General features: G+C 48.2%; 1 protein-coding gene and 1 pseudogene across 1 annotated transcript; both read left to right on the top strand.

Annotated features, from left to right (window-relative positions):
- Positions 1-40,677: 40,677 nt before the first annotated feature.
- LOC144127961 (uncharacterized) lies at positions 40,678-43,423 on the top strand. The gene is made up of 10 exons (XM_077660981.1): positions 40,678-41,134; positions 41,411-41,588; positions 41,869-41,901; positions 41,990-42,049; positions 42,136-42,174; positions 42,245-42,289; positions 42,702-42,749; positions 42,814-42,855; positions 42,948-42,986; positions 43,073-43,423. The coding sequence occupies exons 1-10, from the start codon at positions 40,984-40,986 to the stop codon at positions 43,311-43,313; spliced, it is 876 nt and encodes a 291-aa protein (XP_077517107.1). The 5' UTR covers positions 40,678-40,983; the 3' UTR covers positions 43,314-43,423.
- Positions 43,424-46,786: 3,363 nt separating this feature from the next.
- LOC144129509 (putative fatty acyl-CoA reductase CG5065) lies at positions 46,787-131,359 on the top strand (annotated as a pseudogene).
- Positions 131,360-144,179: the final 12,820 nt, after the last annotated feature.

Here is a 144,179-nt window from a genome sequence, read left to right as displayed (position 1 = left end):
TCATACATTCGCAACCATAACATACCTAGAAGAGCATAACATAATCTTCAAATACCAGCACGGCTTTCGCAAGGGATATTCATGCGATGGGCAGTTAGCGGGATTTACTAATGACTTGCTGTCCTGTGTTGACGTTGGCAACCAGGTGGGTGCCATATTCCTGAATTTTTCCAAAGCTTTCGACCGCGTTCCTCACCACAGGCTACTAACGAAACTGAAACATCTTAACATTGACACACAAGTCATTTTATGGATAAATGATTTTTTGTCATTCCGAACACAGTTCACAAATATAAACCACTGCAATTCCTCTTTTATTCCAGTCACGTCCGGCGTTCCACAAGAAAGCGTGCTTGGTCCATTGCTTTTTCTAATATATATTAATGATTTGCCTAACTGCATCTCGTCCCGTGCAAGACTGTTCGCCGATGACTGTGTTATTTACCGTAAAATTACTACTGAAACTGACCAACAAGAGTTGCAACCATACCCAAAGGCGATTAATGTGTGGTGTTCTGACTGGCAAATGACCATAAACCATACCAAAACTAAGTGAATGTCATTTACACGTTCCTATTCCCGCATTCTAAGCTCATATTTTGTAGATAACAATATTGTCGAGCTTACTACCACATACAAATATCTAGGAGTAAATTTTCAAACGGATCCAACATGGCATCATCACATCAACGTTACTCTTGCAACTGCTAATCGCTCACTCGTAATCATGAAACACAGACTAAGGCAAGCACCCTCACACTTAAAAAAGCTCGCATACACCGCCTTAATCAGACCTAAAATTGAATATGCATGTGCAATCTGGGATCCGAGCCAGGATTACATCAAACGTATAATTGAATCCCTGTAAATCCGTGCTGTTCGCTTCATTTTTTCGGACTATTCCCCGTACACCAGTGTTACATCTTTAACAAATTGTGCCGGATTAGCTCCGCTATCACTACGACGAAAACACGCTCGCCTATCTCTGTTTAACAAGCTTTGTCACCACGACGTTTTGCATGACGACTTCTTTCAGCCACCTTGCCTCATCTTCCCTCGCCGTGATCTGCCTTACAAAGTCAACCGCTCAGTCTGTCAGTCATCACTTTACTCGCAATCATTCATACCTAGAACCATCAGTGACTGGAATAACCTACCATAAGATATTGCTACTGAGGTTCACCCAGACAAATTGTACGAAATGCTGCATACTCACATCAGAATGTGACGCACCTGTGCACCACTTTACTTTTATAGAGTTAGTAATCCTTCTTTCGTGCTCTCTCGAATGCCACTGCTTTCTTCCAGATGTTTCTCTTCCATTATTTTTTTTCTTTCTGCGTTGTTTTTATATTCTTAATCCCAGCTGTCTGAATTTTTTACGCTTTCTATTTGCGCTATAGTGTTGTTAATGTTTATTACTGTACTTCACAATTGTGTCTGTGTTTTCTTCTCTCTCTCTCTCTCTCTCTTATTTTTCGAGCAAAGTGTTGTCAAAGTGCATCACAGTGTGCTTTAGGAGCAATACTGCCGCTAACAAGAAAAAAAGATCTAGAACTGATTTGGAGGTACGCTGAATCCCTGCACGCTCTTCAATTGCTTCAGAAAGATCAAAATCAAAGGCAATGTCCAGGAGAATATCGCCTCAGGCATCACTATATTTACAGTGCGACATAGTGGACCAGTTCACATTAGGCCAATAAATGTCCCCTGCCAAAATAGCCCGATCACCGGGCTTGTCATATGTGCTCGTGTATTTCCGTAAGTCCTATAGAACGTTTGCGGCTGACGTCGGAGGATCTTTACATCGTTCCCAACACATATCCAACATATCATAATAAGCTTTACAGAAAATTGATTCTAAGTGACGTTCATCTGACATTGTTACCAAATTTAAGCATGTCGTGAAAACAATACACACACCACCGCGTTTTGCGCCACGATCTTTTCTAAACAGACTGAACCCATGCAGGTGGGACAAATTCGCTGTCATAAATTGCTTCAGTCAACCACGCTTCGGTGAGATATTGAGGTAAACGATATTGGACGTCTTGACAAGCTCTAATTTCACCATGCATGTTATCCTCATGCATTATTCACGCAGTGAACTTTGTCAGCCCATCTGTCAGCCGATGCACCTTAATACGCATTTAATGGGGGCATTTTATCTTCTCCCCGTTTTATATTTGTTTTGTTTTGGCATTTCCGCACCACTCTCCTTCCGTGTTTATTTCTGAAATTCCTTTCCCCACGAAGAGTAGCATTCCAGCGATTTTTTAACGCTGGCTAAATTATATGCTTTTTCATTGAAGAGCTTCTCTCCCTCTCTCTCTCTCTCTCTCTCTCTATCGCAACTATAATATTTATTGTTGACTTTTTTAAAGACTAAATTATCACGTGGAAACGGGCTTAATTTGGAGCCTTGTTGCAGCCGAGTAATTGTGAAGCCCTTTCACAGGAAAAAAAAAAAACGTTGAAATGAACAAAACTGAATAAAAGTGAGCAGAAATAGTTTGCGAGTTCGTGAAAGAAAAGTAAATAACTAAAGCCTATGTGTCCTTCTCTGCAACGAGTTTTATGCATTACACCCTTTTCGCAGCATTGGCGTTTGGAAGTAGCAAAGCTCAGACACGTGCGATAATCCTATTTTAAGAGTTCCGCAATCCGCCGGCTGATGTACACGCTGTCCCGTCCTGCCTATTAAATGTGCGGGCACATATCTGCGGATGCAATCGGGCCGCGAGCTTGTGGGCAGTGTCCCGAGCGCATGCTACGTTTGTTTCGTCCGCCGCATGCCTTCGGGCTGTCGGCTGCCGGCTACGTGCGACGCTTGAGAGGCGCTTGGAAACGTCTGGGGCTCTTCTTAGGCTGCCTCACGACTACTCGCCCCACCAGATGATGGCGAAGATAGCAGGAAACGAAAGGTTGGGTGCATGATGGAAATACCCAGCCCCCCTAAAGACGACGAAGACAACGCGCGATACTTGCAGACTATGGTGGGCACGTGATTAAGGAACCAAGGCACGTGCGGCTCTTCATGAGCCGCACATGAGCCCCACGTGCGTATCATAGATAAGCTTTAAAATACATTCCTCAAGTTATGCTCTCCTGCTTCAATTGCACCCACAGTGAACTAAATGAAGCCTATTTAATGGCTGAAGCAGCGAGATTAGGCAATTCCCGAACTGCCAGGAGTATTCGAACCAGGCTTGCAATTAACCAGGCTTGCAATCTGCCTACGAATAAAGACACTAAAGTAGACTTGCCCCGCGACTATAGGACATCCCTACTAATCAAATCCCTTCCCGAAAACATGCACCCCATACACCATGAGGCTAGAAGACAAACACGAGCCAAAGCCTTACGTAATGAATATGGACAGTGTGCTGGAACAATTTATGTAGATGCGGCGGAATACAAACGTACGAATGCCTTTGCAATTGTGGCTGTGAACGAGAACGGTGACCACATCGTCTCGGCAGCAATCAAAACTAAATCCTCTGAAACGGCCTGAAGAGGCGACTATACCCCTGGGCCTAGCGCATACCCAAGAGAGCATCATTCTCGGCGACTCCAAAATGGCTATGAATAATTTCGCAAAAGGGCGAATTACAAACACCTTCCTTAAAATCCTTAGCGCCACCAAATTCCCGCCAAATTATTCCGAACTGATTTGGGTCCCAGACCATTAGGAGAATCTGGGGAACGACGCAGCCCACAATAAACCCTAAGGTTTCGTCGACAGGCTGTGGAAAAGACTGGCTCCCTGAACTTCACGAAGGACTCAATGATCGCATATCATGATCTCACCAATCATTTAAAACTAGAGAGGAGACCCCCCCCCCCCCCCCCCCCAGACAAAAGCCTGACTAAAGAACAAGAGGTTACGCGGCATCGTCTACAAACGAGATCGATACGCACCCGATCACTCCGGGCGCACATTTATCAGGATCTATACAACCAGAACTGTAAACACTGCGCCCAACGAGCCAACTACTATCACATCCTGTGGGATTGGAAAATAGAGCCACCTCCGGGTGATCTAGTTACCGCTCCTTCTCTCGAGCGGTGAGAGGCCGTGCTGGCTAGCTCTGACCCCAGAACGCAAGTTCTGGCGGTGGAGTGGGCTGACAAAGTCGTCGAGGGCTATGTACTACTCTCCACAACTTAACGCGACCTCTTAACAAGCTTTTTCCGGCGAATAAAATTTTTTTACAATCAATTTCCTGCACACCCCGACTTCCGAAGCGCTGAATGTGATACAGCTCGCACAGTGAAAGAAAAGATTAGTCAAGTATAGCTGTTTTCTTTATAATGGGCTCTCTAATATTTGCGAAGTTGCAGGCATATGGTTGTTTTGAGACAGCAAGACGGAGGAATTAGCACCGCACACCTCGCAAAAGCTGTTTCAGACAATCTTAATATCCTATATACGGGAAACGACAATGTTCCAAAGAAAGAATCATGGAAAAAAAAATCATGCTTAGTCACTGTAAATGTAGCAACATTTTTTTCATTATTATTTTAAAAAGCACGTGCGAATTGTCAATAAGAATTTTCGTCTCGCAAACGATCATCCATACAGCGGCGCTTAAAAGGTTAATTCTTTTTTCTCGTACGCCAAACCATGGAAAACACAATAAATAAGGTTGTAATTAAACATTGCTTGGTTTATCGGTTTATCTTTCAAAGGAAGTACATTGCGACAGAGGGATGCAACTCTCGTAATAGATTAATACATAGATTATATGAGTGCACCGGCTTAAGTTAAAACAAAAGTATATCCTAGGTTTTGCCAGTAATTTAACTGTAAGGTCAGCTACAAATTTTTATTACTAGCGAGAAAATAATCGCTTTAATTTTGGCAGCATTAATTTTATTTCGGTGTCCTTTTGACCCTATAGACGCACTCCTGCACGAACTTTGTTGCGTTTCATTCATGAATTACCAATGTTTGAAGCGGAAACGCGCATATACGATGTGATTTTCGTTAATCTATATACATAGATTTTATTTTAAAAAGCGTGATAGATACATCAGTGTAATCTGCGAATGTGGACTGTGCACCAAGCCCTACATTATCTAGCTGGTAGAGGTCGGCAGAAGATATTTTGTTAAATAAAAATAACCTAGCAACTTTTTAAGTGTGAAGTTTAGGCCACCGTATAATATTTCGAACTTAAAGGGGGCCAACATCGAAGGCCAGCCCAGCTTTTAATTGTCTGAATATAAATCGTGTTTCGAAATACTTACCTTTTAAAATAAGCTTTTTAAAGCTCGTTAGGTTGGCATTTCCGTGTAGCCCATTAATAAGATGGCGTCTCTGAGCGTTGTGTATCTCCCAAAATCATGTTAACTTCTACATCATGAAGTACACAAGCTGTGTCTCTATTTTCTGCATCATCGCAAATTCTAGCGACGCCATCTGGTCAATGTGCTACTTGGGAAAGTCAACTTGACGAACTTTCAGGTGGGCATTTTGCCCTTCTAAATTTCAAACTACGATGCTGATTCATAACATTTTAAAAGTAGGCTCGGCATAGAAATTGATAGCTTGGGTCCAGCCGTCGCTCGAGATCGACCTCCGCCAACGCGCCTCACGCCTGGCAGCTATGCGAGAACCACCAGCCGAAGACGAGGGCAGCACAGCCGCAAGGCATCCCCAAGCCCAGCCGCGGCAGACAACGAGCTTTTCATTGAGTCCGCAAGCGACCACCGAACCAGACGACATATTAAATTTTATCAGAACTAATTCAAAGAACCTGTGCTTTAACCTCCTCATGCCCAGTTAAAAAGAAAGCGACAAAGATAGCCTAGCGCCGCCTTTGGGAACGATGCTTAAGTTTCTCGAGGGTGTCAACACTGCGCGACAAGCCGTAACTCGGCTGTACGCGAAGAACTGGCCTCCTTACTTGACACCCTTCACGTTTCAACCAGTTGCCATTTCTTCATGCAGCTTGTGTCACCTCCTCCCTTTTGCACAACGCAGGGCAGCAAACCGGTACCTCATGGCAAACAACTCTGTCGTTACTCTTCCAGCGTCTCTAACGCCCCGTGGCAAAATGAATAAACATTAACATTGCGAGCATAGCTCTCTTATACAGCGCGAAACGGCGTCTTTATGCGTTACCCCAGTTGCCACGTTGCCAAAAACGGGTAGCTTAAAGCACAATTACGGACGGACGGCAGGACTTTTTATCTGTTTTCTCGTGCTTTTTTAGCTGCTATTGCTCTTGTTTTTTTTTACTGCTTTAATTTCTTCCGCCTATCTGGCTGCTTCATAAGCTTCGGGCCGTACTCCTTGCCTTGAAGAGCAGCTCTGGGACCACGTCGAAGGGGTTCCTGCGCGACTATCAGCTGTTCTGAAAGAGGCCCCAGTTTCTTCTGCCGAAGCGAAACGTCGAAGCCCGGCCTTCCATGTGAGCGTGGTATTTTTATTGTTAACACGCATTGGCGGCAAGTTTATTTGACAAACTTCGAAAGAGCAGCACGCATGCAGGGAGGAAAGAAGAGATTGACGCAGCCACAAGCGCTACCAATTTTTTTTTTATTGATTGCCACAAACTTGGTCTTTTTAGTGCACCGTGGTACGTACACAAATTGAATATTTACCGAAAAAGGCACCCGTACCGTGGCATGAGTATCATTCTTCGTGCCACGGGTTACTGGGGGCTCCTTTTTGTTCACTTATGCATTTTGTCTGTCGCTCATGGTGCGCTAAAAAGCCCAGTTCGTGGCAATGAAAAAAATATTATTGTTGCTGTTGGCCTCTGTTGGAATCGTAGAAAATTATTATAGTTACCGCGTCTGGTTACGTCAGTCTATTCTTTACTTGTTCTGTGCGCAGGCTACACGCGCTACAGTTTCAGGCGGGTGTTCTCTATTCTTACTGTGACATAGATGAGTTTACACCGAGGGGGGATTTTTCCCGTGGTATAACTACGCCCTGTATGTCCGAAATGAAAACCGTACGATCATTTATCTTCAAGCAACAGACAACACTGTGCAGGTGAGAACGTACTGTGCGGTACGGTGATCCGAATAAGCTTGGTAAAAGGCGCAGATGCCGCAGAGAAAGAAGAGTGGGATACGGACACGTCGTCTTCGTACTGCATAAGCGTGGCGATCTGATATTTCTCCAAGGATATTTTGCTGTCTGCGTCCACGTCAGTTGTTCTTCTATCGTGTAACCCGTTCTTTCGTTGTTCTTTCTCAAGTCTTCTCTTCGCTCGAGAGAAAGCGTTGTGTCTCTTCAGGCGGCGGTTGTCAACCTCTGTTCCCTTCTGTTTACAGATGTTTAGGGGCATTGCGCCGGTTGTCTGGCGCTGCTGAATATAATAGGCTTGACGCCTAACGACATCAGAACTTCCAGCTGCTTGGTGGGAACTCAGCTTTTTATTGCATGCGAAACAACTTTTTAGAGCTTTAAGCTCTACTTTTCGCCTTTCGGTTCTCAGCGTTATGCGTTATAACGCAAGTCGTGACGCAGTGGCTGCTATGGTAGCCAGGTGTTTACATAATGCAATAAAATAACAGGCCTCAGCGTGTTGCCCGAGCATCAGAACTGGACACTGAACTATATCGATCCGGCATATATATATATATATATATAGCTTATAAGAAGAGGGCACAGGCGAAAAGCACTTTATTGCTAGCCGGAACGTTAGTAATAAAGTGCTTTTCGCCTGTGCCCTCTTCTTATAAGCTACATACCCCGGAAACCAACGTCTTCATTTCGGATATATATATATATATATATATATATATATATATATATATATATATATATATATATATATATATATATATATATATATATATATATATATATATATATATATATATATATATATATATATATATATATATTGTAAAGACGCAAATCAGACGCACAAAAAATGTGGACAGGCAAAATCTTTGTCGACACAGCGTAGCTCCAAGCCAAGAGTTCGAGAGCGTCAGCTTCGTCTTCTTCAGCTTTCTCTCCTTCGGCGGCACTGGCCGCTGGGGCAGCAAACCCCAATTGTATGTCTTACAATACCCCCGGGGTGAAAAGGTGCCATCCTGGCGGCCTAAAGGCACGAGATGATAGCGGAGTCGTAGTAGGGTTTCAGGCGGTCGAAGTGGACGATTTCGCGGCCGCGGCATCGATGATCAGGCGAAGGCGTGAGGGGCTCGACGAGGTAGTTAACTGGAGATGTCTGCTGGACTACGCGATTGGGGCCGTGGTATTTGCTTAGCAGTTTTGTCGACAGGCCCGGGCTGGAGGAGGGCACCAAAAGCCAAACTAAGGAGTCAGGAAGGTAAGCCGGCGGCAGACAGGTAGAAGTGGCGCGGGCACTTTTCTGACAGTACTGATCGTGGGCAGTAAAGGAGCGGGCGAGTTGACGGCATTCTTCGGCATGCGCAGCGGCTTGAGAGACGGTTGTTAATTTGGAGGAATCTGGGCGGTAAGGGAGTATGGTGTCCATAATTGAAGATGGCTCCCGGCAGTAGGGAAGAAAATACGGGGAAAAACCAGTAGTTGCTTGCATTGCAGAATTGTAAGCATAGGTAACGAATGGTAGAATGCGGTCCCAGTTGGAGTGATCGGATGAAATGTACTTGGATATCATGTCGCCAAGGGTCAGGATAAAGCGCTCGGTCATGCCGTTCGACTGGGGATGGTAAGATCAAGTTGTACGGTGGACGATGTGACACTCCCAAAGAAGGGTCTCCAGGACGCCGGGCAAGAAGACGTGACTTCGGTCGCTGAGCAATTCCTGAGGCGCACCGTGGCGAAGACTGATGTTTTGAAGTATGAAACCGGCGACGTCGGAGGCCGTTGCAGCTGGTAACGGGGAAGTTTCCGCATAGCATGTGAGATGATCTATGGCGACAATGATCCAACGGTGCCCAACAGAAGTGCTAAGAAGAGGGCCATAAAGATTGATTCCAACACGGTCGAAAGGGTGGGCCGGACAAGGTAAAGGTTGCAGAGGAGCCGGTGAGTGCTGTGGTGGATCCTTGCGCCGCTGACATTCGAAGCAAGAGCGGACCTACTGACGGACAGAACGGTACATGCCTCGCCAATAATACCGAAGACGTAGGCGGGTAAAAGTTTTCAGCAGACCGGCACGAGCGCATTGCGGGTCGTCATGATAACTGGCACAAATAGCGGAGCGGAGATGCCGGGGAATCACGAGCAGCCATTTGCAACCATCTGGTATGTAGTTGCGACGGTACAGCAGCTGGTCACGCACGACAAAGTGACGGGCTTGACGACGCAGTGCTCTAGAAGGGGGGCTGGCAGAGCGGTTGGCTAAGATATCGAGAATAGAAGCTATCCAAGGATCCTTGCGCTGCTCAAAAGCCATATCAATGGTATTGAAAGAAGGCGTGAGGCTGGAAATAGAGGGTTGGTCGAGTTCAGAGGACACAGGGGAGCGTGAGAGGGCGTCAGCATCGGAGTGTTTGCGTCCGGAGCGGTAAATGACCTGAATGTCGTAGTCTTGTAATCGGAGAGCCCAACGAGCGAGGCGGCCGGAAGGATCCTTGAGTGACGACAGCCAGCAAAGGGTATGGTGATCTGGGATGACAGCGAACGGGCGCCCATAAAAGGGCGAAATTTTGTGATCGCCCAAATAATTGTCAAACATCTTTTTTCGTGACGGAATAATTAGTCTCCGCTTTTGTGAGTGCACGGCTTGCAAAAGCAACGACGTACTCATTGAAGCCAGGTTTCCGCTGAGCAAGAACGGCACCCAGACCGATGCCGCTGGCGTCCGTGTGGAGTTCTGTAGAGGCGTAAGGGTCGAAATGGCGCAAGATCGGAGGGGAGGTAGGAAGATGGCGCAGCATGGCAAAAGCTTCGTCGCATGCAGTGAACCATGCAGGCCGGTAAGTCGAGGCCGCCGGCGAGAAGTTGTCAGTGGGGCGATAATTGCAGCAAAATTCTTGACAAACTAACGAAAGTACGAGCAAAGTCCAATAAAGCTTCTAAGTTCTTTCAGGGAGGTGGGCTTCGGGAAATCAGCAACTACTCGTAGCTTGGCAGGGTCCAGAAGGACACCATCCTTGGACACGACGTGGCCTAAGTTAGTCAGCTGTCGGGCGCCAAAGTGACACTTCTTCAAATTAAGCTGCAGGCCAGCGTCACTGAGACACTGAAGGACACTCTCAAGACGAAGAAGATGAGACGGAAAATCCGGGGAGAATACGACATCGTTCAAGTAGCAGAGGCATGTTTGCCATTTCAGCCCGCATTGGATGTTGTCCATCGTGCGCTCTAAAGTTGCAGGCGCGTTGCAGAGACCGAAGGGCATCGCATTAAATTCATACAGCCCATCAGGCATGATGAAAGCTGTTTTCGGGCGATCAGCTTCGGCCATCGGCACCTGCCAGTATCCAGAGCGCAGATCTAACGAAGAAAAGTACTCTGCACCCTGCAGGCAGTCAAGCGCGTCATCTATACGAGGCAGGGGGTAGACGTCTTTCCGAGTAATCTTGTTTAGCCGGCGGTAGTCGTCGTAGAATCTAATGGAACCGTCCTTTATCTTGACGAGTACAACGGGAGAAGCCCACGGGCTGTGAGAGGGCTGGATCACTCCACGGTGCATGTCGCTCACCTGATCATCAATTATGCGGCGCTCAGCGGAGGAGACGCGGTAAGGGCGCTGGCGCAAAGGTCAATGTGTTCCAGTGTCGATATGGTGGCGAACCGCTGTTGCACGACCCAAGGTGTCTTGATGAGAATCGAAGGACGCGCGGAAGCGCTGAAGCAAGGCGACAAGCTGGGCACGTTGGAGAGGCGGCAGAGCGGCATCGACGGAATCGGCAAGCCGGTCGGGTGAGGTCTGATCGGTTGCGAAGATGGGAGGAGTGAGGGCATTGATGTCATACGCAGGAGGGTCAACCCGAACAGGTGAAGCGTCGTCGAGATCGATGACATCAACCGTGCCAAGCGATTCTCCCCGAAATAAAGTGGTCGGGATAGGCAACGGGTTCGCAACATACAGGGCGCTACAACCACCAGAAATTGTGAGCACAGCATGCGGGAGCATGACAGATTTGAGGTGCGCACAAAGGGGTGAGGGCGAAAAAAGGACACTAGCGTCAGAGAGTGCAGCACAAGTAAGGGGCACAAGAACAGAAGAGAAAGCCGGCACGTCGGTGTCGTCAGTGGCGAGAATATGCGCGGCAGTAGCAGGGGAGGCGTCCGCAAGAGTATCTATCATACAGCGGCGACAAATCAATTTGAGCACGGCCACAGTCGATGATTGCGTGATGCGCGGACAGAAAGCCCAACCGAGGATTATGTCGTGAGAGGAGCGGGCAAGAACGAAGAACTCAATGGTGTAGGAGAGGCCTTGGATGATGAGGCGAGCGGTGCACGCTGCGAGAGGTCGAATGGGGTCAGCGCTGGCGCGGTTCGAAGAGAAATTTCAGAAAGCGGCGTCGTCACTTTTTTTTTAGTTTGCGGCACAAGTTGCGGCTAATGATGGATACGGCAGCACCAGTGTCAATGAGCGCATGAACAGGAACACCTCCAACCAGCACTTCAAGAATGTTCACAGGAGCGGCAATAGGGCTTGAGACGGTCGGTGACGGCGCAGTTCTTGCCTCCGGAACTGTGGCGCGTAGTTTTCCGCTTGGAGGGGTGGCGACCGGCAGCGCATAGGAGAGACCGAACGGCGGCGAGGAGGCGGCGACCGGGGGTTCGGTGGTAGGAGTCGGAGCGATAGGTAGAGGGATGCTGGGCCAGATGAGAAGAGTCAGGTGCGGAGGGCACGGGAACGTCGTAAGTCGGCGCTCGCCCGTAGTCGTGAGGACGGGATCCGCGGGTGCGGCACCAACGGGCCACATGACCAGCGAGGCCGCAAGTATAGCAAATCGGGCGGTTATCTTGCGTGCGCCACGCATTCAGAGGGCGTGGAGCGGTGCGAGGCAAAGGCCGGTGAAGGTGAGGCATTGTAGGTGCGAGCGGCGGGTCAGGAAAGACGGTGCCAGGTGGCGCATAGGCAGGAACAACCGGCTGAGGTCGTGGCCGGACGACAGCTTCAGCATAGGTCAGCGGTGCAGTGACTACAGGAGGTGGATTATCGGGTGGCAGGACCTCTGCAACCTGCTCGTGGATGACACGCTGGATGGAAGGCGACAGCGTTGGCGTTGGAACGGGTGGGCAGGTAATAGCTGGCGGGCAACCTCCTCCCGCACAGACTGCTGGATCTGCTGAAGAAAGGTCGACTGATCGTGAGCAGGACCGCCGACAGCCAAGCTCGGAAGGGTGTCGTCCGGGCAAGTGGTACGGCGGGTGACAAGACGCTGTTTTCGGAGCTCGTCATAGCTCTGACACAAAGAAACGACGTCGGAGATGGTTTGAGGATTTTTGGACACTAACATCTGAAATGCGTCGTCCTCAATCCCTTTAATAACGTGTTTGATTTTGTCCGCGTCGCTCATGGATGGATTCAAACGCTTGCATAAATCAACGACATCCTCGATATAGCTTGTGAAATTCTCGCCGCTCTGCTGGGCCCGACTGTTCAACCGTTGTTCGGCATGAAGTTTTCGGACAGCGGGGCGGCCGAAGACATCATTATGGCTGGTTTTGAGGGCCGCCCAGGTAGAAAAATCGGCTTCGTGGTTGCGAAACCACAAGTTGGCGACGTCGGTCAGATAAAAGATGGCGTTTGTCAGCTTGACGCTGTCGTCCCATTTATTATAGGCGCTTACGCGTTCATAGGAGGCGAGCCAGTCTTCGACGTCGGTGTCGTCCGTGCCGCTGAAGATCGCAGAGTCGCGCTGACGCACGGGACCGGAACAGACGACGGCGGCGGGAACAGTGGAGCCAGGCTGGGGCTGGGTGTCAGTCATCATAGTAGAGACTGGTAAGGGGTGTAGATCTCCAGGTCCGTAGATCCGTAAGGTCTGTAGCTCCAGGGTGGGAACACAGCAGCACCTCCACCAAATGTAAAGACGCAAATCAGACGCACAAGAAATGTGTACAGGCAAAACCTTTGTCGACACACCGTAGCTCCAAGCCAAGAGTTCGAGAGCGTCAGCTTCGTCTTCTTCGCAAACTGAACTGCGTCAGCTTCGTCTTCTTCAGCTTCCTCTCCTTCATCATCATCATCATCATTTATTTACCCTTAAGGGCCCCAGGGGGCATTACATAAGGGGGGGGCGAACAGTAATCATGTCACAAAGAACAAAATTGGAACATAAACTTAACACATGTAGATGCAACTGTGAACACTTCAAAAGAAAAACAAGCAAGTGAGTAAACAAAAAAAAGAAAAAAGGGCCTTCAACAGGAATTAGTTGGGGAATAAATCAATTAACATCTGTTTAAATTTTATGGAATTAACTTTATTCACAACACTGTCTGGAAGGACATTCCACTCGGCTATGGCAGCTGGCAAGAACAAGGAATTGAACGCATTGGTTGAACCATGAATGCGTTGAATACTACGGCAATTATACAAACGTCGCGATGATCTTAAAGGGGGCATAATTAGGCTCTCACGCAGTTGGGAAAATTATAATAAAGTTTATGAAATAGACAGAGTCTTGCTATCTTACGACCGGATGCCAAGGAAGGTAAACCAACAGAGGATTTGATTTTAGTAACACTCGACCGAGAATCATAATTTGATATTATAAACCGAGCGGCTCGATTTTGAATGGCCTCTAACATATGTGTTAAATACTTTTGATGGGGATTCCAAATGTTCGAGGCATATTCAAGTTTAGTGCGGATGAAAGTTTCGTATGCGATTAGTCTAACCTTAGGGGGAGAAAATGTGAGCGATCGTCAGATGAATCATGAATTAAAAGACTAGCGCATATAACAAAGACACAGACATAGAAGTAGACAGGACGAGCGCTTTAGCGCTCGTCCTGTCTACTTCTATGTCTGTGTGACATTCCTTGTGTGCTACGAGGTACATTCCTTGTGTGTGCTACGAGGTACATTCCTTGTGTGTGCATCAAGTTGGGGCTTAAGGCCGCCCCTCTTTTCCAGCTGCATACCTTTGCAGAAAGCAGGACGCCGGCACACGCGGAAACCGAGAGCCCCCGAGTGCATACGGGGAACGAAAATTGTCGCTTGACGCACGGACCCCCTCCCCCCCCCCCCTTTCGACGTGGGCTATCGCCGGGAAAGCACCCACAGCTTCCCGCCTTGCCTCGTGAACAAAAGCGCATTCCCAGGAGGGCCGTGACGGACACCTGTCATGGCAGACAGGCAAGACTCGCCAAGAATGTGGGAAGACAGGGGCGACCCTTAATCTGGTTTCCCGGAGCGACAGACGAACCCCTTCATGCTTATTAGCTGTGTCCCGCCGTCGGTAGCCCGGCAGCATCGTGGGCCCTTTCGCCCCCTCCTCTGTTGCTGACGGGCGACGCGGACCGATGGTGGGTGGCGGTATGCATGCATGGGGCAAGGATTAGCTCCGAAGGGAGAGCCTGTGGATACTCTCACTTGAGAGAGAGTTGTGGCGTTTTTGTTTATTTAGTTTGTGTTGTTAACAAGACTCTGGGTTCGAGGCTAAGCCCAACCCAAGGGGTTGTCCCCATCTCGCATGTTATTTTTGATTGGAGAATTGATGCTTTGGGCGGGCCACTGAAAATGACCGCCCTTAGTCCTTTGTTAATCAAGTGCTTAAAAGCGCATGTAAACGGATGCAGTCCAGTCTCAGCTGGGGCTCCATGCTTAGCATGTAATGTGATGCTACTTAGGCACTAACCTGCCCGGTCGATGAGTAAAGTAGTGCAAAGTTTGTTCTTTTGTAAATTCAGTTCTGTTTTTTTTTCCAGTTTAACTCTCTGTATATGTATGTTGTAAATATATGCTCTGCTGTCATCATCTACAAGCTCGCCTCCTGTTCATCTTCCAAGCCGAACGACACTAGAGGAAGGGTTTGTGAACCATCCTCGAAGAAACGGACGACTATTGAAATTCTACTGCATACACGCTCAGGACGACATCGTTCGCGAAGAGGGCCTTCAGCGCCGAAGCCCGACGGCGTGCAGCTTCTGCCAGCAACCGCTCGAGCCCAACTCCGGAGCCACTCCATCGCCCCCATGAAGTCGTCGGCACGTAAGCTCGGACGCCCCAGCCTCTGATGTATAATCTTAATCATGTGAAATTATTGAATATACCTGTTTGTTTAAACTGAGCCATACGGTGTCTCTTTGCCTCTCCGTCCCGTGTGGACCTGCGCATTATGGGGGTCATCACACTGGTGTCAGAAGTGGGGTCTCAAAAGCAAATGTCCTCTGAATGCTGCGACATTCATGACTTCAAAATTGTAATCAAAAGGGAATCACGGGACTGATTGTGGGACTTTTACCCCAATCTACACCTGCAGGAATACTGCTTTGAAGTTGAGCACAAGTCAGGAAAGACACATCTGAATGCTGATGCACTCAGCCGCACAGCTGCCGTGGCAGCTATAGATGAGTTTGTCCCCGTAGTCGACCCCGCCGAATTACGCACAGAGCAGTGCAAAGATCCTGACCTGAAGCGAATAATCGAAAGCTTAGAGGGCGCACCGTCTCACCCCGAACAGCTAGGTTATTTCATTGACAAAGACGGCACCCTGTGTCGGCGCACGAGGCCAACCAGGAAAGGGAGATTAGAGAAAACCGCTTGGGAGAGAGTCGTCATACCTCGGTCGTGGACAGAAAGGGTTCTTCGCGCGTTTCACGATGCGCCATGCGCCGGTCATTTTGGCGTAGCGAAGACACGCAGGCGTGTGGAGCGTTTGTACTTTTGGAGTGGCATGCGACAGGATGTTAGAGACTACTGTGCGAAGTGTCATTCCTCTCTCGAAAGAAAAACACCCAAGGGAAGAAGACCAGCTCCAATTCAGCCGTTCTCTGAGGTTTCGGCTCCCTTCGAGCGGACAGGTATGGACATAATGGGCCCATTGCCCACGACCACTTCCGGAAACAAGTACATTTTAGTATTTGTCGATCACCTTTCAAAATACGCGGAAGCGGTAGCACTCCCAGATCAGAAGGCAGACACGGTTGCAAGAGCATTTGTCGAACAGATCGTGCTCCGACATGGACCCCCGAGGCAACTCTTGACAGATCGGGGAACGAACTTCGTGTCGCAGCTAATGAGGAGAGTTTGCGAGCTGCTTAAGATCGCTAAGAAGCAGACAACACCGTACCATCCGGCTTGCAACGGCGCGGTGGAGCGACTGAACCAAACCGTGGCCGGGTTCCTGTCGCATTTTGTTTCTCGCGACCAGCGGGACTGGGACTTGTGGCTCCCGTATGCAATGTTTGCCTACAATTCCGCAGCACACGAGAGCACGGGCGAATCGCCATTCTTTCTTCTCTACGGCCGAGACCCGGACCAGCCTAGTGAAGTGCCAGAGGGCCCCCGTCGTGTCCCATACGCTTCACTGGACGACTATAAGGTGGAGCTAGAATCGCGCTTGCAAGTGGCGAGGGACATCACAAAGGAGGCCTTAAAGAAAGCGGCGAAGCGCAGGAAGGAGGTGCACGATCGCAGTGCTAGAGACGCGCCGTTTAATGTGGGGGACAGCGTGTACATTGAAAACTGCCAAAGGCAGATTGGGCTAGCTCGTAAGTTCCAGACGAAGTGGAGAGGACCGTGCGAGGTTGTCGAGAAGCTTTCTCCGGTAAACTTCAGAGTCCGAGACGTGAACCGGCGCTTGATAAGGATACACGCAAATCGCCTCAAGTCGGCACCGGTTCAGTATTCACGAAATGAGGAAAGGGAAAGCGCGGATTTTGATGGGGACAGAAGTGAAGCGGAGCGCGCAGATAGTTCGCAAGAAACGCCCTCTCCTGCATTTGTTCGGCAGGCGCCAGAGGTGACGGCCAGAATGCCACCGGATTTACTTCATGCATTGCTAGAAGAAGAAGCGCGCGAGGTTGCCGCGCAGATAACGCCAGGAGAGGCTCCTGCCACGAACCCTCGCGAGTCCCAAAGCAGACAAAAGGGCACAGACTTACTTAGTATGACTCATGAAGGCCGATATCCGCTGCGAAATCGGAAAGCTAAGTCGGACTAATGGCGTAAACAGAGCGGAGTTTTGAACTGGTTAGAATTGTGTAATGCCACAGCTCATAACATTGCTATGTGCTTATGTGTTAAGTTATCGGAGTTGGTAGTTAAACCTTTCTGTCATTAAGTAACACCTTCACAGGAGAGCATGCGGAGCGCATGCAGAACCTGCCCTACTTCCTTTCGTTATCTATATTTTTGTCTGTGCCGTGATCGTGCTAGAAGTGGGAGCTCCTTTGTAACTGTGGTAAATTTATTTCGTCCAGTTTGGACTAGAAAGGAGAGGCTTGGGTGCTGAGTTTCATGTTTATCTGTAAAAGAAGATCAGTGCTGCCCCTGGAGACGCCAGTTATGACAGCGGAGGCATATGGTGTTGTGCAGTGGTGTTGAGTGCAGCGAAAAGTGTTTTGTCGGACGCACTGTGCGAGGCGATTCAGAAAGACAAGGGGAGCTGCAGGGACTCAAATGTTCGGAGAACATTCTTCTGGAGGGTGAGCGAGTGTGACATTCCTTGTGTGCTACGAGGTACATTCCTTGTGTGTGCTACGAGGTACATTCCTTGTGTGTGCATCGAGTTGGGGCTTAAGGCCGCCCCTCTTTTCCAGCTGCATACCTTTGCAGAAAGCAGGACGCCGGCACACGCGGAAACCGAGAGCCCCCGAGTACATACGGGGAACGAAAATTGTCGCTTGACGCACGGACCCCCTCCCCCCCCCCTTTCGACGTGGGCTATCGCCGGGAAAGCACCCACAGCTTCCCGCCGTACCTCGTGAACAAAAGCGCATTCCCAGGAGGGCCGTGACGGACACCTGTCATGGCAGACAGGCAAGACTCGCCAAGAATGTGGGAAGACAGGGGCGACCCTTAATCTGGTTTCCCGGAGCGACAGACGAACCCCTTCATGCTTATTAGCTGTGTCCCGCCGTCGGTAGCCCGGCAGCATCGTGGGCCCTTTCGCCCCCTCCTCTGTTGCTGACGGGCGACGCGGACCGATGGTGGGTGGCGGTATGCATGCATGGGGCAAGGATTAGCTCCGAAGGGAGAGCCTGTGGATACTCTCACTTGAGAGAGAGTTGTGGCGTTTTTGTTTATTTAGTTTGTGTTGTTAACAAGACTCTGGGTTCGAGGCTAAGCCCAACCCATGGGGTTGTCCCCATCTCGCATGTTATTTTTGATTGGAGAATTGATGCTTTGGGCGGGCCACTGAAAATGACCGCCCTTAGTCCTTTGTTAATCAAGTGCTTAAAAGCGCATGTAAACGGATGCAGTCCAGTCTCAGCTGGGGCTCCATGCTTAGCATGTAATGTGATGCTACTTAGGCACTAACCTGCCCGGTCGATGAGTAAAGTAGTGCAAAGTTTGTTCTTTTGTAAATTCAGTTCTGCTTTTTTTTTCCAGTTTAACTCTCTGTATATGTGTGTTGTAAATATATGCTCTGCTGTCATCATCTACAAGCTCGCCTCCTGTTCATCTTCCAAGCCGAACGACACTAGAGGAAGGGTTTGTGAACCATCCTCGAAGAAACGGACGACTATTGAAATTCTACTGCATACACGCTCAGGACGACATCGTTCGCGAAGAGGGCCTTCAGCGCCGAAGCCCGACGGCGTGCAGCTTCTGCCAGCAACCGCTCGAGCCCAACTCCGGAGCCACTCCATCGCCCCCATGAAGTCGTCGGCACGTAAGCTCGGACGCCCCAGCCTCTGATGTATAATCTTAATCATGTGAAATTATTGAATATACCTGTTTGTTTAAACTGAGCCATACGGTGTCTCTTTGCCTCTCCGTCCCGTGTGGACCTGCGCATTATGGGGGTCATCACATCTGTGTCTTTGTTATATGCGCTAGTCTTTTAATTCATGATGAAACACCAACTAGCCCAGCTTTCCGCCTTGATTGCGTCAGATGAATCCTAGTGATTTAGAAACGCTAGCAGCAAGGGACGTTATGTGCTTCGACCAGTTAAGATCACTTTTTATTTCTATGTCGAGGTATCTGTAGGATTCAACTTCAGATAGCGCGGTCCTGTTTAGCGTGTAAGAAAAGTGCAGGCTAGATCATTTACGGGACACGTGCATAAACTTGCATTTAGTTTCGTTCAGTTTCATGAGCCAGTTCGAGCACCAACTTTGTATCAAGTTCAGGTCGTCCTGCAGCAATGACTGGTCGTTCGTAGTGCTAACACGGCGGTAAAGAACGCAATCATCTGCGAACAAACGGATGGATGATGAAATGCCGACAGGAAGGTCATTGATAAAGACAAGAAACAGGAGCGGCCCAAGAACTGAGCCCTGTGGTACTCCAGAGGTGACTTTAGTGACGGTAGAAGGCTGGTTGTTGATGACGGTGTATTGCAAACGATTAGTTAGGAAACTGCAAATCCATGATAATATCAGCGGGTGCAGTGAAAGGGAGGAAAGTTTAGCCAAGAGGCGCTGGTGAGGAACTCGGTCGAAAGCTTTCGAAAAATCGAGGTAGATAATATCTGTTTGAAACAAGGAGTCAAGGTTTAGGTGGAGGTCAGTCGTAAATTCGAAAAGTTGAGTTTCACATGAGTAGCCTGAACGGAATCCGTGTTGGTTTGGAAAGAAAAAAGAATTTCTATCGAGGTGATTAGCTACTTGAGAGTAAATAATATGTTCAAGTAGTTTGCGGCACATGCCGCTGGAGCAGCAAACCACAATGGTATGTCTTACGATATATATATATATATATATATATATATATATATATATATATATATATATATATATATATATATATATATATATATATATATATATATATATATATATATGCTGGATCGGGGAAGATTAAATCTGCATCCGCTGTACAGGTCTCAGTATGATGATGCCAAGATACCAGTTGTTTCCCCTCTTCAGGCTGCGCCAGTTGTAATCCCCTTCAGGTGGCAATGAGAGGAAACACCTTGTTGATGATGAAATCGGGGTTTCTTGGTGACCCGGTGATTCTAACTCCACAACAGTCATGTTACTCGAGGAAAGGAGTAGGTTAACGTAACTATTTATTTACAACATAAATAAAACAAGAAACAAAGCAAGGAGAAAACTATTTACAACGTGACTAAACCATTGATCAGACGAATTCAGCCCTCGTTAAACCCAGAGCGCTTGTTTTTAAACCCTCTGTCACCGCCCTTAGCGGGGACAGCAACCAATAAGATTACAAGCGACTCACCTTCCCAATCAGTGGTTGGGGAAAGGAAAACAGTTTCCGCCAACTAATCACAGATTGGGGAGAGAGTACTGATTAAACATTTGGGAAATGAGAGGTTGCAATCAAATACACAAACAGCACAAACGCGACCACCCTTTCCCACGGTACCCACGGCACAGCCTTACTACTTTCCTAACATTGTCATTTGTTTTCTCTTTCGCACACGCTACAAGCATATGCCGACGAGACGATCACTCAAGTTGTTTACAGAACATCGAAAGAGAAGAAGACAGTCGTTACGGGAATAATGGGTTTCAGGGTCACACGGCTCCTACCCAGCTGTATCTCCTTCATTCCCGAAGCCTCGGCAACCCCTTGACAACGCACACATGTCAACAGCTTTTTCTGGTTAGTGCTCTTCCCGGCGGGTTATGCCCGTGGGGGCGCGGAGTAGATAAGGACGTCCGCCGCAAGCAGGGGAGGCTGGGACGGGACAGGTCCCTTTGTTGGCGACTTCCGAGCGGCCTTCCTTGCAAACACAAGACCAACGAGTTTGCGGAAAGGTCAGCGAACTCCACAATACCCTTGATAGGGCCGCTGATCAGGGTAGGCAGCTAGGGCTGTACTTTGTATCAAATTGGCTACTTTTTGCGGCCAGTTAAAAAAAATGTGGAGGTTGGTCACCAACTATTTTTCGCAATTTTTCATTGCCTCTCGCGTCAACTGCGCAAATGGCCAAGAGTTGCGAAGACTTATTTTTCAAGTTTTGCTTTCATGCAAATTTTATTGGCCATTTTTTACAAGTCTCGTAATAACAAAATTTTCGGGAGTTAGGTTTGTTGCACCTGCGGTGATAACTACGACAAAGGACGTCACGATGTGTGTGTCCAGCGAATATTTCGAAACTGTCGCTACCGGACCCAAAATTAACAGGCAAGATAAACAGCCAAACTAGAAATACGATCACCACCTTCAGTATTGAACTGCGTGTGCCAATATCTCAAAACATGCGTTGCCTCAAATGAATTGAAACTGTAAATCGTGATTTTGCGAACTGGATAACGCCCTGTGAACGACGCGAAGCATTGGTGACGTGCATGGACTGTTCCTGCAAAGTGAGGACCCACTACGCCAGCATCGTAAAACACGCATGTACAGAAGAACACCTTAAAAAAATTAACGCCAAGCGGCCTGAAACGGCTGCATCAGAGAGTATCGGGGCGGCTCCGACTGCATGAGCTCTTCGGCGCTCTTCATTGGCTGCCGCATGCCCAAAAAAGTGTTTTTTGGGATGTGCCCGAAGGCGAGCTGCAGCTCAATCTGACAATGTACCAAAAACGCGTGCAGCACTGAAAACTGCCGACATTGCCCTCATTGGGCAGGAACCTCGAAGGACGAAGTCCCGAACATCCTTGTTTACTTGTTTGTGAGGCGTTTGGGAAGGAATTCGTTGGCATTTCAGTGTTCTTTTACAGTGACACTGCGATCATAATCATCACTATATTTCTTGATCTGAGGGAGCGAAATCTGGAAAAAGCGGAATCAATTTGTAAAACACTGCAAGCGTTTCTTAGTGATAACATGCTGGGCCAAGCTGACTGTGCTGGACTGGAAGCTCGGAGGGCAAATGACAAGGCATGTGCTCCTTGGTGAACCTTGTGCGGCACAGGTTGCTCTTGTCGAGCAACCATTTGCCTTATTTATTCAGTACCTGCACCGCCTACATGGCATTCCAGCAGGGGACTAACTCTAAAACATTTGAGTGTACAATGAACATGCTACCCAACAAAGACATGCATATAGACACTGCTAAATTAAACACTCAACGCTTGCTAAAATTCTTTCATTGGCGAGATTAGGACAATTTCAGCCGACAAAGCCTAGCACTGATGAAAGCAAAAAGCGAATGACTAAAAGCATCACTCCTAAATGAATACTCCTTGACCTTGACGACGTGGGTCTTTCTCTGTGATATACAGGGTGTCCCACCTAACCTCAGCCAGGGTCTGAAAATACGCCGAGGCACTCTAAGACGACTCGACCAAATGCATGCTGCTGGTGATTGTTTGGAGCAAGTCACACTATTTTTGTATTGTACTTAATTGCAATAATAGTCGCGATTAATTTACCCACTTCGCAAGCAATGAATATAGGCGGAAACGTCCAATGAGAAAGTTGTAGAACGGCTCGCAGAACGTCCTATTGAACAGCTTTTAACTTTTCATCTATTGCGTATCAGCTTTTTCTCTCACTGCCGATACCCGCGAAATACAAAAAAAAAATGCCACGTGACATTCCCCCTTGCGCGCCGCGATTGCAGTGCTCTCGGACGTTCCGTGTAGGAACGAACAGAACAGAGCAGGGCAGCGACGCAGCAGCTGGTTGTGCGATTTACGCCAGCGGTATGCTTCCCTCGCGGCGCTTGACGATAACGACAAGCAGACAGATATCCTTATCGCTTGCGCTCCCGTATTCGCACAGCCAGCGCGTGCGTCCTACCAAGTTCACTTTTCAAGCAGCAGCACACCCGGCTAAATGAGCTGTTCGCTTGTCGGGCGGAACGCTTGGGAGCGCTGCAATCGTGGCGCGCAAGCCGGCATGTCACGCGGTATTATGTGTATTTCGCGGGCACCTGTAGAGAGCAATAAAAATCCGATGTCAATAGAAAGTTAGAAACTGTTCAATCGGACGTTTCGCGGACCAATCTACCACTTTCTCATTTGACTTTTTCGCCTGTCTTCGTTTCTTGCGAAGTTGGGTAATTAATTTAACTAATTACGCAGTTTAGGCACAATAAAAATGGTATGAGTTGCTCCATACAATAGCCAGCATTATGCATTTGGTCACGTAGCCTTAAGAGTGCCGCGGCATATTTTTAAACTCCGGCTAAAGTTAGCTGGGGCGCACTGTATATGTCGGTGGTTTGATGTATTCGTCTCGATCTATGCGAGTTTGGAAATGGAAAATACTATGAAAAAAATATGAAGCAACGATTCGATCAACGATGCTCTAAAATAGGCCACCCAAGCGATCGCTTCGTATTTGTGATACTTAAACACCTGTCATAATTACCAGTTACGAACCGAACTGCCTTATTTCGAAGTTTATCCAGGATACTACACTTTTACTTTGTATATGGGTATCATCAAACGCAGGCATATTCAAGCACTGATCGTACGTATGTAAAGTACAACTTCTTTTTCAGGTAACATGGGAGGTGTCTGAAATTGCGCCTTAGAAAACCAAGAGTAGATACAGCTTTATTTTCAATGTAATTTATGTGTCTGGCTCATCGCAGGTCTGCCGTCAGGAATACGCCCAAGTATTTAATCACTCTGGCTTTATGCAGGACAACATTGTTTATCACGTATTCAGTAGGCTGATTGGTCTTGTCTGGCGCAAAAGTCACATGCATGCATTTTTTAAACATCCAGTGCTATTTCACTACTCGTACATTAAGCTGCTACAGTGTTTAAATAGGTTTGCAAGGATACAGTGCCACCCTTGTCATTGATAACCCTGTACGCAATGTAATAATCCGCGAACTTGTGATACGATGAATGGATACCAGATGTGATGTCATTGATATACAACAAAAAAGAAGCGGGACCAACAATGAACACTGTGGCACGCCATAAGTAACTTGAACATATCTCGATGAATCACAGTTCAACACAACAAACTGTTTGCATAGTAGTAGGTAATCGAAATTCGAAGTAACATCATCATCCAAGTTATAACCCCGCAGTTTTAATAGTAGAAGACCGTGTGGAACTGGATTGAATGCCTTGCGGAAGTCTATGAATACACAGTCCATTATTAATTGCTTGTCAATTACGAGTAAACTGTGAGTAAATCGTGAGTAAACTGAGCCAACCCGGTAGCACAGGAACGACCACGTCGAAAGCTATGTTCGCTTGGGTATAGGATAAAGGACTAAATGAAAGAAAGTGCACGGGTCTGCCCACTGGCTCGAGCTGCGCCAGAATACAGTTGAAATAGACGTGAGAGGAATGAGTGAACGAAGAGGCGCGCGGCGCAAAACCGCGTCCGCCGAAGCGACGACGCTGATTTCAGCAACAGGTATCCCAGGCGCGGCTGAAATCCCATCACTGGTTGAGTCAATGTGGTGGCAGCATGCCCCATTTAATTCGCGGAAGAATTTTGAGCAACCGCTCGGCGTCATAGCATTTCTCCTTGCGTATAGCTTATATGTTTTATTCAAGTTGGAGGCTAGCTTGCGACACGGATTCGGATCGATGTCATTTGCACCTTCAGTTGCATGCTTTCTCAGGAGAGACATCATGGGAGACTTTGATTGCTCAAGGTGTGGTCAAAGACCCATTCAAAGACCCGGCGGCACTGGGAATGGAACCCCGCGCCTCCTGCATGCGAGGCGGATGCTCAACCACTGCCGTTGTCCTGTCGTTTGCGACAAAATTTCGTGGACCGTTTTCACGTATCGGGAAAACACATGCCAGCTTTCAGCCGCTGGGCAAAGTTCTCTGATTCAGGGATTTTTCTTTGAAATGTACAAAGCATATCGCCACTGTTTCTGAGGAGTTCTTAAGAATTGCTGCGGGACTGTTATCCGGTCCGCAAGCTTTACACACATTTACACTATTCAGCAATTTTTGAATACCAGAGACGTTAAATGTCGCTGGAGGCATGCGGTCGATATCATGGCATGCTACGTATTTTATTTCTTGAGTGTTAACTATTAAATATAGTGAAAAATAGCTACTAAACAATTCTGCTTTACTCTGGTTGTCATGTAGGATAAAATATTCATCTTTTAACTCAGAAATAGTACCATCGCTTTTACCGTTCACAAACTCGCAACCTCCAGAAATATAGCTCGGCTGTGACAGTTGGGAATTAAATCGCAACACACTGAGTAGCTTCATGCACATGTATAAACACGCCACCACCTCTTTTGCCGCGGTCATGTCGAAAACACTGATAGCCGGAAGAAAATATGTCCGCGTCCGATATACCTGTATCGGACCCCGACTCAGTGCCTATATCAACTTTAGGGTGCAGACAGCAAAGAAGAAATTGGAACTCGAGGACTTTATTTTTAATGCGACAACAATTGACTACCAGAACCAGGTATGATTGTGTTACAGCCCGACCGTCCTGCGGTCACTGTTGGGTCACCACACCAGCTGTGTCGTCCCACTTCAACCACTTGTCCCCTATGTGGTGCGCGTCAAACCGTAAAATCGGTTTTACTCCCTCTACAGAATTCGCTGTCGCGTACTCACATAACAGCCGTCGTTTTTCTCGAACAGAGTGCGAATACTCCTCTGAGATACTAAAGTTGCTGGCTTTTAATTTATGTGATATTGAAAGCGGAGACTGACGGCCTTCATATGATGCAAAGTTCACTAACACAGGACGTTTTTTTTAATGGTGAAAAACTTTCCAATCCTATAAGCGCATTCTGTGCTAACGGATGTCAGATTCAGATAGGAGATAAGATAAATTAAGATAAGCAGGTCAAGATAAGTAAGACATTATTTTAACTGCCACCTTCCACGGTGGGCAGTTTGCTCACTACCTGCGTTCTACCACCTGTCAGAGTCATGCTCCTGATTTTTCACTCAACGCCGACACCAGATTTCATGGACACCGGGGCATTTAACGCTATCGCGTTAAAACAACCTCTCCTATTTTCTTTAAAATTTCCTTGAACACCTCAGTACCTAATAATTGTAGATCAAGAAGAGTATTGCATTATGTTTTAAACTATAAAATTAAGTGTCTAACACAGACCATTTTTTGTTCAGTTACAATTATTGGATATCGTGTGTTAAAAAAAGCATCGGCCAAGAATTCGACTTTGAACTCAGCGCATGTGGTTGGGTTTTAGTTAGCACAATGGTAAAGTCTCAGTAAATACCTCGTAAGCATCGTTTGCTTGTCAGCGCGGTTATAATCACGTTTAACGTTAGTATAACTCCTCTGTTCATCGTCATCTCTCCAGGCCTCGCTAATGCCAGCAAAGGCAAATATTTCGTCCTTCCTAACTTAAATGTTCTCATGTTATTTTATTCTTTAGCTATCGTGATTATTGCTAAGTCATTATATTTGTTTATTTATTGTCTTTTAATTAATTTTACGCGACCGTAGATTGCCCACAGGAATTGTTATTCGTGCGCTTTAAGACGGCAAATATTGAAATGTAAATATCGGTAACTTCATCTGAAAAAGTTCTCTTATAACTGGGCTGTAAACTTAGAGAAAGGTACAAGCCAGAGTGAATTCAATTACTCCATGCACTTTCTTTACACAATGCATTGACAGTCCGCACTAGCCCAATAACACTCTCGTCTCTTGCGAATATAGCGTATTAAGGGTTACGACGGTCATACATGTCTACGCTTGTTGACAAAACGTATCGTGCACTGAATCGTTTCAACTTCGATACCTTATTCGAAGCGCGAACTTCTCCAAATAAAGCTTTTCCAGGCCCATGACCCTATTTCCGCAAACTGCGTTACCAAATAAAGGGGCACCGTTCATAATGCTATCCCCACAAGTAGTGGCCCCGCACAGGACGGTAAATTTGTACGGAACTAATTCCACTTCAAAACAGTGGTGTAGGCCACCTAGGCATTGCATAAATTAGATTCAACATCTTTACGTTCGATAAATGTGGTCATCGTGCACTTCCTCAGCTCCCTTCTATCATGTGCTAAATGTCAGTCAGCAATTGTCAATTCCTCACTATGCCGAATGTCCTGAATACTATGTCAATTTAGCTTTCCTTTGAATGCGCCTACGAAGCCACTGGCTTCTTCGAAGCTTTTATTTCCAATCGAGATCTGGGTGTGTACGTGTCTTAATTATGGCGCACCATCGTCGTTGCACGCACTTTTGCTGTGCCCTGTGGCGGGAAATATAAGCTTGTATGATATTCCGTGTGTGTGAGTTCATGAATAATATTTGCTCCTGGAGCAACTGGGAGTCCCCTAACTAGCAAAATTTACCTTGGCATATAGATAAACACGCTCTGCTGATGCATGCTGCGCGCTGGTTCCGGCGGAGCCAGCCATGCATGTCGCCGGCTCGTCAGAAATTTCGTCATAAATAAGAGCGTCCAGATTTCTGAGGTTGAAAAGCATGTCAAGAACGGTAACTAAGTTTCATTTGGCCAATGGTACGCTTTGACCTCATTTGAAAGCGCAGATGTTCAGTTGTAGACAAGGTAAAAATGCGAAACTATGTTTTCTACCTATTGTGCAGCCTTCATTCATCAGTAAATCCTGTTCGAATAGATCTTGCGTGCTTTTAGGGAGCAGTTCAGTGACGTTTCTTAAAAGCTAGTTTAATGGCAACAAAGGAGTCTTAGCTAAGTAGCCGTCTATTTCGATTCTGAAGTTGCCGTTCGGTTTTCGTGGTCACTGCAAGATTAATTATTTTTTTTATGTGGCTAAAGTTAACTCATTTCGGTAACGCTTGTCCTTACCGACGGCGCAGGCGGCGCTAGCTTGCAGACATATATGCACAGGATCCTCTTGTTTCTGGAAAAAAGTGCTTTCCTGTCTCTTATGGAGTACCACAAGCACAAAGTACAAGTATACCATTTCGCGCACCTCTAGTTTAAGTTTATTTAATAGAGCTATCGCTGATCTAAACACCATAAAATTTTGAGGTAAGCGCTGTGATTACAAGCCAAACTGTCACGAAATACTTTTGAAATAAGGAAAAATTCTGGATCTCATAAGCCAGACGTATAGAATCCACGTGAAGCACCAAACATATTCTTGTTTTGACTTATTAAGAAAGCAAAAACATGCTTCCAAGGTGCAAAACTGCCTAATATGCAGTTTTAGTTTCACGTACGTACAGAGGTCACGTACACAAACGTGAGAAGTGTACATAGCATACGCACCTGTGGTTTCAAACCCTTTTAGTTGCACGTACGCGAAAGACGCGGCGCGTTCTTCCTAGCGCCATCTACTGACAGATGAAGACACCGCTGTAGCCACTCTAAGACAAGACGAGTCAGAGCCAAGCCAGTCGAACTGCGCGGGAGCGCTGCTTCGTTAGGCTTAACAGCTGGGAAATCGCTCTTATATCTGACAGACAAAAGCTATCGCTTGAAACTTTATGCGAGGGTAAGAATGGGCAAATCGAAGACGTATACAACTGTTTAGAACACGATATCGCGTCGAGGGATCAGCGACGATGCTGTTATCGCTTTGAAGCGGGCGGGCAGGGCGCCGCCATGTTTGTCAACGCAACGTACGCAAGCAACGCAAAGACCGCAACGTAAAAATCCGGATCTCACGTACGTACCTGAGACTCGCGAATACCCTTTGCGTTCTGCGCATGCGCACTGGTCACACGTAAGAGTTCTATGTATGTGACGCCTCTACGTGCGTGAAACTAAAACTCTCGTTGCCGTAAGCGTCACGAAGGAGCTGGTACGTCTGTGTGGCAGTCATGCCAAGGTTCACACAGAATTTTATATTTATAGGCTGTTCGAGTTGGACGTCCATCTCTCCACTTTCACTCACAGTAGCATGCGCAGACGACTAGATACAACGTGGGATGGATGGATGGATGGATGGATGGATGGATGGATGGATGGATGGATGGATGGATGGATGGATGGATGGATGGATGGATGGATGGACGGACGGCGGACGGACGGACGGACGGACGGACGGACGGACGGACGGACGGACGGACGGACGGACGGACGGACGGACGGACGGATGGATGGATGGATGGATGGATGGATGGATGGATGGATGGATGGATGGATGGATGGATGGATGGATGGATGGATGGATGGATGGGTGGGTGGTTGGATGAATGGATGGATGGATGGATGGATGGATGGATGGATGGATGGATGGATGGATGGATGGATGGATGGATGGATGGATACGGCTGAACCCTTTAAATCGGGCTGTGGCTCAAGCCACCTAGCCATGACTTAAGAAATTTTACTCTTCTCTTGATTTTAGCCACCAATCAGATAACCTTCGCTTGGTTACTTCCACCCGCTTAAAATCTACTTTCACTTCCCTGTACTTAAACCCCAATGCCTTGGGTAAATCAGCCCCGCTGCTTTTCACTGTAGGGTGAAGCCCTTTACAGAAACGTATCAAGTGTTCAGCCGTTTCCTCCTCCTCTCCGCACGCAACGCACAACGTGTCTATCTCGTGGTACCTGACTCTATATATCTTAGTCCGCGAAACTCCCGTCCTGGAGTCAAACAACAAAGAGCTTCCCCTACAATTATCATAGATATTTTCTTTGGCAATTTCCTGCTTTAAAATCCTGTATGTTCCCAGTGCTGATTTCGTTAGCATCCCTGTTTTCCTCGGAGCCCTCTCTGTTACTTTAACCTTTTTCTTAACCGATAATTGCTGATTTGCCCTCCTACTGCTGTCCAGATATTTGCTTGTCAATTTTCTAGTTCGCTTTCTCCATTTCGTATCAACATTCCTTATTTACAGGCACCTGAAAACTTTCCTAGCCCACTGCTTTTCCCCATTTTTCTCAATCGCTCCTCAAATACTATCTTACTGCTAGCTTGTCTGCTCTCGAACGACGCCCATCCCATATCACCCTGTACCCCTGATTTGGTGTATTGCCATGTGCTCCCAAAGCTAGCCTCCCTACGCCGCGTTGTTTAATTTCTAACCTTGCTTGAACATCTGGTCTCATGCACAGGACCGCATTACCGAAAGTCAGGCTAGGAACCATCACCCCTTTCCAGATCCCTCTTACCACTTCATACCTATTGTAATTCCACAGTGCCCTATTTTTCATGACAGCTGCATTCCTACTAGCTTTATTCATTACATATTTTTCATGCTCTGTCAGATACTCAGCGCCGTTATTTATCCACACCCCAAGATATTTATCCACACCCGAAGCGTGAACCCCTGTATTCTATGCTCGCCGACCTCATCATTAAATATCATGACTACATTTTTACATGCAGTGCCATCTAGCGGTTGTCACAGCCATTAACGTAAATAGCTTATGTTAGGCCTAAAAGATGGCACTACACATACGCACGAACATTTGGTTTGGGGAATCATTTCTAGAGAAGAAAATAAATCAGTCTCTAAACTTTATGGACAAAGGTTTAGTAACAAAACAAAACAATGGTAGAAATTTAAAGCTATTTTTATTTCTAATTGTGTAACATTAGCTGAAACTCAAATTCGACGGCAGCGTTTGCTCACGATGTTTATTAGGACAAAGAATTGCAGCACAACGCGGTTTTTGCCTGAGAACTGACATTTAAGGCAGCTGTAACATTTATGTAAGTCAGAAGTCACCACTGGTATGTCAACTTGTCTCTGTATGTTTTTTCTGTGTAGTGCTGCATTTCTTCGTCATGGAGCACCAACTAGCACCGCACTCTGATTCCAGCGATGTTGATCACGTTGTGATATCCTAACAAAAAGTGACTCAGTAGCGTGATTTGGAACCAAAAAAAAAACTTCTGCTGACCAACCAACCAATTCTTCCCCAATCCGCACTGATCACCACTCAATCAAGTAAGATGAGGCAAAATAGACGCGTATCTCTAATAAATGACCTCGATCGCTGCTTTCATGTGCACAAGAAATTGACTGGCTCAGGCAGTGTAATGAAAAATGAAATCATCAACACATGAACTCATCGGTTAACGCTTCCGCGACACTCCCATTGAATTCACACCACCGTACTTCCAGCATACCCTTTGAATTTTTCACCATCATCACACGACCGTCGACACTACGCTTCATCAGCGGTCAATGACGCATTGAATAGTTTAAGTCGGCGATAGGGAGCAGTTACTGATCAGAATCCACTTGAACGCAGCAATACGGCTACAGCGAAAAGCTACACAGCTTACCTTTGGACTAAACCCGGCTAGAGTTGCTCAGTGCGCAAGATGCACAAGCCAGGCCGACCGTTATCTCCAATGCTGCGCACGGAGCAGGGTACAGCCACAGATTCTCTCCTTTGCTTGTCACACTGCTCGGCTTAGCTTTTTTGCTGCTCTTTCGAAAAGAACAAGTAGAGCAACAGGGTATTCATGTGAGCTAGTTAGTGTTGATCAAACATGATGCTTCCAGCCACGAAATAGGAACACACCGCTGTCCTGTTCACTTCATGTGCGAAAGCGGGAGCACAAGAAGTACTCAGGACAGCGCCGTGTTCCTCTTTTCGTGGCTGGTAGCATTATGTTAGAATAAGGAGAAAGGCAAATGACTCATGACTGCACACCTTGGCTGTCAAAACCACTTTCCTCGACCTCGAGCTCTTTCCTTTTGTAATGTTCTCGGCCAAGCATTCTAATGGCCATGCAAAACGTGCTGAAACGACGACGGCCAAGTAGGCTTAACAGCGATGGTGAGCACTCCTACACATCGGGTTCAGCTGCGCGCGGACTGCTACAAGCTGCAGCAGCTGAGTGGCTTTGCCGTTTATGTACTAATCCCAGGATCGCGTGATCGAATCCCGCCAGGCCAGTAGCGTTTTGATCGAGGGGAAATGCAAGAGCGCTCGTGTCCTGTGAGATATCGGAGCCCTTTAAGAAACTCCATGTGCTCTAAATTAATCCGAAGCCCTCCACTACGTAACACCTCACAGCCCATGTGTCGCCTAAGGACGTTCAACACATTTCATACGTGCACTGTTCTAGCAAGTTTGCACTAGGCCCCATCCGTTGCCTCCAGAAAAACGGGGCGAAATTCGGCGATCGCTATAATGAAGGCTTGCATAGCTTCGTGCGAGCTTTGCTAAGAGCACGCAGGCAACGAGACTTATTCTGCATAATTGTAAGATAAACTTTAGGCGCACAGTGCATACAAAATTTGCAGTCCCATCCGTTCTACGTGTTGATTACTCCACCGCAGGAATGAGTTGAAGGAGAGGATTTAACAGTGCTTAAGACAGGACAAAGGGAGTGAGACGTACAGCTGCGCTAATTAGCAACCAAATGACTTATTGTAACATGTGAGGTAGCATATTGCTGCATAAATGACGACGTCGACTGAAACCACAAGCCGAAGGCTAGAAGAGGACAAAGCTAAAAACAACTCAGGACTCTTGCCGGTCGCACATTAAAGCGTTTGCTCCTTAGGCCCTCCTAGGGGTGCATTCAGACGCGACAATATAAAGGCAACATGGCGAGCAAGAGAACAAAGAAACCGCACAACCACACAACCATTAGTTTGTGTTATTTGCACAGCAGCCGAGTCATCATTGACAGTTGCAGCGCGTGCGTGTGGATATAGTTGTGTCGTCAGCAGTGCTCTTGTACTGCGGCGAAGCATAGCAAAGTGTTACTGAAAGTGCGGTGACAGCCTCCGTTGTAGTCGCTGTATATCTCGGACGCTATCGTGTATGGTGTTGGGCCAGTGCGACCGCTGTATTTTGCTGGAATGGCGGAGCGGCTGCTGTTTTCTTGGACAGCTCAGTGTTTAGTTAGCCCGTAATAAACGATGTTGTCTGTTGCTTCTGATGGATTACTCGACGGCCCATGCCTTGGATCACGAACCCCCTAAAGAGGGGGTTTCCCTCAATGTTGAAACGTTTTGCAACACACATTTGTCAAGGTAATTGGTAGGTAATTAACGACAGAACTTGTTCAGATGTTTCTATGAACTGAGACTACATCAGTATTTCTTCATTCATTGGGCATTGGCTAAATTGAGGTTATTAAACACCAACGTGACAACAACGATGACGTTCCGCCTATGTTACGTTCGATCTAATAACCCCTGTAAAAAAAAGTAACAGCGGGAAAAGAAAGCTGGGACGAAGAGAAGATCTAATGATGAGCTCCAACTTTCCGTGCTTGCAATGTGTGTCGCAAATTCGTTATTTCATGCTTTATCTTTCGCGTCTTTCTCTGTCGAAGATAACAGTTGAATTTCTTTATGACATTAAACGTTTCCCAGAGAGCCCGCGGGCTCATGAAGCAACAATCAACAATAATTTTTTTGCCGTTGTCCAAGCTCCTGTAATGAATTGTGGGTCGTTCGTAACATCGAGTTATATAACGCCCCTTTTATGCAAATGCAGCCCCCAAGGACCATAGCAATTGCGCCACTTATCGCCTGTGGCGGAGCTCTGTCAAACAGACTGAGAGTATGAAGGATGGCGTACGGCGCTTACTACATTAAAAAGAATGAAATCTTTTCCTCGTCCCCACTACGATGCTTGCTTAGGCTGCGAGGGATAAAAGACCGCTCTACTCAGGCGGTGCTGGATATAACTGTGCCTCATTATTGCCTGTGAACTCGAAGGCATAGCTTCAATCAGTCTCAGTCGGGTCTTTTCCAAAGTAAAGTGGAGTCCACGAAACAATGACTTTCGAAGTAATGTAAGGATTTCTCAAATTTCTAAATGAGCACCAGAAACTGTAATGTCTTTCTATTTTTTGTAAAGTTGTCGGTGAAAATATCCTTTCTAAAAATTTTGATTTTTGCGGGATGACATCTTGAAATTTCAACGGCAGAAACACATATGGGCAAAACGAAGAAAACTCCCCAGCCCTTTGTGATGTTGCTTTCGTCTTGCCCTTGTGATTTTCCTGCGCTGAAGTTTTAAGAAGTCCCTGTACAAACATGTCCAGCTGTCCGCTTTGCTACCTGCAAAAGTGTGGAGATTTTTTACACATTCGGCATGCATGGTGGCCGCAATTTACATACGTGCTGCTTTTGTATGCGAAAAGAATCGCACTTTGCCCAAAAACTAATCGCGCGCATCCGCTAAGAATACGGACACACACACACGCGCGCGCGCGCGCGCGCGCATATGGAGATGGAGGCAGAGATGGAGATTGTATTACATAAGTTCTCTGTCTCTTCAGCCGAGCTCGGTTGGCGTGAGCCTGTAAAGCAAGCCAAAAGCTGGCTAAGATTGCTTTCCAAAGAACGTGGCTGAGCTCTCGCCCGAAGTGGACCTACTGAAAATATGGCTAATCTGTGCTCCCTAAAGTGGGTACGGCGCCTAGATGCTGACGGATCTGTGGAAGTGGTGAACCGTAGCCCCAACTATAACATAAGCAGTTTCACTGATGATGGGCTGGATTGACTGCTGCGCAGTTGTCGGCTGTCGACCGGAGGGTCGGCCACCTGAACACAGTCTAAGTCTGTGACCGGGACTGCGGAGTACTAGGATTGCTCCCAGGGCGGCTAACACTGGGAGGGGCAGCGTCCTCCTGTTACCTAGCGGGGTGCTGGCACTGGCGATGAATTGCTTTAGGTGTAACGCTGGGAGGAGTTGCGTGTTTCTGGAATCCAGTGAATAGGAGGCGACGCTAATGGTGAACCTGGGAAGGGCTGGAAGCGACCCTCCCACAGTTGCCCGAAGCGACAGAGTTCATACGCCATGGCAGCCTGTAGGGATAGGCTGCTGTGGCTAAGTCTCAAGCGGATACGCTGTAGGGAGATCCCCGCTGACTAAAGTCATCACGGGTAGGGGCGTCCCTGTGCAACCCTTGCCCTTCGATAACTCGGAGGCGCTGCTTGGTTCTGCCTTCGTTCCCCCGGGAAACCAGTGGGAAACGCTGAGGCCTCGGGCGTCTCAGTAGGCGAAAAGAGCGAGGGCGGAGCGAGAGCATAACTGGCGCTTGCGTCCTTTGAGAGTCTGCGGGTAGTACCGCTGTGAGACCAGAGGGGTGTGGGATGAACCCGTGCTTCTGGTACGTAGTTGGTATGTCCTTGCTTAGTACACCAAGGCCGGCGTCAAATCCAAGACGCCTAAGAAATATTGGCGGACTCAGGCTCTCGCTTGGAGCGCGGCACGAAGAGATTACGCGAAGTCAAGGGCGCCTCAATGTCTGGCAGGGGTACGCAGCACGGAAGCGCACTACAGGGAGTTGCGACCCCGCCTGTCCGGAGCTCGTGGGTTGGACCCACACACGACCAACGAGGTGACAGTAGTGAACCGGTCCGCCACGCTCGCTGGGAGGGCTTTCGAACCCGAGGATGACCAAACCTATATTGGTACAAGGGCAGTCTCTTGTGTGGGGGTCCACTGGCCAGTTAGTGAGATTTGCTCTAACTTATGGGACTTGCTCTTGGGAAGTGGTCTGGCCATGGCAAATTCCGTGTATGGCTGGGGGGAAACCCTTTTGGCAGACCGAGAACTTCTGGAACCGAAGCGTGACCTTGTGGTAAAGAGCATCCGCCTCGGATTCGGGTGGTGCTGGGTCGGTTCCCCAGTGACGACGGGTACCCGCCGGTTTTTTAATGGGTAAAAGATTTTTCCCGGCCTGGTGCTCGGCTCTTTAGGGTGAGATGCTTGGGAAAAGGGTCTTGAACCAAACCGTTGTCTTGACGGATCAGAGATAATTTACGCCATAAAGCAATCCTAAACCCGCCTCGTGCTGTAGAAGCCCATTTGCGGCCCTTTTCGAAGCCCACAGAGACGGGATTTGAAGGCGCAGGCTCATTTGCCAAGCCTTTGCCAAATATTGCCTTTGTGTTACGCGGTGCTTGTTACCGGCGGCCGATAGATGACGCTAGTTGGCGCTGAGCAGGAAACGTGGGCATGTTTCTATCTTCCATTCTCTGGCAGCATGACGACCATTTGATGCAGAAACTGCAATGAGGTCGCATTGGTGACTGAACAGCACTGTCGTTGAAATGAGACGTTCAGTCGCACAGGGAGCACGCTGCACTATGACAGGTTTGTTTGTGCATACATGACTCATTACTTCAAAATGAATCACACAAGGGTTGGGTTTATGGTGGTTTAACGTCTTAAATTGACTCAGGCTGTGAGCGACGTAGTAGTGGAGGGCTGCGGATAATTTCGGCCCCGTGGGCTTCTTTAACCTGCACTGGCATCGCACAGAACACGGGCCTCTAGCATTTCGCCTCCATCGAAGTGCGACCACCGCGGCCGGGATCGAACCCGCGTCTTTCGTCTTCCGGGACCTTTTGTCGAGCGGCTGCCACAGCTTTTAGTCCCGGCTGCTCTTTCGTAAGAAAGGAAATGAATAAACTTCAACTTAACTTATATAATAAGGTTAGGAGCCTAGATACAATTAGAGATTTGTAGTCGGTCGTTAGTAACAGCTATATCGGTTGCCTGAATTTAGAAAACATGGTTACCCTCGCCGCTGTGGGTCGACAAATTATGGCTACATGGTGCAAGAATACATAATCTTTCGAGTTGTATGCATGCAAAGCAACCTTTTCAGTGCATGTAATTAGTCAAAAATACAAATTTTGTCGACCCACAGCGCCAAGGGTAATAAGGTTTTTTTAATTCTAAGAACTGACATGGTTGATAGTAACGAGCGGCTACAAATCTCTGATTGCAGCTAGGTGCCTAACTCTAATGGTTTAAAAGTTAATGATTAAAAATTAGTTAAGCAGCTTATTACTTAAAACAAATTCACCGGTTTTGTGGTGTCCGCCAACAAGTAATACTGTCATGAAAAAGACACATTTTTTACCTAAAAAAACTATTTTTGAGAATTACTGAAATTGTTCCTTGCTACGACTGGCATAGGAAGCTGCAACAAGCACCGTCGAATGGTCAAAAAAGTGAGGGCACACTGTCGTGCATGGAGCAAGCATCACACAGACAACGTATCATCTAAGTAGTTGGCGCTACACTCCTCGGCATGTAGAGCCGACACCGAAGGGGGCTGGCTGAAACACACCTATGGAGGGTTTAATAAGCATTTAAGGATTGCGCCACACAGCGCCCACCGTCTGCTGCTCGCCTGCTCTAAAATGCTCTCAAATAAATGGACCAACCGAACGGCGCAGCATCTACCGGCATCAACCAAAAACGACTTAACCACAATTGATTTACTACAAAATGTAACGCACAGATAATGGCTTTAAAAAATTAACTTCACTAATACCAGAACCTCCGAACTAATACCTTGAAATATCGAGTCTGCTCAGGGCAGAATTCCTTTATCACAATTTAGGCATCGAGTCAAGGCAATATTTCGGTCTAAGTTTTGGGCTTAGAAATTACTGCCCGAGCCTAAACTCTGATGTCAGTCTGGTGCACTGTGGATCTCATCCATGTTCATCTTGCTAAAAGATGTATGTTTGACTGTACAAATTGTAATATACGTTGTGGGGTTGAATTGGGGAGATAAGTACGTTCTCCCCACTCAATCGCGGCTGACACGGTTCAAAACCGCCCGGACCCCACCCCGTGATCGCGTACGCTACCGAGCGCTCGCTGACCACGGCGGGCCTTGCTCTGGGGGAACAAAGGAACGACACATTGGCTGACACAAACAGGCATTTAATGCTACAGAAACAATAACGCCAGCTAGCAACAAGGTACGCTAAAGAATCAAGGTCGTCCGACTCACCAGCAAGGTTCCGAGCGAATGTTCGCCCGCGCTAGGGCAAGGGAGATATACTCCGAAGGCCGGACGGGGCGAGTACGGGAGCCTGTCTCCCCGTCGCTTCCTCGCCCCGCCGGCGAAGAGCGGAGCCGCGAGCGACACGTCCGCCCGCGCCGACGATCCCAGCCGAAGCCCCCTCTCCAGCGCGCTGGCTTCGGCAGTCTCCCGCGCAGCGATGCTGGCGCCCCCTCTTGCCAGTTAATGTAACTGACAAGGGAATGCGCTCAGCCTCGAGGTGAGACTGCTGCTGCACGGTGCCTCGCGAGAAAGCAAACTCAGGGGGCTGCAGGGCAGGTCCCCACATCCCCCAACCTTAAATAGACCCACGCGCCTGAAAGTACATGCTATGGAGGCGTCTCCTGGGCTTCATGTCCTTGAGGCACGTCTTGCAGCGGAGGTCACGCCGACAGCGTCCACGCAGTCTTCCGCGGTGTTCCGAAGGCGGCGTGAAGGTCTCCGCTGGGACGACTCGCATGGCCCGCGGACTACCGTGTTCGCAGGCGCGCGAATAGAAGGCCGGTGGGAAAACTGCAGGCCAGGATTCTGCAGTAGTCGCCAGGGCAGCAGCAGCCGGAGGTGACTGCTTACTGGTCTCGCCACAGCTGCCCCGGATGGATGCGGCGGACAGGATACAGGCCGCACCGTCGCAGCAGGTCGCAGCGAGACGATGTGCACCGGACAGCAAGCCTGGGTGGCTCCACCAGATCTGCAAAATTGCCGAAACGCTCTCGGCGTGCCTTTAACGTAGGTCACGGGAGGGGAAACGGCATCCGCAAGGTCCTCGTGGCACAATGCCTAACTCGCTAGCAAAACGTGTCGGCGGCTGTGCAACCGCAAAGCTCGAGTGAACAAAGCCCTTTCTTGAGTTGAACGAGACTGCTCAGTTCGTGCGAGGTTAAAAAAACGGGCGGGCAGCAAAGTGCGTCCCCTTTTAACGACACGGTCCGGTGGTCGTGTCTCTTTTAACGTGGTGCAGGCAGCTCCGAAAAGCCTCAGGCCTAACTACCACACCGACAACGACCGTGACCACAACAAAGATCCGAAACGGGTTATGTGCGCGCAGCCGCGAGGAGACATCAGCTTTGTGGGGTGGTCATACCCGCTCACTGCACAAAGCAGCTTCTGAGCGGACGGTGTAGGAGCGCCCGGAGCCGAGCTGCAATACCAGCGAGCTCGTAGCGGCACCCGTGGCCCCAGGCCACCCGGCTCCGGGAGCCGCGACTCCCAGAGTCGAGAAAGACAGTAGAGAAAATATATACAGAAACTCGGACCACCCACGCGGCTTCCGTACTCACTCGTTTCGGGCTCGGCGACTCCGAGGGCGCTAGGCCTCGCGCCCCCTCTCCCGCGCGCTGGCTTCGGCAGTCTCCCGCGCAGCGATGCTGGCGCCCTCTCTTGCCAGTTAATGTAACTGACAAGGGAATGCGCTCAGCCTCGAGGTGAGACTGCCGCTGCACGGTGCCTCGCGGGAAAGCAAACTCAGGGGGCTGCAGGGCAGATCCCCACAATGTGTAATAGGTCTTTTGGTTTACTGCTACATTCCACCCTTGCTCTCTTGTATCCCCTCCTGAAAATTAGACACTGTATATAGGCATTGATTTTTGTAGCTGTCTTTATCTTCATGTATGTATTTTTTGGAATGATGTGAAACCATATGTTTGAAGGTGCGTGTTCAATGAGTTCTGCCATGGTGGCGTAGCCACGTCAGGCTCTTTTCGGGGCCTTTGTTATGCCTCCTGAGACCACTGTCTCAAAGAAAGAAAGAAAGGAAGGAAGAAAAAATGAAAGAAACAACGAAAGGAAGAAAGAAGGGAGGAAGGAAGGAAAGAAAGGGAACCTTGGGATGACTCCATCCAGATATTGTGTAGGATGTACGCATTGTACTTGCGAAATTGGCCGGTGGTAGCGAAAACTTTATTTTATCTGGCTTCTTGTTTTTTTTCTAGGTTATAAATGCTGAGTTTTCGCTGAAAACGGTCTCTGAGATTAGAACGCAGTGCCCTGTCGACTCACACCGACTTGAGTTTTTCTTCAGAGTGCCTTTAATCGTGTTCCCTTACGTAACATTAGCTTGTTTGTTCTTGTTTTAACAGATGAAAGACGTGTCGCGGTGCGATCAGATATGTGCCGCCGTGAGCTGTACTCGGCACAAGGCGGGCCCTTCAACTTTATCACTCGCCGGTCCCTCGATCTCGTCCCGTTAATACGAGACGAACATCGAACCAATGCAGAGTGTAGCCCATAGCGGCAGGAACACATGAGCTGAGGCAAGGCCAGGAAATGCTGGTCGCTGCACCGGTACAGCGGGGGACAAAACTCACCGGCCTGTACTGCCGCAGCTTCCTCACTCGGCGAGGTGCGTTGTTGCATAAGTCGATTCAGTGCCTTAAAGGGGGCGTAAGCAACACCACAAAGCTAAACGTTATCGAGGACAGAGTACATGCGCTAAATGACGGGGACGAAGGGAAAGAAGACGGCTTCGTCCCTGTCGTTTAGTGCTATAGTACCATGTTCTTTCTATCTAAACGTCAACTAGGCCGACTTTCTGACTTAAAACTAAGAACTTACGCGCACTTCGCATCAGCAGAGCGGCTAGCGGTAGCCTGTGTCTAGCGTCACGGCAGTTCCGCCAAGAGATGGCGCCACGGAAAAGAACACTTCGTGACCCTCGGAGTACCCGAATTTTAGAGCGCAGCTGTTAAACGCCTATTCGTTGGTTGAGCGGCGCTTCTCGCGATAGCCGTTGTGGTTGCCGTCGCGTCGTGGTCGATCTGGAGAGGAGGCCGCGCGCGCCGCCGCTACTCGAGCCCCGCCTTGTCGAGGTAACCAGGCACCAAACACAAACGCGCACATGCCGCACGGGCCAACGTAGGCACGGGTGCATAGCGTGCCGCCGCTCGCTCACAGATGGCGCCAGAGTGGCACGCGCTGGGGCTTTAACGCGCCGTACAGCCACCGATTTCATAACTAGGAACACAGCTGCACGAGCGGAGGTCTGTCTCCGTCGGCTGGTGTGAACCGCGCCTCCCTCGATTCCCTGATTAGCGAGGCAGACGCGCCACGCTCCGCTCTGTCTGCGGCAGCTGCCGTGAAATATGCCGCATAAAGGTACGGACACACTGGCGGCAAGACGCGCGCGGCACGCCGCCGGCGGCGCGCCGCGTGCCGCGAAACCTGCCGCGGAGGCGGTTTGGTCTGCCGCGCAGAGGATGGGTCGAGGAGCCATTTTCGGCGGCTTGCCGCGTGCCGCAAACCAATGAGAAACGTCCAGGCTTTCTCCTAGCGCCACCTCTTGGCTACTGCCAAAGTTAACTTCCAGCGGCGGCGGCAGAACCACGATCGACGACCAAGCGCTCCGAGCCAGCCGCGACAAACAGCGCTAGTGCTTTCTTCTCGTGTACATCCACGTGGCAAAATGAATTTCAGCCGGGAGAACATGATGGAACAATTTCTGGAGACTGTTCGCGTGTTCCCTTTTTTGTACGACAAAACTCACCCGGAGTACAAAGATAAGGACGCCAAAATGAACCGGTGGGCGATCATCGGCAGAACATTCGATCTGACAGGTGAGTTGTTTTCATTCTTTATCTGAGTTTCCGCTGAATGTTCACGTCGGCAGGAATGTGCGGGGGTGAGCACACTTGTTTAGAGTGCTCTAGCGGTGTGCTGCGGAGCAAATGATGTGGAATCTCGGTTTCCTACGGGCATGGTGATTTTGCCTGAGCGGTTCGCATGTCGTATCAGGCTGCGCGCTTCGTACAGCGCCGCTTGAGCACTCAAACAAGTTGCTCATCTTTTCATTTTTCGACCTTTCTTGGTGATAAACAGTGGCATTTCTGTAGGACCGCAAGCAGCCGCAAAATTTAAAAACGTGAAGGATCGTTGGCTGAAAATTGTGTCGGCGTCGGAGGGGAGCCGGAAAAGTGGCGCCGGAGGAGAGGCCGGAAAGGTCCACACGAAGTGGACACTTTTTGACATCGTGGATGGCATGCTGAGGAGCACACCCCATTATGCCGAAAGGTAAAAAAAAAGGCAACTTAGTTGCGTAGCCATCTGCACCAACTCAAGCCTGGCATTGACAACTTCACTACTGTCACCTGTCCTACCATTCTTTTTAAGCTGCTTTCTTCGTGTTTAATATCTTTTTACGTAATTTGACTGCCCAAGCGTCTGTGTTTTTAACAATTTATCTTCTCTTCAGCTGCGCTGATAGCTTCGCTATTGATATTTTCACATTACCTTTTTCCTGGCAAGAAATCTGCAGGCTTTGCATCAAAACACCTCAAATTTTACATTTCAGGTCTTCATCAAATGTGCCCCCAGAAGAGGACATGTACGTTAAGTCTTGTTTTCATAAGTATAACTTCAGTTTATAAAGCTTCAAGTGATTTAACTTGTTATGCATCTGTGCTTTTGTGCAGCTCCATTCTGACATCTCCACTGTCATCCAACAGCCCTTCCAGTCCTAGACTGGTGGCCAGGTGTGCACCTCGTAGTTTGCTTACCATAACGGTTACTGCAGCGAAACAGTTTATGTACAACATTGTCATTTCATTCACCTGTGCAGCTGTATATCAAGCCCGGCTGCTGCGCTTTTTCAAGAAATGTAAGCTGTACTAATTGTGGTGTCATTATCCACCAATAGTAACAACATCCTATGTCTTTATATAATGCAGGTACTCTGACAGCCCCAATGACTTTACCGATGAGGACGATTTGAGGTGAGTGGTGATTTTCAGTTTTCCTAGCTGTGGTGCACCCCAGGTTCCATGTCAATACACCCTTTTCACCAGCCTTTCACGTTTAAGAGTGTGTCCACTCTATTATGCACTGTTATGCTGCACTCCCATAGAAATGGATTAGTTTTATGTGCATACAGATCTTGGCTTAGTTGCTGTCATGACTCGTCGCTGGTCTGCAGTTTCAAGTGAATCACACACTCAACACTGCAATGCACGGGGAAAAACTTGTGTTCTATTTAATGACTGCACGTCTAAAAACTGCAACAAGGTGTGAAACCAAGCTTTCGGGTACTAGATGAGTGTGATATGTCTTGCTCCTTTTCATAGCATTGCAAGTAGACAACATGTTTTTTGCACGACATAAATGGCAGCATTTTTATTTTTTCTATAGGCTCCCCAGCACATCAGAAGGTGCGGCATCTGCTGCTGGCTCTTCAGGGTAAGTTGGTGTTCACTTTCTTGTGTCGGAATATGACACCATAACAAACATTTTTTTGAGGCAGGTTGTCAACTTCACAAGCAGGAGCCGCTGCCCCAGATCCAGGGTAAGAAAGCTGTGTGCACTTTCTTTTATTGGAAGCAGACATACTTTTCCAGTGCATTTCTCTTGAGTCTAACGATGTGGCCTGTCCTGCAGGTCTGCCAAAAGGCGAGCATCCGGTGTACCTTCCTCTCGGTACTGGCATGGTTCACATTTCCTGCGGTATTTGAATGATAATCAGTGATTGCAAGAAAACATTGTGCGGATATATTTATATGCAGGACCAAAAGAAGGCAGTCTGACAGCTTCGACGATGCGGTGAAAGATGTCTTGGGGAGCTGCTCAGCTACGCTGTTAGAACTAAAAAAGAAAAATGAAATGCCTGCACCGAAAGATGACAGTCAAGAGGCAGCACACTGGATAGCTGCTAAACTGAGGATGCTACCACACAAAAAAAGATGTGAGGTAACATTCCAAATCCACAAGCTGCTGTATGAAGCCGAAATGGAGCAGTATGAATAAATGAAATGTAAAGTGCAAGCAATCGATAATATTTTTCTATGAAAGCAAGCAATTTCGGATTTCTTTTGACATGATAGTGTTTGTGCATGCTGACAAGTAGTTGCCTGTTATTGGAAATTACCTGCCGTCCTGCACGGGTCACGACACTTTCCTGCCATGGCACCTGGCCGTCGCTCATGAAGTAGGATGCCAGCCTATCCCTTATCTCCAATGCAGCCCTGTAACACAGAAATGCACAAGATGTTCAACCTTTTCCTTCAGCTTATTCTGCCTGTCTGTCTGAGGTCACAGTTCTAATGGGCGTGTTTTACTCCTCGTCGTTAGCTGTACCCACTGACTTTGTTGAAAACATGAAATACGCATGTATTTTTGCACTGCTACAATTCTTAACGCAAACTCTAATGAACAAGATCTTAAGTCGTGTTAAATGATCAAGTTAAATCAAATGTTTTGAATGTTTCGCTGTTTGTTATCGATGAGCTTCAATTGCTTTAATGTAAATAAAGCAGCAAATGCAAACTATTATTGATTTCATGCCGTCATGGAAATAATAGTTACCGAGCAGAGTGGTACCCCTGGTCTTTCCATCCAGGAAGGGCACTGCTGTCGTTCCTCCATGCCCCATTTGTGACATTTCCCTCCCAGTCTTCATGGTCAACAAATCCAGGAGGGTTGTACGTTGTCCTGGAAAACACCGAATCTTTCATTAGAAAATTGTGGAGAGCCACACATGCCCTTACAATGTTCTCGGTGGTTTCTTCTGACGCTCGAAAGGGTCTCTTCAGTATTCGCCACCTACTAGCCAGGATACCAAAACTGTTTTCTATGAGCCTCCTTGCACGACTCAGCCGGTAATTAAACACTGCCCTCTTCAAGTACTCGCTGTACTGGCTGACCCTGTAGGCATGAAGAGCTAGAAAAAACAAAAGGTCAGGGCATTAAAATTGCAGCAAACATGTACATACTTAGATGAAGAAGGCAATGGCACTAATTTCAAATCATTGAAATAATTGGCAGCTCTGCGCACCCACTGAATACAACTTGAAAAGAAAAAAACTGTTCCTACATCTTATGTCCTCTGGGTGCCTGTTTCTGGTGCGGACAATTTGAAATGCTACATAAACTGATATTATAAGGGTTTTTATTCATTTTTTGCATGCTTAAGTTGTGCTAAACAAATGCTACATAGGGCCCCCTTTGGCTGCATTGCACAACTTGAGATTTTCGTATATTATCCAGTCAGTAAAACAGGTTAAATAGTGCTCATGCATTTGCTTGCAATCATTCAACTAAACCATATATGTCAACATTACATTTTATTACTGCATCATGTTATTGCTTTCACACAAAATGCAACATAACATGTAAATTATCAGTAATAAAACTATTTTAATACACTCATATTGCACTGCATACACGAAATTTAGTCCTCTGAACCATTTTTTTTCCATGCAGAAACTAAACCTTTCCTTGTAAGACTTGCTATATACATGCATGCAGGCTAGACTGGATTTGTAAATTTTTTGTAGAAATTGTTTCACCATTTTTGCCGTATGTATGCATTGCACGAAACTGTATCTGCTATGGCAAACAGCGGCAGCAGTAACACAGTACAGCTGCATTGATATTTCATCTCGGCAATCAGAGGAAGATGTCAGCATTAAAAGTAATTGAAGCAACTTGCCACGTCGAGGATAAGGCCGCATGAGGTAAGGCTTCAATGGAAAGGCCTCGTCGCCCACCATCAAGTATGGTATCAGTCCCGCTGAGCCCACTGTTGCTGCTGGGGGGATTCCAAATCTGCGCTCGCCCAATATATGCATCAGCTTCGTTCTTAACAAAACTCCTCCATCGCTTTCTCCCCCGTTGTGGCCAACGACCACATACACAAATCTGAAATAAAGCAAGAAGTTTCAGTGTAGCCCATTTAGCATCTGATGTAGAACATGACTTTCTCCTTGCTCCTTCTGAAGTCACTACTGCGTTCAAGTCTTGTAAAGTCATTTCTGTGCTGCATTATAGTTTGACTAAATATACATGCCACACACAATCACAATTCAGAGATTGCCATTTTAACATCTGCTGCTATTTGTGCAGAATCAAATATGTTTACTGTCAACCTGCATGAGCAAACCATTGCAATCATAGACCTGTCTACGCTATGCTCCTTAATTCGTCATGTAACTTACACCACTGAACTGTCCTCTTTTCTTTCAGTGCATACAATAGCACTCTCTTTCAATGAATATAATACACTGTTTGCATGATTCACAAGAAAAATGCACCATACCTATAATGTGCATCGCATGTTGCCATGAGGACTGTGCTGAATGACTTTTTGTAATTAAAGTTTCGTGACCCTGAATTTGCAGGACATTCAATGCTCACATGCTTGCCATCAATACATCCAATGCAGTTGGGAAAATTCCACTCGACAAGCATGTCTGTGGCAATCTGAAAGAGTGATCGGGAGGCAATATAATATGAGACTGTGACAAAACAATAGCGTAGTAATGCATAAGGCAACCTTTAGTTGTCTTATGCATTATGAGATGCAGGAGTTCAACACATTTGAAAAGTCGGTACGCAGGCGGCATTGGGAAAGTCAGTAGCATAAGAAATGAGGTAAAGAAAGGCAAGCTGGACGCTTGTCAACACTATAAACCCTCTCCGCAGTAACAAAACGGACTGCAGTGCACTTACTTTTTTCCATTCTTCTGTTGTTTGTGGAAATCTTACATAGGTTGGCTGAAGTATTTCCCATAATGCAGCACAAGTTTCCCTTACGATCATTCCAGCCGTTGATCGTCCTGTCAGGAAGTTGAACGACAAACTTCTCATTGTGTCGCCGTTTGCGAGAAATCTGAAAAGCGTATTCTCATCACATACGTCTCAAAGGATAAATGAGGAGGAGGGGGGGGGGGGATGAGTTGCATCACAGTGCTCATGCGGTATGTTTTACACAATATTTTCCGAGGGACCGCTGATCAGGCACTGTGACGGGACAGTACCGGGTCACGGACTTTCGGACTTACCTTACTGTCATGGCAAGTCGATCGTGTGCGGATATCGACCGCCTGAACGGAGTGTCCTGCCGCTCAATCACAGGCCGAACTAGGTGGAGCAATGTGTCGAACGAGCTCGGCGGCATCCGAAGGAAGCTATAATCAAGAATCAAAGACATCACTATCACGTCGCACACACGGCACACTACGCGTTTGAAAAGGTTGTAATCACTCACTCTCGGAAGAAGCCTTCATCTCGGGCGCGCAGCCGGGGAAGCAAAGTATTCGCTTGCCCTTCAACGTCTCGGTAGCGCCAGCAGGGGTGCACCCAAAACCTTCGTCTGCGTGCCTTTTGCGCGCGCCGCCGTCGCAGCAGCAGGGAACACACAATGACCAAAACGCTCATCGTCGTCAGAACATCGTCGTCTGCACCTGCCATTGCAGAAGTCAACGCGATCAGCGCGGTTGATGAGGGACGAGGAGCTGGTATGTGGTCTGTTTACCGAGCAAGGAAAAAGCGCGCGAGAACCGCGAAATCGCGCCTATGCTCGCGCAGTTCGAGACAAGGCGAGATCAGCGCTGTCACGTGACTCCGCGGCGGCCGCCGCGCGCACAACCAATGTGGCCTCCCTGCCGCGCGGCGTTCTTGCCACCGGCGGCGTGCCGCGCGCGTCTTGCCGCCAGTGTGTGCGTACCATAACACAGATTGTCCGCCCGCCAGCCATGCCACTTGCAGTGTTCTCTGCCTAATATAAAACATCTGCCTGTATAATAATAACAGAAAGCACTCTCGGCAGTTCTTTCTCAACAATCAGCGACACAACCGGTGCAAGTGCTCCGTCTGCCGCTGCTGCGCTGCAGAGGCTCCGCGCTGCCAGCGGAGGAATCCAGAGGTGCGCACCGCCCACGCAGAAGCTCATCCCTGTCTTCTAGAGGGCTCGGTCGTTCGCGCCGCCGAAGCTGCAGAGGCTCACAGCTGATGCCTCAATATATCGCAAAATCAAAACACCTATAAAGCGGCACTAAAATTTCGCATTATGGAATATAATGTAATCGTTGGGGAGTTTTTGTTTCTTTTTCTGATGGGGCGTGGGTGCGGGGGGAGAGCGGGGAATTTTCGTTAGTCTACTCGCTCCCCTCCTAAGAGCACGTGCTAGCAGCTGCTCCAATATGGCGTCACCCTTCAATCTCATTTTGAAAAGGACCATATCATCACCATCAGCCTGACTGCACCCACCGCAGAACAAAGTTCTCTCCCATGTCTCTCTAATTAACCCTGTCATGTGCCAGCTGCACCCACCCTATGCCTGCCAACTTCCTAATCTCATCCGCCCACCAAACCTTCTGCCGCCCCCTGCTACTTTCGCCTTCTCTTGGAATCCACTCCGTTACCTTGAACCAGTTATCTTGCCTTCGCATTACATGTCCGGACCAAGCCCATTTCTTCCTCTTGTTCTCCACTAGGATGTCATTAACCCGCGTTTCTTCCCTCACCCACTCTGCCCGCTTCCGGTGTTTTAACGTTACACCTATCATTTTTCTTTCCATGGCTCGCTGTGATGTCCTTATACTTAAGCTCTACCTTTTTCGTTAGCCTCCACGTTTCTGCTCCGTAGGCGAGTACAGGCAAGATGCAGCTGTTGTATACTTTTCTCTTCAGGGATAATGGTAACCTGCTATTCATGATCTGAAAGAACCTGCCACATGTGCTCCACCCCATTGTTATCCTTCTTGTTATTTCCCTCTCATGATCCGGACCAGCTGTCACTATTTGCCCTAAGTAGACATATTCCTTTACCACTTCCAGCACCTCGCTGCCAATTGTGAACTGCTGTTCCCTAGCTAGGCTCTTGATCATTACCTTGGTTTTCTGCATAATAATTTTTAGACCCACTGTGGTGTTCTCAGGTGTAGCTTTTTCCGTGTTGCGTGTTGGCAACCTGTTGAACTCATTATGTGCAAACAACATTGTGTCCCCCCTGGCGGAGGGTATATAAGCCGCTGAACTAAAATAAACGCTCTCTTTGGTTTTGTTCGCCATTACCGGAGGTTAGGCTCCCTGTCCGGTGCCTGCTCTTATTTTCGCGCAATTTTCCTTCTTGCCGCGATACAACACCCACCGTTCTGCTCTTCCTGTCTAACTCATTGATCATGATTTCCAGTTCACCTCCTGAATGACTCAGCAAAGCAGTGTCATCAGCGAATCGCAGATTATTCAGGTATTCTCCTTTTTATTGCTGACTTCATGGTAGCTGTGCAGTTGCTACAGACATATTCCAGTATTTCGACATAAGGCTCTTCTACACCCCGATTCCGCAATGCCTGTAAAAACGCTATATATGGGGCTGTTTATGTTCTGCGCATTTCTCTATTACCTATTTCATACTGTGAATACGATCTATTGAGGAATATCCTTTACGAAAGGCTTCCTGATAATTTGGTAGATTAAGGTCTAAGATTGGCATGATTCTATGAGCGATTACCTTAGTAAAAAATTCGGGGCACTCTGACGACCTAAACTGCGTGAGGCCAAAGCCTTTCCGGGCGACTTTGGCTGATACTGTTGCTGCCACAGCTAATTATTAATTAATTACTACTTTATTACTAATTTCTGTCACATAATAATTAGTAAATCCGGCGTTTTTTTGTACATGCTGTGTTTTTTTCACTGTGCTGTGATGAATTCCGGTGGATGTGACGTCAAACCGTTTTCGACGCAATTTTTTACTATATATAATTAAATAATTACTCTACAGTCAATAAACTTGGCTTCTTGGTTCATTTTTTTCCGCTCTATCTGAAGAAAACATTTTTTTCTCCTATCTTTATCAGTTTCCGAGTTATATTACTAGGCTGTGACGACTTCCCGTGGATGCCACGTCCCACCGTTCGCGTGGCTATATCGACATCCGCGCTATTTCGGCGCAAATTTGACATTTTGGCTATAATTAAATAACTAATTACGCTACAGTCATAAAAAAATTGTTTCTGGGGGCATTTTATGCTCCTCTATTTGTAGCAGCTATTATTTCTTTCCTATCATTATTAGTTCTCACTAAACGAAAAGTCACGGTCTGAGGGACGGACACGATCGTGGCCGCGGGCATGCGCGATTAAAGGCTTTCGCCGTATTGCCTTGGAGGCAACGGACAGTAAGATCATCGGTCTGTAATTTTTTAAGTCCTTTGTGTCTCCTTTCTTATGAATTAAGATAATGATTGCATTCTTGTAAGCTTCTGCTACGGTCGAGGTCATAAGGCATTCCGCATACAGGGAGGCTATAGTTTTTCTAGCAACAGATCTGCAGTTACCTGAGCCTCACCAGCTGCTTTTCACCTTTGTATTGCTCCTAAGGCTTTCTTCCTCTTTCGCTACTGGAGGAATGACGCATTGCTGTTCACTACTGTCTCTCTCATTAACGTTCTGATTACACTGGCTACTGTATAGATTTCTGTAGAACTCTTCGGCTACTTTAGCTATCATATCCATATTGCTAATGACATTGCCCTCCTTGTCTCTTAACGCATACATCTGATTTTTACTTATGCCTAGTTTCCTCTTCACCGCTTCCAGGCTACCTCCGTTCTTTAGAGCATGCTCGATTCTCTCCATATTAAACTTCCTTATGTCATCTACCCTTGCGCTCTTTTATTAACTTCGATAGCTCTGCTACTTTTATTCTGTCTTCATGGTTAGACGCCCTTAAGTTTTGGCGTTTCTTAATCAGTTCTTTCGTCTCCTGAGATAACTTGCCGGTATCCTGTCGAGCCTTCCTACCACATATATTTAGGGTGCACTCCGTAACGGTAGCTGTCATATTATTGTTCATTGTGTGAACACCAAGATCGTCTTCCTCAGTTAAGGCTGAATATATTTTCTGCAGGAATATCCTGCAATACTCTATTTTCGCTCTCATCGCTAACGCGTAAATGGGCTTCCTCTTCACTAGCCTCTACCGTTCCCTCTTCAAATCTAAGCTAATTCGAGACCTTACCCTTCTGTGGTCGCTACTGCGCACCTTTCCGAGGACGGCCACATCCTGAACAATGCCAGGTTGAGTGCACAGTATGAAGTCGATTTTATTTTTATCTCACCATTGGGGCTCTTCCAGGTTCACTTCCTGATCTCTCGTTTGCGGAAGAAGGTATTGATGACCCGTAAATCATTTCTTTTTGAGAACTCAACAAATAATTCTGCCTTGCTATTCCTGGAACCTATCCCATAGTCGCCTACCGCCTGGTCGCCAGCCTGCTTCTTGCCCACCTTCGCATTGAAGTCACCCATCAGTATAGTGCACTGTGATTTTACTTTGTTCATTGCCGATTCCACGTCTTCATAGAAGCTTAATTTCAACGGTCCCGTCATCATGGCTGGACGCTGGCGCGTATGCCTGCACCACCTTTAGCTTGTACCTCCTATTGATTCTAATTACGATAGCTGCCACCCTCTCGTTAATACTATAAAACTCCTCTACATTTCCCGCTATATCCTGATTGATGGGGCATCCCACACCTAGTTATCGCCTATCCGCTAATCCGCGATAGCACAGTATGTGCCCGTCCTTTAGTACTGTATACGCCTCACATGTCCTCCTAACTTCCCTGAGCCCTATGGCATCCCATTTAATGCCCGCTAGTTCCTCGAACAGCACTGCTATGCTAGCCTCACTAGATAAGGTTCTAGCGTTAAACGTTGCCAGGTTCACATTCCAAAGGTGGCCTGTCCGGAGCCAGTGATTCTTAGCAGCCTCCGCTGCGTCACAGGCCTGACCGCCGCCTTGGTGAGTTGCTACGCAGCCGATTGGGACTGTTGGCGGAGGGTTAATTGGTTTGTTCATGGAAGGTTGTGGCCAAGCATTGCACCAGGGTGGCCAAATCCTCTTCTGGTGAGGGAGTGCGTTGTCGGTTGCGGTCACCGCGATCAGGCGACACCCCAGGCATGGCAATGTAATTCTAATGTTGGCGGTAACGTGCTACAAGTAACAGCGTTACCGGTAACGCGTTACTTTTTTCGGTAACTTAGTAACGTACTCGTTACCATTTCGGAACTGTAACGGGTGACGTACTTACGTTAACATTGTTCGGTAATGTGAGGTGTCACGTTAGTAGTTACTTTTTGTCCAATTGTGACCCACTCCGCACTCTTTTTTTTAGAAACAAAGCGCAAAGCACGTCAACTGATGTTAAAAATAAACAAAATGTGCCGGTGCTCTCGACGACCCTTGTTGCGGCTTGCATTCATGCCACAAAACACCTGCCCTTGACAACGCACCCAACTAAAGAAAAAGTCAGAACAGACATAAAGCACGACACACGTGCACGAACACGCATTCACACACTTTCCTCCACCCACCTCCCCTTCCCAAACCCCTCACACACAAAACTCTCTAAAGAGTGGAAGCATGCGGAGCATTTTGGAACACCACATTTTTACGATTTACCTTAAATTTGCTGAGTGCTGAGTGATGTTTTCTTTGTGAAGTTAGAATTGATGATGAAGTGTAACTTTGTGTTTAATGTCACATTCAGAAAATGGCTTCACCATGTGCCACAGAGTTAGAAGCTATCACATGTAACTCAACAGGCAACTTTAGGCCACTATAACATTTTTTTTTTCAGGTGGACACAGGGGCGCAACAAAAACACACGGACATAGAAGTAGACAGGGACGAGCGCTTACTATCAACAGGCTTTATTTGACGTAGACCGTTAATATACTTTCGCCTACCCAAGCGCCACTGTGCGAATCACAAGCACGTGGGTAACAGAAAACACCAAAAGAAATCAAAAAGAGGCGATTACAGAAATCTATCTAAGAAAACCGTTTCAGATCGGCGAAGCATTACAGACGAATCACTGATGCAGTTATCTCCTTTTTTTCTGATGTAATAGGCTTCCACCAGTTCCCGTTCAATCTGATCGCGGCTTCTCAACAATACTCTACAGTCCGATAATCGGGGAAAACAGGCGACCTTAGTCTTCTTAGTGCATTCTTGGCAATGGTCCGGGAGATGGGAGCCTGTCTTCTTTAAAGAATTTTTGTGCTCCAGAAGGCGCTGGTTGAGGCAGCGTCCAGTTTGCCCAACGTATAACACTATAACATTGCTAAGCTCCTGTACATTTGTGTAAAGTATTCTCTTTAAATCAGGATTTCGCGTAAAATCTTGTTTGGGCTAAAAGTTTTATGTGGAATGTGAGCTTTATAAAAAGTAAAGGCGAAGACCTAAATAAAATTAATGGCCATGAAGGAACGGCAAAGTAACGTGCGGTACTTTTTTTCGGTAACGCGTTCCTTTACTTTTGCGTAACTAGTGACGTATTTTGTTACTTTTTGCGGTAACGCCTACAACACTGTGCCTACAATTCCATCGGCACGCGGAGTTTTTTTTTTAGTCAAACTCGGTGCAGAATTGCGCGGCACCAGGATTCGAACCCCGGTCCTCTTGCGCGCGAGGTAGACGCTCTGCCGCTGCGCCATCGCTACGTCTTCAAAAAGGCTATATAAAAATTCCATAACCGAGAGCACCTCTGAAAACCTTGTGCCCCAGTTCTGAGCATGTCTACTCCGTAGGCAACATCATCAGAGTTTTCTGCTGCTGTTCTGTTGTTTCTTATCGTTGCCTGTCTATCTTAGACACCGCATATCAAACGCAGTGTCACGATATCAAGTAGCGGCTGCTGCTTACCTGCGGCACTGTCAGTTTCAGCGTGCTGACCGAAGTCCTCCATGGGGTCCTTGGGCTGCCAGCAGCGACGGCACAGTGAGCCAACAGCTGTGCTGCCCGATGCAAACGATGACTACCGGGTGGCTTGCTTCTACCAGGATCGAGCGGTATTCATCACAGGCGGAACGGGCTTCATTGGAAAGGTACGGGGTCACGTGGACTGCTCCTGTCATGAGATCCTCTGCACGTGTCACTTACATGGGAGAGTATAGCTTTCGGCGCCTTTGCAGGTATCATCATCAGCCTGACTGCGCCCACTGCAGGGCAAAGGCCTATCCCACGTCTCTCCAATTAACCCTTTCCTTTCCCAACTGCGGCCACCGTATGCCTACAGGCTTCCTAATCTCATCCACCCACCTAATGTTCTGCCGCCCCCTGCTACGCTTGCCTTGTTTTGGAATCCACTCCGTTACTCTTAATGACCAGCGGCTGTCTTGCTTCGCATTACATGCCCTGCCCAAGCCCATTTTTTCCTGTTGATTTCGACTAGGATGTCATTAACCCGCATTTGTTCCCTCGTCCACTCTGCCCGCTTCCGTTCTTTTAACGTTACATCCATCATTTTTATTTCCACAGCTTTCTGCGTTGCCCTCCGTTTAAGCTTAACTCTTTTCGTTAGCCTCCGTGCATCTGCCCTATAGGTGAGTACTGGTAAGTTGCAGCTGTTGTATACTTTTATCTTGAAGAATACTGGTAAAGTTCAATTCATGATCTCAGAGAACCTGTCATATGCGCTCCACCCCATTCTTATTCAAGTTATCTGTCTCTCAAGATCCGGATCAGCGGTCACTACCTACCCTAAATAGAAGTGTTCCTTTACACCTTCCAGCACCTCGCTACCAATTGTGAACTGCTGTTCTCTTGCTACATTGCTGAACATTATTTTGGTTTTCTGCGTGTTAATTGTAGACCCTCCGTTCTGCTCTGCCTGTCAAACTTATTGATCATGTTTTTCAATTCATCTCCTCAATGACTCAGCAAGGCAATGGGATCACCGAATCGCAGACTATTTAGGTATTCTCTATTGACTCTTATTCCCAACTGTTCCCAATTCAGGCTTCGCAATACCTTCTGTAAACCGGAGGTGAATAGAATTGGCGAGATCGTGTCTACCTGCCTGACGCCTTTTCTCGTTGGGATTTTATTGCTGAGTTTATGAAGAACTATGTTAGCTTTGCAGTCGTTATAGACATATTCCAGTAATTTCACATAAGGCTCTTCTACACCGTGATTACGCAATGCGTGCATGATAGCCCAGGTTTCCACGGAGTCAGATGCTTTCTCGTAATCAATAAAGGATATAATTAGGGGTTGGTTATATTCTGCGCATTTTTCTATCACCTGATTGATGGTGTGAATATGATCTACTGCGGAATATTCTTAACGGAACCCTGCCTGGTCATTTGTTTGATTGAAGTCTACAGCTGCCGTGACTCTATTAGCGACTACCTTGGTAAATACCTTGTACGCAATGGACAGTAAGCTGACTGGCCTGTAATTTTTCAAGTCTATGGCGTTTCTTTTCTTATGAATAGAAATAATGTTAGCGTTGTTCCAAGCTTCTGGTACGGTCGAGGTCATAAGGCATTGTATATGCAGGGTCACTAATTTTCTAGCACATCCCCCCCTCCGTCCATCAACAGGCCTGCTGTCACCTGATCCTCACCAGCTGCTTTTCCCCTTTGCATTGCTCACAAGGCTTTCTATACTTACTCTCTCTTTACTGACGGGATGACGCAATGCTGTTCGTAATTGTCTCTCTCATCAACGTTCTGATTACACTGGCTACTGTACAGATTTGTGTGGAATTATTCTGCTACTTTAACTATGTTATCGATATTGCTATGACATTGCCCTCCTTGTCTCTTAACGCATACAACTGGTCTTGTAGCGATAGCTACAGTACGCCACCTCTTCGACCCTTCAGCGTGGCACCACTTGAGCTCCATGGCGGCGCCGTTGGTCACGTGGTTGGCCACGTTGTGCAGAGTAGCTGCTGCTGCCGGCGGCGCGGCGCGCAACAGCTGCAACAGCTGTGCGCATGCGCCGCGTGAAGTGCGACGAAGATGAAGGAACGCCCAGCGAAATGGAGCAATTCGACTGTGCTAGTTACACTCGGCCAGATATAGCTATCACAGCAGTCCAGGTTTAACCAGAGCTAAACCACAGCCATTTTTTACCTATGCCTACAGTTTCCTCTTCGCCACTCTTAGGCTACCTCCATTCTTTGGAGCATGCTCGATTCGCTCCATATTAACCTTCCTTATGTCGGCGACCTTGCCCTTATTAATTAACTTCGATAGCTCTGTTAGTTCTATTTTGTCTCTAGGGCTTGACGCCCTCATGCTATGGCGTTTCTTAATCGAATCTTTCGTCTCCTGAGAGAGCTTGCTAGTATCCTGTCGAGCCTTCCTACCACATACATTTAGGGTGCACTCCGTAACGGTAGCTGTCATATTATTGTTCATTGTGTGAACATCAAGATCGTCTTCCTCAGTTAAGGCTGAATATATTTTCTGCAGGAATATCCTGCAATACTCTATTTTCGCTCTCATCGCTAACGCGTAAATTGGCTTCCTCTTCACTAGCCTCTACCGTTCCCTCTTCAAATCTAAGCTAATTCGAGACCTTACCATTCTGTGGTCGCTACTGCGCACCTTTCCGAGGACGGCCACATCCTGAACAATGCCAGGTTGAGCGCACAGTATGAAGTAGATTTCATTTTTAGTCTCACCATTGGGGCTCTTCCAGGTTCACTTCCTGATCTCTCGTTGGCGGAAGAAGTATTGATGACCCGTAAATCATTTCTTTTTGTGAAGTCAACAAATAATTCTGCCCTGCTATTCCTGGAACCTATCCCATAGTCACCTACCGCCTGGTCACCAGCCTGCTTCTTGCCCACCTTCGCATTGAAGTCGCCCATCAGTATAGTGCACTGTGATTTTACTTTGTTCATTGCCGATTCTATGTCCTCACAGAAACTTTCAACGGTCTGGTCATCATGGCTGGATGTGGGTGCGTAGGCCATCACCACTCTCAGCTTGTACCTCCTATTGGGACTAATTGCGATTGCTGCCAGTCTCTCGTTAATACTATAAAACTCCTCTACATTCCCCGCTATATCCTGATTGATGGGGCATCCCACACCTAGTTCTCATCTATCCGCTAATCCGCGATAGCACAGTATGTGCCCGTCCTTTAGTACTGTATACGCCTCACATGTCCTCCTAACTTCCCTGAGCCCTATGACATCCCATTTAATGCCCGCTAGTTCCTCGAACAGCACTGCTATCCTAGCCTCACTAGATAAGGTTCTAGCGTTAAACGTTGCGAGGTTCACATTCCAATGGCGGCCTGTCCGGAGCCAGTGATTCTTAGCAGCCTCCGCTGCGTCACAGGCCTGACCGCCGTCTTGGTGAGTTGCTACGCAGCCGATTGGGACTGATGGCAGAGGGTGAATTGGTTTGTTCATGGAAGGTTGTGGCCATTACTACAAGAGGATGACCAAGTCCAGTTCTAATGAGGGAGTGCGTTGTATGTTCTGGTCACCGATATCAGGCCACACTCCAGGCCTGGATATGCAATTCAATCGACACGAGGTTTTTTTTTCAAACCGTGTGGAGAACCGCGCAGCGCCGGGATTCAAGCTCCGGTACCTCTACGCCGCCAAAACATGATTTTAGATCGCTTTACCTAAAGTTACGTTCGGACACCACTTTCATTAGGAAAACAGCCAAATTTGTCGTCCACTGTCGACGCCGACGACTGCTGCCGGTTCCGTTCAGCACATGCTCTGCAGATCGGGTCACATCGGCACTTCTCCCTTATTGTACGCGCGGTCTGCGATGTAGGCAGTCATTGCTGCCTAGCCACTCTAACCAAAACTGCGCTGGACGGTTACTTCCATGCGCTAAAAACCTGTGAATTCGCTCTCCGCAGTCGCCGAAATTGTACATATGAATCCTGCGGGTTCGCTAGGCCTCGTCAAAAAAGGGTCCGGCGGTCCGCCGTGGATCGAAATTTAAGAATCTGGGAAAAGTGCAGCGCTATTAAAGTGTCAAGATAAGAAATGCAGCCGCTCGTTTGGCTCTTTTTTTTTACGCCTATAAGGTACACACAAGAGCAGTTTTTGAGGTCATCGCCTCACTGGGCGTAAAGCTTTCGCTCGGCAGCACAAGCCCAGGCGTCGGCGGCGAGCGACCAATGGCAGCGTCCTGCTGTCGCTTGCCTCGCTGTACGGTTCTATGCGCAGGCGCCGATTGAAAGCACATCTTCGCTAGTGCACGCACGTCGCGCATGTCACCGTAGCTAACATGATGGCCAATAAGTTTTTAAATTTTATTTTATAGACTCTCATACCAACTAACACCCCCCCCCACACACACACACTCTCTCTCTCTCTTCCGGTTCCCACTAAGCTCACTATTTACTAAGATACATGGTCGTTGCTCATGCTGGCGTCGTCGCCGGTCTAGCGTCACAGACCGATGCGTCAGCGACGGCACATCCATACCGACCATCCCACCAACCGTCGATCGACGTCCCATCGGCCTAGTGTGACAGGACGCTACCTATAGAAGAAAAACCACGTTACTTTTATCGCTCTTGCGGCACCAGTTACTCATATATGAGAGACTACTGCTACTTCAATCGCCCGCGAAAGTACAGAGGACAAGAGAACATGCTACTTGCATTGCAGCAACGATAGCAGACGACAATGCCTTGTGATGCCCTTGTGACGTCCCGAGAGCGTTCAATATGGCGGTCGCTGCCGGGGGATTAGCTTCCCGGTCTCAATTTCGATCGCATTTTTTTTTAATATACAGCGCGTCCAGGGCACCGAAGTATTGGAAATTGAATCATAGGCTCTTGTATAAGTTACGGAAGCACAAAACTGCAATATGAAGAACGACCATGTCATAGCCCCTTTAAGCTCGTACGTGACGAGGAATGACGAGGAGCCATCTTCGTCCGTCGGGCATGTAATTGCGACGATAGAGGAGACCGTCGTGCTGAGTGAAGTGGCGGGCTTGACGTCGAACAGATCGAGAGGCTTCTGCCATAGGGCGGCCGGACAGATCGTGCACGAGAGATGTAATCCAGGGGTCCTTATGCTGTTCCACAAGCATGTTTGGTGGGCATGACGAGGACAGCAGGAGTCAATGCTGGAGGTGGTCGCAGTGTCAGAAGGCAGCAGAGACTCTGAGAGGGCGTCAGCGTCAGAGTGCTTGTGTCTGGAGTGATATAGACGACTCGAATGTCGAATGTACGCAGCGTTTATCCACGCAGAATCTGATGGAGCCATCTCTTTCGAACCAGCACGACTGGTGATAACCAAGGGCTGTCTGAAGCATAATTCCGCTCGCTAACATGTTGTCCACTTGTTCGGTGATGACTCGGCGCTCTGCTGCTGACACTCGATATCGGCACCGTTGCAGGGGTGGATGGGAGGCAGTGTCGATGTCATACTGACATCTGAGAAACGACTGAGGGGAGACTGGCACGCGTGAAACGACGAACGAAATTGGTGGAAATAGTCTAACAGCTGGTGCAGCACGTAGAATTGAGACCTTGATCGATTGCGCTACAGAGGATGTCAGACGGCGGCCAAGGCGACATGGGCACAGGAGTAAGAGAGTCCAGCGATGGAGGAAGAAAAGTTTTGCGTTCGTCGGCGACTTTCAGGAGTTCAGCCAATTCGACGCGCCCCTAGTTTTTCCATGAATCAGAGTCACAGGAAATATACGGGAATGCTGACGAGCATGGATGTCCTTCTGGCGGGCAGGACAGCGAAGGGGTGCGGCAGGTTCTTGCGGCGAACGAATAACTCCGAGTTGGCGCACAATACAGAAGTGGCGGATTGAGCGCGTGGTGAGGCAGACGAGGGAGGTACAAGGACGTAGGAGTTTGCAGAGAGTTAGGCGTCGTGAGAAAGACTTAGATTGGCCTGATACTCAGTAGAAGGTTCGGCCGAGGCGGCATTAGCCAGGGCAGAGAAGGTAAGTTCGGCTCGGGCGCAATCGACGACAACGGAGTGTTAAGACAGGGTCTCATCCTAGAATGACGTCGTGCGAGCAAGAAGATAGGACCAAGAACTGAATTGTACACAAGACGTCTTGTTTAACGGCTCGTGCTGTGTACGCTGCGAGCGGCTCGACTTCCTCGGCGTTAGCGTCTGAAGGGTGAGTACAGAAAATAGCGTCATAAGTTTCTTGAGTCGTCTGCGGAATTTCGCGTCCATAATTGGCACAGCAGCCCCGGTGTCCACGAGAGCACACGTCGCAACACCTTCTACAAAAACTTCAATGATGTTTGTGGGTGACATTGGAGGCTTTGTAGATTTCGCAGAGGGCGCAGCTCTTGCCCCGGGAACTGCGCTCACTAGTTTTCCGTGTCGGAGGGGCTGGCGCCACGGCGCATAAGGGAGATGGTACGGCGCCCTCACGAAGGGGAGCGGCGAGAGGTGGCAGCCTGGCGGTCGGCTCAGAAGGAAGAAGGCAGTGGGCCAGCTTGTACGCGGTGCTGCTGCGCGTAAGACCCGTACGCAGATTGCGGCAAGACGTCAGCAGGCGAAGAAAGACGACTGCGACAGTAACGGGCTACATGTCCTGCGCATCCGCAGAGAAAGAAAATGGGCCTGTTGCCGCCAGTGCGGCACGGACGACCGTAGTGAGAGACCACCGGCGCGAAGCGAGGCGACGGTTGTGCCACGGGAGCCCGATACCAGTGTTGTAGGCGTTACCAAACAAAAGTAACTAAATACGTTACTCGTTACACTAAAAAAGAAACGCGTTAGCGCCGTACGTTACCTACAAAAAATGTAACGCGTTACCGTTACCAAAAAAACTACCTCACGTTACTTTGCCGTTACTTCATGGGCATAAATTTTAATTAGTGCGTCTTCGCCTTATGAACTCACGACAATTTTACAAAGCTCATATTTCACATGAGACTTCTAGCCCAAACAATGATTTTACGCAAAATCCTGATTTAACGAAAATAGTCTGAACAAATGCGCAGGAGCTTATAAATTTTATAGTGGTCAAAAGTTGCCAGTAGGGTTACATGTGATGGCTTCCAACTTTGTGGCACATAGTGAAGCCATTTTCTGAATGTGACATTAAACAAAAAATGACACTTCGCCATCAATTCTGACTTAACAAAGAAAACATCGCTGAACTAACAACAAATTCGCAGTAATTCTGAAAAAATGTGATGTTCCAAATTGCTCGGCATGCTTCCACTCTTTAGAGAGTTTTGAGTGTGAGTGGTTTGGAAAGGGGAAGTAGGTGAAGGCAAGTATGTAAATGCGTGTTCGTGCACGTGTTTTGTGCTGTATGCCTATTCTGTGCCTTTTTTCATTAGATGGGTGCATCGTCAAGGGCACGTGTTTTCTGGCATGCATGCGAGCCGTAACAAGTGTCGTCGAGAGCACCTGTACATTTTTGTTTCTTTGCAACATCACTTTATGTGCTCTGCGCTTCCTTTTTTTCTAAAAAAGGGGCGGAGTGGGTGACAACTGGAACAAAAAGCAATTAGTAACGTGACTCCTTACGTTACCGAAAACTGTTAACGTAAGTACGTTACCCGTTACAGTTCGGAAATGGTAACGAGTACGTTACTAAATTACTGAAAACAGTAACGCGTTACCGGTAGCGCCGTCACTTGTAATGCGTTACCGACAACACTGGCCAAAACAGGCCGAGGCGCCGCAGGCGGCGGACCTTCAGTGGCGTCTTGAAAAGGACCCAAGAGATGGGGCCATCTTCAGCCAAGAAAGGCGGCGTACGTAAGTGGGGCAGCCACAGGGGCGGCAGGGCCTCGGCAACCAGGGCTTGGATCGTCTTCTGAAGGGTCGGTGCTGGCGCTGGTGGTGTGTCACGAACTACATCGACGAGCGCCAGTTGACGTGCGACCTCTTCTCGGGTGAATTGTTGACATCTTACATGAGCTGCGGCCCTCCTGTCACCACGGCACCAGCGGACAGGCTCTTGGCCGGCCGTACGAAGCGGAGAGTGAGGACGCACTGCTTGTGGAGCTCTTCGCAGCTCTGGCAAAAGCTGATGACAGAGGTCATGGTGTCGGGTTGCTTGGTCAGAAGCATTTGGAAGGCATCCCCATCGATCCTTGTCATGATATTCTTTATCTTATCGGCCTCCGGCCTCTGAGCGCTGACGGGCTTGCAGAGATCCATCACGTCCTAAATGTAGCTGTGGAATGTCTCGCCCGGCTGCTGTACCCGCTCTGGCAAGCGCTGTTCGGCGCGTAGCTTGCGCACTCCAGGACGGTCAAATATCTCGGTGAAGCTTGTCTTGAACGTCAACCATGCGGTGATATCCGTTTCGTTGTTGAGGAATCAAATGTTTGCGACTTAAGTGAAGTAAAAGATCACGTTCTTTGTTTTCATGGTATCATCCCAGTAGTTGTGCGTGCTGATCCGCTCGTAGCAAGCCTGCCAGGCCTCGACGTTAGGGTCGCCGATCCAACCGAAGACGGCCGGTTCCCGTTGTTTAGGCGTGCCAGAGCAGACAACCGTTGCAGGCGGTGCCTGGGGACGCCAAGGGGGCGTCAGTCGCTATATCGGATGTTCTATAGTGCCGCTAAGCAGCTCCAGGACAGTGTCAGATGAAACCTACACCACTTGCAGAGGAGTTTATTGGCCTTAGAAGAACCAGGCACTGGACGGCGTTTGTCTCTTGGTGACCATTTAAGAGACAGCCAGCAGCACCCGCCCAGTGATTGTACTGCCGCTACCGCGTCGACACTTCTTCGTCGTTTCAGCAGTAGCAATGTTAACGTATAAAAGGGACAGACCCAACTAAACAACCGGTCGCTTCGACAGGCAAACTTCGACGACGTCAGGTGCCTTTCTTGGCTGCTGATTTCTGAGGCCATACTATCCTAACGCTCTAAACTTAGCAAAAGCTGTCGCACTGCATCCGGTCTACCCAAGCACTTTGTGGCAACCTGGCCCCCTATAAGGGCCGCAACGGGCGCGTGGTTGTCTGTCTGGTTGGCACTGGTCACGTGATGGCAAGTGGCCGGGTGCTGGTCACGTACGATGTTGGCCGGTCAGGGTTCCGCGGAACAGCTTTCGCTTTAGGGTCATTCCATGCCAAACCAGAAAATATTTTTGCCAAAGTTGTTAAGGGAGATTACTTTAGCGGGCTCAATAAAGCGCCACAATTTTTATGGAGAAGATCGAAGGGAGTCGAGTGCAAACTCTGCACTTTACGTTTCGCATGGAATGACCCCCTTCCAGCTTCTTGTCATTCCGAAAATTGAAATCGTACTGATACGCTGCGAACGACAGCGACCAACGGCGAGGAAAACCCCAGCACTTAATACCGGCTACCATCCAGTAAAAATCCTCAGGAAGCGGTAGCGGGTAACAATTGGTCTTGAGTACTTGTTATCTTGTAGTCTACCCGCCGCGGTGGCTCAGTGGTTAGGGCGCTCGGCTACTGATCCGGAGTTCCCGGGTTCGAACTCAACCGCGGCGGCTGCGTTTTTATGGAGGAAAAACGCTAAGGGGCCCCGTGTGCTGTGCAATGTCAGTGCACGTTAAAGATCCCCAGGTAGTCGAAATTATTCCGGAGCCCTCCACTACGGCGCCCGTTTCAATCTTTCTTCTTTCACTCCCACCTTTATCCCTTCCCTTACGGCGCGGTTCAGGTGTCCAACGAGATACTAGACAGATACTGCGCCATTTCCTTTCCCCCCAAAACCTATAAAAAAATATTTTGCAGTCTCCACAAATTCTGATTCCACCACCGCGCTTCGGAAGCGGTATGATGGGCGTAGCCAACTTGCTCCCTGCTACTTTCTTTAAAATGCCTTGACTTTTCGGCTCTCGGAGGTCTTCGCTAACTGCGTGTTTAGTAGCGAAAGGCATACAACATTTGTCCGTAAAGTTTCGAGACTGAGTCCATTAAAAAATGGCGGTGGCTTAGCTCGGCTATGCCAGGATATATGTAGCGAGAGCAAGTGTAGAACTCCCCGGTTCGTCTTGTTCACATATTCCACAACGTATAAAGCATGAACATCCAGTATGACCTGAAGGTCGATGTTTGATTTCAGCACCGAGTCTGTCCAAGGATTGAAGGGGTCGCGTCACTCTTACGCCAATTCTCTAGGCTAACGGCACGTTGTTCTTCGGTTTCTTGAACCCGCCGCTGAAGTGTCTTGGTCGAATTCCATCGTTCATCACGGGCCATCTTCAGTGAAGCAGGACTCAGGTCTCTTCTCCAGCTGCTGTCGCTGCTGCTAGCGGTCGAGACACCGGACGTTAAACGTGCCTGTCTCGCGGCGGCATATTCACGGCGGCGTTTAGCCAGTCGTTCGACGCGCTGTTCGTCTGTTTCCTGGGCGATTCGTTTCCTCTTCATCTCGTTCCGCTGTCGGTTCCAGGCCTCCTCCAGCTTATCAGAATTGTAGCCTTTCATACTGTCGCCTCAACTGCGGCTGCGGCGCATGCCAGCTCTCCTTTTCAATCCAGTGACATCTTATCACGCATGCGACGCAGCTGTCGAAGCGAGCGGAGGCGAGCGCAACGACGAAGAACGTGGTGTCACGTCATGCGAGCGGTGCGGTGTGACGTCATGCCAGCACCGCCACTGCGAAATCGCGAGTTTGTGGCCAATAAAGCTTTCGCTTTAAAAAATGGGTTTAACATTGAAATCATTTCTGCTGCACCACTTCTAAATAGTCTCCCTTGCAGTCTATACACAGCTTCCAACGCTTCTTGAGGTCTTGGAAAGAATTGGAAACGCTTTTTTTGGTATGGCTGTCAGCTCCTTTGTCGTGGCGTCTTGAATAGCCCCCACGCTCCCCATCCTGATCCCTTTTAGGGCTCTCTTCATACGAGGAAAGAGGAAAAAATCGCATCGAGTATGGCAGATGGCGAAGTACAGTAATGCTGTGCTTGGCGAGCAATTTTCTCACGCTGAGAGCAGTGTGCGGCTTTGCGTTATAGTTGAGAAGGCACCACTGTCCAGACGCCCATAAGTCTGGGCGACGGCGTCGTAGTTCATCACACATGTGCTGGAGCACGCGGATATAAAACTCCTGATTCACCGTCTGCCCTTGTTGGACGAACTCGGTGTGTATGACACCTCTGGCATCGAAAAAAACTATCAGCATCGTCTTTGTTTTGGTCTTCTGTCGCCGCACCTTTCCCTACGCCGGAAAGCTTGTAGACCGCCACTCGGCGCTCTGCCTCTTTGTTTGAGGATCGTATTTAAAACACCATGTTTAGTCTTCAGCATTGATGCTGTTAATGAGTGCAGCATTCTTCTCTGCCTCGGAGAGCAAATCAGCGCTCACTGATGCCCCCGGGTCCTTCTGGTCCTGTTTGAGGGAGTGCGGCACAAGTCTGGCATTCATCTTTCGTTTCCTCAAGTTCTCAGGCAAAATTTGGTGGCATATTGTCTTACTAATGTCGAGAGCATCTGATAGCACGCGGACTGTAATGGTGCGGTCTTGTTGCACGATTTCCCTGATCGGAGCCACGTTGTTTTCATTCCGTGAGGTTGAAGCGCGCCCCTGCCTTGTGTCGTCTTCCACCAACGTTCTCCCCGAAACGAACCTCTTGTGCCACTCGAAAACTCGCGCCCGCGATAATGTCTCGGTCCAGTAAACGTCACGAAGGAGCTCATACGTATGTGTGGCTGCCTTGCCAAGCTTCACACAGAATTTTATGTTTACGCGCTGTTCGAGGTGGACGTCGATCTCTCCACATTCACTCACAGTAAAATGCGCAGACGACTTGTGACAAAGTATATTTCTACATGTAGTACCATGTAGCGGCTGCCACAGCTATTAACATGAATAGCTCAGGTTAGCTCGAAAAAATGGCGTTACACATACGCACCAGCATTTGTTTTGGGGAATCATTTCTAGAGAAGAAAATAAATCAGTCTCGTAACTTTACGGACAAAGGTTGTAGATCTCGCTTTACAGAATATGAGCGTGCAGTTGGGATCTGTGGTTATTTTGGCTTCGAAATTGCGAGCCACTCCCGGTATTGCACAAAAAACTGCCGGGAATTTTTCCCGTATACAATTTACATCAGCGTTTTCCGTGACAACACTCACCGCTTTCCAGTCAAGCCACAGCTTTTCCAGCCAATTCCGGCATAGAAGGGTAGGTATAGACTTGCCCTGGTCCTCTTCTATATGCAATGGAAGCTCAGTTCGCCAGCCGTTGTGTTCCACGTTTACGGTTGCCTTTCCTTTCAGTTTTAACACCTCTTTGTATGTTTTCAAAACTGATTTGGTTGCCATGTATTCAATCTGCGAAAACCATTGCTTAAACGCACTTTCCAGCATTAGTGTGACAGTAGCACTCGTATCCAAAAGCATAGAAATGGGTTTCCCTTGAATGTGCCAATAAACTTTGCAGCCACGCTTTCCGTCCCCCTCGGATAGCGCGACATGAATGCGCTGCGAATCGTCAGATTCGTCGTCCGTCCCTTCCGCGTACTTCACCGGACGGGTTTTCTTTCTCCTGGCACATCGATTGCAGATGCCCAGTCTTGGCACATGCGCGGCACTTCGCATTGCGATACCACCATTTGTCTGAATTTCGCCCTTCCCCGCAATGATAAGAAGGGGGTTTCTTTTGCGCTCTTTGCTTTTTACTAGCGACGGCCTGGGTTTTGTCCCCACTTTCCCTCGAACCACATTCCCATCGGTCCAGCTTTCTGCTTGGGAATGTAGCTCTTTAGTTTGCCTTGCAGCAAGTTCTTTTTCGAGCGCAATCCTGCGCGCTTTTTCAAAGGTTAGGCCTTCCGTTGCGAAGAATATCATTTGTCTCCTGGTAGCGCAATCCTGCCACAAGCCGGTCCCTCAAGGCGTCATTCAGGAATGCTTTGAACTTGCAATAACGCGCCAGATGTTTAACTTCCGCCATGAAGTCCTTGACGCTTTCTCCTTCCTCCTGCGGGCGCTTGTTGAACTTGCAACGCTCGGCGATTACTGAACACTCGGGACTGAAGTGCTGTTCTAGTATCTTCTGTATCTCCGTAAAGGTCTTGTCAGTAGAACTGTAGGAAACGAAAATTTTCTTGAGCCCCTGCTACACTGTACTGCCTACTACGTTCAAGAACAACCTCGAGTTCTTTGTCTCAAAATTCACAAAAATCTCGAAATACGACTTCATATTGTCGCTCCTTGATTTTAACTCTGGCATGCTTCCAAAACGTCCCGAAGCCTCTGGTATTGCCATACTGAAATGCTTGCCTTCTGTTCGTGGTCCTGTCGTCCATTCCGCTGTGCCGGTCCTTGCTTCGGAATCGTTGCATCATCCCGTGCTCATCGCCAATTGTTCTGTCGTGGCCGAGGAAAGACACGAACGCAGGTAGCCAGGCCAGGAACGACAGTGGGCTTTATTCACAGATGCCTCTGCTTACATAGCGCTTATGAAGACTGCCCTACGTCTTGGTTATGCGCCTGAACTGATATCAGATATCAGCTAACTTCGACCAAGATTTTGAAAAAACCTAGGCGTTCTTCAGAAATGAAATCTAGTGGATGTGGTTAAGGCTTATCTAAAGTTTTAAGGCTTATCTAAAGTACCCTTTTTAAAGTCCTACTTAAATAATTAGTCGAGATAAATTAACTTTTTAAATATACGTTGAAACGTTCAGGCGTCAAAAGGAAATTTGTGGAGCTGCACAAATATTGACCGACCCCGGCATTTCCAATGAGATAGACTTAGCGTGGCCGTTTTAATTCGGGAAGAACAAAAGCCCGCGGAGTTCCAAAAATACCACCTGACTGCGCGCTCTGCGCGCCCGAACGCGCCGCGTTTACAGCGCTCTCATTTGTGCATTGTAAAAAACATCGCTCGCTTCGCTCCTTTCGTGCTGCACCCGACAGAGCCTCGCGTTGTGGTTGGTTCCAAGATAAGCGCCAGAGGGTTCGGGCGGCAGTTGAAAGCCGTCTCCCGTTTCTGTGGCGAGAATTGCATTCTCACGCTAGCAGATTTTTGAATGCGTCGTCAGCCGCTGCTGGTAACGTCGGAGCCGGAGGCGATGTTTTTTACGAAACCACGGACGAGAGCGCTGTAATCGCGGCGCATTCTGACGCACGGAGCGCGCTGTCACGTGGTATTTTTTGAACTCCGCGGGCTTTCGTTTTTCCTGAATAAAAACGGCCACGCTAAGGCTATCTCGTTGGTAGTGCCTGGCTTGGGCATTATTTATGGAGCTCCACAACTTTCGTATTTACGCCTGAACGTTTCAAGCTATATTGAAAAATAATCTTTAATTTATCTGGAATAATTATTAAAGTAAAATGAGCAAAAAATTGTACTGAAACTTTAGCTAAACCGTAACATCATCCACGTGATTTCAGTCCCGAAGAACGCTTATGTTATTTTTAATATCTTGGTCCAAGTAGCTGGGGCACCCTGTATAAACCCTATGTAAAGTTGAGAAGAGCATCCGAAATGAAGCGTTCCTCAACTTTGCATTTTACCTCTAGCAACCAAATACGTTTATCGTTCTATGATATATATATATATATATATATATATATATATATATATATATATAGATATATATCTATATATATATATATATATATATATATATATATATATATATATATATATATATATATATATATATATATATATATATATATATATTCAAAGAAAGTCATGCAACCCGGGCGGCCTAGCCCGGGGGGTTTGTTGAACTACCTGTACATCGAACGGAACTGCAGATAGTTGTTTGTCACTTGCAGGCAGGAATCGCAATTCCGATCTTTCTTCTCCAATTTCCAGACTTATCTTTTGCGTTTGATGCACCCCTGTTCCAGGTACTCTTGGAGAAGCTGCTGCGCTCCTGTCCCGGCTTAAAGCGGGTCTACCTCCTCATACGCACCAAGCGCGGAGAGGAGCCGCAGGCAAGGCTGGCAACGGTTCTTCGCTCACAGGTAAATATTCCCTCAACTCCCTCATCTGGACTCTGTCTAAACGTACAGGTACGACCGTCGCGGGTGATAGAAGGGAACTCCACAAATTACTCTGGCCAAAGCTTTTCTTGACGATGCAGTTGAAGGCTGCATCGTGAAGAACATATTTGCAGTCTGGTCCGTGCTACGCCTAGACTGCAGGAATGCATGAGTACAGCGCCGTATTTTGATGATGATGATGATGATTCCACAGCAGACGCAAACGAGTTTCCCATGAATAGCCTGGCGCTACAAACTTGCCGGGGTGGCTTTCGACGTCGCCTGGGGATCATCCCGCACATTTTCAAAAAATAGCGCGCTTGAGTGTTTATGCAGAGTTCTTCCCTGCTACTTTTATTCTCCTCTTCCGAGAAGCGGATGCTCTGTTTATAGCAGGAAAAATCCCTAATGCTGACTGCGCTTGTGTTAAGACAACACGGCTCTGCTACTTTTGCACGCCGCGGCCTTTCTGTGGGCTTACCAGCGCTTTCTTCGTTAGAGGACAACTTCCTTGCATATTTGGGGGGTTTATTCTCTGACCTATCCGCTCATGTAGGATGATCAGAATCTACTCTCTGATACGAAATGCGATTCTTTTCTTCAGGCTTTGAAACCACCCAATCTTTTTTTACATCAGATACAGTTAGCAGTGCTAAATCAAGATTAGAGCCTTTCATTTCTTTCCGCTCCGGCCAGAGCGCGTTTTCCTTGACTCTTGCCGCGTGCACCTCGGGACCAACAACCCGCTCCTTAGGCTTCCCATGCCCAATTACTGGTGCACTTCTCTCCGGGTTGACGAACAACTATCTTGTTCGCGTCGCAGCTGCGCCCTAACTCCACGCAGTCGACTGGCGGACGTTTCACTGTCGCCGCTCGGTTATGCGCCTCTTCCTGACTGCCTTTCAGCTCGCCTGGCTCACCTTTGTCGCACACCCTGCAGTGGCACCGTTCTTCTCTCTACTGTGCACGCTCTTCAATGCTGACCTCAGTTTCACCTTCGCAACCAGCAGATTCGCGCACCCCTACCTTCTCCTTGTCACGCCCGTGCCGCGCTTACCCAACTCGGCCACGGTCTGGCATGCCTTTTCCTTGGGCTGTCGGGTCGGGTGTTCCCCTTCTCCGGCTTTATCTCTTTGCCTGTCGCACGTTTGCGTTGATTCCTGCTTCACGTCAACGCGCTGATCAGGCTCGGCAGCGGTCTCTCTAGCCTTTTCAAACCTCTCTAGAGTTTTCGCGCTTCGTTTCCATCCGTGCCGATTAGGCGCCTGATCCGGGTTCGTAGCGTTGAGATCTTTACGCTCCGCGATAGTCTGATGCTTAGCGGGTCTTCTCTGGACAGAAGCCGCCTTGCGCCCAAATGGCTCCCACGCTCTGCCATTAATGCGCATCCGGCCGCCTAGGCACTCTGCTTTCTCTCTCTCTCTGCTTCTGTCCAAGTTCCGCATCCTCCATTCTGGACCGCGCCTCGTCGCATCTAAAGTGCAAGCTCCAATCGCTTTAGTTCCTTTTCTTCTTTCTCAGCTTCGTACTTAATGCGTTCCTTTTTTTTCCCCCTCCCGATCAGCTTCCTACTTACGTGCTTTTTTCTCCTGGTCGGCTTTCTCTTTAGCCTCCCGTACCAAGTTCCACGTATCTGCACGCTGATCCTTATTCTCGATATGCTTATAAATGTTCTTGCTTAGCTCAAGTTTTGTTATTTTATTCAGCAATTCTACTAACAGTTCCTCGCACAACAAGAACAAGTCCGACTTCGGCAATTTCGTTAGGTCCATGGCCCCACTTTCTACGTTTTGGGTCTGCTGGCTCAAAAAAAAAATGTCGTGAGATTAACGCCTGTCAATTGACAAACACTCGTTTCCGAGAGGTCCACTTCTACAATCCCAAGCACTAGAGCGTTGTCACGTTTGTTTGTTTTTTTGCCGCCAGCAAAAATCTATCTCGGTTAGCCCGTGAAGCAAACCGTACAATAATATTTGGTGTTCCCTTAGCCTTTGTAGCTACCCGATGTGCGATTTCAATGTCATGGTTGGACAGTTCTGTGGACAAACACGAAGCCACTGTCTCAATAAACTTACTGATGACAACTGTACTGTACTGCTTCATTGTCTTCCTACTGTACTGCTTCAAGGCAATCAGTCGTTTTTGTTTTTGTTTTTTTTTTGGGGGGGGGGGGGGCTGGCGTCACTGAGTTCTTTGCTTATAATCCGGTTCTCATGGCACTGAAGGGTCAGTTGCTTCACATCTTCAAGTTGTTTACGGAGGATCTTAACTTCGGCTCTGAATTCTTCCAAGTTCTCTAAACTTTCCAGAAGGCGTGGCGCTCATGTCCACTCAGTGCAAGGAAAAGCAGCATCTGGTGAAACAAAAGGAGCGCCGTTAAACCCGAGTCAAGCAATGCATACGAATTTCACTTATCTTTCTTTCTTCGCGTCTACCGCGTTATTTGTTTCCACCATTCTTGCGTTCATTCTCGTAAGCAGCGCAAACTTTGCTCAACTGAAAAGCTGTAGCTTCAAAGTGGCTCGCCGCGGACATCTAACTTGCATGTCCATAGGAATAACTGTGCAGTCGACAGATGGAGTTTGCGGCGTGCGGCTGCGTGGAAATGAGGTAATATGGCCGCATTCTCGCAGCTAATCTCATGAATTACATGGATGCATAAGGAGACACACATGGTCGCTTGGGTGGGGCCGACTAGAGGTGACTGAACCGCAAAGCATCGCTACGAATGGTTCCTGAGCGCATGCGTCCCGTAAGCTTCTGCTGGCGACTGTACATGTACCTGCGTGTACTGCTGCAAAGTCTACACTTTTTTTAAATGTCCGTTTCGAATGTATGCAGGGTCAGAGAATCATGCAGCCTTCAGTTCGCTCTTGGTTTTGCGGCCGATGCCTCCTATCAAATGTATAAGGCTCGCAGCGAACCACCAGACGCTATAAATTTCCTCCTTCTGTTATCAAATTCTCAGAGCAGGATTTAGGTTGCTACAGCCTAGCCATCAGCATTCCGTTCGATCTACTCTTTCTGTCGCAGGTTTTCGAACGCCTCAAGCGAGAGCAGCCCAGTGCACTTGATAAGGTGACAGCAGTGCCTGGGGACCTGACACTTCCGAGCCTGGGACTCAGTGCGTCTGACACGGCCACCTTAGTCGAAGAAGTATCCGTCGTCTTCCATTCGGCTGCTACGATCAGGTTCAATGAGTCTCTCAAGTGAGTGAATAGGAAACCGTTGAAATTTCCGTCTTTCTTTTATGTGTACGGAAGACGCAGTGACAGAAGCGAGTCTCAAGCGGTATACGGAGTTCAAGATGGAGAGAAAAATTACGTACTAATCCTGCGAAAGCATTTCGATCTACCCTGTATGATTTCTTTAACGTCTTGCCTCAAGAGTGGTGCGGACGGGATGTGTCACCACGAGCTGTGGACAGGAAGTGTGCACACAGCGTGTCCCCATGAACTGTCGATCATCCAGTAAGAGAGTAACTATGATTTGTAATGAATAGTAATGATTGAATGGAAAGTTTAAATGTCCGAATTATTGAAAAAATGATTAATTTATTAATAAGGTAATTCATTTTTCTAATTACCCTGAGAAATTCACGAAATTGGTGAATTACTAGTGATTCCTGCAGAATTGAGCGAACGGTAAAAGTAAGGAAATAAATTGTTTAATAATCAATGGAACTCATTATTAATTAAAACAAATCAATACTAACTATCAATAATTCATGTATTAATGATGAATAATTGATACCTACTTAACTATACAACTACCCACCAGTTTAATCATTACAATCAATGATTAATTACATTACAAAGTAATAAAGGAGGCAACGCAAGTCTAAATGCTTTCGCATTTCCGAGGGCAAGGAGACTTTGTGTACATTTAATTTTTTACTGTAATGAATGCTTTTACTCTACACGCGACAAAATTTTCCCGAAGAGTGAAGGTGGGCAGAGAGTAGTGAATGACACTTATGGAGGGAGGTCAAAGGTGGCTGTGGGTGGGTGGGCAGTCCCTAGCTAGGAAGCTGGGGTGAGGATAAGGCTGGTGCTTCTGGATGACTGTCTGCCTTTGCCATTGTCTTTTTCAATTCGATTTACCTATCTCATTTTCGTTCGCTGCTGCGTGCACTTCTAGTGGGTAGAGGCCTTGTGGAGGGTGGAGCTAGGTGGATAGACGGATAGTGAATGACACAAACAGTGGCGAAATCGCTGACTGCAGTCTTAGGTTCTGACGCACTGAAACTGTACCGGTGCTGTTTCGGGCTTTATGAGGTACTTCGATGACTAGACGAACTGGACTCCGAGTCGCTCCTGATGGGGCAGCATTATCACAGCGACGCCGGGCTGGTTCCCCTCACATATATGTGAGGGAACCAGCGAACCACATATGGGAACCGCTGGTTCTCATATGTGAGGGGAACCAGCGAGGCACTCGCTCGCATTGTCGGAAGACATGGAATCCACGTGGCTCATAAACCTGTTTCGACATTAAGCTACTTCTTACCACGACCGAAAGACCGCATCCCCAGAGAAAAACAACCTGGTGTCGTCTACAAAAATCCCATGCTCAGAGTGCCCGGCTTCATACATCGGCGAAACAAAAACCTAAACCAAAGAATAAGGCAACACAAAAATGACATCCGGCTAATGAATTGCGAATCCAACCCCGTCGTCGAGCACTGCGAGTGCGCCGACCACCCGGTAGCCTTCGAGAAGGTGAGCGTCTTGGCCGTGGAGCCAAACCTGTTCAAGAGGCGACATTTTGAGTCACGGCACATCCGGCTCACCAAGGCGGCGATGAATAGGATTCCAGGAACGCTCCCCTCCGCGCACGTTAGTGGACTGCGCCACGTGCTAACAAAGGGAGAGCGAAGGCAGCAACCCGCTGCTGCTGCTGCTGGCACACTTTAGTCACCCCTGCAGAAGGGACCGAGTTGGTCCCGAAACGTTGTTTAAAGTTAAAAATATTGGTTGGTGTCAGTTTTCTCTCAACTATCGCAAAGCTTTGAAATGGTTGTTCATGCTCACAGCCACTGGCACGTGGAGTTATCACTTTGTTTTAAGATATGCCACCAGAGTTATTTATAAAGATTGCATCCGCGCCCATCTGCCCATGAGTTGTTCTATATTATCGTAGGTACTTAATGCGCCTTATCTATAAAGTCATTTGTCAGTTTTACATTCTGAACGGCAGAGAGGAGTGCTTCCGATTCTCTTCGCCGACAGCCGAGAGCACTTGCTACCACTGTCGTCGCCGAGTCGAAATTATTGTTGTGTACGTAAGTCAGCCCTAAAGAAGTTATGCAGGGTTTAACTACTCTTATGCCCAAAGATCCACCAATAACCTTTTAGCAATGGCCCGGACCAAATTTTGAGGTCGCCATCCGGTCGGGCCCGCTTAATTATGGGTGGACATCGATTTTGGTCCAAATCGGGCAAGGTGGAACTGTCAAAGTCAGTGTTGCTATGCTGTGCTTCTCGGGTTTAAACCAAGGTCAAATCAGGCACGCAATGGTGAGCGAATTTTGCGTTGAGTAGAGCTACCGCTCTGGAACAGGTGGGAGTCTACCCGAGTCGTCTCTGCTGTAAACGCGACCAGGTAACAATACCCTTCATTGCAAATATCCTTTCGAAATGGTCTGACTGATAAGTGGAGCTATTATAGCAAGTTATATCGTAGGCAGTGAAGGCATTTTTGTGAAATCCAAAAGGGCGATTCGAAGAAACCGCGCATTTGAATTGCACGATTCGTTTCGCGCAGGTTTCCATGGCGATAGCATTTGGCTGACTGTTAGAACAGAATCGAGGGGTAATATTCTTTTAAGTCTTTAAACAGAACCATTTTTATCGCAAAACATCGCGGCGCGGACGCAATGAGATGGAGGGAAAGCCGTACGCATCTTTCGCACTCTACTCCTACAACGTGCGGCGACCGAGTCAAAGGAAAATCGTCGGGAAGGCCCCCGCTTCGACAAGGTCTGCCATGTGCCGCGCCTTCAGCGCAAAATGTTACTATTCTAACAGAAAATCAGAAATTTTGCTGTCATTTTACTCCAGGAATGAATTTACCCCAAGAGTAAACCGCTCCTGCAACCGGCCCCATGGCTCTCTCGAACAACGTTGGTCATCGTTTCTAGGTTATTCGAGATAGTTTTCGTCACAGCACACGGGCGCCTTAGCGTTTTTCCTCCATAAAAACGAACCCGACCGCGGCGGCTGCGTTTTTATGGAGGAAAAACGCTAAGGCGCCCGTGTGCTGTGCAATGTCAGTGCACGTTAAAGATCCCCAGGTGGTCGAAATTATTCCGGAGCCCTCCACTACGGACCTATTTGTTCCTCTCTTCTTTCACTCCCTCCTTTATCCCTTCCCTTACGGCGCGGTTCAGGTGTCCAACGATATATGAGACAGATACTGCGCCATTTCCTTTCCACCAAAAACCAATTAATATTATTATTCTTAGGCTCTTTATGTTGAAACATTGTTGCTGGTTTTGGAACACAGTGATGCCGGGAGTGGTTTTTATTTTCGTCTTCGACGCCACCAAGTGTAAGTGCAAGTACTGCCGTCGCTATAGAGTTGTTATTAAATTATTTTTGGGCGCAAGTGCGCAAAATAAAGTCTATCTTTTTGCACCACACCAGCCCACCCTTCGTTTGCCCAGACATCGTCCGGGCGCATCCACCCGTGATAGCATTATGCCGCCGATGCGACTAACCGTGGAGCGAATACAGCTGTCCATGCGAAAACCTCGGCTCGCAAGATGGATCCCCAGATCACTTCCGATGGACGATGTGCTTTTAGTCATGGCTGCATGGTACCATCCAATAGCATCACGCAGTTTGTGCTGAAGGGCACAGTAGCAAGCACTTGAAATGGGTGTAACCCTTTGGAAGGAAATTGATCATGATTTTGCACCACTACCTTCCCTGCAGAGTTCTGCATCTTCCCCATTTTTTTTTGCAGCGGGAGAGTTGTTGGGGTGTGTCCGCTCCTTGTTGATATTTTAAAGCGATAGCTTTACTACGGCATGTTTCGCGAGTTTCATCGACCACGCATATTTGACCTTCAGCGACCTTTTGCGCGTGGCGTGTGAAACTGCGCCGAAACCCATGAAGAGCGGGAGCTTCTAAAGCAAAGGAACGGCTCACAACTGGCCCCCCTGGGAAAATGGACACCTCAGACGCGCTTTAAGCTACGTAGCGGTAGTGACAGATGTGTGCTGCATGCGTTGGCATTGAGAACGTTCTGGCAATAACGCGCCACTGAAGCTTATAGGACCACCGCGGTGGCTCAGTGGTTAGGGCGCTCGGCTATTGATCGGTGTTCCCGGGTTCGAACCCGACCGTGGCCGCCATGCTTCGATGAAGGCGAAACGCAAAGGCGCCCGTGTGCTCTGCGATGTCATCGCACGTAAAAGATCCCCAGGTGGTCGTAATTATTAAAGCGATAGCTTTACTGGCCGCGAACTTGCGATTTCACCATGGCGGTACTCCGAGGAGGCACATGACGTCACAACGCACGCCTCGCTGCGGATATTACTCTCTCGCTCGCTCCCCAGTCACTACTGCGCATGCGCCCCTAGTAGCACCGAGACACAGAAGTTCCGCCGCTGCGCAGCGCCGCGCCTTTCCTCAAAATCCAACTTTCAATTTCCTCTCTGTACTTTCTCTTCCTCCTTTATCCTTTCTTTTACGGCGCGGTTCGGGTGTCCACCGAGTTACGGTGCCATTTGCTTTCCTCAAAACCGAACAAGTGAGCCGATGGCGTTCATAGAGTTTATTGGCGTTGACAACTTTACAACATACAGTTTCTTACTAATAACTAGAGGGAAAGCTGGCGGCGCTGCACCTGGACATCCATGGGCACGCAAAGCATCATGGGACGATGAGCTACTTGGGGCGGAACAGTAGGTTTTTTCAGGAACATAGCGTGGCGTTACCGAGATGTCCTATTCCGTATCTATGGCGCGTTCCGCGCAGACGACTTCGGATACGGGCCCAATACGTTATAACGTATTGGATACGGGTCCCAAATGGACTTATTTTTGGAAATGTGGCGGAGTGCTTGAAGGTTGCTTCACTTCCTCCACCGGTTGGCCCGGTATTGCACTACCTCCGTGATCGGCCTGGGTCATTAAACCGCGCGTCTTTACCATCCTGTCTTTCTATCCAACTTTTGAACTCTCCTACTATCTGCACGTAGTAGCGATTGTGGCTCGGCTTGAGCCAGTGGGCAGGCCTGTGCACTTTCCTTTTCTTTCTTCCTGGCAACAACAGACAAACAGACAGACGACTTCGGCGTAAAAGTAGTGCGCAAAAGCCAAAGTAGCGAAAACGCAAAAGCACAGGACGCCAATAAAAGGTTTATGTTTTCCGAAATGCTGTGGAAAACCTTTGAAAAGGTTGAAGCGACAACTTTCTTTAATCGAATTTCTTTTTTTTAAATTCGCCTGTTAAACCCCAAATATGGGCTTTTGTGGTCTGCAATGCTTGCCCAATAGGAGAGCAAGCCATCGCTTATTTTGAGCAAAATTTGCATTTACATGCTTTTCTGCTCGTTTGTTGTGATTTAGACAGGATATTGAATGATAGGACATTCTTGATTATCGAAGAACGTCGTTTTTTTATTAATTCTTGGCCAAAAGTTGTAGTTCTGCAGTCGGTAGCTCTCCGCCCCATGATGTTTAGAGCGCCCATGGTGATACAGGTGGTCTCGAGGAAGCTCCATGCAAACTCCCATAGACGGGGCGCCAGCTTTCCCTCTAGTTAATAGTAAAAAACTCTATGCTTTACAAAGGCCGTTCATTTTCACGAAAGGAAAGGCACACAACCGGCTCAATGGGTCTGTGGAAATAATAATAATAATAATTGGTTTTTAAGGAAAGGAAATGGCGCAGTATCTGTCTCGTATATCGTCGGACACCTAAACCGCGCCGTAAGGAAAGGGGATAAAGGAGGGAGTGAAAGAAGGAAGGAAGAAAGAGGTGCTGTAGTGGAGGGCTCTGGAATAATTTTGACCACCTGGGTCAGTGGAAACCTCAATCTCGCTTTCATGTACGTGTGGCGTTGGTGTCCAACTCCAAAAGCCTGCTTTCATTGCGTTCCGCACATTGGATAGGCAGCGCGCCCTCCCTGCCACCCTGGGAGGTGGCATGCAGTTAATAGTTGATCGCGAGAGAATGATCACCAAATGAACGCCGCGCCCTATCTATTGCTGCAATGCCGCATATCGGCCACAACGCTATCAGCGCTAATGCATTCAGGCAACATCTGTCTCTCACCACCGCCACGTGTATCAAAGCACGAATGAGGCGTCCGCATATCCAGGGAGCCAGTTATGCGCCCTTCCTTTCCTCAAAGCCACGCCGTCTAGAACATTGTCAACGCCAACGCCAATGAACGCAGTGAACGCCGACATCTTTCGCTTTGTATATCCTGGACTATCTGAGCTGATTCACATTAATTTTTTTCCGGAGCCCTCCACTACGGCACCTCTTTCTTCCTATCCTCTTTCATTCCCTCCTTTATACCTTTCCTTACGGCGTGGTTCAGGTGTCAGCCGATATGAGAGAGAGATACTGCGCCATTTCATTTCCCCAAAAACCAATTAAAAAAGAAGCTATAGGTCGTCGCGTTCATTGTGTTCATTGGCGTTTGCGTTGACAGCGTTCTATAATGATTTTGAGGAAAGAAAAAGCGCATAACTGGCTCCCTTGGTCACTGGACGCCTCATGTAGCGCTTTGAGGTATGTGTCGGTGGGGAGAGAGAGGTGTCGGTTGTATGCATTAGCGCTGACAACGTTCTGACAGACACGCGCCACTGCAGCAACACGCCGCAGCGTTCATTGGGTGGATGGATGGAAACAACTTTCGCGGGTTCGATCCCGGCCGCGGCGGTCGAATTTCGATGGAGGCGAAATTCTAGAGGCCCGTGTACTGTGCGATATCAGTGCACGCTAAAGAACCCCAGGTGGTCGAAATTTCCGGAGCCCATCACTACGGCGTCCTTCATAGCCTGAGTCGCTTTGGGACGTTAAACCCTCACAAAACAACCAAACCAAACAACTTTTATTAGACGAAAAAAAATGGCAGCGCTTTAGCACTCGTTAACTCTCGTTGAACTGCGAAAGCGTCGTTTAAATAATAATAATAATTGCACAATAGCCAAACGGGCGAGTTGGTGGTACATATTGGTGGCAAACAGCGCAACGACGCGGACAGAGTGGAATATACTTTTTCTATAAAATGTACTGCTTTCCTTAAATAAATTTCAGTTGTGAGTCAGCGCTTGTCCTGTATTTTCTTCCACTCTGTCCGCGTCGTTGCGCTGTGTGCCACCAATAATAATTGGTTTTGGGGAAAAGGAAATGGCGCAGTATCTGTCTCATGTATCGTTGGACACCTGAACCGCGCCGTAAGTGAAGGGATAAAGGAGGGAGTGAAAGAAGAAAGGAAGAAGAGGTGCCGTAGTGGAGGAATAATTTCGACCACCTGGGGATCTTTAACGTGCACTGACATCGCACAGCACACGGGCGCCTTAGCGTTTTTCCTCCATAAAAACGCAGCCGCCGCGGTCGGGTTCGAACCCGGGAACTCCGGATCAGTAGTCGAGCGCCCTAACCACTGAGCCACCGCGGCGGGGTAGCTTCGTTTCCCAGACACGTCGTCTACGCAGCGTCTCATTGCGACACTCTCGAGAACTCAAAGCGGTCTCTTCCGCAGTTGAAGAGTCACTCCGGGACGTGGCACGACTTCTAACCGCATCTTCGTTACGACGCTTCTCGAGTCGTGCGGAGCGTTCTTCTCTTGAGCGCGCTGTCTCTTCCTCGCTTCGTTCTGTCGTTGTTGCGTCTCTTTCGCGCTTTCCATAACGACTGCAATACACTGAGGCGAAGCGCATATATATATATATATATATATATATATATATATATATATATATATATATATATATATGCCTCGCGGCTACACCTCCTCTCCCTCTACCCCAGCGGGGCACATCTGGTGAAATGAGCGGCGATGGCAGCGGCGTCGACGGCGGCGTCATCTGTTGGAGCGCGGCGGCGGTGTTGCTAGGCAAAGGCGGCTGAAGGGGGTGCGGGGTTCGATATATATATATATATATATATATATATATATATATATATATATATATATATATATATGTATATATATGTGTGTGTGTGTGTGTGTGTGTGTGTGTGTGTGTGTGTGTGTGTGTGTGTGTGTGTGTGTGTGTGTGTGTGTGTGTGTGTGTGTGTGTGTGTGTGTGTGTGTGTGTGTGTGTGTGTGTGTGTGTGTGTGTGTGTGTGTGTGTGTGTGTGTGTGTGTGTGTGTGTGTGTGTGTGTGTGTGTGTGTGTGTGTGTGTGTGTGTGTGTGTGTGTGTGTGTGTGTGTGTGTGTGTGTGTGTGTGTATTAGCAGACAAGGCAAATGAAGTGAGGGGCTCGTTTGACAAACATATTAAGGAAGCCAACAGTAACCGAAATCAAGGTGCATAGGGGAATGTTTCTATTTTTTTAATATCTAGTGCCAATCAATTAGTCTTTTTAAAGAAAATTACTTATAAAGCAGCAGAAAAACAACCATGCCGCTGGTGGGATCCGAACCCACGACCTCCGAATATCGCGTCCGGTGCTCTTACCACCTGAGCTACGGCCATGGCTGTCCAATTTGCTGCTTTCGTGGGTATTTATGTTTTGCGTGTAAGCGAACCTTGAGAGTGTTCACTAGCGCCACCCTCGTCCCTAGCGGTAGCATAAGAGGGCTCTCGCACAGTTTCCGCCATCGTCGTTAGATGACGTTCTACGTCACACTTGCGGTATTACAGGACGTGCTACGTCCACCGCTATGGACGAGGGTGGCGCTGGTGAACACTCTCAAGGTTCGCTTACACGCAAAACATAAATACCCACGAAAGCAGCAGACTGGACAGCCGTCGCCGCTGCTCAGTTGGTAAGAGCACCGGACGCGATACGCATGAAGTGTCGCAGCAAAAAGTGCCACGTAATCTATCTGTTGGAGTGCTCTGTATGCAACAAGCAGTACATAGGGCAAACCGAAACTGCATTCCGTTTACGCTTCAATAACCACAGGGCTCACTGCACCTCTCTCCCCAACTTTCCGCTATCTAAACACGTCAGAATTCCCGGTCACTCATTCGACAAAATAAGAGTTACCATTTTACAATCAGGTTTTAGGACACATCACGATAGAGAAACCCGTGAGTCATATCTCATTTACAAATTTGATACTGTTTCTGCTGGTTTAAACGAAAGTCCTGGTATACTATCTTGTCTGCCCCGCTAACAATTTTGCTGACCACATGTGTGTGCCACGTTTTAAATGACCGCTTTTTTCTGTATCTTTCAATGTCGTTCCTGATTGTATCCACGCATTCACATGATTTCTGTACTTTGTTCCTAGTCGTGATAAGGCTTTGATATTCTGAGAGTTGCTGGCTGAAAAGACTCCCGCCAACAACCGATATTGTTCACTCTGACGAAGGCCGGACCCCGGCCAAAACGTTAGTAATAAAGTGCTTTTCGCCTGTGCCCCTCTTCTTATATATATATATATATATATATATATATATATATATATATATATATATATATATATATATATATATATATATATATATATATATATATATATATATATATATATATATATACATATATGCGGTTCTCCTCTGGATTCTAGTCGTTACGGAGAGCGCGAAAAGAGGGGCAACAACGAAAGAACGAAGCGAGGAAGAGACAACGCGCTCAGAAGACGCCAGAAGAACGCGCCACACGCCTCGAGAAGCGTCGTAAAGCAGATGTGGCTAGAAGAATTCGTGCCTCGTCCCGGAGGGACTCTTCAACTGCGGAAGAGATCGGTCTGAGTTTTCGAGAGCGTAGGAATGAGACGCTGCGTGGACGACGTGCCGAGGAAACGAAGCTTTCGCAATTCGACTAGGGTTAACCGGGGCTAAACCACCGCAAATTTTTATCAATAGTGGAGTGGGCCAGCGCAATTGCGATGGCGGCTCCTTCCGCCTCTGCAGGTGAATTAGTTCGTATTGTGGCGGCGGCCTCCACTGTGCCGTCTTCATAGGCTGTGACTGCCGTGAAAAATTCTACTTTAGAAATTTCTGCCGAACCCGACCACGGCGGCTGCGTTTTTATGGAGGCAAAACGCTAAGGCGCTTGTGTGCTGTGCGATGTCAGTGCACGTTAAATATCCCCAGTTGGTCGAAATTATTCCAGAGCCCTCCACTACGGCACCTCTTCTTTCCTTTCTTCTTTCACTCCCTCCCTAATCCCTTCCTTTACGGCACGGTTCAGGTGTCCGCCGATATATGAGACAACAGCCAGCACTCCAGTCTCCAGCGAAGTGGCTTGCGTGCATGAAAGGCCGCTGTGCTCACGGGTACTGCGCCATTTCCTTTCCCCAAAAAATCAATTAAAAAATTCTGCCGTGTCGACATAAAGGATATCGGAGCGGTTGCTGTATGTTTTGGTGTAATAGCTCACTCGAGCCTGCCGCCTACCCTGATGGAGGCTAGCGCTCATATTGCGCGGTAGGGGTTTTGATGTATGTGATCCTGCGTGCGCAGAGAAATCATGTAAGGTGTAGGACTTGTTGCGGTGGGGATGGGTGTATTGAGATGGAGCTGCCGCAGTAGGCGTTGTCCTGTTTCTGTGCGACTCAGGCGTACGAATTGGTTGGTGCGTAGAGTCTCTATTAATTCGATCATGGTATTGTGGGTACCAGTGGCCAGGAGACGTTTCGTGCTAACCGTCCGTGGAAGACGTAGGGTGGGCGGAGGTGACAGCCGCGCGTATTAGGATATCTACCGTTGTCTTTGGCGCTGAGTATGTGGTGTGGGAGGTGCTGCTTAATGCGGCTAATGATTAATGCATTTGTCATATTGAGAGCCTCGCATTCAGACAGCCCATGATTGCGTGCTGCCACCTGCCTGATTAGTGCGGCGAACTGTTTGGTCTGTCTTTGCAAGAGCTGAAGTGTGGCGGTTGCATCGAGTGTGTTGTTAATGGTAAGGCCGAGTATCTTCACCTGAGACACAATGGGCACTGGATTCCCATACATGTGCAGTTCAAAGGGTGGGGGTAACCGGGGAATGATTTCAGCTGCAAGAGTTTCGATTTATTTGGAGAGCAACGGAGGCCTGCGTTTGCTAAATGAGTGATGGTGATATCTATGGCAGATTGCAGGACATCCTGGGTTGTTCCAAGGGATCCTCCCGCTGTCGAGATTGTTATATCATCTGCGTATATGGCTGTGTGGAGCCCTGGGCAAAGGCCTTTGCCAGTGGCGTTAGGGCAATGCTAAAAAGTAAAGGTTAAAGGACCGCCCCTTGTGGGATCCCCGGTTAGGTAGGAGGAAAGACTGGGAGGCGACATCCCCAAGGTGGAGTTCTGCCGTGCGTCCCTGAAGGAAGGCCCGAACATATTGCCATACGCGGGTGCCGCAGCCCGTGGTGGCTAATGTCGTCAGGATATGGTCATGGTTTATTGTGTCGAAAGCTTTATGAATATCCATGGCCAATATGGCTCGCGTAGTGGCTCTATGGCGCTTAGTGTACAAGAGAGAATCTTTAAAGAGGCTGCAAAACACCGCTTGAACGGATGTCGTTTACACTTCAGATAAATTACTTATGTCGCACAGATGCTGACTCAAAAAGAATTACGAGAATCGATGTATAGGGACGGGAGTTATTCATTGAAGAAATTTGAAAATACAAGCAAACAAAATACTGCCCTCAACTCTATTTTCGCGCGGCTTCCCATTCCGATTTCACTTTCCCAATGACGACACACTCTGTGACCAATCAAAACAGCCTATCTTAGCACGTGGCGGAAGTTTACACTCCATGGTTGCCTGTTCTCTGTAACTCGTTCATGCCAAGGCTAGCGGCGCCGTTTGCATGGTTGCAACAACCATGTGAACGCCCAACTGACCCAGCGATGCTTCATCGTCACCACGACGGCGCAGAAGGGAACACTGATCAGTGACGTTCCCGTACTTATGGATCCCATCTCGAACACATTTAGCGCGTACCGCTACTGCTTACCGCCAACCATCGCCCCTTGCGCGCTGGTTGGTCACGGCGAGCAAGGGGCGCGCGCTGTTGACGGGAGCGTGGCGCCAACTGGCGCCGCCGCCCGGTGATCCTCCACAAGCTGACGATGCGCACTGTCTGCTAAATGTCAACTGAACACATCATTCCTTGTGACCGAAACGAACGCTTATAGAGTGCAATAGCTCGATCAGATCAACTCTACAAAACCGCTCTCAGATACATAGAGAGTACCCATAAGTGTTAGTGCTAGGTCGTAGGATGTTACAGAGAGGCGCAAAAGTCCGTCGATGCAAAAAGTAGCCAGAGCCTCTAGTGGTGTATTTTTGTTTTACTTGCTTTTCAGTGCTTTTATCTAGGGCAAACAAGTTGGTTTTGTTAATGTTATATAGAACAAAAAAACTTGACGAAACGTATCTCTAGTTATTAACACAATTTGCAGTATATTTACTCTTTGTCCAATCATAAAGCTCGCCCTCCGTGATGTAATATTCGATGCTAAAAACCGCCACTGTATAGTGCCAGCATGGTCACCGGTCCGACGTTTGCCCAACGCCGGACGCCAAGGCATGCAAGCAATGCGGGAGGCAAATCCCGACCGAAGGTCATCAATGCGCTCCAAAGTGCATGATCTGTGGGGGCGGTCACGTCACCGGCTCCAGAGAATGTCAAGAGCGCCTAAAGAAAAATGCGAGATACGACGGCAGCAGGCAGAGTCGCCGCCGCAGCAGGGACGCCAGGAAACCGAGATGGTTCAGCTCGGAGGGAGACGCCTCGTCGCGGAGCCGCTCGAGATCCAGGAGCCGAACACGGAGCCGTTCGAGGAGCCGTTCGAGGTCTAAGGCGCCACCACATCCACCACCACAGGGGGCCTGGGCCAACGATAACCCCTTCAACAAGAAGAAGAAAAAGCCCGGCACCAAGGTGAGCTGGGGAGCAGGCCCTTCCAACACTGCTCCGCACTCGGGCAAACAACAAAATCCCCCCGCGCTTAAACAACAGGATCATCCCGAAAAAGTAGAACTGCGAAGGTAACTAGAACAATCGCTAGCCTGTAACGAAGAGCTAAAAAGACAAATTGCCGCAATTAGACGGGAAATGCAGGAACTGAGGACCGGCAGCCCTCCGCACCCACAGCCTCAATTGTTAGGACACCGTCACCACCCATGCAACAGCACAGAGATGACGAGTTTTCAAAATTCAAGGAAGAAATGCAAGCTACAATGCAATCTATGTTACAACAATTTATGCAGCAAACACAATCACAGTTTGCTGAAATAAGAAGTAATCTCAGAAAGCAAGAATTTTCGAGAAATATAAAGGAAAAGGCCCACCACTTTCACCGACCAGGTCTAGATTCAGCCTAGATTCCCAAAACAACACCACCGCTGAAAACTAATATGGCCAGAATGACTAAAGGAAGAAAAGAATACTTCAACATCTGGCAGGGGAACTGTAGAGGCTACCGCAGAAAACAGGGCCTACTGCAACAATACATATACACACACGACACCCCACCGGACGTTATAGCGCTTCAGGAGACTGGCGCAACCCCCACACTATCAGGTTACACGTGCTACGAGCCGAACGAACAAGGCAGGACGGCCACCCTGGTCAGTAAATCGTTGGTGGCCATCAGCCACGACAGGATCGAGGAAACGGACGTAGAACACGCAATAGTCGAAATTATACCCAAAAAGAAGAGCAAACGCGGCAGCATTTTCATAGTAAACGCGCATAACCCTCCGAAACAAAGGAAAGCAAAATTTAAGGAACTGTTTCAGGGCGCGCGAAAACTAGCAAAGGACAACGCCCTAATAATTTTAGGAGACTTTAATGCTAGGAACGAGATCTGGGGATACAGGACTACCGACGCCAAGGGGAAGGCAATCGCGGAGGCGGCCGAAATTGCCAAATGCGAGCTCCTCACAGACCCAGACTCCCCGACTAGAACAGGCAACAGCGTCAATAACGACACAAGCCCCGACCTCACTTTTACTCACGGCACGGAGCTGGCGCAATGGGAAAACTTAATGGAGAATCTAGGTAGCGATCATTACATCATAAAAACGCAAATCTCTCCCGAAAGACTTAAACGTCAGTTAGGAACCGGGAAAATTACTGACTGGGAAGCCTTGCGAAAAGCATGCGACAAACTAGAAAAAAAGGGGATACAGTCGATCGAGGATTGGACTAAAATGCTAAAAGGAAAACAGAACCATTTCACCAAAGAGGTGGCGAAAACGACCCAAACACCCGAAGTAGACACAAGGTTACTAGGGCTTTGGGAGGCTAGGCGAGGACTCACCAAAAGATTGAAGTACCAAAAGTACAACAAGAATTTGAAACGCAAAATTGCGGAGATTACGGCGAAGGCCGAAGAGCATGCCACACTACTGGCGAGGCAAAATTGGCAGCAATTTAGCGATTCACTTAACGGGACCCTGAGCACAGCGAGCACTTGGCGTATTCTCAAGGCGCTCATAGACCCAACCAAAACTAAATCGGAAAATAATAAGGCCATATACTGCCTGGTCCATCAACACGAAGGACCGGATGCGGAGCTCCTCGAGAAGGTTCGCGTTAAATGCTACGGAGACTCAAACCCGGCAGCCTACACGGACGGGTACAGGGGCAAAGAAAATAACGATCTAGACAGACCCATTACGAGGGAGGAAGTCTACGCGGCTATGCAGTACGCGACTAAAAATACGGCCACAGGCACGAACAAAGTTACAAACGCGCTCATCCGCAACCTTAGCGACACCCTGGTAGAGGAACTAACCGAATTTCTCAATGCACATTGGGAAGCGGAAACGGTACCGGCGGAATGGAAACATGCCGAGGTAGTCATCATTCCTAAACCGGGCAAAAAGCAACAGATTGAAAATCTAAGACCAATATCGCTAACCTCGTGCTTAGGCAAACTATAAGAGAGAGTGGTAACGCGCAGGCTACAACAGTATATGGAGGATAATGAGCTGTACCCCCCCCCCCCCCTCTATGTTTGGTTTCCGAGCCACACTATCCACCCAGGATATACTTCTCCAAACCAAAGAACAAATACTCTTAGGAGTACCCTACAACTGGGAACACGTTATAATGGCACTTGACATAAAGGGAGCTTTCGACAATGTCAGCCACGACGCCATCCTTACGGGTCTAGACGACCTAAACTGCGGGAGGAGGATCCATGGCTATGTTAAAGCGTTTCTTTCGGACAGAACAGCTACGATTGGACCAGGAGAACTTAGATCGGATAAATTCTCCACCCCAATCAAAGGAACACCCCGGGGCTCAGTCATCTCTCCCACGTTCTTTAACGTAGCGATGATTGGGTTAGCTAAACAATTAGAAACTATCAACGGCATACACCACGCCGTGTACGCCGACGATATCACAATCTGGATGACCAGAGGGTCGCTAGAGGAAAAGGAAGAGAAACTTCAGGAAGCCGCGACATGCGTAGAAAACTATGTCAAGGACTGAGGCCTCGCGTGCTTGACAGAATAATAACAATAATAATTGGTTTTTGGGGAAAGGAAATGGCGCAGTATCTGTCTCATATATCTTTGGACACCTGAACCGCGCCGTAAGAGAAGGGATAAAGGAGGGAGTGAAAGAAAGGACGAATAGGTGCCGTAATGGAGGGCTCCGGAATAATTTCGACCACCTGGGGATCTTTAACGTGCACTGACATCGCACAGCACACGGGCGCCTTAGCGTTTTTCCTCCATAAAAACGCAGCCGCCGCGGTCGGGTTCGAACCCGGGAACTCCGGATCAGTAGTCAAGCGCCCTAACCACTGAGCCACCGCGGCGGGGGTGCTCGACAGAAAAATCGGAAATTCTCCGCGTCTGGCGAAGCAAACAGAATCGCACGGTTCCGGCAGACGACGACGAGCTAAAACTCGAAATCTACCTCGAAGGCAAACCGATCCCAGAGAAACCCATGATTTGAATCTTAGGAATGTAGATATAATCGAACCAGCGCTGTACTCACACCCTCGCCCTACTAAAAGCATCGACGCTGCAGGTTGCTCGCATGATTAAGCGGGTCTCGCAGAGACGATACGGCATGCGCGAGGAAGACACGCTGAAACTCGTAAGGAGCCTAGTGGTGAGTAGGATGAATTATAGTCTCCCCTACTTTAACCTTACCCAAAAAGAAACACAACAAGCAGAAGCAATCCTACGCCGCGCCTACAAAGCTGCCTTACAATTACCAAACAGCACACCGACCGAAAAGTTGATGGCGCTGGGACTCCTAAACACGCTAGACGAGCTCAAAAGAGCTCAGCTTGTAACCCACCTACAACGTTTAATGCTTACGCCAACGGGCAGGGAAGTATTAAGAAAACTGGGTTGCAAAGGAGCGCTATATAGTAGGAATTCTAAGGACAGACACAATACCCGACGAACACAGACAAACATCAAAGGCGGCTCCCCTGCCCAAAAAGTATGGACACAAATCTGCACACTGCACGCAGAGCGGCCAGAGCCACCTATATACAAAGGACAGTAGCCCTGAGGGACACAACGGTGTATGCGGACGCAGCCAGATACGCCAAAAGTCTAGGACAAGGCAATTACAGCATGGTGGCGACGGTGATAGGCTCGGACCTACGCGAGATCACTAGCGCATCTCTAAGCGACTGCACGGTAGTCGAGGCCGAAGAGGCGGCCGTAGCTCTAGCGGCAGCGGAGGGCTACCGGTCCAAGCAGTCTTTAACGATCATATCAGACTCGCAAGCAGCCTGCCGAAACTATATGAACGGCAGAATCAGCCGCAGCGCGCTCCGCCGCTCTTGCGGCGCACACCAAAAGGATAAGCAAGGAAGACCACTTTTGCATACGATAGTATGGACGCCAGGTCACGAAGGAGTGGTAGGCAACCAAGAGGCCGACAGGGTAGCTCGAGAGCATACGGAAAGCCGAGCTTCCCGCTTAGGCGGCCCCGAGGTTTTCGTACCTATCCCTCAGGGATATACGGCGATTTTAGATTATTTTAAGGGGGTCAGAAGACGCTACCCCCACCACACAAATCACTTAGCAGGGAAGAGGCTGTAGCTTGGAGACAGCTGCAAACGGGTACCTACCGTAACCTGCATATACTAAGCAAAATTTACCCCACACAATATAAAGATACATGTCCATGGTGTAACGAAACGCCCACGCAATATCATATTTCGTGGGAATGCACGAGAATACCCGTGGTCCCAGCCATACCAAACCCGAGTGCGGAGCAGTGGGAGGGATTGCTCTCCAACGACCGCCGGTGCGACCAAATTGGTCTAATCCGGCGGGCCAAGCTGGAGGCGGCATCCAGCGGAGCCCTGGAATAGGGGCAGACGACCCTATGCAAGAGAAGATGACCCAAGTCATCTGACACCGTAGACGAACAAAACTAGAGCAAAATAAAGTTTATTCTATCTCTCTCTCTCTCTGTATGGTGACACCGTCAGCGCCATGAATTTGTTTTTGCGAGCTAATTAAAATATTAAAAACAGGAGTAAACGTGGTACTACCTATGCTAATAGCATCACTATAACTCCTTCTATGCAACCAACGGGCAAAACAATGCACTGAAAATGTGTTTCGGGGCGCCTTTAAGGGCGAGAAGTACGTCTTGCGCCGATATGTTTGGACGGAAGCCAAATTGAACTTTGGAGAGAAAGCCTGTTGTTTCTAGAAACGGTTGCAGGCGATTGACAATTAATAACATGCTCGAAGAGCTTGCCGACACAGCTCGTTAAGGAGATGGACGCAAATTTTGAAGGGTGAGGGGTTTGCCCGGTTTGGATATAAGTCGCATGCTGGCATGGGTCCAGGCTGATGGCAGCGTCCCAGCGTGCCAGTAGTTATTAAAGAGCCCCGTTAGTTCCTGGAGGGAGACTTCGTCCAGATTGAGTAGTGCCTTGTGCGTTATGCCATCCGGCCCCGGCGCCCTAGAGCGGTGAATACTGAAAAGTGCTCGGCGGACTGCATTTAATGTGATGTCAGCATCAAGTTCCGGGTTAGGTGGAGGTAGATTGAGTCGGTCTGCTGACTGAAGGATTGTGGGTATATAAGTGTCACATCTGTGCCCTTTTGGAGCTCTAGTTATATTAGACGTTGTATGTTTACTTGTATCTGAGATTTAGTGGTTTTTGGATCTAAAAGAGCATGTAGGAGATACTACGTGCGTTTAGTGCTTAATGTACTCTTGAGGTCGTTACAAAAGGTTGTCCAGTTTGCGCGGGCTAGTGTGTTCGCGTAATCTTCTGCCTCACGAGTGAGAGCGGCTATGCGGAGTCTCAGTGTACGATTGTGTCGCTGGCGACGCCAGCGCTTGAGAAGTCCCTGTCGGGCCTCCTGTAGACGAGCCAGATGCGGATCAACCTGCGGTGACGTAGAGGTTTTTTAATGCGTTTGCTGTTTGCCTGAATAGCCTCCCAGACGGCCTCTTCAGTCGGTGACAGTACGGGGTTCACTAGAATCAGCTGCCAGGTATGAGCGCAATTTATATCAGTCAGTGAGAAGCTGTGAACGGGGGTTGAAAATCTTGGAATTGTAAACAATAGTTTAGTTTAGTTCATGGTGGTTTAACGTCGCAAAGCGACTCAGGCTATGAGAGACGCCGCAGAGAAGGGCTCCGGGAATTTCGACCACCTAGGGTTCTTTAACGTGCACTGACATCGCACAGTACACGGGCCTCTAGAATTTCCCCTCCATCGAAATTCGGCCGCCGCGGCCGGAATCGAACCCGCGTCTTTCGGGCCAGCAGCCGAGCGCCATAACCACTCAGCCACCGCGGCGGCTCGTAAGCAATAGTAGTGGAGACTGGAGAATGGTCACTCGCAATGCTGTCTTGGAGCACCGTGTGAGATTTAACGATTATGTTTGGTGCGGCCCATGTGAGATCGGGTGTGGTGTCGCGGGTGACACATGTGCCAATGCGAGTGGGTACGGTGGGGTTTGCTATCAGGCCAAGGTTGTAATCAGCCATTGCGGTAGAAATGAGGTTACCGTTGGGGGTATCCGAGGTGTATTCCCAGTGCGTGTGTAGTGCATTAAAATAACCCGCCACAAGGAGCTTTGAGGAACGAAAGGAGCCCAGGATGCCCAGAATAACTGCCTTTATCTTTGGAATTGCTGTATATGGTAAGAATAGTGAGGCCAAATGTGTGCCCGGGTGAGCTGAGCTCTATCGCGGTATACTGAGTGCTGTTGGGATTCAGGTAGCGGGACTGGGCCGGAGAAGAGACGAGGACGATCGGAGGAAGAAAACTTGGAAAACTTTATACAAAGACTATTTACATAACATACATAACCTCGAGAATTTCTTTTTTTCTTTTCGCAGAACGTAGCGAAATCCCCAGCTCCTGGCAAATTTCGAGCAGCTCCTGCACTTTTAACTTCTCCATCGTGAGTTTCACCATGCGTTAGCAAGCCCACTAAAACAAAAGCCCTAGCTTGAAGTGAACAGAACAGTTTCTCTAAATCAATTTCCCAGACAACAGGAATCCGCACCTAGCATCTGCCTGTGCTAGTACGGTCTGGCGAAATGAACGGAAACATTGGGCACTCACCCTGCCAAGGTATAGCTGACGCCCGTCAGGCCCATAGCTGCCGAGGTCCGTTAGAGCCGGTAACTTCACGTGGACGTCCCCCAGCTGCCATCCAGTTGTTGGGATTCAGGTAGCGCGACTGGGCCGGAGAAGAGACGAAGACGACCGGAGGAAGAAAACGTGGAAAACTTTATACAACGATTGTTTACATTATGTACAAGTACGGGCAACTGAGAGTGCTTCTCAGTAAAGAGAGCTTCTTAGGAGTTGGGAGTCTCTGATACCTCTCAAGAAGCAGCTCCTTAAATACTCTTCGTATTCCCCAAATCCCTAGATGGGGAATACAGTTCGAAGAATGATGTCCAATCACACGATGGCACTGATGGTACCACCCACGGCAGGGCGGACCTGATATTCTCTCGCAGCTCGGTAGAGGGAAAGGGAACAGGACCCGGTCACGTTGTCGTCCACGCGGCCTCCAGGTGGGCGCGCTCGTGTGTCCGGACTGCGCCCATGTGGATCCGGAAGGCACCTGCGTGACACAGGAATGCGGGCTGTCTCCCAGCAGGGTTTGAAAGATCTTGCACTGATGACCGGAACGCGGAACCCTCTATCGAAGGCGCGGCACTCGGGCAATTGTCCAACCTTAGCGTGACTGAAGAGGGCAACACTGATCCTGTACTTCGTCGTCTGAGGACCGGGACGAACACGTGGGGACGCTATTATTGTCGCTGCAGCCATTGGCCTGTTCGAACACGTGGGGACTCTATTATCGTCGCTGCACCCGATGTTCCTGCAGCCACATTTCTTCCAGAGGGCTCATTCACCTTCGCGGTGGTTTTCAGGGAATCCTCCCCCCCCCTCCCCCCATGTACAACTTCGCCGAACTAAACAGCAGGAAGGGAGCGCGAGCACAACCGCACCTCCGCCGCCAGTTATTGCGCCCCGGAAGATGAACTGCTCGCACGTAGCTCGGCTGACTGGGCGTTCCAGGAACCAGATGCTCTTTGGAAGTCTTCGGATGACCTTCAATGCCGAAGCTCGGCATCGCTTCCCCTCATAAGATGGCCGTTTTGGGACATTCTCTGCAATGCTAGCCAAAAGGGATCACAGACGCCAAACCACACCTGACAAAAGCAAGCGCCCTCAGCACCCACTCATCCCGCCAGACCAAAACTCAGGACCAACACTGCAATTAGCTAAAAAACTGCAACTAAACTTGAAGAGATCAAATGTTTTGCCTGAATGAACACATGGTGTCTCCCGACGAGAAGTTTAGACATGGCACCTGTCCAGCGTGTTGTTACGTTTCGCCTACGACGCGCGGTATAGCCGGCGCGGAAGCAACGGACGCCGGGGCTTCGTTCAAAGTGGCGGTCATTTTGGCCCGTTCAGTGCTGCCGCAACGCTTCCCGCCAAGCGCGTCCAGGCAGGTTTCAATGCCACGTGTCTTCGTGTGTGCGTGTGTGTGTGTGCATGTTAGTGCCCACGCTTGTCAAAGCGCGGCAGCCGGGGAGAGGAGCTCCCCAACTGGGAGGCGAGGAGGTCTGACCGGCGCCGGCCCGGCGGACGCGTCGCGTCACGTCTCAACATGTCCGTGCGTCGCCGTCTCGTGTGCCTCATCCCGAGCCGTTCCTTCTTGCCCTCGACTCCGAGGGTATAAAGGCAGCTGCCCCGGACGCCAAAGAGAGGCTTCGATTTCTTCCGTCGAGTAACGTGGTCGCCCTGACCGGCTGCTCTTTTGCGATGCTAGAATAAACAAGTTGTTCTGTTGGCAGTCCACTCATCCTTTGCCAGGACTTCGGATGTTTCCAGCTGTGCCCCAGGCCGCCGGGCCAACGCTACCCTTGGGGCTTGCAACCCATTTTCAACAGTGTGCTCCCACTCGAGGTGCACTCGGACGGAAAAATTTTCGCTAAATGAAATCAGGTTGGTGCTTAGAGGTCTCGCGGTACGGGAATAGGTGACTGGTTTTGGCCGACTTGGCGTTCAATTTTGCCCGCCCCAATACCTCCGAGGCAAGGTACGTTACACCACTCGCTCTTATTTATCCTTGGCCGAAAGAAGGAAAACGTACTCCTAGGTATGTTACCTGATTATGAACAACTTTACTGCAAAGAAAGTGGGAGATATACGCTCTCCATTAGGAAGAAAATATGACATAAATCTCCAAATCTAAAAATTTGGGGGACATCCCCTTTTGGTAAAATCTTTACCAGCTAAAAGGCTCGGCTTAGCCCGTTGGCATTTGTGTGGAGCATGCCTTTCTTGTTGCGAACCTCGAAGCTGTGGTGCTGGAGTGCCAGGCTCCACCTCAGTAGACGACCATTTTTGGGCGACATATTGTGCAGCCAAGTCAAATGGCAATGGTCCGTTTCTACTGTGAAACGGGACCCGGAGACGTAGCATGCCTGTTTGTCTATCGCTCAAACGAGGCATGCGCATTCTTTTTCAGACGTGCTATACGCCTCTTCCCGCGTGCTGAGCTTGCGGCTAAAGTGAAGGACAGGCCGCGTGTGCCTGCAATCGCTTTCCTGGCAACGAATAGCTCCTAACCCGCGGTCGCTGGCATCACATTGTATGATAACGGGTTTCGAGAAATCTGGCGCTGCCAGTATTGGGCGCTCGCTTGGGGCCGTTTTCAGACTCTGAAATGCCTTCTCTTTCTTTTGGTCGCAAGAAAGATTGGTAGGCTCACTCTTTCTCAGCGCGTCGGTCAGGGGGCTGGCTAAATCAGAGTAGCCTTTTACGTAATGCTGATAATAGCCTGCTTGGCCAAGAAAAGCCCTGAGTTCCGATTTTGTGGTTGGGCGACGGTACTCCACCACGGCAGCCACTTTAAGTTCTGCAGGTCTGCGTTGGCCTCGTCCAACCACCTGCTTAAGATAGTTCACTTCGGCGCACCCCAGGTGTCATTTTCCCGCCCTTACCGTTAAACCAGCCTCAAGCAGTCGGCTCAACACAATACGCAGGTGTTCAATGCGCTCCTCCCAGTTTTGTGAGAAAAAGGCCATGTCGTCAAGGTAGGGGAGAGCGAGATCTGCAAGTCCCTGCAGCACTTGGTCGATTAACTTTGAAAAACAGTACGGAGCATTTTTCAAGCCGAAGCTCAACATTACAGGGCGAAACGTGCCCTCGGGGGACACGAATTCTGCGTACCTGCTGGCGCGCTCAGTGAGTGGCACCTGCCAGTAACCACGAACTAAATCTAGTGTGCATATATATTCTGATTTAGCGACTGTTTCAACCCTCTCCTCGATGTTCGGAATGGGGTAGGTCTGGTCCACTGTAATTGAATTCAGTCTCCGGGAGTCCACGCAAGGTCTCGGATCCTTGCATGGAACCTCTATAATAATGATTGGTGACGTATACTCACTTTCGCAGGGCACTATGACGCCAAATTCGCACATACGGCGGATCTCCGTCTCAATGATTTCTTTTTGTCTTGGAGAGACACATACAGTTTGCTCCTGATCGGCCGTTCGCTGGACAGCTGAATGTCGTGTTCGGCGAGGGTTGTTTTTCCTGGCTTGTTTAAAAACACCACCTTAAAGTCGCGGACGACGTTTTTCATGTCCCCTCGTTGAATTTCCGTCAAACGTGGCTCTCTGTCGATTGAATTTAGCAGCTCTATCGTTGCTTGCTCGCCCTCATGAGGGACGTAAGGTATGTCTGAGATCTCTTCCTCTGGCATGTTCAGCGCCATGTTAGCCATGGCCTTGACGCTGTACATAAGGCTTCATCAAATTACTGTGGATTATCCGATTGTGTTTGTTCTTAAATTTTACCTCATAGTTGGTGTCCGAAAGCTTGGACACCACCTTAGCTGGCCCTTCCCATTGCACCTCAAGCTTGTTCTCTTTCGACGGACGCAGCAATATCACCTGGTCACCAGATTGAAAGGTGCGCTTGCATGCAGACTTGTCGTAGTACACTTAAGACAGGAACTGCGCTACTCTGACATTATTGCTTAAAGCTCTTAACGATGGGTCGCTTTTCTGCTCTGCAATGAGTTCTTTCCTATCAACCTTAGTCAACTCCTCCAAACAAGTCGAAGCAGGTATTAATGTCGAACCCTTCGCGTTAGTTCCTGTTGCCCCGTTTTCTACGTAATCGGCAGTTCTTGGATTTCATGAGCTACCGCTTGTTCGGGAACACCTTCATGGTCATGCTCATGCGGCTTAGACGGATCAGTTTTCCTACAAGGATCCCCCGGCTGGTCGGGAGAGTGGTTCGGTGCCTGCTCATTTATCGGAGCGTAGTCGAGTTTCTTTTCGAGCTCTCGCGCTCGAGAACGTGTTAGCGCCATGCAAGCCAAGCCAGAGGTGAAAGAGAGACCTTTCTCTTTCAGCAGCTGCTCGGATTTGTTCGAAAACAGGTAGGGCAAGTGTGTCGGCAAGTTTGCGCTAACTGCCGCTTCTGTGTCTAGCCTTCCAAAAGTCCCCTTTAGAGTCACCTTCCCTATAGGCAAGCATGCACCCTGTTCTTCGGCGACCTGCTTAATCCAGGCGCATTCGCCGGTGTAGTCCGTGGAGGAAACACAGGACGGGTGAGCAACATCCATGGTAACCGCTGAATCCCGCAGTGCTCTGAATTTCTTGCCATTTATCACCACGTCCCGCATGTATGGCTCCAGCAATTTAAGGTATTCCTCCGACTCTCGCATGGACGCGAACGCCATCTTTTCGTTGTTTGCAGTTCAATGAGATGTGACCCTCCTAGTTGCAATTATAGCAGACAGTGCGCTCTCACGCTTCAAACACGCGAGCTGCTGGTGCCTGCTGTTTCGGCGAATCGGCAGATTTGGGTGACGCTAAGGCGCCCGTGTGCTGTGAGATGTCAGTGCACGTTAAAGATCCCCAGGTGGTCGAAACTATTCCGGAGCCCTCCACTACGGCACCTCTTCTTCCTTTCCTCTTTCACTCCCTCCTTTATCCCTTCCCTTACGGCGCGGTTCTGGTGTCCAACGGTATATGAGACAGATACTGCGCCATTTCCTTTCCCCCCCAAAAAACAATTATTATTATTATTATTATTATTATTAGATTTGGGTGACTCAATCTTTTTTTCGCTACCTCCTTCTTTTGATCCGGCGTCCTCTGTTCGGTGATCCCGGCTTGCTGGTGGCACCCTTCGGTCGGGGATTCGCTTTAAATAAGTTTCTCCCTTTCCTAACCTGTTATCGTACCCTGCCTTGCTTTGGAGGTTTCGGCGAACGTAATACTCGTTTGCGAGCTGTGCCGCTTTGTCTAGGTCTATATCTGTTAGCCTATCTTGCAGCCATATCCTCAGATCTTCTGTAATCCCGCTATATTATTGCTCTAGTGCGATGCACTGAGGTACCTTATCATGACTTCCGTGCATCTCAGCGGTCTTAAGCCACTCGTTTAAGTTGACTTTAAGCCGGTACGTGAAATCAGTATGCGACTCTCCGCCTTTCTTTGTCTGCCTGAATCGCTGCCTAAAGGCTTCAGCAAAAAGCCGGTAAAAGCCGGTACTTTCTAAGCAGTGCGCTCTTTACCTTCTCCTAGTCATTACACTCTTCCCTTGAGAGGCGAGCCACCACTTCGGCCGCCTCGCACGGAAGGAGAGGAAGTAACTTCTCCGACCAAGCGCTCTTGTCGATGTGCACCTTCCCGCATGCGCGTTCGAAATTTACCAAAGAGAGTGGAATATCGCCTCCCACGTGGTATGGTGAGACGAGATCCTGCAATCTCTGCCCCCTTTGCTCCAAGACGCGCCATATTCCCTCCGTTCGACGCGATTTCGAGCTCCTTCATTTATCGAGCATGTTCTCTCGCTTTTTCCTCCGCCTCACGGACCTCCCAACTCTCTTGAGCCAACCGAAGCTCTTCTCTTTCTTTCTGCTCGAACGACCCCATCTTTCTTGAGCCAACCGAAGCTCTTCTTTTTCTTTCTGCTCGCACAGCACTCGTCTTTTCTGCTCTTCTTTGCGTCCAACAATCATTCCCCAAGCCTCGTCGACCTCCTCAGTAGTCACCTCCTCCTGCCGCATAACCTCGAGAATTTCGTTTTTTCTTTTCACAGAACGTGGCGAAATCCCCAGCTCCTGGCAAATTTCGAGCAGCTCCTGCACTTTTAACTTCTCCATCGTGAGTTCCACCATGCGTTAGCAAGCCCACTAAAACAAAAGCCCTAGCTTGAAGTGAACAGAACAGTTTCCCTAAATCAATTTCCCAGACAACAGGAATCCGCACCTAGCATCTGCCTGTGCTAGTACGGTCTGGCGAAATGAACGGAAACATTGGGCACTCACCCTGCCAAGGAATAGCTGACGCCCGTCAGGCCCATAGCTGCCGAGGTCCGTTAGAGCCGGTAACTTCACGTGGACGTCCCCCAGCTGCCATCCAGTTGTTGGGATTCAGGTAGCGTGACTGGGCCGGAGAAGAGACGAAGACGACCGGAGGAAGAAAACGTGGAAAACTTTATACAAAGACTATTTACATTATGTACAAGTACGGGCAACTGAGAGTGTTTCTCAGTAAAGAGAGCTTCTTAGGAGTCGGGAGTCTCTGATACCTCTCAAGAAGCAACTCCTTAAATACTCTTCGTATTCCCCAGATCCCTAGCTGGGGAATACAGTTCGAAGAATGATGTCCAATCACACGATGGCAATGATGGTACCACCCACGGCAGGGCGGTCCTGATGTTCTCTCGCAGCTCGGTAGAGGGAAAGGGAACAGGACCCGGTCACGTTGTCGTCCACGCGGCCTCCAGGTGGGCGCGCTCGTGTGTCCGGACTGCACCCATGTGGATCCGGAAGGCGCCTGCGTGACACAGGAATGCGGGCTGTCTCCCAGCAGGGGTTTAAAGATCTTGTACTGATGACCGCAACGCGGAACCTCTGTCGAAGGCGCGGCACTCGGGCAATTGTCCAACCCCAGTGTGACTGAAGAGGGCAACACTGATCTTGTACTTCGTCGTCTGATGACCGGAACGAATACATGGGGACGCTATTATCTTCGCTGCACCCGATGTTCCTGCAGCCACGTTTCTTCCAGAGGGCTCATTCACCTTCGCGGTGGTTTTCAGGGAATCCTCCCTGCATGTCCTACTTCGCCGAACTCAACAGCAGGAAGGGAGCGCGAGCACAACAGTGCCCTCTCTGTCGGGCGTGTTCGTCGGTGTGAGGTGCAGCACTGGCATGGATGCGAGTGTCAGGATTGCCGTACGTGACGTAAGGGCTGCCGTGTGATAACCGCGGATATGAATGTGATTTGTTTTCGTCTCTTGCAGAGCGATGACATGGGAGGATTAGAGGAGCTTGCGATATATGCTGCTGGTTTCGCTTGTTTTCGGCGTAAGCTGCGACAGTTCCATTGCCATATAATTATTTATGTTGGCACACTGGAATGGCGTCGCCGCCGACCTTTTCGAGTGTTATTGTTTTGTGCCATGTTGCTGGTCTGGAGATACTGGATGTGGACAGGCAGCGGGTATAACTGCGCGCTGCTTGCGAGGCAATTCCTGATGAGGTAGAAGTCAGAAAAGCTTGTTGATGCCGGCTTCACTTTTTTCAAGCGTGTGTAGATCGTAGCTTCTATCCTGTCAGTCATGGACTATGTCAGCTGCGCTTGGGCTTGTATGAGCTCTTGCTGCATCGCTCCGAGTTGTTTAGCAGCTATAGTGTTGGTTATGCTATTGATATTGAGCGAAATTTAGCGGAACGTGTGTATTGATTTACCGCCTCTTGAGGTGTAATAGGGGGTCAGGGGTTAGATAAGGGGTGCTAGTGGAGGCTGCTTGGACGGACCACTACCCTTTTTAGCAGGGCGGCTCCTTTCTCGGCTGTAGCGTTCTGGAGTGACTGCGTCTCCTGGGTCTCCTGGATGCGGGCTGCGGATTCACTGGCTTTCGAGGTAGAGGCCCGTGGCTCGGTGGCGTCCGTCTTGGTACCACTGGGCTCCAAAGCTTTATGTCCGGCGTTCACGGTGTCCACACTGTGCTTTTCCGTGTGGTTTTTGTTATCTTGTTCGTGCGACGGTTCCGGGTTCTCGGTATCCATGGTCTGCTCTAAAGGTGTCTGGGCGGCCGTGGTAACGACTGGGTTCTCCTTCCTCAGCGGTGAAAGGGGTGGCCATATCTTCTGTGCTTCGATTCCAAGGTTTCTTTGGATGGACGGTCTCATTCGCTTTCGTGGGAAGTGTTGTGCTGTTTCTATATCTTTGCGGTTCTCCCGGCCGGTCGACTTGGGTTTGGTTCAATTTGGGCCGATGCTCATTCCTGGGTCGATGCTCAGTCTTGTGCTCCTGCTCAGTCTTGTGCTTCAGCGCAGTCTTTTGCTTCTGCTCAGTCTTTTTCTTCTTTTGCACATCTAGAAGAGTGCTCTGTGCAGCAATGTCTCCATAAGAATGGCGTCGGATTGCGGCTTAATCAGTTTTGCCTGTCTTTTTCCCTCTCTTGGTGTAATTCTTCTGTCTTGCCGGACAATTCGTGTCAATGGTGGAGTGGTTGGATGTGTAGCAGACGATGCAGGGCTTTTTGCAATCGACATTTCCTGGTGGAGGATTGCGTATTCCGCAAGTGTAACATCTTTTCTCCGGCGGAGTAGGGCAAATTTCAGCACGGTGTCCTGTTTTCAGGCAGCATCCGCAGACCTGCATCACTGGTCGGAATGGTTTGCAAATGTATTCTATGCCGCTGAGGTATGCATTCAAAGGTATATAGACATGCCCCCTTTGTGCCGAAGGGCCTAGTTAGAATGATGTTTATTTGTTGGGAATATGTTTCCGTGCAGTTTAGCAATTCCTCTACTGTTGGTATTGGTAAGGCGCCGGTAATGATGCCTTTACATGAGTTGTCTGGTGATGCTGCATAAGCATTCATTGAATATTCCTTTCCTCCTAGATTGATTGCCTGGATGTTGCATATCTGTTCAGTGAGGTCCGGATCCGGGGTGCTCAGAATAGCAATGTTTTGCTCCGGCTTGATTCTGACCCTTTTTTAATTGGCGGTTAATTGGCGGCTGAGCTTGAATTGCAAAGCAGCAAGTAGTGACCTCCCGGAGTTGTTATGCAGCGTCGCCACTCCGTGTAGACGTATTACCACCTTGTAATCATCATGCGGTAGCCTCGGTAATTTGACGGGGCGTGCGGGTCGTGATCTCTCCAGAGGAGTGTGCGCTTCTGCCTCCGTTACAGGTTCGAATCGTTTTATTCGCGCGTCGATCATCCTGAACCATGGCATGGCCTTCGGGCAGCCTTCAGTCATTTCTCGTGTCGTCCAATTGGAATATGAGTCGGAGTGCGAGTCCTCCTGCGGCGTCTCGTGCGGTAGGCCCTCCCCCGGCATGTGTGTTGTCGAAATTCCGGGCGTGGCGTCCACGGTTTACACGTCGGCAAGTTCGGGGCCTCCCTCTGTTGCCGTGGGCAGCGAACAAGACCCGCGGTGGCTCGATGGGAAGGCAGCGGCGTCGGCCATATGATGCGTTGACGTGGAACGCCGCTCCGCCGTGCGCCGCCTAGGCGGCGTTCACGTGGAACACCGCTCCGCTCCGCCATGCGCCGCCAAGAGGAATTAGGCTTAGTGCGGCGACTCCGCCTCGGAGGTCTTTGTAAGCTGCTTGTGCAAAATGCAGTGTACTCACGGGGAAGAAGTCCTCGTAAAGGTTCCTTTGGTGTTCAGAAAATCTAAGGTAAGAATTTCTGGCACTATGACGGGTAAGTGGTAGAATAAAGCAGGAAGTTCGCAGAGCCCATGTGAAGCGCGTCCGCTCCGCTCGGCTCCCCTGCTCCTTTATTGGGCGACGACCTCCCGTGATCAACCATTAATTTAACTGCCAAGGTGGTAGGGTGAACGCGCTGCCTATCTAGTGTGCCTAACGTTACAGACGCCAATTCGCGTCTACTTGCCCGATACACCACAGCTTGCGCTCTCTAACAAGGTTCAGCAGTATAGTTAAACCGCACCTGATCTTTTTGTTGGCAGGATAATGCAGCATTCTCAGCCCTCATTCATTGCTACCAGACGTGATTAAATAAGTCCTATTTATCCTGCTCCACCAAAAGAGCCAACATTTGTAGCCAAAGTTCACGCTGAATCTCGGTTATAAATACGCGGTTGCACATGAAAAAAAAGGCGTTAAATTGGTTTGAGGAAAGGAAATGGCGCAGTATCAGTCTCACATATCTTGGCGGAAACCCGAACCGCGCCGTAAGGAAGAGATAAATGATGGAATGAAAGAAGGAACGAAGAAAGCGGTGCCGTAGTGGAGGACTCCGGAATCCCCTTCCCGTCTGGACCTTCGAGGAGTGTGGATGCCTCCTGCCTCTCCTCTCGAGACGTGTTCGTTCCCTTCAACGACTACGTCTCGCCTCCGCCGCGCCCGGCGCACCCTCCTGCCCGCCCTTTGGACGATCGCAAGGAGCACCGAGCGCGGCCAGCGCCGTACGGCGCACCTCCCAGGGAGCTACTAGGCCGCCCCGCCGACCCGTCGCCCGCGTAGGGCCCCGTCGCCCTACTCCTCGTAGGCCTACTTGCCCGGCGGCCGCTTCGGCGGCCGGGTAACCCTCGCCCGCCGGGAGAGCCTCTTCGGGCCGTCGTCGTCAGCTGCAGCGGCGGCGGCCCATGTTTCCTGTAAACCCCCCAGCAGCCGGCGCACCTGATGGCGTTGGTGGCGGCTTTTTCGCCACCCTGACTCCTGTTGTGCTGCCCCGGACGTGAGCGCGGTTTCCCTGCTGCCCTCCGCCCTCCCCGCGCGCACTGGTGCGTGAGGGGCCCCGACGCGCCGTCTTCATGGCGGTTTCCAGCGTTTCCTCCCCCTGCTGCTGTCCTGACGCAGCTCCCGGCGTGATTTTGAACCCCACCGCCGGTCCCTGGTCGCCAGCCCACTGACGCCCTGCTGTTATTACAGCCCCTGCGCGCCGCCGGCAACGGCGGTTCCCAGCGCACCCCGCCGCGCTGCTTCCCAGCAGCCTACCAGCGGTCTCTACCGGCTACCCATCGGTGGCTCTCTGCAGGCAGCCTCGGCTACCTTGCAGCCTTCGCCTGCCGTGGTCGGCTCTCCGGCTGCTCCGGGGTGACGGCTCCTTGCCTCCGGCAAGCCCCCGACGTGCGCGCGCCACTCCCAGCGCGCGCCGTTCATCTTCCCCTCCCCAGCGAGTCGGCTGCTTGCTGCGTGCCTGGTGCCTCGGGTGTTGTCTTCGGTGTCCTGTGAAGTGCTGTCCCTGTCCCGTGCCACCACCCCAATCCCCCTCCCCTCCCCCACATCCCAATCCCCTTCCCCTGGCCCCCAAGAGTGATGCCCACGAGGCCAACATACGTCGGGGCCAGTATCCCCCTCCCCAGAATATCCCTTAGCAACAACCACCACCACTCCAGAATAATTTCAACCACCTGGGGATCTTTAACATGCACCGAGAACGCACAGCACACGGGTGCCTTTTTCGTTTCCTGGAGCTTTCGCGGCTAATACGAACTCCACATACTATCGTTTCAACGAAAAATATCCTGTCTTCAAGTAGATCCTCCACTTCACAAAGTAAAGATAAGATCTGATAAGAGTTTTTCACGTGCATGTTCGTTTGAAGCGAAATGTTTCCTTTTGAAAACTTCTTTCCGCCTGAAAACTATTTTATATGATGAGGGAAATTGAAGTCCTCAATGTTATAACCCCCTCCCCCCTATTTTCGTGGTAATAATATTCCACCACCTAGAGTACTGAAGTCTACCAGCTACTGAGACATAAAACCATACAAATTTTATTAATCCGCTGATTTTGGTACAGTTTCCAAACAACGGGCAGTAATTATGCAGATAAAGTTATACCCCGGAGCTCAACAACCTTATGGTGATAATTAAACCTTCATTAAAGTTCAGAACCAAAGTTCATACTTCTGACTACTCTGCTCACGTGGTGTATTCGTGACTGTATAATCCTGCACATCAGGTGCTTGATTGCAAAATTCAGCTTTCCGCATATTTCATTTCAATGTCTACAATCACTAATGAGAAAAAGCGATGACAACTGCGAAGGCGCTTCAAAACGTCTGTAGCCTTTCGTTTGCAGTTTACTCTGAACATTTAGCACAATTATTTTTCTATACTATAATAATACCTGCTGGACACTTTTAGCAGGACTAAATTATAAACGCATTGTTTTGCAGATTAGCAGTCGAGCTAAACCTCCTGGGCACGCGGCGTGTTTTGGACTTCTGCAAGCTAATTCCGAATCTTTGCGTTAGTCCACGGCTTCCAATTGAAGTTTTCCGTCAAATGCATTGTAATAAAAAGTTTCGCTGCAAATACCCTGTTCTTAGTTCTCGTATTGACTCGCTGCATACTTTCTCAGTCCTTATATGTTGTTAAGTTGGCGACTGTTTTCTTGTAGGCTTTTGTTCATGTGTCAACGGCATACAGCAACTGTGATAACAGGACAGATGTGCACGAGGTCATATACCAACAATGCGTGGATACCGAAAAAGTTATTCTGGCCGCTCAGTGAGTATATCTTGTTTCACTTTTGCTGTAAAAGCTTAGTTCTCATCAGTCATGGTATGCGGTTATCTTATGGCGTCTTATTTTGCTAGTTTTATTTCAGAAAAACGAGACTCACTGTGGTCTCGTTGCCTTATCTTCTTAGTGTTGTTGCGAGCTTTATTGCATTATGACTAGTCAGCTAGCTCTACGTTCTGCGCTGTTCAAATTCATTGTGGCGCCTGACAAACGGCTGGGACAATCTGATGCTCTTTATAATTATGGATATGTTCGAAGAACAAGCAGAAGTGCGGACAATAATCTGCGGAAGTATACTCCTGTGAAATAGGAGGGCAGGAAGGTTAGCCAGAAGGGTGTTTCGTTTGACTGCCTTGGCCGGGGGAAAAGCAGAGGGGAAGTGAAGATGCGATACGAGCTGAGGTGGCCAGCTAAAGGCGTATGTGTTGCAAAGATGGCGCCTGAGGGAGTGGCAAGCAGATAGCAAGTAATGCTTTGCAGGGAGAAAGTGCCAGAATGCGCGGCAAGCCAGAAAGCAGCGCAGTTATTATTAGACATACGAAAAAACCACGCGTATGTAGGAATAAAAAACAAAGGCGGCAATGTCATCAGCATTTCGGATAAAATTTTTAAACTAGTCAGGAAATAATCGACCGTTCTCTAAAAGGCAAGGGCATCACGGCACTAATGCTTCGAGAAAAAGCACTGTCAGTTTAGGAGTTAAAGTAAGGATGTTTTCTGGGATAATGCGGCCGTAGCTGCCTTAGCTCAGCTTTCCTTGGCTTTATTACATTTTATTCATTCGTTTATTTCACATATCCTCATGGCCCGAGCATCATAGAGGGAAGTGGGTTAAAACAGTCGATTAAGAAACAGGTAATCAATCAGACAGTTTACAATTTCAGCGAGCGGAGTTTCATTAAAGAGAACAGAACGATAGTTAACGTCGTTATCAACTATGTGGTCATCAGGGTTAGTTTGACGGATTTTAGGTAGAAACCACTTGTGACACACCTCCTCATAAGCCCTCGAATGTCCAACGATATGTGACTTGCATACGAACGGTTTAAAGAAAGGCATGAATCTTGTACGTGAAAGACGAAAGGTGACGTTCGCACGAGTAGTGTTGCTTAAGCCCATGCTATGAAGAATTAAATAATGAAATGGAATCAAGAAAGTTTACCAGGGTAGGAAATATTAAGTTTTACACGAATACATGTAAGCGAACCGCAGCGGTAGCTATTTGCTATTTGCTGATTTCCGTTACCAGAATTCAAGACTGGCACCACCTGCCCAATCGCGTGGCAGGCTCATTGTGTGCAAGCTTCTGCCAGAATATGTGAGAAAGGCATTGCATGAGGGCTCTTAAGGAGTTCGACGGCAATACCAGCAATTCAGTGGAGATGAATAATTTTTCAGGGAATTTACAACATTCTGGATGGATGCCTACAGCGTCCATTGCAATCGCAGGCATAGTTCTTTTGTTCACATCAGGAAGCATTGGAAGTTGTGAGACAATGTTACTGGAGAAGCATTTTGCGATCATATCATTCAGTGGGATATTCACAGTAAGTAACGCTTTGATCATTGCAATGTTTCGCCGAAAGGCTTTCACTTAGAATATTGCAATTCCAAAACTCTTTGGTTAATCATCGAACATTTAGGGTAGCGTATCTCATTGAACGACTTAGCGGCGGAAAGAAAGCTAATATTGGCATCAGCGCATCTTTGTATTCCAGCAAACATTCTTCCGCACGTGTCCTCTTAGCTGAACGATGTCGGCGTTTTGTGTTATTGGACAGTCTTGTAATGCTTTTGTTGTAATGCTTTCAAGTTAGAGATCATTGTACCTTACGGTATAAATTTATGGGTCAGATCCTTAAATTTATTGAGATAAATGATAGTTTTCGCCAGTGCAGCAAGTGTCATAATTATAAAAACATCTAGAAGAGGACATAAAACATAATTCTGCATTAACGAGATCCACATTTGCCCAGTTATAATCGTGAATTAGTTTAGTTTCATCTTTAGAACAATAATTTATGGCGTCCACGTAGAAGCTCAAAAATAGCACTTAGGCCAGGCATATATGTTATATTCGAATAAAAGTCATGCTCATTGGTTGGCGCTTTACATTTAGTGCCCCGTGGTATTCTTGTCGGTTCAGTAGCAAGCTGTGACAAGCTAAACAAATGGCACAAGTTCAAAACCTTCCTCGCGTGAGGGCCCAAGTGTGCGTGCCCGTTTCAACACTAGACCATTGAATTAAGGGTCAGTTATAATCGCCCAAAACAATATGTGGTGGTGAAGAAAACTTACTGTACTAAACTAATGGCGTCGTACGGGTCAACAAAGGAAGATGAGGAATTGAGTGACCTCCAACATGCACAAAAAGGAGTTTTTTTGCCGCGGATTCAATACACACCTAATTTTTATCTATGCCTTAGGAGTGTGTATCGATGATGAATATTTTTTTTTTACGGTGGTAGGAGTTGCATCTCTTTGTCTTGAAACGCGGATCATTTGCAGGTGCGAAAGTCTCTACTTCTATAACACCACTACGTAATCATGTTTTTGTAAGGGCAATGATGTCAGCTTCGCAGGTGTCAGTAACAGAATTAAGGTTTATACGTTTATCCCGGACACTTAGAATATTAGTGTAAGCGACTGATAAATTGCCCTTACAAACATCACTGCCCCTGGCCCACCATTAACGCAGAGAAGTGTCTCGTATGGTTGCAATGTTTGGTTAGCAGTAGTCGGAATAGCGGAACTGCTTGCTTCGTTGACAGTGGCATTCGCATGATTTTAGACGTAGCATTTTTTATTCACGGTCAACTTGTTGTATCTTACACTGAAAGGTGAATTTTTAAGGTGTAAATTACCATCTTTCAATTGCCCTCTTTCCGCTGAGGTCAAGTTTAAGGCGAGAGACCTTCACACACAGCCATGTCATTGTCCTTGAAACGAGACCGTGCAAACAACAGCCTTTCTTTTGCATTGAAACTGGTAAACCTGACTGTAACTGGGCACTGTCGCGTTTCATTATAAACAGCCTAACCGATGTGCACGTTCGACAACATCAGGGGTCAAGTTCTGATCGATAATACTGAAAGGAGCTTCACCTCACTTCATTCCGCTGTTTCATGGCGGTCAGTAATTTCATGCAGAATTCAATTGTTCCTCCGGGATCTGTCTCCTGGTTCTTCTGTGCCTTTTATAAGCGTGTGGCGAGCGGCGATGACCTGCAGCGTCAAAACCGTAACGCATCAGCGTTGATGCTCAAGGCACTGTTATTCTGAAAAAATCATGGACTCGCGCGGAGGCTTCCAGGATATATTCGAGATTATTTTCTGTTATTTAGGCACCTTTTCTCCAAAGCTCGTGGTCATCTTTCCGTTGAAGGCGGCAAATCGCGGCTGTCATTCTCAACGCACTTGGTGCCATCGCTGCCGCGCAGTTATTTTCAATTTGTGGGCATGAGTTCGCCGAATATATCTCTTGCATTCATCGTCAGCCTGACTGTCCGCTGCCCACCATCGCGCCGCTCGTCAGAGTCACGTGACCTTAAGCAGGCAGATAAAGATGCGAACACAGCGCTGTGTTCGCGACCTTCTTGTCTTCCTTCTTTTCTTTGGCTGTGTGCCGTTGCGCAGAAAAACTATGAGCTTGAATCAAGAATGCCAACTGGTCTAAGAACTAACTCTGCTTATGCACAACCATACTGCGCGCACTGTGCTGATTATCTCGAGACTCATGGGGGAATTTCCTTCTCCAGGAGCACAGATGACAGTTCCGCGGGCAGCGCGGATGAATTTCTGTCTGGCCTCCCAAACACTTACACCCTCACCAAGCGTCTGGCAGAATCATTGTTGCAGGGCGAGCGTGGAGCCACTCCTGTGGCTATAGTGCGGCCTTCGATTGTCACCGCCTCGTGGAGAGAGCCCTTTCCGGTAAGGCAACGTGACATTGACTGATTGTTGCCCTCCAACGCACTAAGTCTACCCTAGCCATGAGGCAAGCTGCCATGAATGTCTGGGATTGACTTGAGCAACTCGCGGTTTTTTTTTTCGTGCACCGCGGAGCAGCAATTTTTGATCAGAACATGGTCTGGCCTGCGTTGGCGGAAGAAATGGTGCGGAGCTCACGGACGCGCAGGTTACATCCTGGAGGGAGCTCAGCAGATGACACGAGTCGGTCCGGAACGCTGATGTCGTCCACACATATAATGAATGAAGCGACACCAAAGCCTCTGTGTTTCGTGGCTACGGACGAGAGTATTGTCGGCAGTGGTCATACTTTTCAGCTTCAACAAACACTGGTCCGTTAGAGGCGCACCATGTTCTCGCGAATGGACTCTGTGATGGACAGGGAAAGGTGACACGCCTCCTAATACCGTAGGGCGCTGGTTAGCTTGATGCTGGCAGTCCAAACACCTAGCCACTCTGCGCTTTAAGCTCTCTCTCTCTCTCTTTCACTCCTTCCTCACTGTACTCTCTAGGAACCCTGGCTGCTCTTGTGAATAAACTAGTCTGCAGAGGACTGGCCTAAGCACCCCCACCTACCCCCGCCTCACCAGCTGTGACTGGCCAAGAACAAAATTCAACCAACTCACCTTTAGTCAAGGCCCCAGAGCAGAAGCCTGTGACCTTATGACCAAAAGCCATGATTTGTGTTCAGTCACGCAGAGGCTGGCTTCAAGTTCCAGCGCAGTGCATCGCATCCCGCTTAATGCCTGCATATTCATTGATCAGACCAAAGCATTCGACACCATTTAGCGCCTCAATCTTCTGCACAAGCTTGAATCGCTTGGAACCACAGGTCCACCTTTGCAGCTCATTCAAAGCTTTGTTAATAACCGTCTTCAGTTGGTACAAATGAATGACAGTTTTTCATCCCCAAAGTCCACTAACATGGGAGTCCCACAAGGGTAAATTTTAGGACCTTTATTATTCTTGTTATATGTAAACGAGTTACCCGCTGTACTTCATTATTGTAACTGTATTTTGTACGCGGGTGGCACTACAATTTTCGCCTCTAATAAAACCAGTATCGCGCTTCAGTACGAATTTAACACTGATTTAGGCAAAGTACATTCTTGGTGTTCGAGCAACATACTGCGTATAAATCCAGAGAAAACAACATTTCTTGTATTTCATTCCCTTCAAATTGCAACCACTACTTCGTTATCATTGTTACTTGGCCGTCATGTCATACCCCTTTCGCATAACATTATCTCCTGGTGTAATCCTGGACAGACACCTGAAATTCGATAATCATGCGCATTCCCTACTTCAACAAATTTATTTTGGTATGCATATCATTATCAAAATATGATATTTTTTCAACCGCATCTCATCCTATCACTGTACCATGCGTATATTCACAGCCTTTTGTTTTACTGCCGGTAATCTTGGGGCGACACTTATGCTATTCATTCGGACCAGATTCAGAGACTTCAAAACCATGCGTTGCCACTAATGACTTTCAGTCCTTTTCGCTCTAATTGTGCTCCACGCTATATGAATACAAATATCCTGCCGGTTCAGCAGCTATACAGTCATAAGCTCGCGCTCATCATGTTCCACCTCGTTCATCGTGATTTATTTATTGATGCCTTTACCGTAGCTTATTTTCCCATGCTAATATTACATGATTTTCTGAACTCCTCAACCGTCTCCTTCCTTAAATACGCGCTAATTATGTAAAGTTCACTGTCTTGTTGGCAGGAATATCTCTATGGAATAACATCCCCTACCAAATCAAGTCTTCTAAAATGTATCATTCATTTCATCGCCTTTCGAAAAATCATTTCATCAATAAATTACGATGAACGCATTAAATTATGATTAGCACCCTGTTGTTTTTACTGTATCCTGTTCTGTCCTAACTTTTTATCATTGTACTGTGTAAATTTACTGCGTCCTTTTAACCCCTTTTCTCTATACGTTACGTAATAGAATTTATAATGATGTTGGGAACGTTTTCAATGTTTATTCCTGTTTATTTGCGCTATTTAAGAAATATTTTGTCAGTTTTTATTTTTGCTGTCTTATTTCTTGTTGCATTTATACTTCACTAGTAGGTTCTCTGCTTGCTGTAAATATCGTAGTCAAACCATTCGCTTCGTACTAGGAGGTCCCCCAGATAGCTTCCGAACTTTGGGGCCTCCTAAAGTATTACGTATATATGTGTGGAATTGTTGATCTTAAGAACAATTAACTTGAACTTAGGTGGTGGTTGAAAAGGAAACCCAGCTTTCTTTTGGTCGTAGTGACCCCCGAAGGGCTTCTAATAAATATCTGTGCAGTAAGGCTTTGTCGGGAAAAAGCCGCGACCTCTACATTTTGTACAGGAGAGCGCACTAATGTCAATTAATTATTATATTTAACTCGACACCGCGAGTCGTTTGGGGCACAGTTGCAATGTGCAAAAACTGTTCAAACCGAAAGGGCTTTTGGGCGAGGTAGCAGAGTTGCCAGGAGAAAAAAAAATTCGCAGGCCATAAATGCGGTTCATGGGGCGGCACAGTGCGCGTTAGCATTAGATTAGTGTTCCCCCCAGACGCAGCAGGTTCAGACCGCGCGAGCAGGTGGCGTGATCCAGTCCGTCGAACACCGTGGGACAAGCCGTGCCACCACTCCTCTCTCGCGGTCTCCCTCTCAACGCCCGTCGCCTCCCGCGGCTGGCGCCCGGTGCGGCTCTGCCACAAGGCGGCGCGCGCGGCAGAACCCCGTCGCTCAGTGCCACTAGTGTTGGCGTGGGCAAACGCCCGCTGCCGAAGTCGCACCCGTACCCGACCAGATAAACCGGAAGTGCTTCTTACGCAGCCTTCTCCTTCCGTTTCTTAAGGCGAAGGCCCTTAATGGCTCATACTGTCTCCGTTCGCAGAGGGTGTCATACGTTTAACTCGGGAACTAAAAAAAATAGCAGAAAAAGAATGGTTGCTTCAGATAGGCGAAAACTTTCCCGTTACAGGAGCGCTATACACGTACACATTCGTTCCGCTACATATACCCAGACAACAACGGCCACCCATCCAAGGACAGTTGTATACCGAATATGGTAGGCAAATAAAACCCTATGGGTTGTGGTATAGAAATAAAACGACAATTACATTGTGACATTCCTTGTGTGTGCTACGAGGCTCCGCGTTCGACGGCGCGGCGTAGACGGAGACCCAGATGACAGCGGCATCATCAATTACCCAGCCATGCTCTTTGAGTGACGACCAGAACGAAGGGGTTTAAGCCCAACCGGACCCAACCGGACCCGCCGCCGCCGCCGCCGCGGGGAAACGGGCTTTATCCTCCCCAATTGGCGTGGCGGTTCCAGGGGCGGCCCTCCCGAGCACATTCCAGGACAAGGGAACTGTCAGCGGGCCAGAGCGCGCCTTACCTTGAGGAGCGAGTGTCAGTTGATGGATGGAGAATGGAGGCCGGTGACCCGCGGGAACTGTCAGCGGGCCAGAGCGCGCCTTACCACAGCCGACGCTATGCGCTACCTCGAAGACAACCTTCTTTCCCTCGGACTCAACACGTGAGGGGGGCGAGACCTTAAGTGCGGTGGTATGTTTGTGCGCCCAAGTGAAAGCCCTAGCCCCCCCTCCTTCCCCTCCGGCGTGGGCGTCCTCACCCTAGGGAGTGTGGAGAAGAGGATATAAAAATCGACAAGCAGTACGGAAGAGCACGCTCAGGACGACATCGTTCGCCAAGAGGGCCTTCAGCGCCGAAGCCCGACGGCGTGCAGCTTCTGCCAGCAACCGCTCAAGCCCAACTCCGGAGCCACTCCATCGCCACCATGAAGTCGTCGGCACGTAAGCTCGGACGCCCCAGCCTCTGAATCTTAATCATGTATAATTATTGAATATATCTGTTTGTTTAAACTGAGCCATACGGTGTCTCTTTGCCTCTCCGTCCCGTGTGGACCTGCGCATTATGGGGGCCATCACACTGGTGTCAGAAGTGGGGTCTCAAAAGCAAATGTCCTCTGAATGCTGTGACATTCATGACTTCAAAATTGTAATCAAAAGGGAATCACGGGACTGATTGTGGGACTTTTACCCCCATTTGAGAGGCTTGAGGCACTGGAGGGCTTGAGAAAAAAAAATGTCTGTATCTGAGGGAGCTCCCACTCCACAGCCGTCGCTCGGAGCAAGCATGCTGGCATTAGGAAGCGTCATTCCGACGTTTACTGGAGATAAGACAGGAGTTCCAATCTGCGATTTCTTTTCCATGCTAGAAGAGATTGGGAAAATGGGGGGATGGTCCGATGCTCAAATGCTGGGAATGGCGAGGTGTAAGATGGCAGGAGCTGCTCATGATTTTGCATGGCGAGACGAAAAAGTAAAATCCACAAAATCATTTGCGGAATTTAAGAAGCTCGCGTTTGAGCATTTCGACACTGAACCACGTCACGTGCGGGCACAGAGGTTCCGTGACGCCGGACAGATGGTAGGGGAGGACGTGCGAACATTTGCGTCGCGGCTTCAGCGCCTAGCACGCGATACGTTAAGCAGGGAGGAGGAAGGAGACCAGCTAAGGAAGAAATACGCGGAGGATCTCCTTAAAGAGGAAATGACCGCTTTGTTCGTGGCTGGTCTGCAAGACCCCGTGCGCCGGTTCGTGCTCTCGCGCAAGCCGAGCAATTTCGACCAAGCCGTGGAGGCCGCATTGGATGAGGAACGAAATGAGGCGTTAACGACAGCCGCAGCGAGAGTACGCGTCATAGAGAGAGCGGTGCTCAACCCTGAGGTTGCTCTCTTGACAGAGCGGTTAGATCGTTTAGAGCAGCTGCTATCTCAGCAGGTAGAACGCCAGGTTGAAGCGCGCGCTCAACAGCACCCATTCGCTGGAAACCGGAGACCGCCACAAAGCTACAGGCGCGGTATGCGAGATTTTGAAGAAATCGTATGCTTCGCTTGCCAGGGTCACGGACACATCGCCAGGTTCTGCCAAAACGTGCGCCGTGGGGAGCCACAAAGAGAAGCAGGCGAGACACGCCCTAAGCAAGCCTACAGCGGGGCTCCAGATACCGAGACAAAAAACTAGATAGTCCTCCCCAGCCTGAGGAGCGTGGGGAGGGAGCAGTGGATGAGGAGGTGGTGGTAGTTTGTGTGGCCGACGGGGCATGCCCTGTTGTGCGTTGCAAGTTAAATGGTTGTTGCATGGAATTGTTGATAGATACGGGGTCAAAGGTGACATTGCTTAAGGAGAGCAGTTTTAACACGCTTCGAAGGAAGGGGGACCGCGAGGTGTTGGAAGCGTCTGGTGGTATGGCAACCAAATTTGTAGGCATAACGGGGGATCCTCTTGGCATAAGTGGACTCTACCGGTTACACTTCTCTCTCGGCGGAATTGCATTGGAGCACCCCTGCTACGTATGCCCGGACACGGTGTCTCTGCCAAACGGAGTGTCAGGTATATTAGGGCAGGATTTTTTGAGAAAAGGGAAGGTAGTAGTCTCATTCTCTGAGGAAGAGGTTAATGCGGGCGGATCAAAAGTTCCGTTTTTGAACAGGAGAGGGGCTGAGATTCGCATTACCGATATTGACACCCGTCAAACAGTGGGATCATTGGAGAAGGTATATTCGCGGGTTGCCGTCAGGCTGGTCGATGAGGCGGTCGTCCTTCCTTGGTCGGAGCACATTTTGTACGCGTCTGTGCCTTCAGATGTAGAGAGCGGCGCCGTGGGAGTGCTTGAGCCGGTCGACTCTCTCAGCAATGGCCTGAAGGCAGCCGCGTGCCTCGTGACAGTTAATGACGCCCACAGAGTGCCCCTACGGGTGGTTAACTGTAGCCAGCAGCCACTGAGCCTTCCCAAGAACAAAACATTGGCTTTCTTCACCTCTGCGATAGAGAAACGTGAGCCCACCGATACGGTACTCGCAACTGTAGAGCATGCTAGTCCTTCGGCTGCTCCAAAGGTGTCGTTCGATCTTTCTCACGTAAAATCCAGGCAGAGGGAGGCTCTGGCTGGTTTGCTGAACGACTACTCGGAGGTATTCGCCGCGTCCAACCTGGATTTGGGCTGCTGTGGCGTTATAAAGCACAAGATAGAAACCGGCACTTCATCGCCCTTTTACCAGCATGCGTACAGGATTCCTTACTCCCAACGTGAGGAGATGGAGCGGCAGGTGCAGGACCTGATTGATCGCGGCATTGTCGAACACTCAAAGTCACCCTGGGGAGCACCAGCACTATTGGCGGAAAAGCCAGATGGCTCGTATCGATTGGTAGTGGACTACCGCAAACTAAATGCCGTAACTCGCATCGATCCATACCCCATCCCCAATATACAGGAGACGCTTTCTCAGCTGGGCTCTGCCAGGTACTTCACGGTAGTGGACATGGCGGCGGGATTCTGGCAGATAGCAATGGATCCGGCAGATGCCGAGAAAACGGCATTCAACACGCCCTCAGGGCACTATGAATGGAAAAGAATGCCGATGGGTCTGGCCAACAGCCCTGCTGTCTGGCAGAGAACCGCTGATGTTATCCTGGCAGGTCTTCTGGGGAGGCTGTGCTTCGTGTATATGGATGACATTATCATATACAGTGACAGTTTTGAGAACCATTTGCGCGATATTGAGCAGGTTTTGGTGCGACTAAGAGGAGCGGGTCTCAAGCTGAAGCCCTCTAAGTGCCAATTCCTCAAAAACGAGGTGAAATACCTCGGGCACGTTGTTTCAGCTGACGGCGTGCGACCGGACCCTGAGAAACTAAGGTGTGTCTCGGATTTTCCATCCCCGACTAGCGTCCGCTTGGTCCGGCAGTTTCTCGGCCTGATCGGTTACTATCGAAGGCACATAGAGGAGTTCGCCAAGCTCGCTAAGCCGCTCACCGCCTTAACAGCCAAAAATGTCGCCTTTCGCTGGGACGAAAACGCGGAGAATGCTTTTGGGGCCCTGAAAAGGAAGCTAATGAGTGCACCGCTGTTGCGCCACCCGGATTTTAATTTGCCCTTCGTTATGGCCACAGATGCGTCAAAGTTCGCAGTTGGTGCCGTGCTATCTCAGGTTATCGAGGGCAAAGAACATCCCGTTGCTTTTGCTAGCGACAGCTGAGCCCCACAGAGCAAAAGTACGGAGCTACGGAAAGGGAGTGCCTCGCCGTTGTCTGGGCAGTAAAGCGCTTCAGATGCTACCTTTACGGCCGCAAATTCAAGCTAGACACAGACTGCCATCCTCTGAAATGGGTGATGAGTGTCAGGGACCCTAGCTCGCGACTCGCTAGATGGAATCTACACCTGCCGGAATACTGCTTTGAAGTTGAGCACAAGTCAGGAAAGACGCATCTGAATGCTGATGCACTCAGCCGCACAGCTGCCGTGCAGCTATAGATGAGTTTGTCCCCGTAGTCGACCCCACCGAATTACGCACAGAGCAGTGCAAAGATCCTGACCTGAAGCGAATAATCGAAAGCTTAGGGGGCGCACCGTCTCACCCCGAACAGCTAGGTTATTTCATTGGCAAAGACGGCACCCTGTGTCGGCGCACGAGGCCAACCAGGAAAGGGAGACCAGAGAAAACCGCTTGGGAGAGAGTCGTCATACCTCGGTCGTGGACAGAAAGGGTTCTTCGCGCGTTTCACGATGCGCCATGCGCCGGTCATTTTGGCGTAGCGAAGACACGCAGGCGTGTGGAGCGTTTGTACTTTTGGAGTGGCATGCGACAGGATGTTAGAGACTACTGTGCGAAGTGTCATTCCTGTCTCGAAAGAAAAACACCCAAGGGACGAAGACCAGCTCCAATTCAGCCGTTCCCTGAGGTTTCGGCTCCCTTCGAGCGGACAGGTATGGACATAATGGGCCCATTGCCCACGACCACTTCCGGAAACAAGTACATTTTAGTATTTGTCGATCACCTTTCAAAATACGCGGAAGCGGTAGCACTCCCAGATCAGAAGGCAGACACGGTTGCAAGAGCATTTGTCGAACAGATCGTGCTCCGACATGGACCCCCGAGGCAACTCTTGACAAATCGGGGAACGAACTTCGTGTCGCAGCTAATGAGGAGAGTTTGCGAGCTGCTTAAGATCGCTAAGAAGCAGACAACACCGTACCATCCGGCTTGCAACAGCGCGGTGGAGCGACTGAACCAAACCGTGGCCGGGTTCCTGTCGCATTTTGTTTCGCGCGACCAGCGGGACTGGGACTTGTGGCTCCCGTATGCAATGTTTGCCTACAATTCCGCAGCACACGAGAGCATGGGCGAATCGCCATTCTTTCTTCTCTACGGCCGAGACCCGGACCAGCCTAGTGAAGTGCCAGAGGGCCCCCGTCGTGTCCCATACGCTTCACTGGACGACTATAAGGTGGAGCTAGAATCGCGCTTGCAAGTGGCGAGGGACATCGCAAAGGAGGCCTTAAAGAAAGCGGCGAAGCGCAGGAAGGAGGTGCACGATCGCAGTGCTAGAGACGCGCCGTTTAATGTGGGGGACAGCGTGTACATTGAAAACTGCCAAAGGCAGATTGGGCTAGCTCGTAAGTTCCAGACGAAGTGGAGAGGACCGTGCGAGGTTGTCGAGAAGCTTTCTCCGGTAAACTTCAGAGTCCGAGACGTGAACCGGCGCTTGATAAGGATACACGCAAATCGCCTCAAGTCGGCACCGGTTCAGTATTCACGAAATGAGGAAAGGGAAAGCGCGGATTTTGATGGGGACAGAAGTGAAGCGGAGCGCGCAGATAGTTCGCAAGAAACGCCCTCTCCTGCATTTGTTCGGCAGGCGCCAGAGGTGACGGCCGGAATGCCACCGGATTTACTTCATGCATTGCTAGAAGAAGAAGCGCGCGGGGTTGCCGCGCAGATAACGCCAGGAGAGGCTCCTGCCACGAGCCCTCGCGAGTCCCAAAGCAGACAAAGGGTCACAGACTTACTTAGTATGACTCATGAAGGCCGATATCCGCTGCGAAATCGGAAAGCTAAGTCGGACTAATGGTGTAAACAGAGCGGAGTTGTGAACTGGTCAGAATTGTGTAATGCCGCAGCTCATAACATTGCTATATGCGTATGTGTTAAGTTATCGTAGTTAGTAGTTAAACCTTTCTGTCATTAAGTAACACCTTCACAGGAGAGCATGCGGAGCGCATGCAGAACCTGCCCTACTTCCTTTCGTTATCTATATTTTTGTCTGTGCCGTGATCGTGCTAGAAGTGGGAGCTCCTTTGTAACTGTGGTAAATTTATTTCGTCCAGTTTGGACTAGAAAGGAGAGGCTTGGGTGCTGAGTTTCATGTTTATCTGTAAAGGAAGATCAGTGCTGCCCCTGGAGACGCCAGTTATGACAGCGGAGGCATATGGTGTTGTGCAGTGGTGTTGAGTGCAGCGAAAAGTGTTTTGTCGGACGCACTGTGCGAGGCGATTCAGAAAGACAAGGGGAGCTGCAGGGACTCAAATGTTCGGAGAACATTCTTCTGGAGGGTGAGCGAGTGTGACATTCCTTGTGTGTGCTACGAGGCTCCGCGTTCGACGGCGCGGCGTAGACGGAGATCCAGATGACAGCGGCATCATCAATTACCCAGCCATGCTCGTTGAGTGACGACCAGAACGAAGGGGTTTAAGCCCAACCGGACCCAACCGGACCCGCCGCCGCCGCCGCCGCCGCGGGGAAACGGGCTTTATCCTCCCCAATTGGCGTGGCGGTTCCAGGGGCGGCCCTCCCGAGCACATTCCAGGACAAGGGAAGTGTCAGCGGGCCAGAGCGCGCCTTACCTTGAGGAGCGAGTGTCAGTTGATGGATGGAGAATGGAGGCCGGTGACCCGCGGGAACTGTCAGCGGGCCAGAGCGCGCCTTACCACAGCCGACGCTATGCGCTACCTCGAAGACAACCTTCTTTCCCTCGGACTCAAGACGTGAGGGGGGCGAGACCTTAAGTGCGGTGGTATGTTTGTGCGCCCAAGTGAAAGCCCTAGCCCCCCCTCCTTCCCCTCCGGCGTGGGCGTCCTCACCCTAGGGAGTGTGGAGAAGAGGATATAAAAATCGACAAGCAGTACGGAAGAGCACGCTTAGGACGACATCGTTCGCCAAGAGGGCCTTCAGCGCCGAAGCCCGACGGCGTGCAGCTTCTGCCAGCAACCGCTCGAGCCCAACTCCGGAGCCACTCCATCGCCACCATGAAGTCGTCGGCACGTAAGCTCGGACGCCCCAGCCACTGAATCTTAATCATGTATAATTATTGAATATATCTGTTTGTTTAAACTGAGCCATACGGTGTCTCTTTGGCTCTCCGTCCCGTGTGGACCTGCGCATTATGGGGGTCATCACAACATGATAGGTAGACATTGTATACGTGCAATTATTAATTGAATCGTTACCATATCCTACCGCAAGCCGAATTCTAGGCCCACCTTGACCCCCCAAACGAAGCACATTTTGGGCGTATCTTGAGGGGGTGCAGCTCGACAATGCTGAGACGTGCATCGTGATTTTTCTGATAGATCGCGCTAGGCGGCATGCGAGCACCCGTGGCCGAGCATGGTGGCAATCCACCCCGTTTAAAAGGGTATTACATTCGTTTCTCGAGACGAGCGCGCGTTATTCTTCGCTTTCTTCATCTAGTAAGCCTAACAGCCAACGCTCGTTACTTCAACGTCTTCCAGACGGTGGCGGCCTTTTTTATTCCGGGAAAAGGCCGATATGAGAAATGTTCCTTTAAAGAAATTGTGATTAATATTCCAAACAAGCGTTTTCACAAACTGTCCAGTCGGAAATGTTTGTGTTATAACATCTACTCATTGGTTGAGAGTTAAAGGGCTGAACCAAGCAAAAGTTGTTCATAGAAGAGGTTTGTTTCTTTTTACGTAAAAAATAAACTATAAACACCATCTCATTCAGAACAAGTGGAAGTAGGATTAACCTACGAGTGTCACGTGCGTAGGCGGCGGCTTAGCAATTCTATACGAACTGACTGACTATGCGCAATGGCAAAATCAAGTTAACCGAGGCAAAGCAAAAAAAGAAAACAATTGCGACAACGACGCAGAAAACAAGAAAGGTTCCGCACGTTCGTGGGGCAAGAAATATATATACACAATCAACATACGCGCTTGAGATATGTGCCTCATTTTTGTTTAAATATGGCGCCTAAAGAAACAAGAGACAGAACATTTTACATTTCTCTCACCCTTCAACCCCTCTGTAATCTGTCCTTTCAGCCCTTAGTACGAAAACCCCTAAAATTTGAACCAGTTTAGCAAAGAAGGCTGTAGCGAAATAGCTTTTGAAATTTGTGGTTTGGTTTTCACGCCGCCGTCGAAAAACGACGTTGCGCCGCCGCCGATGAATACCAGGCGCCACGCCGCCGACGCCGCCGCCGCCGCCGACTAGAAACGACCGCCACGCCGCCGCCGTTCGAAACCGACACGGCGCACACCTCTACTTCCCACCTTGGATTTCGTTGGCATCTCCTTTCAATCAGGGTTATGGCTAGCGCCATCTTGCCTGGTAACTTTAATCCTTTAAAGGTCTAGTTATGAATGCATAAAAAAACATTACCTCCACATTATGCAAACCGATGTATTAACATCCCAAACCGATACCAAAATTTGTTACTAATATCAAAATTTTGATATCAAAATTTCAGAAATTGCTCTCTCGCCAATTTGCGTCCAATTGGACTTGGTTCATTCTCCGCAGCTAGTGCAAACTGCATGCAAGACCGACTCGAAGACCTCCAACCAGCTCGCAATCCCAGAGTCAGTAGACAATTTCTATCCAACAAATGCATTTTCTTCTTTTGCACCGAAATAAGCGTTAAGAAATTAGACAGAAGAAATCGCTGAACGCTGGCTAGAAGTCGCACACTCGCTAAACCTTTTCCTTCACGCAGCTCGCTCGCAGTGAGGCCAAACACTGATTGAAAAGCGCTGGCTGTTGGGCACATGCTGACATGAAACTTTGTATGCAAGGTTCATGTGTTAATGGGTAGTCTGCGTGCAAACGGTATGTCGCTAATTCGGGACATTGGGTGTTTAAGGGTTTTAAGCGGACTTTTTCTTTTTGAAGAAAACGAAGTGTGCACAGAAAGCAGCAGAAGATGGGCAACAACGGAGTGCTAACAATCACTTTGTATTGCTGTGCCGTGACTTAAATACAGCTCGATTGATAGGATGGATTTCGATGCGCACTGTACACTGTTACGTAGCTACCACAGCCAATGGGATCAGCCGTCGCAGTGGCTCAGTGGTTGTGCTGCTCGGCTGCTGACCCGGAAGGCTCTGGATCGATCCCGGCAGCCGCACTCGCATTTCGATGCAGGCGGTACTCTAGAGGCCCGTGTACTGTGCGATGTCAGTGCAAATTGAAGAACCCCAGGTGATTTAAGTTACCTGAAGCTCTCCTCTATGGCGTCCCTCACAGCCTGAGTCACTTTGGTACGTTAAACCGTATAAACCTAACAGCAAATGGGATCATAGGTGAGGGGCGCGAAAATCGGTATACTTGGAATGCGGTTGTTCTGATTTGTCACAAAAGCTCCAAAATGAACAGGAGTAGAACCAGTCAAAAGACAGAACACAGCGAAGAGACGAGGCACACACACGACGACTGGACTAGCAACTGTGCTTTATAGAAGAAAACAGTCTCCCAGGAAAAGTGGCAAAGTTTGCGCAGCTCAGTTAACAACAATCTACATCTAAAGATAAGCTGCGATCTAACGCCGTTGCAAAATGAAGCTTAGTTCCTTCTGCATGAGGTAGATAGAAGGACTGCTGATGCAATCATCTCCTTGAATACTAATGAGGAACGCTTCGAGGATTTCGCGCTCAACTTTTCCCTTGCCTCTGCCGACAATACTAACATTGGAAAATAGCGGGTAGCACCCGCATTCCCGGCAATGTCGAGGCAAGTTAGCGCCGTCAGTAGGGGACAGAGAGTTGTGGTGTTCTCTTAGTCTGTCATTAACACATCGGCCTGTTTGCCGAATGTACACTTTTTCGCAGGTCAACGGAATTTTGTAAACCACACCTGTGGCACAGTTGACGTAGCGGTTTTCATGCTGCGTCGAACAAACCGGCGGATAAGTCCTGCCACGTGCAACACGTGAGCACAGGCGTGAAAGCTTGCAGGGAGCTGAAAACACAACATTGACGCCCTGCTTTCCGGCGACCTTTTCGATGGTGTGGGCGACTTTATGCACATAAGGCATGACTTCAACATTTCTCTTTTCCACTGTCTTTGGGTCAACCCTTTCGATTTCTCGAAACTTTATCTTTTGCAAGAGCGTTTCTGCCACTGCCCTCAGCAGTTCTTTTGGAAAACCGGCCGCCTCCAAACGTTTATACTGGATATCGAAGCTAGTCTTTATGCTGTGGTGGCAACTCTTTTGCAGCGCACTACGGAAGCAGTGCGTAGTAATCCCTCTCTTGACAATCTTGGAATGAGCTGACGAGTACGGTAATAAGGACTTCTTAGTTCTAGGCATGAAGCACCAGCAAACGTGGCCATCGTCAAGAAATGTTAATTGAAGTTGTAAAAATCTAATCGAGTGGTTAGCGGGTAGTTCATATGTAAACCTGAGGGCACTCGAGCAAGCATTAAAAGCTGTCAAAATCTGGTTTACAACGACATGCAATGAGTCACTGGGTGAAAGATTCAGAAAGAATCAGGAAATGAATCTTTCACCCAGGCCGATGTATTAATGACAGACTAAGAGAAAACCACAACACTCTGTCCCCTGCTGACGGCGCTAACTTCCCTCGACATTGCCGGGAATGCGGGTGCTACCCGCTATTTTCCAATGTTAGTATTGTCGGCAGAGGCAGGGGAAAAGTTGAGCGCGAAATCCTCGAAGCGTTCCTCATTAGTATTCAAGGAGATGATTGCATCAGCAGTCCTTCTATCTACCTCATGCAGAAGGAACTAAGCTTCCTTTCGCAACGGCGTTAGATCACAGCTTATCTCTAGATGTAGATTGTTGTTCACTGAGTTGCGCAAACTTTGCCACTTTTCCTGGGAGACTGTTTACTTCAATAAAGCACAGTTGCTAGTCCAGTCGTCGTGTGTGTGCCTCGTCTCTTCGCTGTGTTCTGCCTTTTGACTGGTTTTACTCATGAACATGTACCAACTGACCCAGATTTCAACACTACCCCAAAATGAAGCTTTAAAGTGTAATAATAAATGCGTTCTCCGCTAGCTCGGTACCTGTTTATATGATCGAAAAGAGTGCGTCCCGATATTAAATTTGACCTTTTCTATAGCCGAGCAGCCAACGCTGAAAGTAGCAAGCGCCCTGTGCACATGCATATAGCATCGTGCGTTTCGCCCCTGTGATACTTCGCGGGCCGCTGAACAACCATCTTTGCGACGCTGCCGTGATATCACTGTACAACTGTGGAGAGCTGCACTTTTCTAATTTTCAGTCCTAGCTATTCTGGCTATTTGGAGTTTTAAGATATCTTCTGGTGTTTTTTTTTTCCTGTTGTAAGATATATTATTTCGATTTCTGTGACGGCTCGTGCATTATTTCTTTCTACTTGAGCGCCCTTTATTGCGTTTAGATGCCACGACAGATATAAAACACGCTACCTCGAAGTCTCGTTGCTATGGCAGTCATGCATAAATATCCTCGTTATTACTGCCGGGCTACTACGCAATGTGTGTTTGACAGCTCCGCACTTAGCTCTTAACGTGACTTCGTGTTCAACGTTTGCACATCCTTTGATTAAGAGGTAGGCTCAAAGGCTGGAACGTCTAGATCCATGACCGCTGACAGAGGCGAAGGTTCTCAGTCACTGACAGCGGCGATCGTCGGAAGTGAAGGCACTGCTCCGCTTCTTGAGAACTTCTGGCCTGAACGGTAGGCTGTGACTTTAACGAATTCTTGCTTACTTTGCATCATCATCATCATCGTCGTCGTCGCCGTCAGCCTATCTACGCCCACTGCAGGGCAAAGGCCTCTCCCATGTCTCGCCAATTAACCCCGTCCTTTGCCAGCTGCGCCCACCATATGGCCGCAAACTTCTTAACCTCATCCGCCCACCTAACCTTCTGCCGCCCCCTGCTACGCTTACCTTCTCTTGGAAACCACTCGGTTACCATTAAGGACCAGCGGTTATCTTGCCTTCGCATTACATGCCCTGACCAAGCCCATTTCTTCCTCTTGATTTCGACTAGGATGTAATTAACCCGCGTTTGCTTCCTCACCCACTCTGTCCGCTTCCGGTCTCTTAACGTTACACCTATCATTTTTCTTTCCATAGCTCTCTGCGTTGTCTCTAACTTGAGCTGAACCCTTTTCGTCAGCCTCCATATTTCTGCCCCATAGGTGAGTACCGGTAAGATACAGCTGTTGTGTACTTTCCTGTTAACTTTTAACAGTGACTTAATCTTCCTGCTACTCACTTTTCTCCTTCATACATATATATATATATATATATATATATATATATATATATATATATATATATATATATATATATATATATATATATATACTTTTCTCCTTCATACATATATATATATATATATATATATATATATATATATATATATATATATATATATATATATATATATATATATATATATATATATATATATATATATATATATATATATATCCCGTCACCCCTTTCCCCTCGTGCAGGGTAGCAAACCGGTTTATTCTTCCGGTTAACCTCCATGCCTTTCCTCCTCCTCCTCCTTATGACACATTTATACCTTCTGGATCTGAGAGCATGGAACTATTCAAAACTCTTCTTTTATTTCAAGGGCTGGATAGAAAATTTTCCGGCCTGCACCGGCATCGTAGCAGCGGTAAGTGCTTTCACCTTGACTTACAGCATCGTAAACGTGCAATGTTAAAGCCGTACTGATAAAGACGCTTGAAAATATAAGAACATGTAAAAAGCATGGGAGAAAACACAGGCGTGGGCGGACTACTCTTTTCGTTTTTCTTCATCGTGGTGTCGTTTTCTTATTATTATTTTTGGCTTGCGATGAGCCACCAACGCCTTTCGCAGGCTATATAGCAACCTTTATTTCACAGTGCGGTCTTCGAAAATAGCACAGCTTGACGTGGCTACTTTTCAAATGCTCCGTTATGCAAAACAGCAAAGCTTGTTCATTATGTGACACATTTTGCAGGTAGGCTCTGGATTGCTACCGTCAATAGTGGCCAAAAAGGAGTGCAGAGCTGACCTGATTCCTGCGACGTAGTCGCCAATATGCTCATATGCGTCGCCTGGCACACTGCCATTACGAGGTCAGTGTCATGCTTAAGTTCTGAACCAACCACTATCACGGCGGCTCAGTTTTTATAACGTTAGATCGGCTTCTAAGCTAGAGTTAGCGAGGTCCAAACTTGACGCTGCGGCCGCATTTCGACAGAGGTTAAATAGCATAGGCATGTCCCGTTCTTTCTACAAAGAGTTTCAGGCAAGACTAAGTAATTGTCACAATTAGGTGTTTTGAGGTAATATTGTGGCTTTTTGACCATAGTATTTCCACTGTTGGCGGAAACCATAAAACTGGTGAATCGTTTTAAGTAGAAAGCTGGTTACGTAGTTTTTAATAACTACCTTCTCAACTACTAGAGTTAAGCGCCTGGTTGCAATTTAGACGTATTAGCCGGTCGTTAGTGATAGCCATGTTAGTTTTTAGAGTTTAGTAAACGCGAACACCCTTGGCGCTGTGGCTGGACAAACTTTGGGTTTTCGACTAGTTACGTGCAGTGTAAAGGTTGGTTTTTCTGCATGCTTTTCGAAAGCGCATGTAGTTTTGCCCGATGTAGCCAGATTTTGTCGAGCCAAAGCGCCGAGGATAATCGCGTTTGCGAAATTATAACAACTTATGTGGCTAACGACCGGCTACAAATCACTAACTGGAACCACTTTCCTAGCTGTGATAGTTGAAAATTTATTGACCAGAAATTACTTAACCAGCTTAACTACTTAAGACAGTTCACCAGCTTTCCCGTGTCCGCCAGCACTGGTAATAATATGCCTCAAAAGCCATATTTTACGAGCGAAAGCAACTTTTTTGTAAATTACTTAGCCTTCCCTGAAACACCCTTATAAGCGGAAAGGGGGGGGGGGGGGGGCGTCCATGGTTATGGCACTCTAAGACTTCTCCCCTTTGCCCCCCCCCCCCCCCCCCCCCCCCCTGTGCACGCCTATGCGAAATACTATGGCGCCGCTGCGCGCTGTCTGCCTTTGACATATAGTAGAAATTTATCCGGGGTCCACCACTACAAAGTCTCCCAGCCCCGCGTGAAGCAAATACCACATACCATATGGTATCATAACCCGATACGAGATGGCGCTCCAGAGAAGCCAAGCAATATTGTTTGAAATGCGCAATTTTGTAACGTTGCACCCTAATTGCTGGATGACCCCTTTTCCATGTTCTGGACTGTTGAGCGCACAGCGTACCCCGCGTATAGCAAGAACATGTTCCATCCTCGCGAGTCGCTAGAGACGGTCTTGTTCTGCCGCATATTTTTATTTTATTTATTTAATCATACTGCCACGTTGTACCAATACAGGAGTTGCGATTGTTGAACGATACAAAACACAATACAAAGCTTCGTGGGACCCTGAGCCATCCGCGTCTTGCCGGGATGTTTTCGCGGAGTTCGAATTTCGGCATCTACTCGTTCGCCGGTGTGCGGGATCGCATCTGTGCTCTGTGAATCTCCATCACAACGACGCTTTGTGTTCGCCTTGATTTACCCCTATCGCGAACAAATATCTGGGCACGGCGATATCAGCCAGGCCTAAGTAAAACTTGGCGCTTGCCTTGTGGGTCCAGCAGATTTTTTGGACTAAAATGTCATAAACGCGACTAGCCACAAGAACACAAAAAAGCACTTGACACAATGCAAGTCTGCTGTGTTCTGTATCGTGTTCCTGCAGTGGTTGCCTTTGTTCGCGCTGTTTTACTTTGTAAAATAATCTACCTTTCTCACCGTGAGTGCTCCGCTGCGCTGTCCCTCAACCGCTTTCTCTGCGTAACCGGTGGAGAGTGCAGCCGACGGACGAGTGACCTGCGAGATGCTCTTGCGCATGCAGGCCCGAGCACGTGAGAGTGTACCACTGCACGAGTGGCGCCTTCCAGCGACAAACGTGGGCCGACGTGATCAGCGCAATGCAGAAAGCCGTCCTTCGAGTTCCGTTGCCGTATGTGGTCCGCTTCCCCGAGGTGGCGGTGACCAGCAGCCAACTCTGGCACAGCGCCAATCTCTGGTGCCTGCATTTCCTACCCGCGCTAGTTGCAGATCTGGCCGTGCAGATGGTGGGACGGAAGCCAAGGTCAGTGGCGCCCCAGCGTGTGCGCGTGGCAAGCGTAAAATGACTCCTCGGATGGATGCTGATAACTGCACTGGAAACATGGCGGCGCGATGGGGCGTTAATTTGGAATTCGTTACCGGCACAAATGATGTTCACCCACCACGGTGGCTCAGTGGTTAGGGCGCTCGGCTACTGATCCGGAGTTCACGGGTTCGAACCCGACCGCGACGGCTGCGTTTTTGTGGAGGGAAAACGCTAAGGCGCCCGTGTTCTGTGCGATGTCAGTGCACTTAAAGATCCCCAGGTGGTCGCAAATATTCCGGAGACCTCCACTACGGCACCTCTCCTTTCCTTTCTTCTTTCACTCCCTCTTTTATCCCTTCCCTTACGGCGCGGTTCAGGTGTCCAATAATATATGAGACAGATACTGCGCCATTTCCTTTCCCCAAAAACCAATTATTATTATTATTATTATTATTATTATTATTATTATTATTATTATTATTATTATTATTATTCAAATGATGTTTTATAGAGAGCATGCCATCACTGCGAGCGTTAACGGCGAACACGCCTAAATGAGGTGAAACGCGAGCTTGAGGAATGCGGTTTTCGGTCGTTCACGCGCGACTTGCAATAACGGGCCGCAGACCGCGGCGCCCAATTCCCTCGCTGGTTCCTTACTCCGCAGACACCGCAGCAGAATTCTTGTTTTGGAGACTCACTGTGGAGGTCGACGGACTAGCTGAAAACAGCACCATTCGCAAAGAGGAAGTCGGGAAAACAAGGGATACTCCATCATGCAGTCCGCCCACGTTCTATGAGCATTATGTGGCTGGTGCTACTAGCCTATGTTCGTTTCTTCCCGTACCATTATGTGCTAATATTCGCGTGGTTTCACGCATGCTGAGCGTGCTCTTGACAGCATGAAATGGTTCGGTAGCAGTTGTGTGCCTGTCCCTGTTCTCGATCTTTTGTTTTGGCGCCATTTAGTGCATTCGGGAGCCCTAGGTATGTGTTCTAGCCGAACCATTGGGAGATTCGGGGCTGACCACTAGCGTAACTAGACTTGCAATTACTACAAGAAATTGCTCTGCCTCGCACTTTAGAGAGAGAGAGAGAGAGAAAGATGAACGGAAAGGCAGGGAGGTTAACTAGGCGACGCCCAGTATGATACCCTACACGTCGCATGGGAATGGAGGGAGAGATAGAAAGCGGAGAGAGGAAAGTAGGTGACTTTTTCGCCTGTCCGTAGTCCGTAACTAACAGAGCACTTCGGATGAAAAGAAAAGGTATTGCGTGGCACATTTTTTTTCTGTTCTTCAAAAGGCATGCAAGCACTCAGGAGCGTGATCATCTGGAAACAGTTCCGAGTTCACTTGAGGACACCGACGTTGAATCTGTATCGCCGTGTTATGAGGAACTTGCGCTGAAGTTTGCGGTGCCGATTGCAGCGCCATAACACACTGCCTAGCGAGAAGAGCAAGCAGTTTTGGGTAGTACGATTAGTACTTTTACGCGCCACCTTCAGGCGCTTATTGGCGTGAGCCTCCACGCTCTGTCGAAGGCACACGTGCCGTGCGTCAGCTATCTGGGCTACGCCGAGAAAAGCTAGGCAATGATTGCTGTCAGCCAAACGCGGGTATCTAATTGCGCAGAATGTGTTCTCGCGTTTGCAGCGGCCCAAGCTGCTGAAAAAAGCAGATTTGAGTCACCGAATGGGACAATTGCAGTGACACCTTGGAAGCGCAGGTTCCCCATAAACATTAAGCGGCAACATAAATTAAAATAATGCTTTTATCTGCCTCGGTTTCATTACTGCAGAGACGCGTTCGATGATGATGTTGTTGATGCCCCGGCTTAATGGCACATACCCACGGCGGGGATTGGCCAGGGTGCATTGGCTTTCACGCCTGATCTTCATCCAGTCCGCTCCGGTGCTTGGTTGTGTCGTGCTCACTTTGTGGCATCACTTTTGATGCGCCCTTCTGAACACCTCTGCATTCGTACAGCAAACATCTGACCTGTCTAACAAGAAACCTCTCCTCCGTATGTAAAAGCGCATTCTGCATGCATGACAGGGCAGTTGATAAGACAGGTTATTCACGTTATTCAGGGGAGCTTGGAAGATTACCTGGATTAAAAAGAGGAGGAGTGATGCACGAGGTTGAAGAAGCCAGATGCTATAGAGTTGCCCAATTTTTTTAGGTCATGCCATTTTCGCTGCATGCTATTTGCAATAGATGTAGTCACCGCCTGGTTATGACCTATCCCTCTTGTGGGTATGTGCCATTTTATGAGGCAAACAACAACAGCTTCTTCGGTGGACCATCTCCGGGGATGCTTATCTAGACGCAACCGAGACTAGACATGAAACGAGAAAACAATTACCGATGCTTTCGAGTCTCACGTCTGGCTCTGTCACGGCTCAGTCGATTCATCATGCAGTGCCATCTGGCCAAGCAGCTTTGCCTCAGGTATGTCCAGGGAACTGGCCAGGTAACTTGATTTATTGAGGTACAAATTCATTTCTGCCTCAGGTGTGTCCAGGGTGGCGGTGCTTTCTTTTGTAACGTCCTCACGGCATTGCAGGTTCGTGCAACGCTACCAGAAGGTTCGCAGAGCAATGGATATTACACGGTACTTCACAACTCACGGCTGGCTCTTCAGATCAGACAACGTCGTGGGGCTCGTGGGCGACATTTCAGCTGCTGACAGTCAGGCATGTACAATGCGGGCTCCTTGATCGCATGGGGAAGCGAAATGAAAAAAAAAGGCGTGATGGGGTAATTTGAAATAAAAGCTGTCAATGGGATCTAAGTGTGGTGTCTGCTCTAGCATTTGTTGGGTTTTCAACTTCTTTGGTGATGTCACGAATGGAGTGAATACACTGATGGTTATCCCGGATTATGTCTGTTAAACGTACTGTTGCTCTGAAAGATAAACATATATTCATCTAAATATCTCCGTTGCTGACCATAAAAGGCTCTGGATGTTTTCAACAGGAACGCCTTACCACAACATTTCGTGCTTGCTGTGCAGCGTTAATAACTACTGAATGCTGGTACAAAATGAGAAAAGACTCTTGAACCCGGAGCGCTGCTGGCGCGCCATTTTAGAGCACATTTAGATACAAAATAATCTTTCTGGTTCCCGTAAGCACCTGGCTCCCGTGAGCACCTGATATTGGAATATTGAACGGTAAATCATCATCACCGTCATCAGAACACTACATCTACTACAGGACAAAGTGCTCTCTTACATCATTCCAATTAACCCGGTCCTGCGCTAGACGCGGCCACCAATAAATCTACCTTATTCCGTGACAAATACATGTAACCTCGCTTTGATCTTCACATTACCATGCTCAGTCAAAAAGACTGGAGCCACTTCGTAGGATTAAATTAGAAATTCTTATTTTACAGGTGTTTAGCCTTGACATACAAAATGTCGACTGGGTGCCGTACTGGGAGCAGTACGTTCTGGGAATTCGCAGGTACCTCTTCAAGGTCGATGACGACAAGCTTCCAGACGCACGGCGACGACTGAAACGGTAAGGACACCCACAGGAAGTGCTCCCTGAGGTGCAGTGCAGCTTGCACGCAAAAATCTCGGACACCGGGAGTCAGGGAAGAAAGGAAATGTTTTCAAGTGGACCATTAATAAGCGCGCCTTTGCTGCAAGCATACAGGTGGAGGTCTTGGCAAAATATCGGCTGGCATAACAAAACCGTACGGCAGAGCACTAGTGGACAGCGAATACAAATAGACACACAATCAGCACCGACTTGCAAGAATCTTTATTACCGAGAAGAAAACATTTTTCACGTTTTATCGAGCAGTACGCCCATCGACATACCGATTAAAGAAGGGTGCACCAGCAACGCCCATCTTTCTGCACTCATGACAGTGAGCATCCAGTTCACAAAACAAAAGACCAAAGACCAAGAGTGAACTGAAAACAAGCGGCGCTGTTGTCCAGGTTAATATTGTAAATTAACTTTAGATTTTAAAATTGTCAATAAAAATTCATATTAAAATTGTACACCACATTAAGATTTTTACTTCAGCTCTCAAGAAATTCCTTCAATATCAGTAGTTCCGATTACTTGCATCCCCAAGCAACTTACGCACCTGAAAATAAGCAGTGAATCCTGCTTCCAAGCCCCGAACCCACGCATTAATGTGTGCGCTCATTCTTACTTTCCGAGGACAAAAGCAGTATTGAATGACTTACCACCATCTCTATTGCAGTCCAGTCCAATAACAACGTTTGAAAAAGCTATCTCCACTTCGCACTAAATGTTTTTATCAATACCTTACGCCTAACCGCTTGGTGTTTCCATCTCGCCTAAGGTGAAGACCGGAAATGTAGAAATGATTTTCCCCTTTTCTTTTCTCTGTGAATTCACTGATTTCAAAGTGAATATTTATTAGCACTGCTTCTTTAAAATCAATACATTACGCTGCAAGAAATGCGATGGTGTAGATGAAGATTAAATTTGTATTTTTGTATAATCGCAACAGAACGTGTTAATAAAGTGCCACGCCCCAGGACTCTAACGGCCCCACGGCCAACAGTATTTGGAAATAAATAAATAAATACTTCAAGTTCTCCAAAACGGCACCCTTCATACCAAAGTCCGTGAGCTGCCTTACAAAACTGTGCTGAAGTGCTAGCTTGCTGACTGCTGCATATTGGACGCTCTGTGCGACGTGGTGCAACTTGTGCCTCCTTTGCGTGGAACTTACAGTGTATAGGGACCGTTCCGTGGCTACGTCGTAAACAATGTCTTCCTGATGTCACAAGGGACTTGACACGCGTGGCGCGGCCCTTGTCTTCCCGCAGAGTGTAAGTGTACTCTTGCTAACAACTCACCCTCTAAAATTCCGTTGGTCGAGGGCTATACTGAACTCACATTTCAGTTTATTTCCTTAAAGACCTCTTCTAGGGGGCATGGAAGGAGTATTACATAAGGTGTCGAACCAGCAATAAAGATGAATAACAAAAACGCCACATGTGTTCATATACATAGGAGATTAGTTAAATTTTCAGCGAAACCATGACGGGCAGGTGATGTCGACAATATGCTGGTAAAGGCCGCTGCAATCGTTAGCTACATGTAGAAAGAAGGAGGCTGAAAAAGTAACAGTTCGGGCACTTGGACGGAAAAGTTGAAGTGACTGGCTGGTGCTGTGAGATATGTACAATGCTGGCATAATGTGTCATCATCATCATCATCGTTGTCATCATCAGCCTCATTACGCCCACTGCCGTGCAAAGGCCTTGTGTTAAACTTGTCATATAAAAAGAAATAAATAGAGTTAGCATAACACATCGTTGGCACTCTCATGCGGACTAGCCCCCGAAAAGCTGCACGCGATCTGCTTAGCCCATCGCAACGGCTTAGGCAGATGCCAGACGTAGGGTGCCTCAATGCAGCTTCCAAGGAAGCTGTGTCGAGGCACCCTACCAGACGAATGGTGAAGAGGCACTTGGCGCCGGTTACAGTCAACCCATAGCTCGTCGCATAATATACAGTACAAGCGAGGGTACAGAGATTACGAGGACCAAAACGGAGCCGACAGGCAGCAAAGCGGTGTAGTTTTGGCGTCTCTAGTTTTGAATCTTTTTCTACGCACTCGCGAATGCCGCAAACTTTCGGATGGCCACTGAGCTGTAACGAATCTTTTTCTCTCCGCTTGAGAAATGACGTGTGACTAGTATTGTTGTCGTTTTAAAAGGAAAAAATAATTTAAAGCAAGAATACAAGAACTAGAAATGCAGTCAAGCGTAAGAGCGGGAAGACAATCCATTTGGACACGCTATTCTTCAAATAAGAAATCAAATAACATGTAACCGCACTTTCTATTTATCTCTTCCAGGCTCTATGCAGCGAACAAGTGCGTGCAGTTCATCCTCCTTATTCTGGCGTTGCGATTGCTGATGACGGAGACGGTACGGAAGCTTGGACACTGTACATTGGCAGCGGTTTCAAGACTGTGCGAATCGCTGCTCGCGCTGTGGCCTCTGTGATACCCGTGGTCCCTAGCAGAGACGGTCGCCACAGCTTGAGAAATTTGCTTTCGAAATGAGGCAAATTCATACATTTAATCAAGTCAGGTTCAGTTGTAATTGTTTTGTTTGCTCACAAATCTTTCCTTTGAAAAACTATCAAAATTAAATGGATTTCAAGGCATATTACGTAACAGCTTCCGATGCGTTGCGGCGGATAAAGAACTTCCGCGTTTTTCTCAGATTTTGTCGATAGTATTCGGCCCATTTGGAAAAATAAAACACCTTATTTTCAGGTGTGTTCTAGAGAGCTGCCATGGCTCTGCAAAAAGCGAGAAGGAACGCAATGTGACAAAACGTGCATCTCGCCAAGAAATATAACCGACAGTGAGCGCTGCGGCATGTCACTGAATCATGGCGTAGACGGGTGGTGTGGTTCCTGGGCTCCTGCTTTTATTTTTTTTTCTGCGTGAGTATGCGTAGTGCACATACGTTCATGTGCTGTACGCCTCTCGGTGTTTTGCCTTTGTTAACTTTCGGAGGCCGTGGAGCTCGTCGTTCGTGTAACTTTTAGTCTGTGATCGTCAATATCTGTGTAGTTGATGTTGAAATGAAAGAATTTGAATTTGTTCTGATTGTTTTGACTGCTAATATTGATGTTTACTCATGTTCTGCCTCTTAAAAGGAGATGCGTGAACTCCCAACCCGTCTTCACGCTCTTAGTTCTATTCGTTGTGGTCGTCATTGAAAATGGCTGAGGTTCAACGTGAATTGAACCTAGTTACACGAGCGAAAGCTCTGTTAAGCATGGTCTCCACTGTCTCAAGTCAAATGTCAAGGTCGAGGCTAAAGTCAGATATACCCAATGGTCATAATCATATAATCACATGGTCATACTAACGTAGTTTAGGCCATACCACCACGCAGTTAAGTTTGGTTTGAAATTGTGAGACATTGAAGGTCATTGTCTCATCCACATCGAAATCGGAAGTTCTACCCTCAGGAGTAGAGCTCTCGGTCTGAAATCCTTCACTTCACTCTAGCAGCATTCGTACACGAGCGCAAAGGCAGAAGGAGTAGACGATGGATGGATGGATGGATGGATGGATGGATGAATGGATGGATGGATGGATGGATGGATGGATGGATGGATGGATGGATGGATGGATGGATGGATGGACGGACGGACGGACGGACGGACGGACGGACGGACGGACGGACGGACGGACGGATGGATGGATGGATGGATGGATGGATGGATGGATGGATGGATGGATGGATGGATGGATGGATGGATGGATGGATGGATGGATGGATGGATGGATGGATGGATGGATGGATGGATGGATGGATTATAGTGCCTAGAAATATACTGGCTAGTGTGGCAAGCGCGGGCTAGGCGAAGGTCCCGATGTCGATGATTTCCGGCGGCGCCCGCTTTGTGCGCTGTTGTGCGGGTGGGTGCATCTGCGTTGAATTCGCGCCGTGATACGCGCGCTCGGAGGAGCGCGAAGCAAACTATTTTTTTTTGTATTTAGAGCGCTGTTTTAAAAAAAAATTTCGTAATATAACTACGCGTAATATACGCGAGCTCGTTCACAGTGCGCACAATTTGCAGCACCAAATGTAGATCAATTTGTTGACGTATTCTAGCAGTTTGCTTTCGCCCGCAAAAAACACGATACTAACCATGCAACCGTTTTTTTCTTATTTACTAAGCTCTCGAGAGCGAAATTATTTCAGAAAGTCTTAAGCCTCTTACCACAGCCTTCATTTTACCATACTGAAGTGAAAATAAAGAATGACAATAAGGTGAAGCAATAAACTGCACACTAGATGAAGGAACGTGCGATATGTTCATTGCACTGGAAATTAAAACGTTGAAATCGAGAATATTATGGCAGTTAAATTTAAAGCGCCACCCTCGATTAATTTAAGATACGCGCTGATATTTGGAAATGACTTTAAAGGGCTGATTTTGTTCAAGGGGAATAATGAACTTATTATAAACTTCCCCAATCAGAGCATTTAAGAAATGCAAAAAAGTTGCATTGCTTTAAAAAAACTACTGTAGTGACATACCTTAAGGTAATATTTCCGTTAAAATTTATGGAACAGCTGTGCTTCACAATGCAGAACTTTAAAAACAAGCATTTTCTTATTTCTTTCTCATGAAGAGCCTAACCCAGAATATTACGACCAGGATTACGTTAAGGTAATAATATTTCCGTTAAAATTTATGGAACAGCTGTGCTTCACAATGCAGAACATTAAAAACAAGCATTTTCTTATTTCTTTCTCATGAAGAGCCTAACCCAGAATATTACGACCACGATTTATAATAACTCCACCGATCTCAACAGCTTCCTTATAATTCAACTAGCCCACTTACCGGATAGCGAGATGTTGAGAACTGAAGCTCGATGCCGCACGTAAACACTGACATGCCCAAAGCATGCCACCAATTTAACCTGTTTCTCATTTCAAACCAGAATAAACAAGCTTCTAAAAAGTTGTATCTTATACCACTGTTTAAGTACTCCGTCGGATCGAGTCGAGCCACTGGTAATTACGTGCATGAGATCTACGGATATCTGAAAACATAAAAATATGAAAACAAAAATCTGGTCACCTCCATTTACTGCACACATGAAACGTAAAGTGCGTAATTTATTCACACAACAGTGTACAGTATTATATAACAAATCAAGGGCTACATAAAGACGACAAAGTAGAATTATTCATACATCACGCTACTGGCAGTGGCGCAACTTAAGGAGTTTTTGTCGCTGCCTTTGACCTTGTCTTTCCTTGTTCAGGTCCTTAACAAAAAATCTGAACACTAACAAGACAAAACTTGACGACTTCGGACACATTTTCCTTCTCATGGCTAGAGCAGACAAGCTGCGGCAGTGAGAATGAACGTAAGCACTTGGCGAAATCTAGCAAACTCTCTTCATGCAGAACATTTCAGCAGAAGAAGGCGGTGAATTCGTCCTCGATTAGCTTGACTGCAGTGGACAGGGCGGAACTAGGGTACACAAGCCCACCGTTGTCAAAATGAGCCGGGAAGTAAGATCTCTCATCCACGTTTGCGCCATTCGGTGTCACACAAAGGCAAGATGCACACTGCGGGCATGCGTTTTTTCGATTGTCTTCCTCGCCAGATTATCCAGCAACATAGTATATCAGGGTAGCGTTACTTTTCCTTTCTACGTACCCGGCATGGTCATTTCTGAACAGAACACTATCAATTGCCTGCTCGACTTCATCATTTCCATAGTCAAATAAATCATCAATAATGTTCAAAAGTGGCGCTGCCTTGGTGCTAGACTGTGATACAGGTGCTTCACTCAAGAGTGCTTTGATAACATCTGGAGAGCAGTTCGTACCTCTTAGTGGTTTTTCCAGGTTATAAAACGGCATTAAGTTAAGTCACCAGAACTTTTGACACGGTAGGGTGGTCGTTACAACCGGATGACTGCCTTATAATGCCGAAAACGTTTTACAGTTTTTCCTGACTCAAACGCGATGTGAAGAAGTGCTTGTATCCTACAGTGGAGCTAAGGTAAGATAGCGTCTAATGTACTTCTTATCGTAACCCTTAAGCCCCAACTCGATGGACAATTTCGAGTCGTACACGCCTACGCGCACAAGCGTCTGGAAAACCGGTCTGCGCATGCGCGAAGCGCGAGGCGCGAGTTGGGCGCGAGGAGGGCGCAGATATCTCAGATATTTGCGCCTCGGCGCGCGCCGGAAGGGGTTCGCTGGTTTCTGACCGACGTGCACCAGAGAGCGCAGCTCTCCCAACATCCGGTACGGACTTTTTGGCGCCGTTTCCTCGGTTTCGCTTGGTTCACCTATGGCTGCGGCGATGTCTGAGGTTATAAATAACGAACTACTCATTGCTGCTGTAGAGAGGCGGCGCTCACTTTGGCTGGCAAGCGACAGGCTGCATAAAAATAAGAACGTGAAAGCAGCACTGTGGAGAGAAGTGGCGGAGGATGTACTACCGGGAGCACCAGGTAGGCATACACTTCGCTCATGATGAGCACTTCATGGTTGAAATGTGCTTGAGACTTTTCGCGCTACAATTGTGCAGAAAGCGTGGACCTTGTACAAAAGCGCTGGAAATCGCTGCGCGACAAATTTCGCCGCCTGTACACGGCACGTGAGTTGGGGCGGAAGAGCGGCGCTGGCACGGACGACATCGAGCCCACGGACTTCGTGTGGGCACATTACGAGCAGCTGTTGTTCCTCAGGGACACGATGGTCACCAGGCCGTAAGTTCATCAATATTTTTATTCCCATAACGAGCTCTTTGCTTTAAGGAACACAAGCAGTGCCGTCGTTTGCCGTGGTGGGAACGTTGCATGCGTGAAGCAAGCGCTATTTGACGTGATGCGATTACATCCGAAGCAAACGTGTTTTTTGATGCAGGACTTGTTGCAAGAAAATGCGGCATATTCTGTGGCAAAGCTGCAGCTGCGCGTGGTGTTGGCAATTGCTCCAGGTTATAAATCCAACGCAAAGTGTGCAAATGCACCCGACACAACCACCCTGTTGCTGCTTGCGCCGCTGAGCAAGCACAACGCCGAGCCGCCGTCACACTGGCGGGAGCTAACGATAGGTGTATGAAAATCAGGCACTTTAAAAGTACGCAGTCTTCATATGCTGTCTTAATTACTCAGTATTGTGTATTCTTAAACAGGCATTTTAAACAGGCATCTTGTGTTGCTTACTGGGCTTTTCATGCAACTTGAATGCCACTGACGTCCACACATTAAAAATGAAATCTCGGCATTTATTTCAGCCACGAGAGTGTTGTAAGTTTACAACATAACAGGTGGAATTTTTGCTACTGTTATTGAATTCTTCCTTTCCGTGTTTGTTTTTTATAACTTATATATGAGGTATTATTTTCATCCCCAGGTGGAAAATCTGTTAATTTGATTGTTTTCTAATGATTTCATCTGGTCCCAGAAGGAAGCCTTCTGGTTTGCTGCTGGTTTAAATAGCCCCTGTAGGGCACAAACTATTTTTTGGCTTTAATCTACTGGTCCCAAAAGGAAGCCTCTGGTTTGCTGCTGGTTGAAATGGTCCCTGCTGGGAGCTTCTGGTTCTGAAGTGAGATCTACTGGCTACTACTGAACTTTTTGTTGTCGGATTTACAACTTTTTTCTGTTGTATATGTTGTAATGGTGTTCCTCAACGCAAAACATTTTTCATCAAAATCTCTTCGAGGTTTTCTGCTATACATTGCATAAATAGTGCTGAAGTTTAATGAGAAAACTATGTTTATTAACTAGCTGTTCCCCGTTAACACCTGTGGGATGCCCTTAATGAGGGTGTATATAAGCATGAGCACATAGTAAGTTTCAACCAATGTGACTGTAAGTTATGTGTATTGCCGTGCTTTCTTGTTGGCCTTGTTGGCACTCAATTGTTATGATTAAAGCTGCGTGTTCTCACTATAGGCAGATGTGCATGGTCCTGCAGGGCAACACATTTTAGTGTAGGTTGCTTCTGTTGTCCTGAATTTTTGGTGTGTGTTTATTGTCATTGAGCAACTCTTTAAAACATTTTGTAACTTGTCAGAAAGGGATGAAATCTAAGGACATAATACACGGATGGTTTATCCAAGTAAATGTTCGCGCTATCAGCAGTTACTGGTTCCAGAAGCTACAGGGAATGGACCAATAAACCATTTGAACTGGGACAATAAAAAATCCCATTTGGACATTTTCACCGCAGTCCTATCTCACACTTGTAGATGCTTGTAAAGACATACCTGCAGCTCATGCTATTCTATTTGAAAGGATACCCTGTTGCTCAGATTCCAGTTCATGATCAGGAATGCCAGGTGGCGGAAATAAATGCACAGATTTCATTTTTTAATTGTAGCTATTATGTGGTTGTGCGCATTAACATGCCAACCAATTGTATTGAAACTGTTCCCTCGCCATGAAATGCACGTGTCAGGCCGTGTGGATACGTTCAGCCAAACAGAAGTGCTGAAAATATGTTTGAGGGCATATCAGCTCCATTATTAATGAAGAAAATGTGACAATTGGGAATCCACAACAACACATTTATGATGCAATGATCACAGCTTGACTCTTGGCTGCTTAAGCAGTAAGTGTAGATCATGTTCAAAATATCACAAAGCAGCATGACCAGAAATAAGATCAACACCTTCAGCCTTACTTGCCTGTACACTTCAAATACAAAGCCCTCACAGTGAAATACTGTTAAAATGAAGAACTAGCATATGAGTTAAGACCAAGAAACACAGCAAATGGCACTGTAACATACAAAATATATTGCACATTGAAAGAAAATAACACCGCTTTGCACTGACTGGAAGCATTTAACACATCTATTATGCGACTCCAACACAAATGCTCAACATACCGTGTGCACCCAAAAGGCCTCATGAAGGTACCATGTTTATGCATATTCATGTAGGAAAATTGGACGCTTTATGTGTACAAAAGGAACACCACTGTTTGCAATGTGCTTTGTGCATTGCAGATAAAATGTGTTTTTTTTATCATGTGCACTGTCACAGGTAAGATCTACGCGAGATTCCATGGCACCAAACAAGAGACCAAGGCACAAGTGCTCTTTACTTCCTTGTTTCGCGCTATGGAACGGCACGTGAATTACCCACTAGCCTGAACCCTCACACTTCTAAGCTAAGGATCATAGGCAATGTTACCAGCGGTTCATCATTATTCACACAAACACTCACTGCTTAATCAATCAGACAGGAGTGCCATGTTAAAGTGCAGATTTCCTGCAGCTATACAGATACTGTATAGACAAGCCAAGGAGCTGCATAATATGCTTAATGTGTAAGACAACTACTAAGTGCAATCAATGAACCTGCATATTTTATTTTCCATACAATGTGCACCAACTCCACACACATAGTTCTTTGGGTCACCACTATGCATATGTAGCTCACATGTATCAGATTTTGTTTCATATAACTTCCAGTTGACAGGAACGTCTTCCTGCAACCAAGCAGGTGAAAAATGGCAGCACTTTTGTTGCATTAACTGCTCACCAAAACCTCAGAGGGTAGCACAAACACTGTCACCTTTATACTACTATTATGGTAGTCTTCATGAAGAGGTCAGTAGTAGTAATGCATAGCAAAAGCAGCCAAAAGATGAAGCGGTGCAGTGCACGAAACAAAAAATTTGGGCACATAAGTAGGCAAATGGCTTACAGCAGTTTAAAAATTTTACAATAATGTATACAGGACTTTACAAGATAAAATGCAAAACAGCTAGGATATACAAGACAGTATGCTCAAAATATGGTATGCAAGACACACGAGGGAACAGCATATGAGGATGCCACAGTATGTACAGCTGTCATGAGCCAGAATAGGGTCAGTCCGTTCTGCAAATATAATTGCATGACTTGAAAATGATGAATGAATGTAAAAACACTCGTTAAACGTATATCGAAACATTCTTGCAAAAAGTGACTTGAAACACGCAACTTCATGGTGCATATACATGTACACTCTCATATACAGGACGTCAGGAAACTACAGGCAGCAATTAAGGGAGCCAGGTCCAAATGTCGTGCCAGGGGCAAGCAGTACGCCGGCGTACCAGCACAACAGTGCCCCAGAGCCATCAGAGACCGTCATTGAGTTGGAGGAGTGGCGCCTGGACTGCGCATCGCAGGCGTCACTCGTGCACGAGGTGGTGACTGACGAGCCACTGCCATCACGCCACGAGTCGCTGCCGTCACGCCACGAGTCACCTGCGTCGAGCCAGTCGGTGCCATCCCTCCAGGCACCTGTTGGCTTGCTGGAACAAGAGGCATCAGTGCTGCAGTCATCAGTGCCTAGACAGAACAAGCGAAAGAGGAGAAGAGAATGTGCTGAAGATGCTCTGGTTGAACACGTCGGAAAACTCGCAGATGCACTGCAGACCTGTGACGGACATGACGAGTGCGACCAATTTTGTCTTTCAATGGCCAAAATGATGAAGCGCGTGAACAAGAATCAGCAGATTGACCTGTGCGTCAAGCTGCTTTAAGTTTTTAATGAATTTACTTTTGAATGAAGTTGCACTGTTTGGCATCTTTCTTTTGGCTCTAGAATATGCTTAAAATGTGACACCAAAATAGTAACATTTATGCCACAGTGTGAAATTACGATGCGCGAGAGATTTTGGTCAGGAACATATGCTTGATTATGTGCCTGACACTGGCTATGGGATTCATGAGTATAGACAATTCCTTTACCCCAAAGAAAGAACAGAGGCCGTGCTTTTGATTGCCTAAGCAGATTATGCGTAATGAGGCGTCAATCTGTTGCGCAAGCCTCACAAAATCGCTTTCACTAGCTTTATTCACTTTCATCAAATTTGGACTGTCCATGGCTGCATTTGCTTGCTTTCTTTTCTTTTTAAGTCCTCGGGTGCTACAACCCGGCCTTCCTGTGCTGTGCACCTGCATTGCTAGGGGTTCCCTACTCTTTTGGCCACGTCTTAACCATTTTGTTTTTGTTCTGGTTTCTCCAGTTGTGACTTATTGCTTTTATCTGACTTCTTTTTTTTTCTTCGCATTTTTCAGAATATGTTTTTGAGCATTTAGCACTGTTTCGTTTGCCTTAATTGGTTTCAGCTCTGTAAGCAACAGCTGCTCCGGTCTCTCTCGCCCTTTCATTTTTTATTTTTTGAAAGACCATTACAAGGCTTAAAGGGTAGCATGTGCATTTCGCCAAACTATCACACAGCTATGTGTCGAAATGCTTCTTCTCAGAATGTAGAACTCAAGCTTTACAAACCTCAATGCTATTGCCAGTCGCTCGCCTGGCTGCAGGGGCTCTCTCACAACATGCTGCCGTGTGAGGTCTGGCAAAACAAATCCCAGCACTTCGTCAAACAGCACTGGAATCATCCGGAAAAACTTTCGGAAAAATTCATGGTCACCTTCACGCATGCGACGCATCTGTAGAGGGAAAATATGTGGTTTGTTATGCGAACAAGTAAAAACCAGACAGCATGACTGCAATACACTGTGATGCGCTATTACAGCACAACTATTGTGGGTGGTTTCTGTGACTGAATGAAGCAGCCTTGTTGTGTACAGTGTCTGTGAAAAGTCTTCAGGGTCAAAGATTTTCATTTCAGCCGCACAGTGGAGATATCACGATGCTATTAAAGTCCAAAGGGCCTTGAAATGCTAGGTTTCTTCTGATTGGAGAGAAGCTTACTTCTTGAATTCTTCACTACAAGAAGCATTCAAGGGACATTGATTGCACAAGTGAAAGTTGTGGCCTGATGACCTGACAGCGTGTGCATACTATTTATGCCAGCTGAGTTATTGAAGTTTTTTCAAAGCTGTATCTTGTCAATGTCAGTGCTGCCCTTCTGCCTCACTAGCTTTATTATTTCAAACTTGCATCTCTGCGATGCAGACACTACACTTCTGCACGAGCAGTGCAGAAGCAGCCAATTTTTCATGCCCCTTGGTTCTCCTGAAACTGTTTTGCAATAGCGATGTGCCCCAGAGACCACCGAGAGGAGCCCCAACTTTCGAAGACCGCGCTTATTCGTCAGTTGCCAATGTTCGAATACGCTGACGTGAAACTCCTTTGCCTTTTTTATGTATCTCTGTTGGCAACGAAGAACTTTGGAGCGTACTTCATCCGAGTTGCTTCACATCTCCAACGGTGGATGATAGTTGGCCTCCAAGTGGAACTCAATGCTTTCAGATAGATAGATAAAGAGGAGGCAGGGAGTGTATATATATATATATATATATATATATATATATATATATATATATATATATATATATATATATATATATATATATATATATATATATATCTGCCTTTAGCGCGCATAATACGGCTTCAGACGGACTACATGGACAACTTCTGGTCGTACGCGGCGTCGCTGGGATGCAGTCATTGCGTCAGGGATGACTTCATAATGCAGTTCATATATATATATATATATATATATATATATATATATATATATATATATATATATATATATATATATATACTCTCAACGCTTCACTTGGAGGCAAACTATCATCCAACGCTTTCAAGAGTATATATATATATATATATATATTGTAAGGCTAAAGAAGAAGATGCGTCTGATGATTTGAAAAGACGAAGACGAGGTGACAGTGTTCTCGAGAGTTTTTGCCAGCGCTACGCTTGTGTGTCTTTTGCCGATCTGATCCCAGACTGCTGCCGTTGCCGTTCCCGTCGCCCCAGTACCTCGTAACAAACCCCCCGTTACAATATATATATATATATATATATATATATATATATATATATATATATATATATATATATATATATATATATAGATATATATATATATATATATATATATATATATATATATATATATATATATATATATATATATATATGCACTAAGTGCCTAGCATTCAATTCAGATAGAACATGACTGCTATTTTAGTCCCATCAAACAGCAACTACCGGCACTGCAGTTCCACCTGTACCAAAGCCTCCATTCCTTTTTGGCACTAACCCCTCCCACCCACTCCCGCTGTTGAATGTCACTTCTTATGTTAACGGTATGTGTGGACACCACTACAGAACATTAAAACATGTATGATGGTGTATTGGTAGCTGGCTTTTTTTTCTTAACCATTACACCTCAAATAAAAGCAGTTATGTTTGTTTCAGTTTGGGTTCGTTGTCACAGAGTGGCAGTTGCTGTTCATTTTGGACACAGCTACAACAGCGGCGAACTTTTCTTTCTCACAGCGCACAGCCGACAATGTACCTGCTGCTGGAATTCCGTCCGCACGTACCACTGCACAGTACCACAAAATGTAGCAATATTTGCTGTTGCGTGGCTTTAACCTGTTTGCTAGATCACGTCCGCTGTCGTTACGGGACCTATAGGTGACTGCACAGTGTAGACGCAATCAAACCATTGATAATATAGCCCCACGGGACAAAGCATTCTTCTTTGTACAAGGTGCAGTCAAAGGCACATTTTCCAAGCAGATTAATGCAGAGAAGCCTACCACCAGACCAGGGGGAAAGGATCTCTGTACTCGGTGTATCATAGTGGGTACCCGGCGGCACTGGCGACCGAACTGCGCGCCTACGGCATAGGGGTCGGATGTTTTATCCACTAAGCCGCCGAACTGTTGCGCTAAATGTCTTTTCAATACTCTACACGGACCTTTTACACTTACAGAGGAAACGAAGATACTTACCGTAGGGTGATATCGGCCTTCTTGCCTGCGCGCCACGAACACGGGCCGAACCCACCAGCGGTGCCTCCTCCGCTGGCGACGCTCCTGTCTCCTCCTCACAATGAGCTGAAGTGCTGTTCTTACCACAAGCAGTAAAACTCGTCTTCGTGCACACATCGCTGGCATTATTGCAAATAATGATGCTTGGAGGGGAGCGCAACACCGAAGAGCTGAACTGGGACCCAAGCGATGCTATGTCGATGGTGCTGCAGATTGCGCTAAACACCGAAGAAAACTGCGAGGCGATGTGTGCGCGTTTGCATAAAAACCTATTGTGCAAACTACAATTCAGTTTATAAATAGATTTACTTCTCTTGCCGCTTTAAAAAGCTAAACGCTTCAAGTGGCAGTCGAAAAGCTTCGGCCGATTTTAGCCTATGCAGTCTAGCAACGATACGGCAGCGCGAGCGATACGCGAGCACAAGCGCGCGCCAGCAACTGGCCATGGAGACTCGCACCGCTTTCGACGTCCGTCGCGGCGCGCCGCTAAGCGCGTAGGCGCTTCGCGTGTACGCCTCGGAAGTGTTCATCGAGTTGGGGCTTTAGTCCACAAGCCGTGTTTTCAGTAAGAAATCCGCCCCCAGCTGGTTCTGCATGCCGCTGCTATGCGTCTAGGTAATGTAACAAATTTTCTACGAATTTTTCATCTGCAGTATCGCTTGACTATCACACACCGGTCCTGTAGCAATGTTTGTATGCTCGGAATTGGAAGGCTTCTGGAGTTCCTCCGATGCGCCTCCACGAGAGACGCAATGAGAGCCAATTAACCCACGTATCATCGGCGTCGACTGCAGAACACAACTCGGGATCCACCAGCTCGACATTTCGCTTCCGTTGTTTAGGTGCCGGTCCTTGGTCGCAAATGTTTCGCACCTTCCTTTTCACCGTCTTTTTAGGCACAATATGAGCTGGGTAATTTTGAAATACTGTAGGGACAGCATCGGGCTTCAGGCGTGGCTTCTCTCGGGCGGGTTCGTTCATGACGCTGTTCACCGTAATCTTAAAGGATATTTCGATACATTCTTCTCAAAATGTTTTTCGCACACGACAGCCTTCGGTGTCAGCCTTCTGTCTGCTCTCTTGACCTTATTTTCCCATTCAGCAAGCCGTGCTTGGTCCGCCGGTGCAGTGAACAGACACCTTTTCTTCGTTAGACCGATAACCGCTTCGACAGAACGGAACAAAACACGTCCTCTCTTTGCATTACCTCTTAGCCTTTAACATCTCAGGACGTTTTTGCTCACGTTTAGCGTCTTCCAGCTTCACAATCTAAGAAATGATGCCTGTCAAACATTGATTTCACACGCCCCAAGCAATCGCGCGAGGCTGCGCCATCGGCGCGACAGCCGACGACAGGGGCACCCACTCGACCGGCAGCGCTCCTTGCGGCCTCTCCGCGCAGTCATCGCGGCGGGGGCCTCGCCCTCCCGTTAGAAACGCGCGCTGCGCACACTAGCCAGTATATTTCTAGGGATGGATGGATAGATGGATGGATGGATGGATGGATGGATGGATGGATGGATGGATGGATGGATGGATGGATGGATGG

The sequence above is a fragment of the Amblyomma americanum genome, chromosome 4, assembly GCF_052857255.1.
Source record: "Amblyomma americanum isolate KBUSLIRL-KWMA chromosome 4, ASM5285725v1, whole genome shotgun sequence".
Lineage (NCBI taxonomy): Eukaryota > Metazoa > Arthropoda > Arachnida > Ixodida > Ixodidae > Amblyomma > Amblyomma americanum.
Note: the sequence above shows the minus strand (reverse complement) of the source record. Positions and strands in the feature narration are given on the sequence as shown.

Bases quoted from the DNA above. Each gene is read 5' to 3' on its own strand.
- LOC144127961 (XM_077660981.1), top strand. From the start codon at position 40,984: ATGAATTTCAGCCGGGAGAACATGATGGAACAATTTCTGGAGACTGTT. The intron at 42,050-42,135 runs GTGTGCACCTCG...TCACCTGTGCAG, and splicing joins AGTCCTAGACTGGTGGCCAG to CTGTATATCAAGCCCGGCTG. The intron at 42,175-42,244 runs GTAAGCTGTACT...TATATAATGCAG, and splicing joins GCTGCGCTTTTTCAAGAAAT to GTACTCTGACAGCCCCAATG.